At 53.2% G+C, this 135,887-nt stretch overlaps 7 protein-coding genes and 1 long non-coding RNA gene across 22 annotated transcripts; 5 read left to right on the forward strand and 3 right to left on the reverse strand.

Moving 5' to 3' along the window:
• The first annotated feature begins 10,752 nt into the window (after positions 1 to 10,752).
• Positions 10,753 to 23,100, forward strand: KCNN4 (potassium calcium-activated channel subfamily N member 4). Its single transcript, XM_042968200.1, has 9 exons — positions 10,753 to 11,287; positions 14,346 to 14,441; positions 15,699 to 16,126; positions 17,936 to 18,071; positions 20,246 to 20,356; positions 20,532 to 20,650; positions 20,984 to 21,053; positions 22,166 to 22,333; positions 22,745 to 23,100. Exons 1-8 carry the CDS (start codon positions 11,129 to 11,131, stop codon positions 22,328 to 22,330), a joined length of 1,284 nt encoding a protein of 427 aa, XP_042824134.1. The 5' UTR covers positions 10,753 to 11,128; the 3' UTR covers positions 22,331 to 22,333; positions 22,745 to 23,100.
• Positions 23,101 to 30,566: 7,466 nt separating this feature from the next.
• Positions 30,567 to 50,754, forward strand: SMG9 (SMG9 nonsense mediated mRNA decay factor). 6 transcript variants are annotated; one of them, XM_042968195.1, is made up of 15 exons: positions 30,924 to 31,147; positions 32,327 to 32,607; positions 33,607 to 33,762; positions 35,967 to 36,041; positions 36,131 to 36,395; positions 36,500 to 36,597; positions 38,449 to 38,561; positions 41,891 to 42,002; positions 43,934 to 44,029; positions 44,464 to 44,549; positions 47,443 to 47,549; positions 48,301 to 48,408; positions 48,577 to 48,705; positions 49,019 to 49,163; positions 50,233 to 50,754. In XM_042968195.1, exons 3-15 carry the CDS (start codon positions 33,613 to 33,615, stop codon positions 50,309 to 50,311), a joined length of 1,563 nt encoding a protein of 520 aa, XP_042824129.1. In that variant the 5' UTR covers positions 30,924 to 31,147; positions 32,327 to 32,607; positions 33,607 to 33,612; the 3' UTR covers positions 50,312 to 50,754. The 6 variants fall into 6 exon arrangements, with proteins under 6 accessions (XP_042824131.1, XP_042824133.1, XP_042824130.1 ...); XM_042968197.1 differs by lacking the exons at positions 30,924 to 31,147; positions 32,327 to 32,607 and adding an exon at positions 30,567 to 30,778; XM_042968196.1 differs by lacking the exons at positions 30,924 to 31,147; positions 32,327 to 32,607 and adding an exon at positions 30,813 to 30,897.
• A 1,339-nt stretch (positions 50,755 to 52,093) lies between these two features.
• LOC102968486 (interferon-inducible GTPase 5) lies at positions 52,094 to 56,450 on the reverse strand. Of its 4 annotated transcripts, none has more exons than XM_042969726.1 (3): positions 56,225 to 56,450; positions 53,460 to 54,099; positions 52,094 to 52,852 (listed from the first exon to the last, which is right to left on the reverse strand). In XM_042969726.1, the coding sequence occupies exons 2-3, from the start codon at positions 54,061 to 54,063 to the stop codon at positions 52,209 to 52,211; spliced, it is 1,248 nt and encodes a 415-aa protein (XP_042825660.1). In that variant the 5' UTR covers positions 54,064 to 54,099; positions 56,225 to 56,450; the 3' UTR covers positions 52,094 to 52,208. The 4 variants fall into 4 exon arrangements, with proteins under 4 accessions (XP_042825660.1, XP_042825658.1, XP_042825657.1 ...); XM_042969724.1 differs by lacking the exon at positions 56,225 to 56,450 and adding an exon at positions 56,056 to 56,086; XM_042969723.1 differs by lacking the exon at positions 56,225 to 56,450 and adding an exon at positions 56,046 to 56,084.
• Positions 56,451 to 56,572: 122 nt separating this feature from the next.
• On the reverse strand, positions 56,573 to 59,726 carry LOC122234183 (interferon-inducible GTPase 5). The gene is made up of 2 exons (XM_042969722.1): positions 59,631 to 59,726; positions 56,573 to 58,144 (listed from the first exon to the last, which is right to left on the reverse strand). The coding sequence occupies exon 2, from the start codon at positions 58,038 to 58,040 to the stop codon at positions 56,646 to 56,648; it is 1,395 nt and encodes a 464-aa protein (XP_042825656.1). The 5' UTR covers positions 58,041 to 58,144; positions 59,631 to 59,726; the 3' UTR covers positions 56,573 to 56,645.
• Positions 59,727 to 59,819: 93 nt separating this feature from the next.
• On the forward strand, positions 59,820 to 63,991 carry LOC122234184. 2 transcript variants are annotated; one of them, XR_006211959.1, is made up of 4 exons: positions 59,820 to 61,000; positions 61,661 to 61,868; positions 62,755 to 62,881; positions 63,810 to 63,991. It is a non-coding gene; the product is annotated as an uncharacterized LOC122234184 (long non-coding RNA). The 2 variants fall into 2 exon arrangements; XR_006211958.1 differs by lacking the exon at positions 61,661 to 61,868.
• A 9,561-nt stretch (positions 63,992 to 73,552) lies between these two features.
• On the reverse strand, positions 73,553 to 83,474 carry LOC122234141. Of its 4 annotated transcripts, none has more exons than XM_042969451.1 (6): positions 83,338 to 83,474; positions 79,872 to 80,012; positions 78,093 to 78,224; positions 76,271 to 76,435; positions 75,858 to 76,004; positions 73,553 to 74,370 (listed from the first exon to the last, which is right to left on the reverse strand). In XM_042969451.1, the coding sequence occupies exons 1-6, from the start codon at positions 83,393 to 83,395 to the stop codon at positions 74,138 to 74,140; spliced, it is 876 nt and encodes a 291-aa protein (XP_042825385.1). In that variant the 5' UTR covers positions 83,396 to 83,474; the 3' UTR covers positions 73,553 to 74,137. The 4 variants fall into 4 exon arrangements, with proteins under 4 accessions (XP_042825385.1, XP_042825387.1, XP_042825386.1 ...); XM_042969453.1 differs by having other exon boundaries at positions 79,872 to 79,992; positions 83,338 to 83,377; XM_042969452.1 differs by lacking the exon at positions 83,338 to 83,474 and adding an exon at positions 80,449 to 80,619.
• A 14,134-nt stretch (positions 83,475 to 97,608) lies between these two features.
• On the forward strand, positions 97,609 to 112,104 carry PLAUR (plasminogen activator, urokinase receptor). Of its 2 annotated transcripts, none has more exons than XM_007086614.3 (7): positions 97,609 to 98,273; positions 100,119 to 100,229; positions 101,680 to 101,820; positions 108,335 to 108,493; positions 109,058 to 109,192; positions 110,320 to 110,466; positions 111,544 to 112,104. In XM_007086614.3, exons 1-7 carry the CDS (start codon positions 98,216 to 98,218, stop codon positions 111,795 to 111,797), a joined length of 1,005 nt encoding a protein of 334 aa, XP_007086676.1. In that variant the 5' UTR covers positions 97,609 to 98,215; the 3' UTR covers positions 111,798 to 112,104. The 2 variants fall into 2 exon arrangements, with proteins under 2 accessions (XP_007086676.1, XP_007086675.1); XM_007086613.3 differs by having other exon boundaries at positions 97,611 to 98,273; positions 101,677 to 101,820.
• Positions 112,105 to 118,618: 6,514 nt separating this feature from the next.
• CADM4 (cell adhesion molecule 4) lies at positions 118,619 to 132,818 on the forward strand. Of its 2 annotated transcripts, XM_042968404.1 has the most exons (9): positions 118,619 to 118,718; positions 128,093 to 128,239; positions 128,565 to 128,717; positions 128,968 to 129,102; positions 129,477 to 129,641; positions 129,771 to 129,861; positions 130,236 to 130,408; positions 131,246 to 131,374; positions 131,918 to 132,818. In XM_042968404.1, exons 1-9 carry the CDS (start codon positions 118,655 to 118,657, stop codon positions 132,025 to 132,027), a joined length of 1,167 nt encoding a protein of 388 aa, XP_042824338.1. In that variant the 5' UTR covers positions 118,619 to 118,654; the 3' UTR covers positions 132,028 to 132,818. The 2 variants fall into 2 exon arrangements, with proteins under 2 accessions (XP_042824338.1, XP_042824339.1); XM_042968405.1 differs by lacking the exons at positions 131,246 to 131,374; positions 131,918 to 132,818 and adding an exon at positions 130,592 to 130,758.
• The last annotated feature ends 3,069 nt before the right edge of the window (positions 132,819 to 135,887 follow it).

Raw genomic sequence — 135,887 nt, forward strand, 5'->3', positions numbered from 1 at the left:
ATTTTTTAAAAAGCACTTTCTTGGTGCAGAAATGACAAAATGGGTGGAGTGGAGAAAACTAACACATACCCCTGTCTTAAAGTTATTTATTTGGTTACAACCAATGAGCAAAGGGATAAAGAAGACTTCAGTTAACCATCTCAAGACATGAACCCCTTGCATGTTAGGTAATGTGTTAAATGTAAAGGAGTGACTGAGTGAATAGATCCAGGAAACATGGTCTCTATTGTGTTGACTGGTTGTGAATTATCCAAATGATGCTTAGTATCATTACTGTCTGCGTTCTGACCTAAACGGACTTAAACTTGTGTGTCATTCTTTTTGCCTATCTCTTCACACATGTCTCTTTCTCATCTTGATCTGTGGTCATTAACCCTTTTTTATTACTCACCCAACAACTAGCCATTGCAATTTCCTAACTGCAGTGCATGAGAAATATTTGGTCTTGATGACAAGGAAAAGGCAGTGGAGAGGTAGGGTGGGTGCTATCGACAAAATGTTCATTTATGAACATCGGGACTACCACCACTATGGATATAAAATAATGAAGGGAAATAAGAGGCAAGATTACAAGCAGGATTGATAGGTAGATGAAAAGATAAAAAGGAAGAAAAAAGAGGAGGAGGAAAACAAGTGAAGAAGAAAATATGCATACCTATTATAGTTCACATTTCTGTAATTGGTCACAAAGCCATAGTTGATATGAAATGTATGATTTCCTCCTTCCATTACTCATTCCAAGTTTCCTTTGCCCTCAGCTAGAGAGTGTCCTTTAACAAGTGGGGTGACCCAAACACTCATTCCTAAAAGGTCTAAATCCTTAGTGGTCTGGTTTTTTGTTTTGTTTGTTTGTTTGTTTTACCATGGGACATGGAGCCTCTGAGAAGTGCTCCAGGGAATGTCTTCGGTTCCAGACATGCCCGTTGGCTCAGTGGCATGAGGAGCCCCAAATGCCCAGGTGGCAGTCTCACCTTCAATTCACTGGAAACACTGCTGTGCCCTCTAGTGGAAGCATTCTTTCCTTGGGAACCAAGACCTCCAAACAAGCAAAGCTCAAGGTCGTGGGACCAGGAAGCAAAAATTCTGCAAGAGGGTTGTAGGTGAGAGGACTCCCTGCCACCCCCTGATACCCAGACCCATGTATTCAGGCTGTGGGGGAGACAGCACTGTATAATGGTCATCACCTCAAAGCTTACGCTGCACCCTGTAAGACAGAGCCCCATCCTTTCAGGGTGTTGACTCTCAGTGGGCAACAGTAACTCAGTCCTCCCATTGTTTTATCAGGTGAGCTTCTTTTAGGTGAAGGGGTATGAGGTAAGACCAATGAAATCCATGAGCATGAGCCCTCTGCCCCCACTTCATTCACTGTATAGAGAGGCCCCTGGTCAGAAGGAACACTGTGTGGAACACTCCGTGGAGGAGAAGACATTCTGCAGCCCTGAGAGGGGATTTATGTAAGGTGGGAGAAGAAAGGAGAGCCCTTAATCCTCTAAGTGTCCATTTACACGCAGACTACTGCTTCAGACACAGATCTTGGAAATGAAGCTGAAAGATGGTAAGGGAACAGCATTCAATTTACCAAACTTAGATTTATACACCCTGGTATCCATCATTCATTGCGATCCTCTGTTCCTGGCCATGCTCTGGGCACTGGGGCTACAGAGGTGACTCCCTGGCCCAGAGGAGCTCTTAGTCTGATGCAAGGGAGGCAGACCCACACTCAGACAGCCACAAGTTATGATGGAGGGACATGCACATACAAAAGAAGACAGAGTTGGAGAGGGTGCCAGAGGAAGGAGAACCTGGTGACAGGTCTTAAAGCATGCCATATGGACAGAGAAAGGAACAGCATTCCAGGCAGAGGGATTAGCCAGCGCAAAGATAGAGGACACAGAAGGAGAAGTAATCTCAGGAAAGGGTCCACAAACATTTGTAATTCGCTCTTCTGTGCTGGGTGATCCTGGTAAATCCTACACTTGAGAAGTTCTTGGTCTGATGGGGGACACAGGCTAGAGCCCAGGTGACTATAATCCCAGACAGATCAGGGCAGTATATAGGGGAATGGTTGGGCTGGAAGGGCTAGCAGATAAAGAAGAAACCTCTGATTGAGGGTTGAAGCTATGGAGCATCAGAGCGGCTTTATAAAGGACAGAAGGTGTGCTGGGTCCTGAAGGTGAGTAGAAGGTCATCGTATGGACAGAGTAGGGAACATTCCAGGCAGAGACCAGCCCATGCCAAGCCCTCAGGAAATATTTGTTAAATTGCAAGAAGACAGCAGGACAAACGCAGGAGCAAGTAAGACACAGAGGCAGCTGCAGGGAGGGAGAGTCAGCAAACATTTATAATCTATGCCGTGCTGGGTGATGCCAGGGACCCAGCAATGAGTCAGACCCAACCCTGCCCTCCTGGTCTGGAAGGAGACAGTGAAAAACCTGGAGGCTCACGACTGGTAAAGCATGAGGTGTGAGGGTGTAAGGGAGCTCCAAAGGGGAAGACCAGGGAAGGCTGATAGGAATTAGTCTCCTAGAAGACATCTAAATAACTAGTAGGAATTGGCAAAGGAGCAGGAGGAAAGGCATTCCGGGTAAGGACAGTATTCATAAAGGCTTGGTCCGTGTATACAGTGTGAGGAAGGGAGGTGAGGATGAAGAGGGTGGCAGGGTCCCTGGAGGGCCTAAAATAGCAGGTGAGGATAATGTTTCTGAACTTTTCCCTACAACCAGTGGGGATCCGTGGAAGGGCACAGATCAGGGGAATGGCATGGTGGAAGCCAGATGATGGGGAGCTCTCCCTGTGACCATGCAGGGGGCAGACCAGGAGGGATGGGAGATGAGGAGGGAGGCTGGTCTCTCGTTCTTGGTCTCTAGGGCCAGGGTCCACTTAGTGTTGAAGGGCTGGAGGGAGAAGGAGAGACTAAGAAAGCACAGTGCGTGAGGGCTGTGGGTTAGGAGGAGCAAAGTTCCTTCTAAGTGGGGAGGGTGATTTCCTCTGGAAGCTGGGAAGAGAATGTTGTCATAAAGGAATGCACAGAAAGATTCTGGGGAGTAGCAATATTCTCCCTGAGAGTCCATGGTGATTTCATGGGGGTTCACAATATAATTATTTGTCCAAAATATACCTCTGAATGTTATGTACTTTCTGCACATATGGTATTTTCATACAAAAAAAAAAATTAATGCCAACAGCAAAGTTAAGGCTAGAGCCCAGGTCTTTGGACTTCCACATTGTGGCTTTTCGATCTTTGGTGGTGGAGGTCAGAATAGGGGCTATCCCTGGTGTATCAGTTGGGACAGAGTACCCAAGAACCCAGTGTGGCAATGGAGGTGCCCTATGGCTTGATCAAGGTGGTGGTCACACGTGTCTATACACAGGTAGAGTTGCATCAATCTGTACACTTAAGATTTGCAAACCTTACGACGTGTAAACCATACCTGAATGAAAAGAAACAAAATTGAAAATACGACATATAATTAAATGATATCATGTCTGGGATTTGCATTAAAATAATAGAGGAAGTGAGGAAGTGGGCGGAGGCATAGGTGAAATGCAATTAGCCATGAGCCGGTAGTTAAGTGGGTATACTGCAGTTTACTATACCCTTCTTTTCGCTTCTGTATGTTTGAAGTTTTCTAAAATAAAAAGTATATATATGAATGTATGTATACATGAATAGATAAGCAGATAAACAGTTAGGACAAATACCTAGTGAACTCGCAGCGACCCAGGCACTCCCTCCTTTGGGAACTCAGATGTCTGCCTTCTCTCAGTGATCCAGATGTCCCGGTGCCTAGATCCACCACACACACACATCACTCCTTTCCCAAGATTCCCCTGACCTCTTCCGCTTAATGGAAGGGAGAGCCCTAATCAGCACCAAGGACAGATCCAGAAGATTGGGTCTCAGAACCACAGACAGCAACTCAACTAATGGGGCAGGGGGAGGGACAGGGGAATGAAGAAATGACGTCCTTCCCATCTCCAAGATGGTGTGGCACAGGGTAAGAGGGTAGAGTATAAGGAGAACCAATCAGTACCATTGAATAAGAGCATTCCTTCACAAATATCCATTAAGCACCTCCTATTGCCAGACACTGTTCTGAAACTGAGGATGGCAAGATCCCTGTCCTAAACAATTAGACAAATAAGAAAACAGGATTATTTAGATAGTCCTAAGTGCCATGAAGACATAGAAATTAAATAGGATACCGTATTCTTTATGGAGCAGGAGGGGACCATTTTTGAAGAGATGGTCAAGAAAGATGCTATATTTGAGCAAAGAACTGAATGAAGTGAAAGAATGATTCATGAGGAGATTGGAGGGCAAAACATTCAGGCAGAGGGATAAGCAAGTGTCAAGATCCTGAAGCAGGAAAGAGCTTGGCAGGTTTGAGGATCAGCAGGAAGGCCAATGTAGTAGAGCAAAGTAAATGGAGAGAAGGTGACAGGAAGAGTATTGGCAAGATAGGAATAGACATAACAGAGAGAGAGAGGAAAAAAGTATTATAGATAGAGATTGAAAGAGTCAAGGAAGACCCAGAGGTGAAAAGAGAAGCAAAATGATACTATCTGCAATTTATAAAGTGCAATTTCCATTATCTACTCCATTATACACACACACACACACACACACACACACACACACAGAGTTGATCCTTAAATAACTATACTATAACAGTACTATAAATGTATCTTCTCTTCCTCATGATTTTCTTAACATTTTCTTTTCTCTAGCTTACTTTATTGTAAGAATACAGTATATAATACATATAACATACAAAACATGCGTTAATCAGATGCTTATGTTATCAGTAAGGCTTCCAGTCAACTATAGGCTATTAGTAGTTAAGTTCGGGGGGAGTCAAAAGTTATACGTGTTTTTGGAGGGGGGCAGCTGGGTGGCTCAGTCCGTTAAGCGTCCAACTCTTGGTTTCAGCTCAGGTCATGATCTCACAGTTTCTCGAATTCAAGCCCCGTGGTGGGTTCTGCGCTGAAAGTGCAGAGACCGTTTGGGATTCTCTCTCTCTCCCTCTCTCCCTGCCCATCCCTCACTCGAGCTGTAGAAATAAATAAACTTAAAAAAAGTTTACATGTGGATTTTTCAGCTGTGTGAGGGGTCCGCACCTCTAACCCCTCATTCTTCAAGGGTCGACTATATACATATTGATATGTATACATATATTTTTTTTATCATGGGAAACTTCAAACCTGAAACTGAACAAAAGAGTATGATATTTATTGTTATTATTGGGTAACAAATCACTACAAAATTTAGTGTTTTAAAACGAAAAGTATATCATTTCTCCCTACCCTGAGGGTTCACTGCATTTCTGCTTGTCCCTCCAGAGGTCACTCATGCAGCTGCATTCACTTGGGGCTAGTCTGGGGCTATTGGCCAGGCTGCCTTGATTCCCTCCTGCATGGCCTCTCCAGGGGCTTCCTCACAGCATGTTAGGCTTAGAGTTCGAAGAGAACAAAAGCAGAAGCTTCTTGTTCTCTAAACAACTGGACCTCAAGCTGGCCCACCATCATTTCTGCAACAAACAAGTCACAAGCCAGCCAGCTTGAGGCCACATGGCAGCACAGATGGGAGGAAACACTGGCAGCCAGTTTAGAGACAATGTACCCCAGGTGCTTAACATATACCAGGTCCTGTGTTGAGGACTCTGGATATTCACCTGATTCTCAAGCAAGCCTGTGACATGGGTATCATCCCCCACTTTGCAGGACATAACAGCTAAGGATAGCAGAGCTAGACAGACGTGAACACAGGTCTGTTGCTAACCCAGGCTATATGTGTGTTATATTCCACACAAAAATAGGGGCCACGGCAAGGTTTGAACCAAGGTCTGTGAACTCCCAGATAATGAGATACAATTAATTATATAATATTTATAATTTGATATATATACATATAAATATATATATAATTTAACATAGTTTTTAATTGGTCTGGAACAGAAATATATAAGGGATAAAATAAACAAAAAAAGAGAAAGAAAAAGGAGAAAAGAAGAAGGCATGCACTTGGAGACAAAGACCAGGAGATAGAAACTAAACAGCAAGGCCAGTGAGATACAGAGAGAGAAGCAAAGAGAGAGACACAGTGAGGGAGATTAACGCAGCCACAAAACTTCCTTAATCTGGAAGCAACATGAGGGCAGGAATTGTGCCTGTTTTTCTTAACTGACTGAGCCACCCAGTGGGGGGGGGGGGGGAGGGGAGGAGGGGCAGAGAGAGAAGAGAGAGAATCCCGAGCAGATTTCCCCAAGTCACCTCAGAGCCCGAGGCAAGGAAGAGGGACTGGAACTCACAAACCGTGAAATCATGACTTGAACCAATATCAAGAGCAGGACGCTTAACCAACTGAGCCACCCAGGCACCCCTTGTCTGCTTTGTTTTTACTTCACCCTCAACACTTAGAGGCACTCAGTAGGTGTTCAATATATGTTGACTGGAAACTAGTCTGGACAAGTAGATGCCTGCAGTTCCCAAAGACACCACTAGGTGGCGGTATCTCATGCCCTGAAGCCTGCAAACGCCTAGTTCAAAAAGAACAGCAGTGGAGGATTTGCCTCCACAAGCCTCTGACTTTCTTGAAGGATGTCTTCCTCCCGGCCCGGCCCCGCCTTTCCCTGCACAAGCCCGGGGCGACGAGTGACCTTTCCGCCTGAGACACCCTCTTCTTCACTCCCCTCCACCACCCTGCCCAGTTAAACAACTCTTTGTCCTTAGCCCCTTCCGGCTGGGCCCCAAGGCACCTGGGTCCTTTCCAGGCCCGGAGATGGGGCTGGGACGAAGGTGGGGCAGCTGGGACAAGGCCAAGGAAAAGTCCCAGGGACTTTGGAATCAGTTCTTCTAGCCTTCCTGGACCAGGAGTATATGATCCAACCCCTTCCTCCCTCACACCCCAGTCTAGGCCCCCAGCCCCTCCCCCCTCAGACCCAGAAGTCCAGCCCCCAGCCCCTCCTCCCTCAGACCCAGAGGTCCAGGCCCCCAGCCCCTCTTCCCTCAGACCCAGGAGTCCTGCCCCCAGCCCCTCCCCCCTCAGACCCAGAAGTCCAGCCCCCAGCCCCTCCTCCCTCAGACCCAGGAGTCAGGCCCCCAGCCCCTCCTCCCTCAGACCCAGAAGTCCGGCCCCCAGCCCCTCCTCCCTCAGACCCAGAGGTCCAGGCCCCCAGCCCTTTCTCCCTCAGACCCAGGAGTCCAGGCCCCCAGCCCCTCTTCCCTCAGACCCAGGAGTCCAGGCCCCCAGCCCCTCCTCCCTCAGACCCAGCCTCCAGTCCTGCACCCGCTCCTCCCTCAGACCCAGGAGTCCAGACCCCCAGACCCCGCCTCCTTCAGACCCAAGAGTCCAGGCCTCTAGTCCCCGCCTCCCTCAGACCCAGACTCCAGCCCTGCACCCCCTCCTCCCTCAGACCCAGGGTTCCAGGCCCCAGCCACTCCTCCCTCAGACCCAGGAGTCCAGACCCCCAGTCCCCGCCTCCTTCAGACCCAGGAGTCCAGGCCCCCAGCCCCTCCTCCCTCAGACCCAGGAGTCCAGGCCCCCAGACCTCTCCTCCCATCAAAGTCCCAATCAGCAGCCCCACCCCCTCCTCTGAGGTGGGCAACCTAGGCAGGGAGGTCCTCTGGTATTCCTCCTCCCTCTCTTTTACAGAGACCCCTCTCCCTCTCCACTCCCCCCTTCAGGGTTGGGACCGAGGGCTGAGTCACAGGAAGCTCTGGGGCCCTGAGTCACCCCCACCCCCCGGCTCAGCCCCTCCCTGGGCTGGAGGGAGCTGGCTCTGGAGCCGTGTGTCCTACCGACTGACCCCCACATCCCAGAACTTCCGTTCAGAGGCAAGTGCCTTTCCCACTGTGACCTCATTGTTGCCCACCCTGGCCTCTCCCGAGGCCAGCCTTTGCTCCGTTTTTCTGTCTGAGTTGGTCTCTTTGGAGACAAAACTTCTGTCTGCTCTAACTTCCACGTCTTGATCCCAGCTTCTGCTTTCCCCTCACCGCCACATCTCCTCTCTCCATCTCTTTGATTTTTTTTCAAATTCTCCCCTCTCCATCTGTCTCCCTCTCTTGGATTGTTCCCCCTACCCCATTAGTTTTCACTAAGGTCTGCACTGAGGCACGGCTGTGCAGGGGCTGGGGCTGGAGGTCTCGTTTCCATGGCCTCTGACCCGGGCAGCCGCGGCCTCTGCCTCTGGCCTCTTGGCCCTGAGTGGGCCTGGGTGGAACTAGAAAGGGCAAGGCTGTCCCCCAGCTGTGCTGGTGGATAGAGGAGACCAACCGAGGCAGAGACAAGCATGGAGAGGCCCAGAGGGAGAGGCAGAGCCAGAGACAGAGAGACAGAGAGAAAGCCAAAGGGAGGTCTGGAGGCAGGGAGACAGTGAGACAGAGAAACTGAGTCACAGACAGAGACAGAGAGACCTAGGGTCAGCAAGAGACAGGGACATGGAGAGAGAGCACAGACAGAGATGGAGACAGAGAGACAGTGACAGGAGACAGAATGAAAGAAACACCCGAGGGGCACGAAGAGGCCGAGAGACAGAGCCAGAGAGAGAGAAATGGAAACAGGCAAATGAACAGAGAGTCGGAGATACTTAGACTTGAGACAGAGCCCCAAGACATAGAGATGAAGGCATAGAGGAGAGAACAACAGAGACAGGGAAAGGCAGAGACCAAGGCAAGGCAGGACCTGGAGGCTCCCAGAGCAGGAGAGGCTGAGGGAGGGGCCCGAGGTGAGGCCTAGGAACCAGAGAGGGAGGATAAGAGGCGCAGAGAGACCCGGGTCAGGCCACAAGGGTGGCGGCTAGCGGGGGGGGGGGGGGGGGGGGGGGGCGCCCGGGCTGCAGCCTCAGGAGTGAGTGCCCAGGGGCAGTGTTTTCTCCCCGCGGGCATGCGCTTGGTGTCTGGGTGTGCCCGGGGGGTGTCCCCATCACTCTCCCGCTGTGTTGCACCCCGAGGGGGGAATCACAAGTGTGCCCTGGAGCAGGCATGGCACCTGCACGAGCTGTGCTGTTGCCACCCGGTGTGTCCGTGTGTGCCGTTTGGCGTTGCTGGGTGTGTCGCCAGACGTGTTTGTGCATGAGTGTCTCGATTCCCTGTGGCTGGTGGGGCCGTGTCTCTTCGTGACATATGACATGGGAGGGAGAGGGGTTCCATCTGCGAGATCCCTGCAGGTGCGGGCTGTGTCCCGGAGGTCAGCGTGTGCAAGGTGTGTGTCTCATGGTAGCGTGCCAATGTCTCCTCGTGTGTGGCCGGAAGACGGTCCCGTCTGTGTCCAGATGCACACGTCCAGGTCCGTGTGTTATCTCGGTGCTGCTGCGTGTGGTGGCATTCTGCATCGTGGGTCACCCTAGGAGTCACCGTGCGTCACTCTGCTCGCATGTGCCGTTCTGTAACGTCGCTGTGCGTTGCGTCTCGTTATGGGGCTTGCGTGTGTCATGGTGAGCTGTCATTCAGAGATGCAACCCTGTGTGTCATGTCTAGGCGTGTCCATCGCGGGGGCCTCTCCTTTCCCCGCCATGAACACAGCCTGGGTGCCCGCGCGCAGAGCGTGCTGTTTGTGTGGCTGTGTATTCTGTTGCATTGGAGGGCGTCGCCCCGGTGGTGTGCGTGCTGTCGTTGCGGGCCCGGGTGTTGGCTGGGCCAGTGGATCACATCTGCTGTTTTATTGCGACGCACGGTGTTTTGTGAAAGATGGTGCCGGGAAATACTGTGTCGGTGTGCTTTGTGTCATTCTGTGTCCGTGTGGGACTCTGTGTATGTTGTGTTTGTGTGTTGGTGTGGCCATGCGTGTTGGAGTGCATCATGCACCGGGCCGTGTGTGGGTGTAGTTCGGATGTGGCTTGTCAGTCAGAGGAGATACTGCATGCCCTACTCTGCGTGTTGCATTTAGGCGTCGTGGTCCGGGTAGACCGTGCCCCAGCTGCATGGGGCTCCCTCCCCCGTGGGGCACCGCTCTGGGTTCTGTCCTCCGTGATGCACCAAAATAGAGCAGGATGTCTTACTCTGGGCATGTGCTGTTTGGGGCTTTTTCTATGTGTCGCTGTGCAGTGTAGGTCTCTCCGTGGGTCCATTCATGTTGTTCTAACTACGCATCTGAATGGCATTGTGCCCCGGGGTATACTGTGTGGCACAGTCAGTCTGTCTGTGCTGCAAATCATTCTGAGCCTGTGCGCCCGGGTCGCCAGGCGCTATGATGTGGATCGGTGTGCATTTCTCTCTGTGGTGGGGCTGGGGGACGGCCACAGGTGTGTCCCTAAACGTGGTGTGTCTGCACACATTGGGTGTCATTCCGCGGGTGTAGAATGTTTGGGACACTTACTAGCGCATTGTTTACATAGATGTGTTGAGTGTGGCATCTGGGTGTCACTGAGTCAATACATATTGTGTGTCTGTGGGAAAACTGGTATGTGTTATGCTAATGTAGCTGTGGCCGTGCACCGTGTGCAGGGGTCTGGGTGTGGCTATTTGTGTCGGAGAATGTTGCATCCGTTTTGATTGTCATGTTTGTGCCTGTGTGTGGACAATATTTGGGTGGTCACGTGCGACCCGGGGCAGTGCCTGCCTCGCTGAGTGCCGGCGTGGGTCACACCGCATGTGTGGTGTCTGGGTGTGGCTGTGGGTTTCAGAGCTCATCGGGAGTTGTGAGTCACTCGGTGTAGGTTGTGTTGTGTGCCCATGTGTGTTAGGTTCCGTCTCCGGCCATGCCGTGTGTGAAGGTTCATCACCCCGCGTCTTGTGGTGTCTGGGTGGGGCTGAGTGAAGGTGTGTGTTACAGGGCGCAGACCGTTGTGTGTGACAAAACCTATTGTGTCCCAGAAGCATGTGTCTTTATCCACGTGGATGCACGCCTCTTCCTTGCTCTGCCCCGAGACACACCCCGGTCCCTCCTTAGACCGAGAAGGGAGGTTGGGGAGCCTCCCCTCTGCCCAAGGGCCACGCCAGTCCCTCCCCGCCCTGCCCAACCGTCACCACCCCCAGAGGGCACAGACTCCCTCCGTGCCTCAAAGCAAGAGCCCCAGAGCGAGGAGCAGAGCAGACTGAGGACCTGCAAGCCACAGTGGCTGCCCTTTGTGTGCTGCGAGGTGGGGGACCCTGGGCAGGAAGCTGGCTGAGCCCCAAGACCGCAGGGGCCATGGGCGGGGAGCTGGTGCCAGGCCTGGGGGCCCTACAGCGGCGAAAGCGGCTGCTGGAGCAGGAGAAGTGGCTGGCTGGCTGGGCACTGGCACTGGCGGGAACTGGCATCGGACTCATGGTGCTGCACGCGGAGATGCTATGGTTTGGAGGGTGCCCGGTGAGTGGAACTCTTATCCTGGGTCCTGGGAGGCTGGGGGCTGAGGGAGGAGGGGCTGGGGGGAGAGACTCCTGGGCCTGAAGGAGGAGGAGCGAGGAGACCTGGACCCCTGGGTCTGAGAGAGGAGCCGCTGAGGGTCCGGAGCCCTAAGTCTGAGGGAGGAGGGGTGAGGGGGTCTGTGCTTCTGGGTCTGAGGAGGCGGCGGAAGTCCCAGACTCCTGGGTGTGAGGGAGGAGGGGGCTGGGGGGCCGGACTCCTAGGGCCCAGGGGAGGTAAATGCTCAGGGCTCTCTCTGCAAAAGGAAGGGAAGAGGGGTCACAGTGTCTCAGTATTTGAAGGTTTGCAATTGGACAGCTGGAGGTCCAGGACCCCTGGAGGCCAGGGGGCGGCTGATCAGATCCTCCAGTCTCCCAAGAGCCCATTAGAGGAGAGATAGCCTCAGGGTCAGTGAAGGGAGGGTGGGGAGAAAAACGAACTTCTTCCAGTAGGCGGCGGCTCCTTGGTCCTTATCTAAAGTCTAACCTTTACCTAGTGGCTTGGCTGCAAAGGGCTGAGAGCCCAAGAAACTGGCTGGGGTGGGGGTGGGAAACAGAAAACCACCCCTGCCCCTCCGCATGTCTGTCATTCCCAACCTCCCCACAGTCTACCTGCTATTTAGTCTGAGACATAGTGGAGAAGTAGGTGTGCAGAAGCCTGGACTCGTAGGTCCCAGGGGAGGAGGCTGGGAACCCAAGCTTCTGGGTCTGAAGAACGAGGCTTAGAGCGCCTTTGTGGGAAGGGGGCCCGACCGAGGATAGTGTGAGTAGGAAGGAAAAGGACAGGTGGGGCCAGGACAGGTCTGAGCAGGCTCTGGGCGCATTCCAGCCCGGGTCTGGGCAGTGATGGGGCAGATGGAGGACAGGGGTCAGGATCCGTGGATTGAGGACAGAACAGAATTGCTTAACCGGAAAGGAGGGGTTGGAGAACTGTCTGGGGTAAGGGATGTGGAACTGGGCTGGCTGGGGGGGACTGACTTGAGGACCGGGTTGGGGTGATTCCTGGAGGAGGGAGGCTCAGGCTTGGATTTGGGGGCAGGGGAGGAGGGCAGTTCCGAAGGGATCAGGAGCCACATGCAGGGTGAGAGCAGGCTGGCTTCCTCTGGCCGGGCAGCTGAGGCCAGGGCAGCGGGGACAGAGGGGGTGGGGCCACCGAAGCCCATGCCAACAGGAAGCATGGCCAGAGCCTACCCGCCGCTCCCACGCTTCAGCACCCCGCCCAGCAGGGGAGGTGAGGACGTGAGCTCCACAGATGGGAAAGGACAGGGGGGTCTTTCCTACCCCACTCCCTCCCTCCACCTTCTCACCTCTCATTTCTTCCTTCCCTCTGCTGCCTGCCAGGCTGCTGCCTGTGGCAGTTGGACTCTGGAGAAGGTGCTGTGGCTTCCTGAGCCTCAGTCTCCCCATCTGTAGACTGGGGGTGAGGGTTCAGATACGCGGCCCTAAGGGTCCTCCTCAGCCCCCTTTCCACTTGTGCCTTGACAACATCCATCCCTGCCCCCCACCTCCATCTCAATCTTATGGGCTCATTTTGCAGGGCCCCGGACACCTGCTGGGGGAGGGAGGGGCTGGAGGAGAACAGGTGCAGGGAACAAGATGGAGATATGAGCAGGGGGAGGGGCGGAGAGAGGCACAGAGAGGCTGCCACTGAGCGACAGAGACACAGAGAGACTGAGATACACAGAGAGACAAAGGCGGTAGGAGACAGAGACAGAGATGCAGTGAGAGACAGAAGTACAGTCACACAGAGAGACAGCGAGAGCTCCCCAAGTGAGCTGCACACAGGGAGATGGAAAGCCTGGCAGAACCAGAGGCCCTCAAACACAAATAGAGATAGAAGCAGAAGCATCCCCAGAGACTGAGTCAGGGATTTGGGGGAAGAGAAACCGGCAAAGTAGAGAGGGCCACCAGAGAAGTGGGGTGCTGTGTGGGCAGGGGGTGTGTCTACTGGAGTCTGAGACACACTGAAGAAAGAGACAAGGGAATTAGGGAGACTTAGCAGGATGAAGGGGTAGGGGAGGGCTAGGAACAACAGCACCATTGTTCTGGGAGGGGTGGGGGGGCAGGCCCCCTGGGGCGGGAAACTGGCCCTCTTCCCCTGCACAGAAGGTGGGGCCCTGGCCCCAGGGGAGCCAGCAGCCATCTGAGAGGGGAAGTAGGTGCTAAGCTCAGCGTGGGAGCCCAGGTGGTCCCCTCCCCACTAACAACACTCCTCAGGTGGGGACCCCTCCCCACTCCTGCTATGGTATCCAGCAATCCCAGTCCCGCCTAAATCCCTCCTTCAAGAATTCTAGATCTCTCCAAGGTATTGCCACACAAAGAGAGGGGGGAAAAAAAATCTCTCCGTGGTTTCTGGAGGCCATGTGCTTCCGGCCAGATCTGCCCTGGGCTTAGAGCCAGGAGAGAGAGCAATGGGAAGGAGACGCAGGGGACAGGACTCAGTGGCCTTCCTCAGAGCTGGGGCTGGGGTCTCAGGGACCCAGTGCCCTGGATGGAGGGGGGTGCCATTTACCCCTTGGGTACTGAGAGATAATCTCTAGGCTCCTTGGGGGAACAGAGAAGACGGTAGAACCTTCTAGGGCAGGTTGCTTTCTAGGGCAGGACCAGCTGTGTGAGAAGGGAAGAGGGGGGAACTTCCTAAAGGCCAGGTGTGTGTTTCTAGACCCCACCCCCACCCCACACTTGAGGAACAGTTTTTTGATGGGGAAGGGGTTGGGGGAATTTAAAAGGGATTGCAAGGTCCCCCCTCAGGTGTGGGTCCTAGGAGAGTGGCTGAAGAGGAGGCTGTCGGGCTGGGAAGGAAAAGGGCACTCTCCCTGGGGACCCTATGATGGTTTTGAGAGTTCCCCCAAACCGAGACATCAGGTAGAACCAGGTTTTGTGGGGGGAGGGGAGGGAAGGGGGGAGACAGGCAGGGGGATGGGCGGAGGAGGCCAGGAAATTGGGAACTGAGAAGGGATGGCATTGGGGAGGAAGGTAGAGGGGGCCTGGAATCTTACCCCATTTTCTATCCCTCCCAACAGTGGGCGCTCTACCTGTTCCTGGTTAAATGCATGATCAGCATTTCCACCTTCTTGCTTCTTTGTCTTATCGTGGTATTTCACGCCAAAGAGGTCCAGGTAGGGCGGGCCCCACCCCGGGGGCCCCTTCCTTGCTCCCCCCCAGCCCCCACCACACCCTGTCGGCTCACACTTTCCACACTCCTCCTCCTGGTCTGAGTAATGAGGTTTCTCCACCCTAAGATTTGTCCACAGCCTCACCCACCGAGATGAGAATAACCACAGACAGACAGACAGAGCCTCCTGGAGCAACCCAGTCCCGTGCTCCATTTGCAGCCCTGGGGTGCTGAGAACTCTCACCCCCAGGCACCCCCACTCCAGGCCCAGCCCCCCCCCCCCCCAGATCTCTGTCCTCCATCCTTGAGGCCCCACCATTCCAGGCTTTGTGCCTGAAGGTCCCTCCCTACTCCTGAGCTCCCCACCTCTCTGACAATTACCCTCTAGACCCGGTGGGGGGTGGGTGGGGTATCTTTCCACCCGTCGCCCCCCTCCCATCTCATATCTCATCCAGACACTCAACTCTCCACCCCTCTCCCCTCATCCCACCCCCCACATCCCAGGATCCTGTTGCCTCTATCCCTTCCCCCTTTACCCTATAAAATGGGGGTTATTGGCCATATGTAATAATTCCCCCTGTGATGCCCACTCAGTAAAAAGTACGTATTATCATTAACAGCAGTCATTCAAAAGGTGAAATGGCCTCGATTTATAGCTCAGCTGTGCTGCTACACCTGGGGGACCTGGGCCTCAGTTTCTGCATCTGTAAAATGGGCCTCATAATGCTTTCAATCTCACTGTGTTGTGAGCATTCCCTGAGTCATAACATGGAAAGGAGACAGAGTAGTGCCTGCCACGTCCAAAGTGCCCTGTAAAATGTCACCTATAGCCATTGCTAATGGTGTGCGGTTTACAGTTAGTTACTACCCGTGTCCCCAGAAGCAGGAGGTGGAGAGGGCTCCGTGGATGTGAACTGTAAGCTCCAGGGAGGCAGGGGTTTCTGTTTTCCTCACCTGTATCTTCCATATATAGAACAATGTGGGGCACACAGAAAGTTCTGGAAGTGGGCTGAAACTGGGGGTGGGGGTGGGAAAAGGTGCAGAGACGCCCTCCTCAGATCCTGTCCCACTCCTTCCCCACCCTCCCCAGTCCCACCTGCCCGACCTGTGCTGCCTCCCTCCCCCCCTTCCCCCGCACCCAGGGCCCCGGCCCCGGTGGGCGCGTCTCCCTTATCTTCGGACGCAGGCAGACGCAGACAGGCAGGCGGCCTCTTGACCTTCGTGTGACCCCCTGCCTCCCCACTCTGTCCCCTCCCCGCAGTTGTTCATGACCGACAACGGGCTCCGGGACTGGCGCGTGGCGCTGACCGGGCGGCAGGCGGCGCAGATCGTGCTGGAGCTGGCCGTGTGCGCTCTGCACCCAGCTCCGGTGCGGGGTCCGCGGTGCGCTCAGGGTTTAGGGTCCCGGTCCGCGGCGACGCAGTCCTGGCCGGGCTTCCTGGATGAGGGGGAGGCGCTGCTGTCGCTGGCCATGCTGCTGCGCCTCTACCTGGTGCCCCGCGCCGTCCTCCTGCGCAGCGGCGTCTTGCTCAACGCGTCCTACCGCAGCATCGGCGCCCTCAACCAGGTCCGCTTCCGCCACTGGTTCGTGGCCAAGCTGTACATGAACACGCACCCCGGTCGCCTGCTGCTCTGCCTCACGCTTGGCCTCTGGCTCACCACCGCCTGGGTGCTGTCGGTGGCCGAGAGGTGAGGGTACTGGGGGTGGAGGGTCGGGGTACCTGGAGCATCCGAGGGAGCCGCTTACAGCCACAGCTTCCCTGGATGGCGGTACAGCTTGGGCCCCTTGGGGGCAAAGCGGAGGAGAAAGCTGTTTGTCCACACTCATCCACTGGGGTGGGAGGAACCAACTGACCACTTCCAGTCTCCCCAGACACACACAGGCCCTAGCAAGCCCTTCCCTTCCCACTCCCACACCTGCCCTGTCTCAGGTTTCCAGGCATCTATTCAGTCTCTGGCGCCTGGCCAAGGGTTGCCACTGCCCGGTTGGAGGTCAGTGACACCTCTTCCGAATTAGCACAGAGATGCTCTGTGGGCACTCCCTGTGATCCTGGGACAGGGGGTGATTTGGGGCTGCTCTGGAAGGAAATTCCCTGCCGGGAATGGATACAGGATTCCAGGCTGCCTGCTGGACAGACTGGATGCTGGGCCCGTAGCCTTTCAGGGCCTCAGTTTCTCTCTCTTACAGATAAAGAAAGCGAAGGTAATCTTAGTCGGTGTTTCTTAAAGTGTGGTTCCCGGACCAGCAGCATCGCCTGGGAACTTGCTGCAAATCCAAATTCTCAAGCCCTACCCAGACCTACCAAATTAAAACTCTGGTGGGTGGGGCCAAGCAATCTGTTTTAACAGGTGATTCTGATCCCTGCTCAAGTTTGGGAACCTCTGGTTCAGTACCTCTGGCAAAGGATTCTTGAAAAGAGGCAGGGAATGACAAGCACTGGCTTTAGATCCTTCCTCTCTGACCCTCTGTTCCTTCATCTGTAAAATGGGTGTCAAATCCCACTGTCTTTCAAGTCTCCCCAGCAATTCTAATCTTTCATGATTTTCAACTCCTTCATCCTGCAGAATCTGTTTTCCTCCCACCATGTTTCTCATTTGAAAAATGGGAGGGTGGGGAGGGGGTCAAATTTCTAAATCCCAAGACAGAAGTCCTCAAACTTGAATGTCCTTCTGGATGAAGGGAGTGGGAATTAACAGTGTAAATTCAGTCCCTGCCTCCAGAGAGTAGTGGCTGTGATGGGTCTAGGGGCATCATGAATGAAGCTTTCCCTGCTGACCCCGATGCAAGTGGTCTGTGGGCTTGAGTTAGACAAATCAGGATCTTCAATCCCTTCCATGGCTGGAACTAAATGTCTCCTTCTGTGAAGTGAGGGGAAGGGAGGACAGGGTCCTGCCTTTTTAGTCTTGATGGGGCCACCCATAGGCCATACAACATCTTTGTAGACATTAGAAAAAGGGGCCCCTGGGGTGCCTGGCTGGCTCTATAGGTGGAGCATGAGACTCTTGATCTTGGGGTTGTGAGTTTGAGCCCCACATTGGTGTAGATTACCATAGATAGATAGATAGATAGATAGATAGATAGATAGATAGATAGATATAGATATGTAAATTTTTTTTCTTTCTTTAAGAAAAAGGCTCCCCTTCCTCCGGGTAGATGGGATCACTGTCAGGGTGGACAAGTGGACTTTGGGCTGGGTTTCTGCCCCCTCTCAACCCTCCAACAATACACTCTGAAAGCAGCAGTCCTGGTAACCTAGCTAAAACCAAACAGGCTTTGGAATTGGTTGGATCCAGGTTCAAATTCCATAGCCCAGAGTGGCTGAGCCTCTCTTGCCCAGCTCACACAGCAGAGAGGAAGCCGGGCAGGCTCTCCAAAGCCCAGAACTTACTGACTTTTTCTCTGTTTCTGGGAACTGTAGGTGTGTTAGGAAGGAGAGTATCAGACATCATGGAAACCCCTGGGGTGAGGTTTCAGAACTAACTCCTCTTTCCCCACAGGCAGGCTGTTAATGCCACCGGACACCTTTCAGACACACTGTGGCTGATCCCCATCACATTCCTGACCATTGGCTATGGGGACGTGGTGCCAGGCACCATGTGGGGCAAGATTGTCTGCCTCTGCACTGGAGTCATGGTGAGTACAGCCTCCTCAGGGACCCTACCCCTGTCCCAAATTGCTCATCCTCTGGGCCCCAAGAAATCATGGAGCCAACAAAGGCATTCAAGGACACTCCCGAGAAACTTGGGTGTCCGGACACCCACTGCCCCATTTCCTTACAAAACCCAGGAATCCATCCCATACGTCCTTGCTCTCTTTGGAACCTAGGACCCTAGGCTTCACCGTCCTCAAGAAAATAGGCCCCTGACTTCCCAGCCCTATTTCCTTCCGGAATCCAGGAATCCAGCCCTGAGCCTCATGAAGGCTCAGGCACCCTGCCCCTCACACCCCTACCCTCTCAACTGTCTAGGACACAGACACCTGATTTCCCAGTGCTAGGCTCCTCCAGGATTCAGGAACCCAGTCTCCAGCCTCCATTAAGGCTATAGATTCATCAAAAGCATGCCTGTAGGGTCAGGCTGCCTGGGTTCAAATCCTGTTTCTGCCACTTCAAAGCAGGGATCAAGCCTTATAATCTCCTAGTTTCTTCATCTATAAAATGAACATGCTGATATTAGCATATTCCTCATGGGGTTCCTGAGATTAAATTAATTAAACCACATAAAGGGTGTCAGACAGCACCGAGCACGTAGGAAACGTTCAGTATATGGGTTAGGGGGTGGGGGTGAGAGGGCTGTTATTTGTTAACTAGTCCCAAGCATCCAGCTGTCCCCACCCTAGCTCCTCTGTTCTCAAGGATGAGGCAAAGGGTCCCCAGAGCTAGCCTCCTCCTGAATCCTGACATCTACCAGCTTTCTTTCATAGACCCAGGCATCTAGTTCCCCCCACCTGGTCCCTAGCCCCATCCAGGACCCAACACTCAAGGCCTTGGCCTTCACCTCCTCATGAGATATGGCTCCTCCCACCCTCAGGGACTTGGGCTGCCAGCCCCCAGCCCTGATATTGTCTCAGAAAGGACATGCTGCATCTCCAAGCCCTGGGCCCACTGGTGATGGATGGGGTGATAGTTAAGTGTGATCCCCTCCCCAGGGGTGAGTCTTTGGGACCAGCAAAGAGGGGTAGAGGTTCAACCAAGGAAACACTCCCAAAAGGTCAGGAACCCTCAGGGCTGCCTGGGACCTCCTCCCTCATTTGACACAAGGAGAAACCTTGGTCAAGGAGAGACCTAGAAAGATCAGGCAATTTGCACTAGAGCTTACAGCCCAACTCCTGGCTGAGAGGTTCGCCAGCATAATGGAATAATCATAGCCAACTTTACTGAGCACATACTCTGTGCCAGTCTCTGCTCTGAACACTTTCCAGGTGTTAACTTAAGGAATCCACAGGGTCATACTGTGAGGGCGTGCCCATTTCACAGGAAGAAAGTGAGACACTGAGAGATCAAGGAACGTGCCCAGAGCTGGGCTTTGAATACAAGCAGTCGGGGAACCGATGTTTGCCAACAAGTAAATTGTTCAGAGGTTTTGTGAGCTGAGATACAGCTTGGGGAAGAGGAAGGCTCCAGAAGAAAATTTATTGTAAGGAAGCACAGCAGGTGCCACTGAGCAGCTGATGGGTCAGAGGCCTTGGGAGAAGGGAGAAGCCTACGGACCAAAGCGCTCAGGCAGCTGAGGCACAATGAGGCCAGGCTGAGTTGTCTGGAGGCAAAGCCTAGACCTTGAAAGGCTCTGAAAGCCAGGCTAAGAAGTTTGGGGCAGGGGGAGCCTAGATTAGGGTAAGGGGGCAGGGTCATAATTGTTAGATCTCCCTGAGGTCAAGGTCAGGAGAGGGGAGGCTGGAGATGGTCCAGGAGGGAAGGGACGTGGCCAGGAGTGGGCAGGAGCCACAGGGGTGGGAGGAGGTTGAGGGATACCCTCAGTGATCTGATTGTCAACTGGGTGAGAGCAATGGGGAGGCAGTGGTGGGGACTGCCCCTCGCCCAGAATCTCTCCTTCTCCAGTCACGCCCTTAACGAAAGAGGACGTTCTGGTGGTATGAATGCTACACACGAGTGGGACTCAGACATGTGACTTGTGATCCTAAGCTCTACCCCTCACAGCTGTGGGACTGTGGTTCTCCCTGGGCCCGCTCGCCTGTCAACTAGGGGTGGTCTTGCCTGCCTTCTGTGACTGTTGTGAGGGTTCGAGGAGAGAGTTTGGTGGCACAGGAGCCCCAGAGGCCTCCTGTCATCGCGTCTGCTGTGCCCACAGGGGGTCTGCTGCACAGCCCTGCTGGTGGCCGTGGTGGCCCGGAAGCTGGAGTTTAATAAAGCAGAGAAGCACGTGCACAACTTCATGATGGACATCCAATATGCCAAAGAGGTAAGGATGGGCACATGGCACCCACAGCACACGCCTCCCTCAGACCCAGGAGTCCCTACCCATCTCCTCCTGCCCCAGCCTCCAACCCTCCCTTCCCTCAGACCAGGGAGTCCAGGCCCCAGCCCCTTTCCCAGAGCCCTAGGGGTGTCTCCGCTGACACCTTGCCCACCCTCAGATGAAGGAATCAGCTGCCCGAGTGCTGCAAGAGGCCTGGATGTTCTATAAACACACACGGAGGAAGGAGCGTGGAGCTGCCCGAAGGCACCAGCGCAGGCTGCTGGCTGCCATCAACAGGTGAGGGCCTCTCTGTGCACATCTCCTCCATTCTGCATAGTGTGTGTGAGCGAGCGTGAGTGCGTGCCCGGGTCAGGACACACATGTGCGGTCTCACCGATGTCCACCTAGACCTCATAGTGACTCTGATGATTCATCTTGCACGTCTCAGTGTCTGTGGGTCCGTGCCACTCCACATGTGGGTCAGGATACCTGGGTCTCTACCTGGAAGATGGGCTCATGGGTGCAGCTCTCTGGAAACCCTTCCCCACTGCTCCGTATCTCTGTGAGTCTCTTCTCCCCTTATCCATCCCTGAGCAAGGGTCACTTCTAACCTCGCACCTCTTCCCACAGGTTCCGCCAGGTGCGGCTGAAACACAGAAAGCTCCGGGAGCAAGTGAACTCCATGGTGGACATCTCCAAGGTACCAGGGCCCGGTGGGAGGGGTCTGGAAGAAAAGGGAGTTCGGGGCCACGGCACTGGTAGGGAAATCTGGTCCCGGCATACAGAACACCGGCAGGGGTCTGGCACACACACGCACTTGACAAAGGTTTGTGGTTGAGTGAATGATTCAGTAGTTTCTTAAACTCATGTAGGGGACAGATCCCTTTTAAACTTAAATCGTGTAAGAACTCCAGCATTTAGTTTTAAATCATTTTTATTGTCATGTTACATGTGGACAGATAACATTCCTTCTCTCTTAGACAACAATAAAACCAAAGCAAACATACGAGCCAAATTCAAACATACATGGCAAAACCAATAAAATGCAAATTAACACGGACACAGACCGATGCCATCATTTCAGGGAAGTCAGTCTCTGCTGTGATTGTAAAGAGGGGCCCAGGGCCACGGGTGCTTCTGCCCTGGGCACGCTGGCCTGGCCAAGGCAGACTCCACTTGCCATTCTTCTGCTGGGGCCACCTGATTCGGCCAGTGATTGGGGTGGTGATGTCACATCCCTTGGCTTGGCTCACAGCGCCTTTTGCTTATCCGGTGGCCTTTGCTTTTTCTCATTAGCCCGAGACAATTCAAACAGTGACCCTTGGTGCCAATGCCATGGTAAACACAGTCACAGATGCAGGCCCCTAAACTGCATGGCAGGTCTCAGTGAGGAGGTGGTGGCCTAGATCTGCCAGAATTGGCAGGTCATAATTTCTGAAGATTATCCGGCCAAAAAACATAGAATTCAAGAATTCTCATAGAAAGCTCACACACCCTCAAGGATGAAGCTGTGAATCCTCATCCGAGAAGGTAATGAAAAAGCTACGTGCATTCTGAAGTCATTCATCAATTCCACAAATGTTTAGTGAGCACCTACCTTCTACGTACTAAGCCTTATTCTAGGTGCTGCCTTGGGCATGTCATTTTAACTGCTCTAGGCCTGTTTGCATAGCTGTAAAAATGGGAACAGAATTCTCACTCCCCGCGCTTTTAAAGAGTGTTTTAAACCATGTAGGGAAAGCACTGAGCCAAGTAGCTGGGATAAGGGGAAGTCTACCTCACCCACTGATACCTCTGACCCGCTCTGCCCAGATGCACATGATCCTGTGTGACCTGCAGCTGGGTCTGAGCAGCTCCCATCAGGCCCTGGAGAAGCGGATGGATGCACTGGCCCGGAAGCTGGACACCCTGACTGAGCTGCTTAGCAATGCCCTGGGGCCGCAGCAGCTTCCAGAACCAAGCCAGGAGGCCACGTAGCTGGTGAGGGGGCTGGACTCAGGCAGAACATTCTGGAGAAATGGTGCCTGTGGATAGCGCCCCATGGGGCTAAGGGGCAGGGGATGGTCTTGGGGACAAGGCTACCCTTTCTCTTCTGCTGTTTGGAAGACAGGACTCAAGTTTGGGGCTGGACTAGCAGGAAAGGAAGGAGATAGTCCTTCTCTTTGCTGACCCTCAATATCTCCTCCCTCTTTCTTTGCTTGGTCTGCCTGCCTGTCTCTGGGCATGCTCTCAGTCTCTGCGCAAATGCCCAGTCTCTTGGTGGCAGGTACACCCACCCTCTTCCTTCCTCCTCTGTCCACTGGTGTCTGTCTCCACCTCAGTGTCCCTGCTGTTGCTCTCCCTCTGGTTTCTGGCCTGCCTGTCTAGCCATGTCTCTATTTGTCTCCCCAGGACCCATGGAGGAAGAACCAAGCTACTTTCCCCAGGATTGAGGTCGAGGACATTGTCCCTGCTACTCCTGACCCAGCCCTACGAATAAAGCACCTCGAGTGCAAGGACCGAAGGGGGCCCCACCTTTGGATGGGCTCGCTCACGGATGGCTGCTGGAGGAGACACTGGCTCAAGGAGAAGGGCCGTGGCCACACACACACGCCCACCCCCTACCCCCAACGGGAAAATGGTCACTACTACCCTACATACCCTCGACAAAACATCCTCACTATGCTGCTACGGATGACCTCCAGCTTTCAGTTAGAAAGGGAGGTGCCTGGGGGGGTGAGACTTCTGGGTCCCAGAGGAGGAGGGGACCGGGGGTGGGGGTGGGGGGCCCAGAGTCCAGGATCCTGGGATGCCTCAGTTACCGCTGGATAAGGGAGCTGAAGGAACCAGGCCTGAGGCTGAGAAGAAGCAGCGCCCTCTGGCGGGAGAGCAAGGAGAACACAGTTTTCCAGAGCTGCAGAGGATCTGGTGGGGAGAAGGCGGGTGGGGGGCACAACTCACCAGTCTCTGCTCTTAACTTTGTAATAAATGTTAAACAAAGCCAGAAGAAGTTGCTGTTTCTTTCTGAACATATGTACACTCCCAACAGGCAGGTCATCCAGTGGAAGGCCCCTGTCTGGCCTGAACCTTAGTTTCCCTGTCTATAAAACAGACCCCTCCTCTAAGTGCCCTCCCAGGTCTGTGGGTCCTCAATAACCCCCACCCCCACAGATCTGAGGCTAAGAGCAAAGGCTTCAATTCCAGGATTTGGTTCAGGGTCCAAAGCCTAGCTCTGCCATCCACTACCTGTGTGACTTTGGGCAAGTGGCTTCACCTCTCTGAACATTTTACCTCACTTCTAGAATGGGTCCACCTTCCCACGGAACTGCTGTGAAGATGAAAACAGGGACTGGCACAGACGGGCAGGCATTTAGTAAGAACCAGATACACGAGAGACAGTTCATCATTTTTATTTTCGCTATTGATTTTTCAGATGTGGTGCATGGCTGCTCTTTTTCTTTTTCCTGCCGCCCTCCCTCCCCTACTCATCTCGCCAGGACCTAGATGACGACTCACCGGTCAGGAGACTAACAAGAACCCCAAACTATCCCAACATACTCATTTCATTATCTGCTTAAGACTCAGACAGGAAAGGGGGAGGGGCTAGCAGTTCTGGAGGCCCTACTGTGTGCTTCCCTCCTGTAAATCACCTCGACCAAACCCTTCCCACCCCGTTGTAGAGATACAGAAACTGAGCTTGCAGGAAGGGCCACGTCTAGAGGCTGGAGGTCTGGCCACAGGGCCCAGATTCACACCCAGCTTGCCCTGCCCTGTGGCTGAGCCCTCCCTCTGCCCTGCCTGAGGTGAGTCAGAGGCCGAGTGGCCTTGGACCTCTTGGAGGTTTCACTTCCCATCACTTCCCTCAACGGCTCCATTCCACTTTGAGAGGCTGATTCACCCTCGCTTCCTTCGCTCTGCGGGGAAGCCCGGCTGGGAGTCATCCTTCTCTGCTGAGCTATCTTCGGATTTCCCTGCAAAGCCATAGTTAGCCTCATCCCTCGGCTCCGGGAGCTAAACTGGGGCTTGCACCACCCACTGCCACGAATTCCCCTTCCTCTGGACACCAGCCCACTTGGCAGTAGAGGAGACAGGAACTGGATGGGACCTCTGAAGACATCTCCAACACCCTCCCCCTGCAGGAAGCCCTCCTTGCAGTGTTACAGCCAGATCCCCTGCCAAACGACCGCACAAAATCTCTAAAAAGGAGGCAAAGTGGGTATTGTGTGGTCCCGTTTTACATAAAAAGTAACTGAGGCAGAGAGAGATTTAAGAAACCTGTCCAAAGCCACAGTAGAGAAGGGGGAGCTGGGCTCTGACCCAGGGAGCCTGGCTCCAGAGCCCCAGCACTTAGCCAACGGGCCCATTGAGCAGCTCAGGGATGATTAATACCGTATTTTCATTTCTGTTCTCTACCGTGTCTTCAATGTCAAGGGCTGGCACATGCAGGGCCTCAGTGAATATCACTGAATGAAAACCCTGAACGCCTGGGGGGCCCAAATTCCTCACCTCCAGCTAAGGTGGTTTTCACTGTGACAAGGCAGGAACTGGTTAGAAGTGGCTTTTCACTAAGAAACTAAGAGGACACGTGAGCGATCCCGTTCTCAAGTATCTTGGATTTGCCCCGCTACTTTCACCCATTTCCCAATGTGGGGCATGGGTCCTGAGACCCCCCCTTCCGGCAGCTTCTGCACTCCCCCTCACAAAATCAGCACTTCTATCAGGGGCTGGTAGGGCCACAGGCACGAATCAGATGTCTGTCCCCAGGGAGCTCAGTCTCACATGCTCTGGGCTTCTCTCCTGTTTTACCTCCACTCCCATGAGAGGGCTGGTTGGGGAAAAGAGGGCCCAGAGAGGGGTGGCAGTTAGAAAGCCGGTCAGGAGCTGAGGCTGAGGCAGATTCTGGCCTCTCTCCTTCCATGCACCTGCATCCCGGGACCCTGAGGACTCTCCCAACATTCACACGTCCCTGGACCTAGCCCTGGCTCAAACTTCTGTGGCTCCCACCTGCCCTTCTGTCAAAGTCTAGCTTTTTGGCTCGGCTCATTTCTTCTTTTATGGAGATCCATTTTACGTAAATCACACATATTTTATTTTATGTTTTTAAAACACATACATTTTAAATGCAGTCTCATTGAATTTTTACCAATTTATTCACCGGAGCAGCCACCACTCAGATCAAGCTAGACGTTTCCAGCCCTCTAAAGGTTCTCATATTCCTCCCAGCCAATACCCAACTCCATCCCCAGTAACCACCGTCCTGACCTCTTTTGCCCAACTTTGAAAGCAGCCCTGCTCTACATGCTAGTGTGGACTGATTTCTTAGAGTCTGCACGGTGGCTATGAGATCCATCCATGCCGCTCACTCTTTTTCATTGCAGAATAGTGTTCCACTGTGTTAATACACCCACAGGCCTCACCTTGGGGGCTCTTCAGGCTCCACAACCCCCTTCAGCCTCCTCCCACCCCACCCTGGCTGCTAATGACCCCGCACCCAATTCCAGTCTGTGGGTACCCCCCCCCCCCAGCAATTCAGACACCAGCTGGATGTCCTATACTTCAACTCAATTCTGACACTGTCTTCCTGGAGACAGCATCAGATTCCAGAGATTAAGAGCTCAGTCCTACAAGACCGCACCCCCCACCCCCGCACAACCTTCAGAAGCCAGTGGCAAGTCCAGGTTATCATCTGTGCTTCTGGACCAATCAGCTACAGAGCACAGGTTCCAACAAACACCCCCTTGAGTTCAAGTCATCTGCTATAGCAGCTCACAGAACTCCAAGAAAAACATTTTACTTACTGGATTCCTGGTTATTGTAAATCAGTAATTATTATAAACCAGAATAAAACTCAGGAACAGGAAGATGGATGAGACACACAGGCAAGGTATGGGGAAGGGTGGGAGCTACCAGGCCTTCTCCAGGGGCCCCACTCTCCCCAAATCTCCGCATGCCCTAAAACCTGGAAGTTCTCTCCACCCTATCCTTTTGGGTTTTGGTTTTTGGGGTTTTTTGGGGTTTTTTTTTTTTTTGGTCCTTTTGGGTTTTGATGGAGGCTTCATTACAAAGTCAGTACTGATTAAATCATTGGCCACTGGCAATTGATTCAAGCTCCAACCACCCCTTCTCCCTTTCCAGAAGGCCAAGGGTCAGACCGGCTATTTCAACCTCTACAAGGTTGGGGCCCTGGCAACAAGCCCCCAGCTTTAGGTTACCCAAGTGTTTTCCAAAAACCACCTCGTTAACATAACAAAAGACACCTCTGCTCTCACCGCACAAAATTCCAAGGGTTTTAGGTGCTATGAGCCAGAAAAGGGGCAAAGACCACATAGGTTATTATAAATCGCAGTGCCACAGCTGCTCCTGCCAGGGGGCTCCCCATCCTTCCCCAGCATCCCTTGCTGTAACTGCCCACCACCGTCCTCTCCCTCTGGCCCCAGCCACTTAGAACAAACATCACGACCATCTGTCCAGTTCTTCATTATGGTTCGTAAAGGAAGCCCTACCATTTACATCAATACCAGACTGCAGTCCAAAGACCTTGCTTGAGCTTTTATGCTGTGCACAATAACTGCCAACACAGAAGGAACAAGAGCAGTTTTCACAATCCAGAGGGAATGTCAGATGGTATGACTCTCTTTTACCAGGAAGAGCTGGCCCCTCTTTGATTCAAGGCCAATCCGTCTCTCCCCTGTACACTGTCAGCACCACCCCCATTACCTGCTTGAGGACAGGTTCCTAAGTCTCCATGTCCATTTTCCCTCTAGCACTGCTGATGGCAAACAAACCTGCTATAGTTCCTCCCACCTTAAAAACGCCCGAGGGGCACCTGGGTGACTCAGGCAGTTAAGCGTTTGACTTCCGCTCAGGTCAGATCTCGTGGTTCATGAGTTTGAGCCCCACAGAGTCAGGCTCTGTGCTGACAGCTCGGAGCCTCCTCCAGTTTCTGTGTGTCCCTCTCTCTCTGCCCACTCCCCCCACTCACTCTCTCTCTCAAATAATAAAACATTTTAAAAAATTGAAAATAAATAAAATAAAATTTCACAATGAAAAGTCAGTAAAAAATTTTCAGTCTACAACCCTGGCTTCTGTCCTAACTGCCGCCCCTTACTCGATGTCCAGCGAGCATCTCAGGGTCAGCAGGTTCAAAGCTGGTCGATTTCCCACCAAGAGGACTCCTCCACATCTTCGTGAAAAAGCATCACCCTTCATCCAGTTGGTCAAGCCCAAAACCTTTAGGGTAACTTTTAAGTCATCCCTGATTCATGGTTCCTCTCACAGAACCCTCTTTCTGAGTCACCATCATCTCCCATCCAGGCAGGGACATGGGCTTCCTCATCACCTGTGTCCACGCCTGCCCAGCTGCAGGCCATTCTCCTCACAGCAACTGGCGCTGCTTTAATACTTTAACTTTTCTGTGCACAGACAACAGTCACATTGCTCAAAAAAGCAGAAGTCTTCAACACTCGTCCTCACAGCTCTGTTCCGTATCTGTCTAGAACCTTCATCCCCACAAGCAACCACAGTCATTAATTCAGGGTGTTCACTATAGAGATGTTTATAAAACACACATCTCAACATGCCGGGCCTTGCTCACAGCCCTCCAACGGCTTCCTGTTACACCCGGCAAGTAACTTCCCGTGGCCTACAAGACCCTATGTAACCTGGCCCCTCTCGATAGCTTCATTCCTAAATAATGCTTTCTCTCTTCCCCTCGCTCTGCTCCAGCCACTCTGGTCACCTTGACAATCTTCGAACACCAGCTCCACTCCGCTTCTTCCTCAGGTCTTTCCACGGCTTTTCAGCATCTTCATACGGTTCAGTTCCTTAACTTTGTTCAGGACTCTGCTCAAATGTCATCTCCTCAAGAGAGCCTTCCCTGACCACCTCTGACCTCCGTCACTCGAAATTTCCTTATCCTGACTTATCCTTCCACTCATCTTTTACCTGACATCATCTGCTTCACTGGAATATCTGCTCCTAGAGGGCAGGTGCTCTGGCCTATTTCCCTGTAGGATCTCCAGCCTACAGCCATGCCTGGCAGCTGACTAGAGTTCCAGAATTCAGTCAACATATAAATGAATAAAATGAACACCGAAGTCAACGGAGAAATGAATAAGATACATCAAGTGGCCATGGCTCTCAACATTCCCAAGCGTGGACCCTTTGACCCTGCAATTCCACTTCAAACAAGATATTACTGATAATCCTATCACACACATGCAATCAGATGTACAAGGTTAGTAACCACAGCAAATGCTTGTAAGAGCCAAAGTTCAGTAACAGCCTAAATGTTTATCAATACGGAAATGGTTAGGGCATGGCACATCCACACAATCATGCCACTAAGGAGAAAAGGCAGGTTTCTGGGTGCTTGTCTGCACCACTGACTCACCACTAGGCAGGCTGCCCGCCGCCAGGGGAAAAAAATGTGGGCTTGCTCTAGGGTGAGACAGGCTTGCGTTTCAATCCAGGCCCTGCTGCTTCCTGGCTAGGGGACTTCAGTAAGGACATTCTCTTTCAGACTGCTATTTTCTGCATCTGTTAAATGGAGAAGGGGAAAAGTTATGGTGACATATATAAAACAGCCTGGTACACAGTGGGCCCAGTGTCAGTGCCAGGCCCCTTCTTTCCCCTTTTAAAGTCATTTCCACCTGATGGTTGCTCAGAGTTGTGAAACTGGCATGGAGGGTGACCTGGGATTGAAAATTTTAGTTGAGAAAAATGGGCATGACCAGAGATGAAGCCACTAAACAGGAACACGGACAGACACAAAGAGGCATCGTCTATCATGCGTGTCTCTGCTTAACACTCACAGCCTTCAGAGAATCCATCAACAGGACTCTCAACTTAGTCTGTGGACTGGTGTTTTCACTGCGCCTGTGGCAGTCTGTTGAAACAGTTCCACCTGGCACGGGTACTGAGGAAATGGCAGCAGGGATGAGGCTTGGGGGGGGTGAGCGCAGCACAAAATAATGACAACACATAGTGCTACTACGCACCAAGCACTATTCTGGGTACTTTCATCCATTTAACTCTGCCAGGAACATTATAAGGTGCCGCCAATCTCCATTTTAGAAACGGGGGTAGAGAGGGTTGAGGAACGTGGCCAAGGTCAGCTGCCATTTGTGTGAACCCAGGCTCAAGCTCTTATCCTCAGTGCTTTGCTTAAACAGTCATTCCAGAAGGAAACTGGGAGCCGGTGCTTCAGGAATGGAATATGAGAACCAGAGTAGACTTTGTGTACCCTAGTGGCTGCCTGAATTTTGTCAGAAAGTACATGTATCCCCTGTTCAGTTATAAATTACAAAAATTTTTTTAGTAATATTGCAAATGAAAAATGGTTAAATTCCCCCATTCACCGATATACATATGAATGTACGTTTGTACACACGCCCCTTCTCTCTCCTCCCCGGGGTTATTTCCCTCCCAGTGGTAACCGCGGGCTCTAGCTAAACCGCTGCGCGCATGCGCTCTCCTCGGGCCGGGCATTTCTCCCCCCACCCCCGACTCTGGTGCGCACAAGGCTGCGCCACTGGCTTCTTGAATTTTCGACCCCTATCCCTGGGTTCCTCCCCCACCGCGGCGGGCGAGAGACTGAACAATCCTATGCCACTAGTCTCCGTCTCCCAGGCCTTCAGGATCTGACCAGCCCGTCTCTGCGGCCTCACCTCCCACCCAGAGGGAATTCTGAGTCCAAAACAGTCTGGACCTTTCCCTCCACCTGGAGTACCCTTTCCCGCCCTTCAAGGTCAAACCGGACCTGGGCCCTTTCCTTCAGTGATTTGCTCTAGTTGTCTCCCTCCACAGAGCGTTATGTCTTACAGCACACACACTAGGTCTAATTCGTTCCCGTGTTCTCAGCACTTACTCGGCCCAGGACCCTGAAATTCCTCCCTGCCGCGCCGCCCCACCCCACCCCACCGAATCCCGCCAACGCCACTGAAGAGGCGGGACTCGAACCTGCCATCTCCGGAGCCGCCCTCTCTCCCTCCTCGCTACACTCCCACATGGGCCTCAAAGCAGCGCGCGCACACTAAGGCGGAACCGTAGCGTCCGCCCTCCTCCCCTCCGTCATCCGCATGCGTGCTAAAGCCAACCACCTCCATCAACGCATGCTCAGCCCGGCTCTGACGCTCCGTTCTGGCGCGCCCAGCCCTCGGCGCATGCGCAAGGCCAGCACCCCACGGGTCCTGATCTCCGCTCCGCCCCGTGCTACCTTCTCCTCTTCCTCTTTCGGGCCGGCGTTCTTTGGGTGCCGCTTCCGGGGTGCCTAGACCGGTTCCGGAGTGACCGGTGCCTGCTTTCTCTCTCTCTCTCCCCAACGCTCCTCGTCCCCTAGACGCCATTTACAGGCCCGTGGCTTGTAGTGGAACCTCCCCCCACCAGCCCCGTCACGGAAAGCGCGCGTAGCGCTGCGCCCCAAGAGCCAATCAGCAGCCGCCTTAGGTAAGGGGCCCGCAAGCCCGCGCGAGGCTCGTGCACCGGCAGGGGGCGGGGCGCTGGGCGCGTTTCGGGGCCCCGCCCCCTTCTCTACCGTTAAACGGTTGCTCGGACGTCCGGCAGGTGTGCGTAACAGACTAGGCATTCAAGGGCGACCCTTAAAATACCGGGTTGGCGGGCGCGGGGTGGGGAGGAGATAAGTAAGGTGTAGATAGGAACTTCAGTTCGGGGAGGGCCTAATAGGGCCTTTAAACTGGCCGTCAAGTATTGCAAACGTCCTAACGATAGCGTGTAAAGAGAAACAAGTCTTGGGAACACGCTCGCAGAGGGTCTACAGACAGACCCTGTATACCCGGGAGGTCCTCCGAATCCTATGTAAATAGAAACCTAAATCGTAGGGTTCCCCATAGGAGGCTTGTAAGCAGGTGTCTGATTATTGGGGATGTTACCTGAGTAATAGAGAGAGACTCATTGGTTTTAGGGGATGCCCCATATACAAACTTGTAAACGTATATTTACAAGTGTTAGAGAGTCCTTAAAAAAATAGTGTAAATAGACTCTGAAGTTCTTGGGGGTGGTGGTGTGTAAATACAGAGTTGGGAATTAGAGAAGTCTCCCCCTCAGAGTTTGCAAATAGACAGTTAGGTTCTGGAAGAGTCCCCAAAGGGGGCATATGAAGAGATGCTTAAGCGCTGAGGAAACTCCCCCAAAGAATGCCTAGTCAGATTCGTGACATCTGGGAGGTCACTGTAAGAGCCCTGTAAATAAACACAAAAGACTGGCTTTATGCATTTTGGGAGACTCCCCAGAGGAGCCTGGAAACATGGGGGGGGGGTTCCCCAAACTGTATGTAGGTGGACTCCTTCTGGGGAGCTCCCCCATAGAGCTGTTCAATAGACCCAAATACTGTGGAAGTTTCCAGAAAAAAACATGCAAACGGACACTTGCTGCATGAGAAGGGGCTTCTCTTGGGGCTTCTCATTTACAAATGGACTGGAGTGCTGGGGCAGAGTCCCTGTGGAGGAATGAAAAGAGACACTGAAGCACTGGGGGGGGGTGGGGCTGTCTCGAGAATAATGTGCAAAGTGACCCTTAACTGCAAGGAAGGGAGGATTCCCAGTTTCTGAGGGGAATCTCTGCCAGAGACTGTAAACAGTCACTTAAGTGCTGAGTGGATCATTTTCCATGAGCATGTGTAAACAGGCCCTGCCCTCCTGTCTCAGAAGGCAGTCTTCAGCTGGGTTTGTGACGGGGTGGGGGGGTGGGGGGAGAAGAGGTCACTTGTAGCAATGAGAGGGGCGCTGGACAAGCCCCTACTCCTACATCCTGTTTTAACAGATACTGCTGTTCTGGAAAGCGAATCTCTCACAGGGATCTGTGACTGTGTACTTGGGTAGGAGGTGGGGGATTCACAGAACCATTTCACAGGTGGGGGCACCTGGCTGTCTCCGTTGGTGGAGAGTGCAGCTCTCGATCTTGGGGTTGTGAGTTCGAGCCCCATATTGGGCACAGAGCTTACCTAAAATTTTTTTAAAAATAAAAATGATTTCATAGGCACTTAAGAGCTAAGCAAGGATCAGCAGACTTTTTCTGTAAAGGGACAGAGAGGAATTGTTCGAGATCCTGCAGGTCGTACTGTCTCTGTCTCAACCACTCGACTCTGTCACTGGATCAAGAAGGCAGCCATAGACAACTTCTAAGTTGATGGAGGTGGCTGTATTCCTATAAAACGTCATTTACAAACGCAGAAGGCAGCCCTGATTTGGTCCGTAGCCTACAGTTTGCCAACTTGACCTCTGAGCTGTAAAGGAAATGGCCTCTCCTGCAAACAGACTGTTAAGTATTCAGAGACTTCTCTGGAATGAAGTGTAAACAGCTGGGGAAAGTCCCTCGAGGGACCTATAAAGCGAGTTAAATGGTAGGGAGTAGACCATATAGGTGGCGGTTCATTTTATAACATCTTAGATTAACCACCGGTGAGACTTGGGAGTGTGAGGGATGGCGGGCCATCAGAAACCTAAGGTAGACAGACTGAGATGTAGAGGGACATCAGATAAGATAGGGCCTTGAGTGCAGGAGCCCCACCCCAACACATGCCAGTATTAGGTAATCAAAGCAGTAGTTGTCGCACTGAGGATCATGTTACTGGTTTGTAAGGAAATGCTTTGCCACAGTTTGGGAAAGAATAGGTCCCATTTTTATGTGACCCCCTCCCCCTATGAGATACAGGTTGAGGCCAAGTGACTAATAGTTGGGAGTAGTTTTGGCTACAAGTAAGAGAAGTGTAGCTGTTTCCCACTGCATCTAGAAGGAAATAACGCCAGGTGAACAGGAGACCGCCGATTTTTTTTTCTGCCACGCCAGCCTTCCTTCGTTCCTTCCTTCCAGTCCAGGGTGGCTGCTTGAGCTCCAGCCTGCACACCATATTCCTCCCAGCCAGGAGGAGGAAAGGGCAAAAGGCATGTGCCAGCATCTGTGAAGGAAAGTTTCTGAAAGCTGCTAGAACACACTTCTGGTGTCATACCATTGGCCAGAAAGAACTTAGTCACATGGCCACCTAACTGCAAAAGGTGCTGAGAGGTGTGTTCTGGACAGCCATGTGCCCAGCTCAGAACTGAGGGTTTTATTTTATTTTTTTGGAAGAAGAGAACAGATCTTGAGAGCAAGCTAGCAGTCACTGCCACAGCCACAGAGCTCTCTTGAAAGGAAGTGCCTTCTTACAGTCCAGAGTGAACCAAATAGATTGAAAAGAGTCTGTCCTCACTCTGAAATCCACCTCTCTCTCCCTCTCTCTCTCTCTCTCTCTCTGTGTGTGTGTCTCTCTCTCTCTGTAGGCAACCATGTCTGAGTCTGGCCATAGTCAGCCTGGGCTCTATGGGATAGAGAGGCGGCGACGCTGGAAAGAGCCTGGCCCCGGTGGCCCCCAGAACCTCTCCGGGCCTGGTGGTCGGGAGAGGGACTACATTGCCCCATGGGAGAGAGAGAGACGGGTGAGTGAGTGGGCCCAAGGGCAGCATCCACATATCCACTCGTTCCACAAATGTTTTTAAGCACCTGCCACGTGCCAGGCACTAATCTAGATGCTGGGGATCAATCTGTGAACAAAAGCCTTATGAAGTAAGAGTAGAGAGTGGCAAAGGGGTCTGTCCTAGATGAAGCGGACAGAGAGGGCCTCCCTGAAGGGTGGGTTTGGAGCAGAGACCTGAAGGAGGCGAGGGAATACACCGTGACAAAATCTGAGTGAAGAGCATTCTAGACAGATCGGCAAATGGGAAGGCCCTGAGCCCTATATCTGGTGTATTCAAGGAGTAGCCAGGAAGCCAGTGTGGCTGCAGTGGCCAGAGAAGAAGGGAAGGTAATAGAAGATGATGTCGGAGAGGTAACTCAGGCCAGATCACGTAGGACCTGCTAGGCCTGAGAAAGGACTTTGGATTTTGTTGAATGAAATTGGCACTGGAGGGTTTGAGCTGAGCGGCGCCATAAGCTCATGTTTCGAAGAGTCCCATAATAACCGCAGCTGTTCCTAGGTGTTGAGCAGCGTGCACGTGCAAGGTGCCTTAACGTCTTTCGGGTCTTCCTGCGCTCTTCTAGCTACCCCATGAAGTAGAGCCTAGGACAGATCTGATTTTCGCTAATGAAGAGAGTGAGTCTCAGGGGAGAAAGGACTCAACCCAGAGTCCCAAAATCAGTGAGCTTTGGGGCCAGAACCCGAACCCAAATCCAGCTGAGCCCAAGCACAGCGCTGGTCTGCCGGCCGTAGCGTCCTGGACTGGGAACCAGGAGCCTCGGCGTGCGCCCCGGTCCTGCCTTGTCTTCTCTCCTGTGCTGAGGTGACTCGCTGTCAGAACCCGCCCCCTGCTCGTGTCCTTTCTCTAGGGCCCCGCCCACCTCTGAGAGAGCCCTGGGGGGAAGAAGAAAGTAACAGTTGGAACTGTTTTCTGAGCCATAAAACGGTAGACATGAGTAATAATTGATTTCACAGTGAGCTCGGCTCTTATTTCTTTCCTTGGGTTACAGCATAAGTGAGAACACAGGGTCTCTTTCTTCCTGCCACACATACCCTGGACAATGTCGCCATCATCGTGCGCTTTCAGCTTTAGTCCTGGATCAGCCTCTCCGAAGCCTCTTGTCTTTGCCTCTGACTTTGCCACTGATCCCTGGCAGCCTCCTAAGTGGCCAGTGGACTCCTCACGTCCTCCATGTCCCCCGCCGACCTCGGCATCTTCCTCCCATTTTTCCTAGTATCCATGACAGCCCACTGGGCCTCATCCTGGACACCCCCTTCCCCACGTCAGTCACCCTGTACGTTGTGCCTCCTGAATACATCTCCCGTCCTCGTCCCAGGTATCCTCCTCTCCTCCCCGGACCTTCTCCCCGTCTCCCTCCCTGGCCTTCTGAAAGCCCGCAGCCTCTCCTGTGGTTCTGTCACAGCTCTTCTTCCCAAATACTTTCATGCCCTTTGTTCTTCACCATAGGCCAGTGAAGTGAGCAGAACTGAAGTAAGTATCCCCAGTGTATGGTGAAGAAAGAGACCCACTGAAGGGTCATGGCTCTCCTGAGGTTCCTCGGAGAACAAGGCTCAAAAGCCGATCTCCCTTTCTTGAGCAGATTGGGGGTGAGTCAAAATAAGCGTAAGTGGAGCTGAGGAGCGATGAAGAACGATCAGGGTAGCCGGGCTCTCCGGATAGCGGCTGTCAGATAGTGAGCGCCTGCCATGCGTCAAACGCCACATGGACAGTTGTCAAGTTCCAGCTACGCTCAGCCTGTAGTAGTCCTGTGAAGAATTTCCTATCCCTGCTGGCCAGATGAGGAAACAGGCCGAAGTGAGGCCTTAGCCAAGTTCACACAGCCAGCAAAAGGCAGGGCCGAGTTTGAACCCAGGGCTAGCTCCAGAGCCCTAGCTCCTTCCACCTGGGCTTGTCTTCTGGCAGAGGCAGCCGAATGCAGTTGTGGAGCCAGGCTGCCAGGGTTCAAAGCCTGGCTCCATTCTTTGTTGGCCACGTGACCTTGGGCAAGCCAGTTGACCTCAGTATCTCCACTTGTAAAATGGGGATGATAGTGTCTATCTCACGGGGTTGCTGGTGGAATTAATATGTGAAGGCATTTAGAATTGTACCTGGCACCCAAAGGCCCTGGGGAGTGTCTCTGAGAGGCGAGGGAGCCATGCCCGAGTAACCGCCCTCCCTCACCACAGGATGGCAGCGAAGAGACCAGCACGGCGGTCATGCAGAAAACCCCCATCATCCTCTCGAAACCTCCAGCAGAGCGGGTGAGCAGGGAAGAATCTTCTGAAGGGGAGGCTGGGAGCAGTTAGGGCAAAGATCTCTCCTGCTGACCGGAACCTTCTCACTCCCATAGTCTAAGCAGCCACCACCCCCAACAGCCCCGGCTGCCCCACCTGCCCCAGCCCCTCTCGAGAAGCCTATCGTCCTCATGAAACCACGGGAAGAGGGGAAAGGGCCTGCGGCTGCGACAACCACCTCCACCCCCGAGGGCGCTGCCCCAGCACCCCCTGCAGCCCCCGCACCGCCCAAGGGAGAGAAGGAGGGACAGAGACCCACGCAGCCTGTGTACCAGATCCAGAACCGAGGCATGGGCACTGCCGCACCCACAGCCATGGACCGTGAGTTGGGGCCTGGGCAGGAGCCTGTCGAGGACGGTTAGGAGCTGGACCGCCCTCACACAGACCCTCACCACATCCCATCTCCTGCTTTCTCCTGTCTCCAGCTGTCGTGGGCCAGGCCAAACTACTGCCCCCAGAACGCATGAAGCACAGCATCAAGTTGGTAGATGACCAGATGAATTGGTGTGACAGCGCCATTGAGGTACTGAGCGGGGAGCATGGGTCTCCCTGCTTGAGCTTCCCCGGGTCCCGCGTCTCACTGCCTCCACCCCACCTCCCCACCGCCACCCTCTTGGCAGGTGATACTGGACTAGACAGCTTTCAGGCAATTGCAACAATGAGAGAGAAGGAATCTGAAAGTTCTCACCTAACCAGGGCTGAGTTGCAGTGGCTTGCAGTACATGGGCTGTGCTGGTTGTTAAAATACTGAACAGCCACCATACCGGTTGGCAAAGAGGAACTCCCACTACCACTCAGATGCCCTGGGACCTCCTTTACCATCTCCTGCCCCCACAGGTCAGCCTCCTAGACCCTGCTCCAGTTCCCCTCCTGATTGATCGAAACAACCCATGCAGTACCAGTGTTAACTGGTTTGAACGTCACTCCCCAGAGGCTCCCTTTTCCATCTCAGTGGCCCCTGGCCTAGTTCAGACCTCACATCCCTGGACCGGCATGCCTACCTCCAGACTCTCGGGCTTCATTTCTCCTCTCCTGCTGCTTTTCCCCCCTAGACCCGTCACATCACGTTGCTGCCCAGATTCTCCCAGATGTGTCCCTTCTCCTTCTCCAACAGCTTGGACTTACTAGGACAGCATGCCGGGTCTGTATTTTACCCGGCCTCCTTCCTTTCTATGTCCGCTGTCCTATTGATATCAACTGGAGGGCCTTAAAACAAAACAAAAGCCAGTGTCCAGGCCTACCCTTCACTGTCAGATTAGAACGCCCTGCAGTGGTGACAGTGTTCTGTATTTACACTGTCTAGTATGGTAGCCACTATCCTTCTAAGTGGCTATTGAGCACTTATCCACATATCCCCATATGTGGCTAATATAACTGAGGAACTGAAGGTTTAGTTTTGTTTCATTTTAATGAACTTACAAAATTTTGCTTTAATGTTTATTTTTGAGAGAGACAAAGCACGAGAATGGGGAAGGGCAGAGAGAGGGAGACACAGAATGTAAAGCAGGCTCCAGGTTCTGAGCTGTCAGCGCAGAGCCCGACATGGGGCTCGAGCTCAACGGACCAGAAGGTCATAACCTGAGGCAGAGTTGGACACTTAACCAACTGAGCCACCCAGGCGCCCCTAATTTTAATGAACTTAAATTTAAATGGCCCCATGTGGTCAGTGTCCAGCTTATTGAACAGGGCTAGCGCTAGGTGTTCTTTCTGCTTTAATGTGTCTAGGGTTAGAGCCAAGATTGGCTTCCTTTTTAAAAAAAAACAAAAACAAAAAACTCCAGTTGATTTTTAAGGAGCCTGTTGAGGACGGCTCTCTTTTTTTTTAAAGCGTGTCTCTCGCACCCCCTAGTGGTGAAAGGCATCAGAGCTCGTGGCCCAGAGGTGAAGGTCTTAGGACTCTTAAATCCCAGACAGGATCCAGGACAGACTGACCTCCCCTTCCTCACTCTTGTCCCTTTTTCACGCTTCTGCGTGTTTTCCTGACCTGCCAGAAGCCGAATGTCCTCCAGGAGTCTGCTGCAGTAGCCCTCGGATACCACATCCTGTTCTTCATTCCTGTGCCTTTCTTCTACTCTTCCCCAAAGTCAGGTTTCCCTTTTTGCCCGCTGTGTTCCTGCGGCACTGACTTTCCATTAGTTTCTTGACCATGCCAGGCTCTTCTCCTCTCGGGAGCCCTCACAAATGTTCTTCTCTGTGCCACCGCATACGTACAGGGGCCCTTTGCCCAACTGAGGGGATCGGAGGCGTCAAAGTTTTGCTTCCACATCCGACAAGGCAGGCGGGCCGGTCTCTGCCCCCCCACCCCACCCCAGTCTCACTCCCACTCCAGCAGCTGACAGATTTACGAGGCTCACATTCCTTCATCTTCCCACAGTACCTGTTGGATCAGACCGATGTGTTGGTGGTTGGTGTCCTGGGCCTTCAGGGGACAGGCAAGTCCATGGTCATGTCATTGCTGTCAGCGAACACTCCTGAGGAGGACCAGAGGTAAGGGGTGTGGAAGACCAGGAGGGAGGTGGACACCTACCCGGAGGACAGGGAAGGGTGGGCCTGGGTATTGCAAGTGGTATTACCAAAGGACTTTGGGAAAATGTTTCACCTCCCTTGGCCTCAATGTCTTTGTCAGATTAGGGTGATTAGGGCCTGGACTAAATCTTTGTGTGGCTCCAAGATAACCAGTCCTGTTTCTCCCTCCCTTCCTGCCTCGCCCCAGGGAATGGTACAGAGCCCGGCTTTGGATTTAGGTTGACTTCAGGCTCAGCCCTGCCACTCACCAGCTAGCTGACCTTGGGAATGTCGCTTCACTTCCCAGTATCTCACCTCGTCATGTGTAAAGTGGGTTTTTGGAGGATAAGATCAGGAAGGCAAACTTAACAAGAACCTGACACAGAGCAAATGCTCATAGGATACTGGTTGCTAAGACCTGGTAAATAGAACTGGGAAAGAGACTCGAATGTAGGGCATGGGTTCTAGACCAGCCTCGGTCCTGCATTCTTGAGTAAGGATGGGGATGATTGTGAAAATAAAAGTATGAAGTCACAGGAGAGGATTTGGGGGAAGAGAGAGCTTAGGAACTAGGGACCAGAACTGAGGGCAGGGAAGGAAAAGGAGAAAGGCAGGGACTAGGGAGGAGAGACATAACCGGTCTGATTAAGGACGACTCAAACTGGAGAATGAGAAAGGGATTGTCTGGAAAATGTAGGGGTTTGGTTTTTGTTTTTGTTTTCCATAAAGCAGGTGATACTATCTTGCATTGCGTGGATGGATATCAGGGGGTCCACGAACCTCCTCCTAACAGTATATGAGGGATTTTACATCTATCTGCAGTTGGGCTTTTCTTCTAGGAAACGGGTCTGTAGTTTCCCCCAGATCTTAGAGGGTCCGATGGAGACCCAGAGCAGGTTAAGAACCACTATCGTGAGACTGTACGTCCACTAAAACCAGAGCTGTGGGGCTGCCCTTCCTCCCAGGTCCGTCTCCTCTCTTGTCAACTTGTAACTTAAGCTCACCTTGGCTCCACCTGGGAACAGCTCCAGCTCTCTCAGATAGCATTCTTTCCGTCTCAGCTTCCACCCCCAACTAGCAAATTTCTCCTCCCCTTCCCCCGGCTTTGAGTTCAGATTCCTCAGCTAGAGAGAATTCTACTGGCCTGGCCGTATCTTTTGTGTTTTTTTATTGTTTAGTTTATTTTGAGAGATAATGTGAGTGGGGGAGGGGCAGAGAGAGAGGGAGATAGAGAATCCAAAGCAGGCTCCACACTGCTGGCGCAGAGCCAAACATGGGGCTCGAACTCCCAAACCATGAGATCACGACCTAAACTGAAGTCAGACACTTAACTGCCTGAACCACCGAGGTGCCCTCTGCTTATGTTTTTGAGCCACGTCAGCCCGTGGTGTGGCGGACTTTGGTGCCAACTCTTGCCGTCAGGCCCCCTTTACGTTAAGAATTCATCTGCTTCTCCCTTCCTTCGTTCCTATCTCCTGGCCCAAGCCTCCGACATCTCCCCTACTGAATGTCAAGAATCTCCTCACTGATCTCCCTGCTTTAGTTCAATTCGGCTAACATCTATTGAGTGCTTACGGCGTGCCAGGCACTGTTCCGGGCACTGGGGATACAACAGTCAACAGAACTGGCAAGAACCTTTGTCCTGGTGAGCCTTCATTCTAATCAGGGTGAAGGCAAACAAACTACGTTATTTGACATGTGAGAAGGTGATACCCAAACGGGAAGGGATTATAGGGAAGCTGTGGTTGGTGCTGGATTACAGTCCTAAACAGAGTGGTCAGGGAAGGCCTCGCAAAGAGGGACACTGAGCACAAGCAGACTGGGAGGAGGGAGAGCTTTCTAATCAGAGGGAATGACAGGAGCCTATGTCTGAGGCAACAGCGCTTGCCTGGTGTGTGTGCAGAATGGCATGAAGGCCCTGGAGCTGGCGCGGAGTGAGCAAGAAGGGAAGGCCTAGGCGGTCAAGGTCAGAGAGGATAAGGGAGGCTACGGCTCACCACATAGCACAAGGGGGAGCCTTTCAAAACCCACCTCCAGTCCTGTCACTTCCCTACTTAAATGTCTTCAGGGCTACTCCAGGCTCGTGGGCCAAAGCCCCGGCTCCTTACCAGGCCCCACAGAGGCCTGTGCTCCCTCTTGTTGCTCCCAGTCCCCCTGTTCTCCGCTTTCCCCTCTCCCCACACTGGTCTTTGATTCCCCACACGCGCCACCTGCCGTCCACCTGGGACAGTCTTTGCTTCCATCCTCCACCCTTTAACTTAATTAAAGTCGCTCAATAAACTCTTCTGTCTCTCACTCTGTGTGGTCATCTGTCTCTTGTACGGCAGCCCTTCCCAGCTCTCCCAACTGAGCTATCCCCATCCTGAGCGCCACACACCCCTTCTTCCTACCGCTCACAGTTACTGATCTGTGTTGATCTGTAAGCTAGAGCAGGAGCTGCTTGGAAGCAGAGACGGTCCTTGTTCCCTGTCGCATCCCGGTATCTGGTACATCAGAGGCCTTCAGTATGGTGTTGTTAAGTGGGTGTCAGACAGCGTAACACGCCTCTCAGGGAGGTGGGGATTACCTTTTGAGAGACAAATACCGTTACCCTGATTTTACAGATTGAAAGAGAAAATCACTTTGTCCAGGTCGCAGAATGTGACCCAGTTGAGCTCCGTGGTCTAGGGCAAGGCTCAGCTGTGCCTGCTTTGGCGTCATCTTCCGGACCGACGCAGATAGAACCGAGGGAGACTCTCCTCCCAGGGGAAGAACTGGGAACGGAGTTCTACAACCACCCAGCCTCTCGCTGTGAGGGTGGAGAGCTCTCAGTGCTATATCTCCGGGGCCCGGCCCATGGCAAGTGCACTGGGTAATTCACAGCTAACGATTACGTATCGCTGCCTAGCAGGCATTTTCCTAAGGGCTTTACGGCAGTTAGCCTCATAGCAGCCCTAAGAGTTTTGAGACTGCTGCTTTCCCCATTTACAGATGAGGAGGCCAAGGAGAAAGAAATTAAGGACTTGCCCAAAGCCACAGAGCCAGGAAGAGGCAGAACTGGGATTTGAATCCCAGCGGTCCAACAAAGTCCTGACTCTTAAACACCTCACTCTACTGACTTCATTAGATGGGTTAATAGATCTCCTTATGGGTAAAGGTGAAGTCATGTGGAATAAAATGTGGTTCTCCAGACAACAGGGGCCACAGGTGGAGGGCTTTGTAGGGGGCTTTGAGAGCGTAGGGAACCACGCTCATTTTACATGGTTGCACTCTGGAGACATCAGAGGCTGAGAAGCGCTCCTCTAATGCATCCCACCCGCTTCTCTCCACAGGGCGTATGTTTTCCGGGCCCAGAGTGCCGAGATGAAGGAACGAGGGGGCAACCAGACCAGTGGCATTGACTTCTTTATTACCCAAGAGCGGATTGTTTTCCTGGACACACAGGTGCTGACCTCCACGTGCCCGCCCTCCTGCATGCCACCTTCACATCCATCCCTGAATGTTGTTAAGCCAGAACCCCGCTTGGATTCCATGTGGTCCCAGCCCAGCCACGGGCACGCTAGGTGCTTATGGACAAGTTGTGTCTTTTCTTGGCCTTTAGCACGTTTTCAGATTTTGCCTCCCCTCCCTCCCATCCATCGTATACACAGTAGCCTAGAGAATCTTCTAGCATAGTGGCTAAATGTGTGGGCCCTCGAGGCCGGTCTGTGTATGTCCAGGTTCTGCCTTTAATTCTTACCATTTGGGTGATGTGAAGCCGGTGTTTACCCCCCCTCAAACCTCAGTTTCTTCGTCTATAAGTGGGGACGATAATCGTACTCAGCCTCACAGGTTCATTGCAAGGCTTCAGTGGAACGGTCCAGGCAGAGTGGTTGGCACAGGACCTGGCATGTAGTTAGCGTTCAGGCCCATCACTGTCATTAGAACTGACCTGTGTGTTTCTGGCGGCTTTCCTCATCCTCTCTCTTGCCCCCAGGCAGAGTCCCCATTCTTCAGCGTGGTGTTCAGGGCTCGTGGGGCTCACCTCCTTCAGACTCCAGCCTCCCCTCTCTGGCGTAGTCTCTAGCTCCACCGGACGCACCACAAGGCCTCGCCTTGAGCCCCCTCCCACCCTGGGCCGTCCACATCCTGTTCCCTTTATCCAAAACTACCCTTTATCTGAAACTGCCTGTTCCTCAGTTTTCTTAAGTGGGAAAAACATCATTGCCTACCTCGTAGGGTTGTTGTGAGGCTTCGGTGAGTTAATACAAGTAGAGCCCTAATGGCAGCGCCTGCCATGAAGTTGGTACTTCATACTTTGCTGTCAGTATCATGAGCATGAGAACACTCTCTCTCCCCTTGCCATTTTGCCGGGCTAATGCCTTCTCCTCCGAGAAGACTCTGCCGGGGCATCGCCTCCTCCCAGAAGCCTTCCCCTCCTCTGAGCCCCCACTGGTGCCGCGTGCGCCTTCCATTGTGGCACTGACGTATCACAGCCTCTTCCCACAGCGTACTGCTCCCACTCCCCACCTGCCTGGAGCGCTTTAGGGAGGAGCTCTGTTGGTCAGGGCCTGGCCCCTACGTGGTTCTCCCTGACTGTTGATGAAGCAGAGTTCTAGTCACCATAGTTGTGGATGGCACGGACAGTGAAAGCCCACAGATGTGATCTGTGAGTCAGGCCCTGTGCAGGGGCCACTAGGGGACCTGGAGACAAGCTGAACTGCCATGAGCTGGGTCCAAGGCCCATGTGGAGCAGAACAGAAGTTAAAACAGGACAGAATAGAGCATGCAGCTCTATTGGGAGTTTTAGAAAGCCAGCAATTGGGAAACTGTCTTCCTTAAAGAATTCCACTCGCTGCAGCAAGAAGTCAGTAAGACCACCAAACTGATTGCACTCTTGTGGCTTTTAAATGGAATGTTCCTTTAAGAAAAGGTGATGCACTCACCATGGATTCTTTTACACCCACTGATGCAGTTTTTAAATCCTCACCAATTTTCACACTAAACATCGTTTTTTGACCAAAGTAATTATCTTAGCAAAGTTTTGAAAGCATTTGAAACAACTAAGAAAAGGAAAGTGTCTTGAAGGGACATGACTCACGCAAGCCAATATTACATTTATTAGCACTAGGAGAGTTCTCTTTGAGCACGAGGCACTTGAGAGGGGTGATAATTCATAAAGGAGCTGGGGGAAGTATATCTGCTTTGAAACATTCTTCTTTCACCCCCTCTTGCTGACTAGCTCTTACTCATCAGAAACCGCCTGTGTTTCTGACCTTATTTTGCCCCGAGAGAGGCAAGGTGTTGGCCTTCAACTTGTGGAACTTGGGTGGCTGTGACACTTAGGGTCCCGGCCTCCAGCCCCCGTTCCCGACACCCTCTCTTCCTTGCCGCAGCCCATCCTGAGCCCCTCCATCTTGGACCACCTTATCAACAATGACCGCAAGCTGCCTCCAGAGTACAACCTGCCCCACACCTACGTTGAGATGCAGGTGAGGGGACCAAGCCGGACCTAGGGAAGGTCTCACCCTTCCCCCTCGAGATTCGTGATGGGGAGTTGGATATGGGTTGACCTCGTTTCTGCTTCATAAAGAGCCCTGGGTGCCCCAAGAGCTGTAGGAAAGAATAGCACTGAGAGTCCCGTCAGGCTCACCTCCTGGCTGTGCTCCTCAGAAGAGTCATTTCCTGCCCCCTCCCCCTTCAGGCCTCGTTATCTGCCTGTGTGAGATGGGAGTGATCATTCCCATCTTGCCCAATTTAGGGATGGCCTGTGAAGGAAGTGCCAGCGGAGTCTGGGCACACAGTAGGTGCTTAACGGCTCTGAGGCTCTCACCCTGCTGCCCCTTCAGCTAAGTCCTGGGAGCAGGGACCCCAGTCTGGGTAGGGGGGACCTCCAGCTCGGTCACCCCTTCCTGCCCCCTCTCAGTCGCTCCAGATCGCGGCTTTCCTCTTCACGGTCTGCCACGTGGTGATCGTTGTCCAGGACTGGTTCACAGACCTCAGTTTATACAGGTGAGCAGGTGGCGGGGAGGGTTGGGGGGGTGGGGGCAGGGAGCGAAGGCAAGAGATGGGGATCAGAGACTCGGCCACTTGCCTGGGTCTCATACGTTCCACACAGTATCCATAGGGACCCCTTTAAAGTCTGAGTTGCGGACGCATGGGTGGCTCAGTCAGTTAAGTGTCCGACTCTTGATATGGGGTCAGGTCACGATCTTGCGGTTGGCGAGATGGAGCCTCGAGTCGGGCTCTGTGCTGACAGTGTGGATCCTGCTTGGGATTTTCTCACTCTTGTGCTCGCTCGCTCTCTCTCTTTCTCTCTCTCTCTCTGCTTCTCTGCCACTCCCCCAGTCGTGCATGCTCACACATGCATGCATGTTCTCTCTCTCAAAAATAAACTTAAAATAAAATAAAACGTGAGTTGGAGTGGGTCACCACCACCTAGCAGACATACACATGCTTACAACTCCCCACTGGCTTTATACATCACTCAGAACAAAATCCAAAGTCCTTCTCATGGCCTACAAGGTCCTCCACGGGATGGTCCTAGTCTCCTCATTGACCTTCTCTCCCACCACTTTCCCTCGCTCCCCCCATTAGAGCCCTAGTGGCCCCATGGCTACTCCTCGTGCAGCTTAGGACCTCCGCGCCACATCCCTCAGCCAGAACACTCTTCCTACAGACCTCAGACTCCCTCCCTCACGTCGTCCCACCTCAGGCCTTCCCCGATCTTATAACATAGATCTTATAACATCTTATAACATAGATCTTATAACATAGAACCACCCCACCACCACCCCACTCTTACGCTACTGTGTTTTCCTTCATTGCATTTATCACTCCCTACCAGGACATTGCAGATCTTTTTAGGGTCTGTCTCCCAGTCTGAGTCCCTGGTGCCTCACACAGTGCCTGGCACAAGGTGGTTAATACACGTTTGTAGAATGAATAGCGTAATCAGGAGCGGGCTTGTCCCTCTTGTCCATCGCCAGGCACATGTACCGTACCCGGGCAGGCAGGAAGGGGGAAGGAGTCAGGATCTGGGGAAGGAGTCAGGATCTGGCCGGAGTCCTGCCTGAAGCAGCTGGAGCTTTTAGAAATGCCCCCTGGACAGAACTGGCTCAGAACCTAAGGCGTAAGGGTTCCTCTTGGCCTCAGGCCCCAGGGGATAGCTGTGCGGAGGCCAGCCGCCTTGGGCACAGAGCCCAGCCAGAAGGAAGGAACAGGAGCTCATGGGGAGGGGAGAGCTGAGCCAAGGGAAGCAGATGTCTCCAAAGTAAGGCAGCCCAGGATTTGAACCCCAGCTCTTAGCAGGTGAGTGGCCTATTTTTCCTTAGCTCCTCATAGGCAAATTGTTTTATGCGGATTAAATGAGTTTAAAGAACTTAACAGCATTCGGTGGTAAATGGGAATGTAATGTTTATGTTAGTAACCCTGGGGGTTGGGGTGAACTGTGGGTCTGGTCTGGCCAACAGTAAAAATGACTTTCTGGGAAAACCAGCCCTTGTGACCAGATCTAAATGTCTTTTTTTTTTTTTTTTTTTTTAATGTATTTTTGAGAGTGAGAGTGAGGGAGGGGCAGAGAGACAGAGGATCTGAAGTGGGCTGTGCGCTGACAGAGAGCCCGATGTGGGGCTCGAACTCACCAACTTACCAACTCTGATAACCTGAGCCCAAGCCGGACATTTCATCAGCTGAGCCGCTCAGGCGCCCCTAAGTGTCTTATTTCTGAAACACCCGCGCTGCTACCATCACCATAGTCTATTTGAATTCATTCACGTGAGAGGAGTATATTGACCATTTATGGATGCCATTCCCCGTTCGGGGCACTGGGGACACAGGTGTGAATTTACCAGACTGCCCTGTGGAGTTTGCATTCTGATTGGGGTATGGACTCGGCCCGGCACGTGGCAGAACCTTGCTTTTAATCCAGAGCCTGAGGTGGGCTTCTCGGCAGGGAAACCCCACGAAACTGTGGACAACACGTTTGTATGTGTGTTCGTGTGAGAAGAATGTCCGTGCTTTTTATCGGATTCCCATGAGCCCTTCCTTCAGATAGCAGGTTTATTTTATTTACATGTCTGGAAATTTTATTTTAAAATGGCATAAACTGAAACTTAGGTCCATGCAGAAACTTGCACATGGATGTTTATAACGTAGTTTTATTCGTAATTGCCAAAACAAGGAAGTGATCAAGGTATATTTCAGTAGGTAAATTGATAAACTATGGTACATGCACACAAGGGAATGTTACTGGAAATGCGTTATCACGCCGTGAAAAGGAGGAAGGTACACACTCTTGAGTGCGTATTACTAAGTGAGAGACGCCAGTTTGAAAGGGCTAGTGTATGATCCCAACTCCATGACGTTCTGGAAAAGGCAAAGCTGTGGGGACAAGTAAAAAGATGAGGGGCGGATAGGTAGAGCATGGAGGGTTGTTAGGGCAGTGACGCCGCTCGCTGTGATGCTGTGTGGCGGGCACATGTCCTTTTTGTCAAAACGCGCAGAGTAGACAACACCGGCAGGGAAGCCTAGTGTGTAGCATAGCCTTTGGATGATGATGATGTGTCACAGGCTCATTGGAATGTTGACAGTGGGGGAGGCTATGTGTGGGAGTGGGGCGGGACATTCATGGGAATCCCCGTACTTTCCACTTGGTTTTGTGGTGATCTTACCAATGCTTTAAAAAATGAAGTATTTTTTTAATAGCATAGACTCATTTAAAAACGCATACAGTTGACACGGGTCCATGGATTGGTGTCTGAGAGAGTTGTCTCTGAATTCCCTAAAATCCCCTAAAATCGGTGTAGCTGTAGCTTTTATCAGATCCGCAAAGGGGGCCCCCTCCCCAGGCTGTGGGACAGGGGGTGCCCATGCCAGAGCACCAACCTCTCGCCCTGAACCCCAGGTTCCTCCAGACAGCAGAGATGGTGAAGCCCTCTACCCCATCCCCCAGCCACGAGTCCAGCACTTCCTCAGGCTCTGACGAAGGCACTGAGTACTACCCCCACCTGGGTGAGGGACTTGACTGGGGCTGGGGGGGGGGGGCAGGGGGATGGGGGAGGGAGAAATCAGGGGGAGGGGGGGAAGCAGGGGGACGGGGGAGGGGCGAAAACCAGGAGCGCTGGGGAAGTGGGGAGCTGGGAGGAAGCAAGTCAGCAGATTAGCTGCTTCTTCCTCCAAGGTTCCCACCTGGCCACCAAGGGCACGACCCTGAGTCTGGGTCCAGCTCCTTGATCAGAAGGGGAGCCTTTTATATACAGGATCCACATCAGCCCATTTCTCTGTCCCCCGCACCTCCAGCACAGACTGGGGGCGAGGGGAGTGCTGAAGTAACCCGAGTGGCCCCAGGTGCCCTGCTTGCCCTGTGGCCTCACACCATCTGCTCGCTCTGCTCTACTGTCACACTGCCCTTCTGCAAACATCTCGTTCGTTTATGACACCCCAGGCAGGGTCTTCCCTACTTCCTCTGCCTCACCAAGTCCCTGGTGCCTTTCTGTCTTACTCCTGATTGTGTGGCTATTTTCCTCTTCGGTCTTTTCCATCAGACTGGGGGTTCCTTGGGGACAGAAACCGGATCTCACGTCTGGGTCCCCTGCATCACCCAGCACAGGGTCTGGTGCTAAAGCAAAGTAACATGTAACATAAACATTTACAAGAGCTCTGAGCCCAGGGGTAACGGCAGATCTTTGGCACGAGTGGGGAAGGCCACACGGCCAAGCCCCAGCTGCCTCACGCGACTACATCTCTCTTCCCACCCCTCCAGTCTTCCTGCAGAACAAAGCTCGCCGAGAGGACTTCTGTCCTCGAAAGCTGCGCCAGATGCACCTGATGATTGACCAGCTCATGGCTCACTCCCACTTGCGTTACAAGGGTAAGGGTCCCTGAATCACCCCCCAGGCTGACCAGTGGCTCTTGACTCCTGCTCTGGCCCGTGTCCCAGACGTCCAGACTGGCCTCCTGATTCTAGCTTGACCATCATATGTGTACCTCCCCTGCCCCTCAGCATAGTATCTGTAGGCTGATAGGTTCTCTCCTGCAGGTACTCTGTCCATGTTACAGTGCAACGTCTTCCCTGGCCTCCCACCTGACTTCCTGGACTCTGAGGTCAATTTGTTCCTGGTGCCCTTCATGGACAGCGAAGCAGAGAGTGAAAACCCACCTCGGGCAGGTATGGTTGAGTCTGGTCCACAGGGATACCAGTTCTTCCCTGGTCTGGTGGGAGATACAGGTTGCCCTGGCCTGGGGTGATCGGGACCCACAACTGGTCTGAGGGGAGACTCGTGGCTTGTCCTTGAGGTGCTTGGACCCTTTCTTAGGAGTGTGTTTCCAAGATGTTGGAGTACGGGAAGAGCTGGGCTGGGTCTGGACATGGAGGTACTCCTGGAATTCCAGCCCAGGATACTGGGTGCCTGGGAAAAAGGAAAGGCCCTCTGACAGGCTGTCCCCCCCACCCCCTTATCCTCCCCACCTCAACTCTCCAGGACCCGGTTCCAGCCCGCTCTTCTCCCTGCTCCCTGGGTACCGTGGCCACCCCAGTTTCCAGTCCCTGGTGAGCAAGCTCCGGAGCCAAGTGATGTCCATGGCCCGGCCACAGCTGTCACACACCATCCTCACGGAGAAGAACTGGTAAGAGCTCCGGGCAGGGTGGTCAGTGCGGGGGCCCCCACCCTGGTGCAGACTGGAGGAAGTTCTCAGTGATCTCTCCACATCTCGGTTCCCTTTTCTGGGACGCTGATGACTGCTTCCACGCTGGACAGCATGCTGTCTCTTAAGTCCTCCTGAGTCGCCAGTAGGGTGTAGGTCTTGTCACCAGTTTTACTAGTGGGGAAATTGAGGCTCAGAGAAAGGAATTGTCACATAGTGATGTCACATACCGGTAGCTAGGTGCCATTTGATGGCGAGGAGTAGGACCAGTGAGCCCAGTCAAGCTCAAGCGTTTATTCTGAGGCCCTGAGTGCGGAAAGCGTGGCCTCACAGGAGGGGACGCTGAAATGTCCCCACAGGAGCTGCATTCTCCAGCTCTCACTGGATGGTACTGTCTCCCTGCGCCCCCCCACCTTCCCTCCTCCTGTGCCACCTGGCTCTCCCCACTCTGCTTTCACAGAGCCCCGACCTCCCCCAGCCCCAGCCCCAGCCCCACATGACCCTCTGTGTCTGGAGCCCGCAGCAGGTCTGCAACATCGAATTTCCAGGAGACACGGAAGTTGGAGAGAAAGAGCTTGGCCGGGTGCAGCCTCTAGCACGGCTCCCCCGGGGTCTGTGGCTGGCCGTGGCCGGAAGGGGCAGGGAGCGCACACAGCAGCAAAGCCAGTGAGCCGTGCGGGCGAGGGGGCTCGGGGCTCTACTCTCCCACGGTCTGTAGCAGGGCCCAGCCGGGTAGAGGGTCATGCAGCTGTCAGACGTTTCTGATCGCCACAAGACTCTGGAGGGAGATAGAGGTAGAATCCTGACCCTCAAGTTGGGGCTTGAGGCCTTCATTCCAGACCAGGTGCCTTCTGCTTTGCTCACCCCAGGGGAGGCGTCAGAACCCGGGCCACTCCCATCGGCACTGTCATCTGCCCCACATCCCGGTCCAGGAGCCTCCGGGGTCAGGTCATGCAGGTCGTACGCAGGACCTGTTTTTGCACCTGGCCCGGGTCAGCGCAAGGCTGGCGGGCCACAGCCAGGGCTGCTGACCACTCACCTCCTCCCCCAGGTTCCACTACGCTGCCCGGATCTGGGACGGCGTAAAGAAGTCCTCTGCCCTGGCGGAGTACAGCCGCCTGCTGGCCTGAGGCCGAGGGGAGGAACGTCTTGCAGAGAACCCCCCTCTGGGTCCTCACGGATGGTGAAGGAGCACACGCGTCCTGCCCCCCTGGTGGGGTGGAAAGTGGCGGCAGGTCTGATGGACGAGGGACCACGACATCCTCGCCCAGAGACATGAGGCGTCCAGGGCCAGGCCTCCCATCCTCAACGGAGTGTTGTTCAGGGGCAACTCTGAGATCCCACCCCCAACCTGGGCCAGGGCGGCCCATCTCAGTCCCCTGCAGGGACAGGCAGTGGGAGTAGTCTGGTCACGGAGAATCCCAGGTTCCATCTTGACCTCCCTCGGCAGGGACAGGAGCAACAGGGTCCCTCCTCCCTGACTCTGAGCCCTTTCCTATAAGGTGCGGCAGGGTCTGGGGAGCTCTTCGTTGGGGCAGGTCTGGTGGTTCGAATAAAGAGTCATGCAAGCCTGTTCTGGTGCTTCTCTTCTTCCCGTCTCCCCAGCATGCTGTCCTGGGGACCAGGGCAGATTTGGGTCCTGGCCTTTAGGGGGCAGACTACCTGCAGCCACCATTGGAGCCTGAGTGAACTTGCCATGGGGACACTTTCACTGCAGGTTGTAGAATTGTCAGGAGCTGAGGAAAACCAGTCTCTGCTAAGGAGGAAGCCCCTAGAAAAAGGGGTATTCTGTTTCCTGCGGTGACATCAAGTCCCATCTCTGTGCCATGGATAGGAAAAGACAGTGCCCTCCTTTGGCTAAATGCAGTGACTACCTTCGTGTCGTCTGCTCTCAGTTGAAGACAGTGCCTGCCTTTGGTGAAATGCCTCGTTAAATGCAATGCCTGATTCAGTATACGGTTAAAAAATAGAGTGTGTCTTAGTTAAATACGGTGGAATACAGGGCTTACCCTGAGTTGAAACAGGTTCTACCCTTATCCAAATGCTCGTACGTTACCCTTAACACACAGCGCCCACAGTTGGTGAAGTATGGTGGCTTCCTTTGCCTACAGAGCTCGTCTACTCTTGCTTAAAAGTAGTCTCTGTCTTGTAAGTCCAGAACCTACCCTCAGTTAAGTACACCCTTCACTTCAATATGGTACCTACCTCACCTACCCGGTTTAAATTCACTACCTCCTAGCTTAGTGTTTCCCCGAGTGCGTCTCCAAGTTGGTCTGGCCACCGCACCCATCCCAAATTAGTCCCGACCTTCGAATCGCGCCACCTCACCCTTCCCTAACGCGGTTGGTTCCGTCACCAGCCAAGTCTGGCTGCCCGCTACCCCATGCCCCTTTGGCCTCCTTGCCTTCCTCCTGCCCTTGAGCGTACCCGTACAGTCCTGGCGTCCTTGTTGTGGGAATCCTGGGGGCGGGGCGGGGGGTGGTGAAGAAAACACCCAAGAGGCCAGGAGTGGGGTCCCTGTAGATCTCTAAAGAGCGAGGGGCTGAGGTCTGGGAGGCATGACACCCAGGTCTTGCTGACCGAGAAGACCTCAGGCAAGAAACTCCCTTAACGATCTTCAAGGCCGTTCAGAGCAGAGATACTCACTTGCCCTCTCAGGGAAATGCTTCTGAACCCCTCGCCCCACTGCCCTGACTACACAAACACCTTCCTAAGTGCCCTCTCAGCTAGGCAACTGAGATCCTCCCCACCTTGTCAGACCTTATCTGTCCCATGTCCCGCCCCCTCCCTCTGCTTCCCAGGGGGACTGCTGGTTGATTTGAGCGTCCAGGGCAGGGAAGGTGGGGGCAATGGCCAGAGAGGGCATAAGATCCGGGGCTCAAAAGTACAAGACCGCACACAGCGCAGGAGGGTTGGAGCTTGAGCTTCTTTCCATTCCTCAACACCATCCGGCCTGGGGACAGATGGAACCTGTGTCCTCCCACTCTTACACTGCCACCTCCAGCTGGCCTGAGCTCAGGGCTGGGATTATTGATTGCGTTTATCTGGGAGCTCATGGTCAGAGTCGTGGAGGAAGGCCTGGGTCAGCACTCTCCGGGCGTCCTTGACCACCTCGTCTAGAGCTGTGCGGAGCATGTGGTAGATGGTGGCGAAGCTGATGCCGCAGGTGGCCAGGGCGCCTGGGACGGGCACGCCGAGGAGCTCCTGGGTGAAAGCAGAGGCATCCCTGGAGGCCTGGCCCAGTAGCTCCGCCACCAGTGCCTCAGTGACCTCGGTCTTCCAGCCCTGCACCGCCGCCAGGATCTTGTGCAGGGGCTGGCCTGTCTGCTCAGCCAGCCTGACGAGGGAGTCCTCGTCGAGGCCGAGGCTGTGGCGGTAGCCCTCCAGGGAGCTGATGAGCACGTACAGGTCACATGCCACATCCCGTACGCCTGGCACGGGGCTCGGGTTGACGCCACAGGCCACCGTGGCCACCAGCCAGATATGCTGCCGCAGCGAGGCTGCCTTCTTCTCTAGGATGGGCTTCGAGACGTTGGGCACGGCCAGCAGAAACGCGTGCTGCTTGTGACTCTCCAGTTCCTTCACCATCAGCTCCTCCAGCAGGTGGAAGTCGTACTTGCCCAACTCAAACATGGAGAGCAGGAAGACCTTGGGGTCCTTCAGGCCCTCCGCTGCAGAAGACAAGAGCGCCGCTCTGTTCCTGCGCCGGAGCGGGCCATGGCGTGCCGACCGCCGCGGAGGCACAAGCACTCGCTGTGAGTGCACAGCACGTGGCTCGCGAGAGTTGGCCCTGGAGCCAGGCTGCCTGAGTCCGGACCCCAGCCTTGCTACCCACCACCCGTGTGGCCTTGGGCAAGTTACCCAACCAAACAAGGGGATAACTGTACCTGCCTCGTAGGGATGTTGTGAAGGGAGCGCATGAAAACGGTGCCTGGCCCGCGATAAGCCCTTAACAAATGTCAGCTGCCCTCGGCCACAGGTGCCAGCATCCCGTGGGTGCAGAGCTTTTGCACCGCTCTAACTTGGCAAACACACGCGCCAGAACGTGCCCTGTTTCCTTAATGCAGGTGATTGGTCTCTGTCACCTGTGACCGGGAAGAGCCAACTCTCAGGAAGTGAATGGCAGCTGTAAGCATTATTTCACCGCGGGGCCCGGATCAGTCACGCAGCGCGACATTGGATGACCCCTTCTCCCACTGTGGGCCTCAGCTGGGAGAGGAAGGGGAGGGGGCCGGCAAACCCTCCAGAATCCACCCACCTCCAGAGCCTGAACCTCACCCCTCAGCCGCCGCCCACAGTCTTCCCGGATCTGGCGGAGCACTCCCTCCTCGGAGAAGGTGCCGGGGCGCCGGCTCCGCGAGGCGGCAATGTCCACGTCCACCTTGGAGCGGACGAGGTAGAAGCGTTTGCCCCGCTGCAGGATCTCGCAGGCCAGCTGGGCATGGTGGGCGGTGAAGCTGTCTGAGGTGATGATGATGAAGAAGTCGTAACGTTCCAGCAGCACCCGCTGGAGGTATCTACCAGTCGGGAAGCGGGACGTGCCTATGCCCGGCAGGTCCCAGATGACGATGTTGGGGTACTTAGGGTGTGGGTACGGCGTGGGGTCCACCGTCATTTCCACCACGCCCGTGCAGGCTGAGTTGGGGTCCTCGTCTCCCAGCCCCCTGATGGCATTGACAAAGGTCGACTTGCCTGAGCCTGTGCCCCCAGTGATGCCAATGTCCAGCCTGGCATTCTCCAGCGAATGAAGTGTGGCCTGCAGCCTGGCGGCCACTGCGGGCAGACCCCCTGCCTCAAAGGCTCCCATCAGAGCACTGGTGTCCCTCCATAGCTCCAGTATCTTGGACTGGCTGAGGCTTGACTGGAAGACTCTGCCCGCCATGGGCTACCTGACGTCCAGGCCTTCAGGATCGATGACCTTTGGCAGGGCAGGGAAGGGAATATTTTCACTCGGGGCCGCCCTCTCTCCTCTACACCCCCCAGCACGCCCAAAGTATCTGAGGCCTTGCCAGCAATCGTACTGAGAGTGCAACCATATGTCAGGTCCCGTGCTAAGTGCTTTATTTCAGTTAACACGTATTCATCACTGCCAGGTTCTCCTCCTGGAGCATCTCATAAAATCCTCATAACAGCCGGAAAAGGAGATTCCCTTACTATCCACATTTGGCACCTAGTGGAGAAATCGTTTGCCCAAGACCTCTGGCTAGTGCATGGAGTGTTGGGAATAGGAATCGGTCCCTCTGATCCTAGAATTTAAATTCTTTTTTTTCTTCAAGATCATTATTTTGTTAAGATTTTAGTTTCAAGTAATCTCTACACCCAACGTGGGGCTCGAACTCACAACCCTAAGATCAAGAGTCGCACGCTCCACCGACCTAGCCAGCCAGGTGCTCCTAGAATTCAAATTCTTAAATTACTTTTTGTGGCATTTACCATGCACCGGGCACTACAATCAACCATATAGGGCAGTAATTAAGCGCTGGAACCCTCATCGTCGCTGGTAGAAGTTAGTGTTCATTTAACGTTTACCCGGGGCCAGCCACTGTCCTAACCACATGCGTAATTTCACTAAGTCCCCATTTTACAGAGAGGGAAACCGAGGCTCAGGGAGGTAAAAGTCACTAGATTGTCCAGCCTGCACCAGAGCCAGGACATGGACCGGCTCCCTCTGATCCTTCTGCCATACCTGTGCTCACACCGCCGGGGAGTCCCGTGTTCAGGATGGTGTGTGAGGGTGCACAGGTACCGGGATGTGGGCTGTATTTTTGAGAATAGGTTTGCAATGGACTGTCTATCCTTGTATCTGAGAGTCTGGGATTTCCCTACCATAACCCCTCACACCCTCTTTGGCGCAGAAAAGTCCATGTGAACCCCAGCGTAGTCCCGGCACAGCCAATGGGAAGGCGTCCCGGGAAGGGAAGAATCCTTTGGTTAACCCTCCAGGGGAAAGCCGCCCATCTTAGTCCGGAATGGTTTTCTAGGCTTAAGGTAATTCGAGGCCCCAAATGAGGCTAGAATCATCATCACCAGATCTGGGAATACCCACAGGCAGTATTTGTGAGCACCTAGGGGTGAGGCCACCTCCCCGCAGGACAGTCCCCGCTTCGCCGCCGGCCTTATACACAGCCTCCGGGGTCTTCTTGTGAATTCCTGGAAACTCGCCTTTCTCCGCACCTAAATCCGACCCCATCCATGACCCTTGTTCAAGCCCACAGGAAGCCTAGGGGCAGCCCTTGTCCTGTCCAAAGCCCCTAACCAGGTAGCGTGCGAATCTTTTAAACACATGTGACGCTTGACTCGGCATGTGAGGTTAGGCTTGTGCGAGGGTGTCAGATTCACTTTTGCATTCCTACCGAAGAGCCAACAGGGAGTAAGGGAGTGCCCGGGGGTTTGGTTTCACAGGGTCCCCTGGGCAGAAACAGATGCCCTCACCCCATCCACGTGTTGCACATGCCCTGTGTCACGCGCAGCCCATGCAGCTCTCAGGAATCCTACCGCCATCGCCCCCTCTCAGTTCCATGGCCTTTCAGGACAACCCCAGCATCCGTGCACTCACACACCCACGCGGAGACAGCAGGTGACCCCAGTCAGCAGGCTGTTCACAACCTCGGACCCACAGTGTCACACCCCCGGAGACTTACCAAGGCCCCTCCCAATCACACACACACACCAGAAAGCCCGTCACCACACACATTCCCACAAGCCTCCGAAACGACTCGTTCTCGGTGGCGGGATTCGCCCTCTGCCCCCCCTCCCTGCTTTGGCGGGCAGAGAAAGAGCCCACCAGCCTTACCACCCCAGGCTCCACGCGGAGGCCAGCCCGAGGCCGTGGGACCTCCCCTCCCCCCCGCCACCGACACCCACCATCACTCACTGGCAGCAGGGCTGGCTGGGGATGCTCCGAGCCCCCCACCCTGTTTAGCTGGGTTGCTAGGCACCATTGTACCCAACCTGGGCACTGATTGGCTGCCCCCCCCCCAGAGGAGGCCTTTGGGACACTGGGCTTCTCTGAAAGGGACAGGAATGGCAACAAAAATAAGTACCATAGCCAGTCCAGTCCCCACTAAGTCACCCGCACAGGTTGACAGTTGACACAGGTCTCGGGTCCAGGCCGGGACGTCCCGTTGCCCCACAGATCTCCCTTGGCTACCAGGGGACCAGGGAGAGAGATCCCGGCAAGGGGCCCTTGGCCCGCCATCCGGATCTTGAAGCTCTCCCCACCCAGCTCCATTCCCCCCCTTCCAGGTCAGTGTATCCCTCTCGGCCTTGGGCGCCCAGGCCTCCTCGGGCCCCTCCAAACCGCCCCTCCCCTGCCCTCCCAAGATGGCAAGCTCTGGCCCCCTCCACGTCCGCCCCTCAGCGACCGCAGCGCTCATTTTCACTACAGCGGCTTCGGTCGGTTGGTTGGTTGGTTTTTGTCAAGGCTTGGTTTGTGGGTGAGGCGAGGGGACAGGGGCCGCGCGGTCACTTGTCTTCCAACAAGTCGCGCTTCTTCCAGCTGTCGAGGATATACTTGAGGAGCAGGCCGAGCTTCCGGCGGGTGGAGAGCGGGGCCTCCTCGCAGGTTCCCTCCCCGGACACCCGCTTTTCCACGCCGTTGTCACCCGCCGCCTCTAGGCTGACCGAAGCCTGGGGCTCGTCCTCCTCCAGGGCCTTGATGCGGACCCGCTGGGCGTCCTCGGCCATCTCATTGAGGCAGCCCTGGAGCATGGTGTAGACGGCGCCGAAGCTGATGCCCCCGGCCACCAGCGTCCCGAACACGGGGATGCCCCTCTCGAAGGCACGGGCCACCCGCATGGCGCCGTCGGATGACTGCGAGTAGAGCCGCAGGACAGTTTCCGGTGAGACCTCGTTGGCCAGTGGGGACCGGATGACGGAGCGGAGGTCGCCCGCCTGCTTGCCCACCTGCTCGGCCAGCTTGGCCAGAGAGTCGTCATCCAGGCCGAAGCTGCGGTGGTAGCCGCGCAGCGAGCGGATAAGCAGAGCGTCGTCATAGGCGGCCGCCAGCCCCGGCACGGGCAGGGCCTGGATGACGCCCGACACCAGGGCCGTCTTGAGCACCTGCTCCTGGAGCATGTCTTTCTTCTTCTGCAGCGCCTCCAGCGAGATGTCCGGCAGCGACAGCAGGCCGGCGTGGCGCCGGTGGGCCGGCAAGTCGTGCTCCCAGGTGGACACGAGCAGCGGAAAGTCGTAGCGGGCCGGCGAGAGGTTGGACACGAGGAAGATGCGGGGGTCGGCGACGCCGGCCGCCCGCAGCCGCTCGGCACAGTGGTCGCGGATCTCCTGCAGGACGGTCGCCTCGCTGAAGCCCGAGGGCCGCTGGGTGCGCGTGGCCGCCAGGTCCTCGTCCACCTTGGTGCGCACGAAGTAGAACTTCTTGCCCTGGCGCAGGATCTCGGAGGCCAGGCGGGTCTCCACGGCCCCGCAGCGGCGGGCGGAGACCAGCAGGAAGAAGTCATAGCGGCAGAAGTCCACCTGCTTCAGGTACCTGTCAGCCGGGCAGCCCGGAGAGCCGGCCCCCGGCAGGTCCCACAGGGTCACGTCGGGCAACTGTGGGTGCGGGTAGGGCGAAGGCTGCACGGTGGTCTCCACGACGCCGGTGAGGGCCGCGCCGGGGTCCTCGGCCCCCAGGCCACGGAGGGCGTTGATGAGGGACGACTTGCCGGCGCCCGACTCGCCCGTGACGCCCACCTCCAGGCGAGTGCTGTCGGAGGAGGCCAGCAGCTCCCGGAGGCGAGAGGCCGCCTGGGGGATGTCGCCCGACTCGAAGGCGGTGCGCAGGGCCTCCAGCTCCTCCTTGGCCATGAGGATGGTGGTCTCCTCCTCCCCGGGCACCGCGGGCAACCTCGAAGTCGCCATGGTGACCAGCGGCTCAGAGGGTGCGGGGATGGGGGGAGAGTCACGGGGGCGCGTGGTCCTCGGTGTCTGCGGGGGTAGAAGGGAGCACTTGGCTTCTCCTGGGCCTTGGCACAGGGCAGGGAGAGAGAGAGAGAGAGACGAAGGTATAAGGGAAGTCCCTCTGGCACCTCACAGCCCTCCCCTTCTCAAAAACCTGGGGTACGTTTTTGACACGAGGCAGGGCGGTCTGGAGTCTCACGGGCCCAGGCTCACATCCCATCCCTGCCACTAACTTGCTGTGTGACCTGGGGCAGGATAAGGTGGCTCTCTGAGCCTGCTTCTCCACGTAAAGGGCACAGTGACTGACCTACCTCCTGAGGTGCTCAGGACCCTTCAAGGATAACCTAAGAGCAGGAACAGTTTCACGGCAGCTCGGGACCCACGCGGCCACATGGGGCCCCAGGCTTAGAAGGCCCGGCTCTTGGCTTAATACTCTGCTGACACTGACCGAGATTAATGATATTTGAACCAGGGGCCCTGTGTTTTCATTTTGCACCGGGCCCCGCAAATTTTGCGGGGCTGAAGCCCAGCACCCGGGCCCGGGCAGGGAGCGCTGTTGGGAGCAGCCGGAAGGGGTGGTGAAGGGGACCCAGACCCTGGAGCCAGACCCGGAGTCAAATCCTGGCTCCCCACATACGCGCTGAGTGATGCAGGGCAGGTGACTTGAAACTGCCTGCCTTACTCCCCTCATCCGTAAAAGGAGGCTGTGACTATGATAATAGCAAACCACCTCCTTGGGTTGTTGAGAATTAAGCGAGTTGATACATATAAAGTCCTTGAAATAGTGTCTGGCACAGAGCAGGCAGTCTGTTATCAGCAGCAACTCCATGATTATCATGATTAATATTCCTAGCTGTGTGACGTTGAGCAATACCCTGCCCTCTCTGAGCCTCAGGGGGCAGCAACCGCACCATGGAAGATAACCTTGCCACCTCATGGGGCTGCTGTGACGATCGATCGATCGTGAGCCCATGTATCTAGCCCTGGGCCAGCGTTCTTGGGTTCAGCTGGTGGGAGAAGCCTGCCGTGGGCGAATGCCCAGACGCTGGGAGTCCTTCTCATCGAACACCCCGCCCCGCCCTGGTTGCTAAGCTAAGTTCACGCTAGGGATCGCCGTCCCCATCAGACAGAGAGGGACCGAGGCTCGGACTACACAAGTGATGTCCCCAGCCAGGACTCAAACCCAGGTCCCTGGGCTCCCTCATGCCTCCGAAGGGCCCCCTCTGTCTTCAGCCACACGTCTTTGCCTCCCTGCCTGTCTTCTGGGCCGTCCCTGTCCACCCCCCACATTGTTCCCACCAGGTCCTACCCACCCCCCTGCCACCCGGTGTAGGCATTTCCCCCACGCTATGCCCGCTGCCCCTGCACCCTGTCCCCCTAAGTAAGGGACAGGAGACGAAATGCTGGGGCAGGTCCCAGTGGCCAGGACCAGAGAGGAGGGTGGCCCCTGGGGTGGGACTAGGGCTGACAGAGCTGGTGTTGGGCCTGGAAACCCCTTCCTCCCTTCCCCCACAGAGTCCAGCCAGAGAGCCCTGCCCTCAGGGGACTCACCTGCCCTGCAGGCTCTCCCTGTCCCCTCACACTCTCCCCGCCGGTGGGGTCTCCTCCCCTGTTAGCCCAAGGTCAGACCTGTTGCTAGGACCCATTATAATAGCAAGCAGCAGCTCATTGGCCAGCCAACCCTAGTGCAATAATGCGGCAACAGTGATGTCAGAGGGCGGGGTCCCCATCCCCTGGCTGCTGCTGGGGCCCCCTTCTCGGTCACACTGGGCCCTCAGTCCCCCACAAGGGACCCAGAGAGCTCTCTCTAACACCAACAGGCTCACAGCCCATCCGCTGTCTCCATCACCCTCAGCACAAGGTCCCAGCTCCGCAGCCTGAGCCTGTTCACCGCCCGCCCTCTGTTTCTTCTCCTTCCAGGGGGCTGTTTCCCAAACATGTCATTCATCATTCGTGTGCCCTTCTCGGCACCATCCAGTCACCTGCCACCCTGAGATGTGTCGCACACGCTCTGAGCGTGCTGGTTTAGCTTCGCCAGCGCTGGCCGCGGGGAGAGGCCAGGTCTGAAACCACCCACACGGTCACGGCCACGGCCACGGTCACAGTCACGGTCACGGCATGCCTCTGCCTGGCCCTGGCCGGGTCTGGCGCCCACAAGCTGCGGTGCAGCGCCACACCCCCATTCGGTATCTGGTATTCAGGCCCCTGGGCTCGGCCTCTGCCTCCCCAGAGCTTTACTGTCCTCTCCTGTGCCCAGCACAGCCCATCCTTCAAATCCCAGCTCAGTGCCAACTCCGTGTGAGGCCGTGGTCCTCTCTGCCCTCTCCCTCCCCTGCTTCCTCACGACCACCCACCGCCCAAGATGGCAGCAGTGTGACAAACCAGGAGGCCAAAGTGGGGAGTGATGTGAATGAGAAGAGAGGCTGAGGCAAAGGCCCCCGAGATGGGGAGAGTCGGGGTGTGGAAGGAGACCCGCCAGGAAAAAATCGGAGGGAAAGTCCGGCAAGAAGACAGAAGGGAGGAGACACCACGTCAGAGAGAACCAAGGAAAGACAGGTTACAGAGAGGAGGAAACACACAGACACAGGGAAGGGGCTGAAGGTCTAGAGACCAAGACGCCCTGAACCCCAGCCACCGGGGGACACCCCGCTCCCCCAAACGCCAGCCTCCATCTCCGCAGCATCCAAGCGTGTGCACACACACACACACACACACACACACCCAGCTCTCAAGTCCTTTTAGGACCATGTCCACCCCATCCACCTCCCAAGCCTCTTCTCCGCCCAGGCCTAGTTCCACGGGCCCTCCCCTCCCCCATTTCCTGGGGTGTCCCCAGAGGCCTCTCCTACCCAAGGATGGATCTGAAGATCGGTTCTGGAAAGGAACCTGGGGAAACAACTTCAGGAGGAGACGGATGTCCGGTAAGGGACTAGACCAGCTCAAGGCCACACCAAGAGTCAAGGAAAGAATGGTCTGGAGCACCCGGGGGGCTCAGTCAGTTAAGCTTCCCACTTTAGCTCAGGTCATGATCTCATGGTTCATGAGTTCGAGCCCCGCATCGGGCTCTCTGCTGACAGCTTAGCGCCTGGAGCCTGCTTCGGATTCTGTGTCTCCCTCTCTCTCTGCCCCTCCCCCACCCATGCTCTGTCTCTCTCTCTCTCTCTCTCTCTCTCTCTCAAAAATAAGTAAACATTTAAAAAATTATTTAGAAAAAAGGAAAGAATGGTTTGCCAACCACACAGTCCAGAATTCTTCAGCCACAGAAAGAAAGAGAAATGCAGACCACCGGCTAATGGACTCACTCACACCCTCGGTGACTGACAGAAGAACCCAGAGACCCGGAGATTAAAAAGTATTTTCAGACAAGGGAGCCTGGGTGGCTCAGTCAGTTAAGCGTCTGACTCTTGACCTCGGCTCAGGTCGTGATCTCATAGTTCGTGAGTTCGAGCCCTGTGTCCGGCTCTGCGTTGACAGTGCGGATCCTGCTTGGGATTCTCTCTCTCCTTCTCTCTGCCCACTCCCCACCCCCCACCACCACCGCCCTCCAGATAAATGAGCAAACTTCAAAAATATCTTTTCAGACATTCCCAGACACCAGACACACAGACCCGGACCCCTCCCCTAGAGTCACAGACCTGCACCCCCGGCCTAAGAAGGAAAGCAGAGACACAGGCTCTCAAATTACAGAAAAGCTAAACTCCGGCAAATGCAAGGTTCAGCCGACTCACGTTCAGGCACACACAGACCCGCAGACCAGGAGAGACAACTGCACGCAGACCACGCACACAGGTCACGTCCCCAAAGCCCGCGTCACCATCCATGACCCTCATTCATGCGGCCCCTGCTCCTGATCCGGGGAGCCCAGCCAGAAGTGTGGCAGACCCAGGCTCTGCCCTCAGGGGCTCACAGGCCCATGCGGGAGTCACATCCACCCACAGACAGTGAGGACCCAGGCCCAGGATGGGGGACCCTGGAGGGCCGTGGGAACACAAAGGGGATACCTGACCCAGCCTGGGAGTCGGGGAGGGCTTCCTGGAAGAGAGGGCACCTGAGCTGAGAGGTGGGAGCCTGATAGCCTGCTAGGAAGTTGCATCCCAGGCCACAGGACCGGCCCTGTGCAAGGACCCTGAATTGGCAGAGGGCTCTCGTTCAACCAGGAATTCACGCAGTCTGTTACTTGGTCATTCCACGACCATTTGCTTAGACCTGACCCTCGGCCAGTCCCGGGACTGGTCCACAGGTGTGAAGGACACTTCACAGGCTGTTGGAGGAGGCTGACGTGATCACACACAAGGCAGAGTGTTTTCACTTAGTGTTTACAAAGTGCCAGGCGCTGTGTGAAACCCGTCGGATGAAGTAGCTCATTTAACTGGGACCAGTATTCTGTTCCCCCGCCCCACCCCCCCACCCCCCCACCCCCCGCCACATCCTCTGACAGACATAAACCCCAGGAGCTGAGGTTGGAGGAGAGAGGAAGACAGACACAAACGAGATGAACACATTCATGCATTCGCTCTTTCCACGGGTCCCCTAGATGATCAGACCTAAGGTGCCCCTGGTTGTCACAGGCACCATTTTCTGTCCCACCGACAAAGGGAAAATTTGCTGCCGATACAAGCATCACACGGCATTTCCGTAGCTCTTAAAATTTTTATTCCACGCTTACTCTTTGTAGGCATACTTAGAAAATACAGATTTTTGTACCGCGTGTCCCTCGCGTGCATCGCTCGTGCGTGAGAAACAGAGTGGCTAAGTTGTCCTCCTAACCGCAGAGTCTGACCCCGGGATGGCTGACAGTGACGGTAAGGTGCCATCCGCGACTCTTCCGGGTGTCAACATTGCTAAAACGTGGGGGCGGGGGGAGTACCCCCGAGAATCAGTGAAGGGGGTTCCTGAGTGTCCATTCTGTGCCTGCCAGGCTGGGAACACAGCAATGACAGACACAGTCCTTTCCTACGGGGAGGCATATGCCTATTGTGTGCCAAGGACCCAGTAGGTTCGATGTTCAGAACCCAGCAGTGACCAAAGACAGCTCCGGCCTTGTCCCCATGGGACTCAGAATCCATGAGGGACACAGACCCCTCTCCTGACGGTGACGACCCGCAGCGGGCAGAGTAGGGAAGGAGTTGCCCAGACAAGTGTGAGAGCCAAGGGGGTGACTGACCCAGCTCGAGGTGGGGAGGTGTCAGGGAAGGCTTTCTGGGGAAAGTTCACTCACTATACACACACACTTCCTGAACACCTGAAGCACTTCCCGAGGGATGTCCGTGCACGTGGCCTTCACCTTCTCTCCATTCGCCACGAACCCGAGGAAACCTGAAGTTAGTCCCTAGGGATTCATTCATTCATTCAAATACACACTGGCTAGATACAGCGGTAGGAACTGACACACAGATGGCCCTTGCCCTCATGGAGCTTATATTTTGTGAGCGATGAAAGATAATAAACGAAAATAAGATCGTGTCAAATAGTATGAAGGAAAAAAAATAAAAACAAGAAAGCGAGTTGTAAGGTTGGTGGATTGCCTGTCGCGGTGGCCACCAACAATTTCTCCCGTCCCTGGAGGCACATGCCCCTCTTCCCACCAAGAGCGGGAGTCTCTGTCCTCTCCCCTTGAACCTGCGCTGGCCTCATGACTTGCTCTGATCAATGGTATGTAGCACAAGGGACATTCTAGAACTTCCAAGCTCAGGCCTTAAGAAGGGGCAACTTCTGCTTTCTCCTTCTCAGAGCCCGAGCTACCATGGTGAGGTCCTGCTGGAGAGACCCCCGTGGAGATGAGCCTGAAGCCACCTTAGGACCTTCAAGCCCTAACTGACCTCCAGCTGACTGCAGCCACGAGAGCGACCCCAGCTCCATGGGAGCAGAAGAAACAGCTGAGCTCAGCCAACGCACGGACCTGTGGGAAATAATAAAGCATTGTGTTTTTTTTAAATATTTTTTAATATTTTGAGAGACAGACGGACGGAGAGCAAGCAGGGGAGGGGCAGAGAGAAGGGGGGAGACACAGAATCCGAAGCTGAGCGGTCAGCACAGAGCCCGGGGCAGGGCTCGAACTCACAAGCCATGAGATCCTGACCTGAGCCGAAGTCGGATGCTTAACCAACTGAGCCACCCAGGCGCCCCAATAAAAGCTTATTTAACATGATCATTTGGTCAAGAGAAACTGTCAAGCATGAAAATTCTCTCAGTTGAAAAGGCGATAAGCCGAGACGCAGGTTTTGAAAATATTGTTGATGGGTTCCTTTCCATCAAAGCCAGGGGTGCCCGTTTTCCCTTTTGCTTCAGGCACCAACATGGCTCAGCACAGGTGCTGGTCTTTATTTAAAATTTTGGTATCTTGTTCATCGAAATATCATGGATTTTTTGCTGTTTTTTGAAAAAAGTATTACATTACAATATCATTTATCTCGCTAATTGAGTTTTTTGACACTCCCTTAAATTTTGCACCCAAGGCCAGTGTCTCACTTGTTGGCTTTAGTCCTGGCCCTAGTTCTGACCAAACTGTGTCACTCAGTGCAGAAGGATGCCTGCCTCATCCCTGGCCTCCTCTCATGACCCCCCCCCCCCCAGGAGGCCTTTGACGTCCTCCCAGGTAATGGGTGTGTACATCCTCACTGTGGTCTATCATGAGATCTGGGCCCTGACTGCCTCACAGACCTCATCTAGAACTCTCTCCTTGCTCACTCTGCTCCAGCCACACCAGCCACCGTGATTCTCCCTCAGACACATTAGACTCAGTTCTGCCTCAGGACCTTTGCACTTCCATGCCCTCTTCCCTGTGATGTCTCCATGGTTTGTTTCCTTACTTCACTCAGACCTCTGCTCAAATACAATGTCACTTTCTCAGACAGGCCTTACCAGACCACTCTGTCAAAAATAGCACACTCCCTCCCCCAAATCACTTGGCCATTTAGTGGCCTAAAACATGGCTTTATGGGGCACCTGGGTGACTCAGTCGGTTAAGCGTCCGACTTCGGCGCAGGTCAGGATCTTGCCGTCTGTGAGTTCAAGCCCTGCATCAGGCTCTGGGCTGACAGCTCAGAGCCTGGAGCCTGCTCCGGATTCTGAGTCTCCCTCTCTCTCTCTTTCCCTCCCCGACTTGCGCTCTGTCTCTCTCAAAAATAAATAAATGTTAAAAAAAAAATTTTAATAAATAAATAAGTTTTAATTGACTTACAGTGAAATAAAATTATGTTAAATTCTGTCTTGGTAGAAATACGTTAACTAAAAATATCATGAGTTTTAATATACTCCGTTTATATTTTGTTAATATTTTTTCAACTACTTTAGTGTTCTGGAAAAATATTGACGATTAAAAAAGAACCCAAAGCAAGTATACAGGGCCTTTTTCATCAGGCTCCGATATGGCTCAGCACAGCATTGGTCGGAAGCCGAGAGATAGGGCAGGGCTGTTTCTTGAAGGTGGTAGGCAAAGGGGGAGGGCTGGGAAGTCAAGGTCTGTTTGCAGGAGAGAATCAGGTGGCCCTCATGAGGTCAGGCTAAAGAAGAAACACTTGAGGCCAGGCTGACAACACCCATTAATGAATTAAATACATTCGTTCCCTCCGTCCCACATCCCTTCTCCTGAAAATCTATCTCCTAGACGTTTGAGGGCTGAAGTGATTTAACTGACTGCTTCCTGGAGTCTGTCGGGGAGAAGAGATGTCCAGGAGACTTCACCTGGGTAAATGTGACACCAAGAAAGTCAGGGGAAGATGCTCCTTGAATTCCCACCCCTCCCCTATTCACCGTGTCTTTTCATTTTTTTTTTTCATTTTTTTTTTATGTTTTTATTCATTTTTGAGACAGAGAGAGACAGAGCATGAATGGGGGAGGGTCAGAGAGAGGGAGACACAGAATCTGAAACAGGCTCCGGTCTCTGAGCTGTCAGCACAGGGGCCCGATGCGGGGCTCGAACTCACGGACCGCGAGATCATGACCTGAGCCGAAGTCAGCGCTCAACCGACTGAGCCACCCAGGCGCCCCTCATTTTTAACTTTCTATTCCATTTCATTATGTATTTTAGAATTGTCTTTCAATGCATTGAAGGGATATATCATCCAAACTTTTAAAATGCATCTGACATTTTTTAGGGGCACCTGGGTGGCTCAATCTGTTAAGTGTCCACCTCTTGGTTTCAGCTGAGGTCATGATCTCATGGTTCATGAGTTCCAGCCCCACATCAGGCTCTCTGCTGTCAGCACAGAACCTGCTTCAGATCCTCTGTCCTGCTCTCTCTCTCTGCCTGCCCCCCCTCCCCCCGCCACTCTCTTTCTTTTGTGGAGAGGAAGGGCAGAGACAGAAAATCCCAAGCGGACTCTACACTGCCTGCCAGAGCAGAGCCCGACCCAGGGCTCGAACCCACAAACCATGAGATCATGACCTGAGCCAAAACCAAGAGTCAGACTCAACCAACTGAGCTACCCAGGCGCCCCAAATAATAGCCTTTAACTATTATCACTGGGGAGGGGGAGCGCCCTTTGGGTCACACAGCGCGGATGTGTGTTTGGCCCCAAAAGCTCCTTTCTTCCTGCTACCCAGTACGGCCTCCTGTCTAGAGGATGTCTGCTCTAAGGTGCAGATGCAGAGAAACGTGGAGTGGAGGCGGAGGCGGGGGGGCGAGGAAGGAAGACGATGTTTCTGTGAGATTGGAGGCCCAGGGGATGGGGCCAGGATATGACCCACCTCGGCTGAACTGGGAGCCTACAGAGGTGCTCAGGAAATGCGTATCTGATGACCATGACCCTGGAGTCGGTGGGGAGGGTAGGTGGGGGTGGGGGAGGGCTGGCTAGCCAGGCCGAGAGTTTAATTCTATTGTACATTCCTGATTTCCTCTACGGGCACCAATGTGAGTATATTATTCAAGTTTTTTTAATGTGTTGCAAATTACTTAGAACATACAAAAACAAATAGAGTATAAGGAGCATCTCTTAGCGCTCAGTGGACAAAAAGCATCAAAACAGCTACAATCCCCAGCAGCCCCTTCCCTGACCACACGCCTTTCACTCCTCTTTCCTCTCCTGAGACAAGCGCTACCTTGAACACGGTAGCGTTTTTCCTTTAAAACTTTTTCCTTTAAAAAAAAATTTTTTTTTAATGTTTATTTATCTTTGAGAGAGACAGAGCAGGAGTGGTGGAGGACGGAGAGAGAGGGAGACACAGACTCCGAAGCGGGCTCCAGGCTCTGTGCCGACAGCTCAGCCCCCGACGCGGGGCTCGAACTCACAAACCGAACTCACAAACCATGAGACCATGACCTGAGCCGAAGTTAGACACTTAACCGACTGAGCCACCCCGGCGTCCGAGAACATGACACCTGTAATTTTGCTACAAATGTCCACGCTTTGAATTTTTTCCCTTTTCCTTTTCTCTGTTCTCCCCCTTTCTTCCCCGTAGACTCTCCCCACAGACCTCCCCCTTCCCCGGGATTTCATGGTGAGAGCCTCACGGAGCTCCTTTTGTTATTCCCCAAAGTCAAATATTCCCCATATAGACATTGTATAAATAAATACATATAAATACATACATATGCACACGTTGATATCAGATATCAGTGTATGTGTACATACATACACACACGTACATGTGTATTGTGGTATATAAGGGGTTTTTTTGACACGGGAGGGAGGGGTGGCTGGATGGCTCAGTCGGTTAAGCATCTGACTCTTGGTTTTGGCTTAGGTCATGATCTCACAGTTTCACGAGTTCAAGCCCCAGGCCGGGCTCTGTGCTGACCCTGCAAGCCTGCTTGGGATTCTCTCTCTCTCTGCCCCTCCCGCCCCCTCTCAAAATAAATACTCATTTTTTTTAAGGCTATTATTTACTCGTATTCAACTCTGACTTCTGTGCACGTATGGTCGTCACCCAAGGTCACAAAACTAGTAGCCGGCAAAGCCGATGTTTGAACCCGGACAGACTGGTACCGGAGTCCACACTCTTGACCGCCGTCTCTCTCTTTGCTGTGACTCTCGTCTGCGCGTGGAAGGAGGCACTTCTGATATGATTTTTCTGTGAGGACTTGAGAAGAATACCACAGCCCCGCGGGGGCGAGGGGGGGATCTCCCCTGGAGGCCGAGGACATTCCGGGGTCCTGTGCTAATGGATGGAGGCAGGTCAGGGAAGCTCTCGGCTGCTCTATTCTAGTCCATTCTCTCTCCCAGGAAGGACACGTATTGCAGAGGTTATGCGTGCAGGCTCTGAGGCCCGCTGAAGTATTTCTGGGTGAAATGTGATGTCTGGGATTTGTTTTAGAACTACTCAGCACAAAGCAGAAGGAAGGGAGGAGGGGGGAGGAGGAAGGAAGGGGGGGAAGAAGAGAAGACAGATGGAGGGAAGAGGAGGAAAGGAAGATATGGAGGAGAGGAGGGAGGGAGGGAGGGAAGGAGGAAGAGGAAGGGAAAGAAGAGATAATTGGCAGAATGTGGATAATTTTTGACACAGGGGCTGTGGAGGCAGGGGGGTAGATACTTGAAGGTTCATTATACTATTTCCTCTATTTTTGCGTGTGTGTTGGTGTTTCCCCAGTGTTTAACGGGGGAAAAGTTCATCCTCTAGAGTCAGGCAGATGTGGGTTAAAATCCCACAGCTGCCACTTACTAGCCGTCCTTCCTTTCTCCTGCGAGCCTCAGTTTCCTCTTTTACACAATATGGGTAAATAATAGGACAGCTGTCATGATGATTAACACCCTAGGAGACGACTGCTTCCAGCTTTTGAAAGTTTAGGACATGCCAAGCCTTATGCTTTGCACACCTTATGACAATGGGAGGTCAAACTATTTCTTTTAAGTTTATTTATTCATTTTGATTTTTTGTGTGTTTATTTATTTTTGAGAGAGAGAGAGAGAGAGAGAGAGACAGGGCACGAGTGGAGGAGGGGCAGAGAGAGAGAAAGACATAGAATCTGAAGCAGGCTCCAGGCTCTGAGCTGTTGGCACAGAGACCGATGTGGGGCTTGAACCCACAAACTGTGAGATCATGACCTGAGCCGAAGTGGGAAGCTTAACCAACTGAGTCACCCAGTTGCACCTATTTATTCATTTTGAGAGAGAGAGAGAGAGAGAGAGAGAGAGAGAGAATGAATGGGGGAGAGGCAGAGAGAGAGAGAGAAAGAGAATCCCAAGCAGGCTAGGAGCCCCACGTGGGGCTCGAACCCACGATTCATGAGATCATGACCTAAGCCGAAACCAAGAGTCAGAAGTTTAAGTGACTTAGCCATCCAGGCACCCCGGGAGGTCAACCTACTAATATCTCCCTATGCCAAATGGGAACATGAAGCTCAGAGAGGTTACGAGACTTTTCCAAGGTCGCACCACAGAGAACTTGCAAAGTTACCCTACGAACCCGGGTCTGAGTCCAGAGATCTTAACCACTACCCCATCTAGGGCAGCGGTTTGGGTTCCCTAGACGTGGGAACTCTGGCCCCACATGGGGCCTTCAGTTCCCTTTGTGATCTCTATACTAATCAGAATGGGCCAGATGATGCCACAGCAACAAACAGCCCGACCTCTTGGTGGCTTGCGACAGCACCACAGTTTACTTCCCGTTCTCGCGGCATGTCACCTGCGGTTAGGGCTGATGGATCCTGTCTGGCACCTTGCAGACATCATGGCGGACAGAACAGGCTCTTACTCAAGCTTCCGCCCAGAACCGACTCATGATGCTGCTTCTGCCCTCGACTTCAGAGTCCCTACAAGGACGTCCCCATCCTGCAACCCTGGGCCTGGTGACACTTCAGTCCACGGGAATCATGAGTCAGTAGCCACAGATGAGTCCAGCTTCTTGATGCGTGACCTGGAGGTTGGAGACTCAGAGGTCTCTGTCCCTCATCTGCAGAATGACCGTCTATAATGCCTACATCATAGGGTATTAAATAAGATAAATGATATGAAACACCCAACACGGTCTCACTACAAACAGTACTTCCTTTTTCCTCCCAACACTGTTAGCCACTGAATGTTTGTGTCCCCGCCCCTCCGCCACCCAAATTCATATGGTGACGCCCTAGCCCCACAATGTGATGGTGCCTCGGAGATAATTAGTGTCCTTGCAGGAAAGGAGGAAAGACCAGAACGGGCTCCCTGTCTCTGCCATGCGAGGACAAAGTGAGAAAAGGGTCGGTCTGGAAACCAGGAGGAGGGGGCCTCACCGAAGCCCAACCACACTGAGCCCCTGCCCTCCAGCATTGTGAGCAAATGTGTGTCGTGTAAGCCGCCGAGTCTGTGGTGTTTGGTTACGGCAGCCTAAGCTAAGCTAAGCAGCATTTTAACAACTCCCATTCGCCGAACGCTTATTATCTGCTAAGTACTATCTGTAGACATTCCCTTTTCCAGGAGCAATGACTACTCCCATTTTACAGATGAGGAAACTGGGGCTGAGACAGAGGAAGGGACCTGCCCAACGTCATTGTTATTTGCCTGTGGCCCCTTAGCGTCCCTCAGTGTCCACCCCTCTCTGCCCTGTAATGCTGAGCCTGGGAGTTTGAAAACTACATTTCCCAGGCTCCTTTGTCACCTGACTTCTGCAAACAGGAAGCACTCCAGGTCAGGGGGTAAGACGGGCCTTCCCCCACCCCTGCTTCTGGCAGCATCCATGGATCTGGCTGTGATGCCTCCTGTGTGGCCCCAGCCCTGGCCACACAGCACCACCCCCCCCCCCAATCCGTGGTTCCGGGACAAGCCGCCCACAGTACAGCAGCAAGGGGGCTCCTCACTTGTGCTAAGACCACCTGCTCCCTTTGGCTTCCCCAGCCCTGGACGTGGGAGCTGCTTCCTGCATTTGCTAGTCTCTGGGGCGCTTCCTACGGAAATTGCAATTCTCAAAAAAAAAAAAAAAAAAAAAAAAAAAAAAAAGACCACGCCAGTATCTATATGCTCTTTCAGAACCTTGTGACTGTCACTTGCCGTGGAACCTTGTGACTGTCACTCGCCATCAAGAGTGGACGCTGTCTCCTCTTCCCTTGAACCTGGACGAATACAGCATAGCAGAAGGGGTGCTTTTCGACCTCGGAGCCTAGGTCATAGTGGGCAGCACGGTTTCTCTCTCTTGGGATGCTCACCCAGGGGCATCTATGGCTGAGTAACAAATCACCCCAGATTGATCCACTTACAATAGTGCCCGTTAAGAATCTCACAGTTCTGGAGGTCAAAAGTAGGGGTGGGCTCAGCTGGGTTCTCTGCTTAGGACCTCGCAAGGCTGAAAGCAAGGTCTTGGCTGGGCTGGGCTCTTATCTAGGGCTTGGGATCCTCTTTCGGGCTCACTCGGTTCTTGGCAGAATCCAGTTCCTTGCGTTCGTAGGACCGAGGTCCCCATGTTCTTGCTGGCTCTCGGCTGGGGGTCACTCTTGGCCCCTGGGGGCTGCTCCCGGGTCCTTTCCACATAACCCCCTCCAACTTTAAACCAGCAATGCCACATCATCCTTTTCATGCTTCAAATCTGACTTCTGCTACCAGCCAGCGAAAACTCTCTGCTTTTCAAGGGCTTATGTGAGTAGATGAAGCACCACCCCCCCATCACCTCTTTGATGATCTCAAAATCAACTCATCTGCAAATCTAATTACATCTGCAAATCCCTTTTGGCATATCACATATTGTCACACGTGTTGAATCTCATCACCTTCACGGTCCCAGGGATTAGGGTGGAAATTGGTGGGGGCGGGGGGGGGGGGCTTAGAATTCTACCTCCCACAAGCCAAGACCGCATGTTGTGAGCAAGTCCAAGCCATGCAGTGAAGCCCCCTGGAGGTGTCCGGCTATATATAGCCCCCCAAAGGTCTCAGCCAGCAGCCCGCATCAACCGTCAAAGTTGTGAGTGGATGCGCCTCCAGACGGCCTCAAACCACCCCAGCTAATGCACATCATGCAGCAGACACAGGCCATCCCCAAATTCCTACTCCTGAGTTGTTTTCTGCCGGTTGGTGTTGGAGTGATTTGTGCCTGGAATATCTTCCTTTCTTCGTCACTGCTCTCCAGCTCCCCTTCCTTCCCTCTTTTGCTCTCCTGGTCCTTCCAGCATTATGTACTCACCCCCCCTTATTGAACCCCTGTTGAAACACCTAGGTTGCTTTTCTTTTCCTGGCTGACCCCTGTTCCTCTATCCCCCGATTCTTCTTTGCTCACAGAACCCTAGTTTGTGCAGAATCTGGGGACAGCCATGTACCTAATGAGGGGGCTGGGGGCTCTGTCAACCTCAGAGACTGAATCTTGATTAGACAAAGGCAACTGGGATCGCCATCACCTTGACAGGGATTGGCTGGCTCCGTTCTGGACAACGGACACGGGGAAAGTCTGCCAGGGGACGGGGTTTCTGGGAAGACAAGAATGGAGGCCACCTCTTCCAGCTTTGGATATGGTTGCATGAGGGCACGATGCCGCAGCTACAGCCATCATCGTGCAGACACCCACATACTGAGGGCGGCAGGGCACCAAGATGGGTCTTCAGTGGTTCCTCTGACCTGTGGAATGGATGACCCCTGGGTACCCCTACCTCCATTCTCTCTGTTCAGTTGTGTATTAGGTATTCCTTAGTGCTCCTTCCTCGGGGCCTCTGCCCTTACAGCTCCCTCTGCCTGGGGTGCCCCCCTCCACGCCCCACACATCCGCATGGCCCTCTGCTCAGATGTCGCCTTCCTGAGACCTCTCAAAAAACAAACAAACAAACAAAACCACACCCCCTCTACAGCCCTCCCATTTCTCTTCCCTGCACTGTGTTTATTATCTGTCTCTGCCACTGAAACATAAACCCTCCTGAGAGCAGAGAGCTTTCTTTACTATGCACCCTCAGTGTCTAGAACTGGGCTTGATGTGTATCGCCTGTGATCAATAAATATTTGTCCAATTCATGCCGTGCGAATGCTTTGAGTTCTTTTTGTTGGACTTTGTATTACGTTCAGCCAAAAGCAAATGGTTCCTGCCCTCCCCCCACCCCCATCTTCACCTCACAGCTAAATCCTTTGGGTCCAATGCTTGCTCTAAAATGACACTCACGGGGCACCTGGGGGGGCTCAGTCAGTTAAGCCTCCCACTTCTGCTCAGGTCATGACCTTGCAGTTCACAAGTTCAAGCCCCGAGTTGGACTCTGGGCTGACAGCCCAGAGCCTGGAGCCTGCTTCAGATTCTGTGTCTCCTTCTCTCTCTGCTCCTCCTCTACTCACACTCTCTCTCTCAAAAAGAAAGAAACATTAAAAAAGAAAGAAATGCAGATTCTCAGGTCCTACTCCAGATTACATTTAGATAAGATGTAAAATAAAAAATAAAATAAAATAAAATAAAATAAAATAAAATAAAATAAAATAAAAACACTCACTCCAGACTGAGCATTTGCTCTCACGCCCACCTTGGCTGCTAGACATGGTCATCTGCAGGTCCCCTCAGGTCCCAGAATCCCCAGAGGAGAGAGAGTAGACCACATCAAGGCCCTGTTTGAGGCTTCGGAAGTCAGAAGAAGGAAACCCAAGCCACTTGGTATTGTGGGATGCGGTTCATTCAGATTTGGTTACAGAGGGGAGGCTGAACCCAGATAGAAGAGGGCCCCTGGTGGGGATAGAATGGGCTGCTGTACAAGCCTGGGAAGGGGGTGTATTTGGTCCTGAAGCCCCATCTTGGCTGCCCAGGACTTTGCTAAACCCTAAAGAGGAAGACAGAAGGGGCTGTTTCCCAATGTTCAGGAAAACAGACACAGCCCTAGTCTGAGGGAATGGCCAGGTGTTGGAGACCCCCTAGTTTGAGGAAAGAGGCTTAGTCTTTGCCCCCCCCCCCCCATATGAAGATTGTGTGTCCGCGGAGGCCTCTCTAGTCTGAGGTCTGAGAAGTACAGCCTAGTAGGAGGGAGGAGCTACATCCTTTGGGACCCTGGTGTTAAGAAAGAGGACTTGCCCTGGGGAAGCCCTTAGCCTGAGGGAGGAGGCTCAGTCCTTCTGACTTTTCTCACCAGAAGCTTCCAGGCCTAGAAACGGGGAAGGGGAGGGGAGCCAGGGCGCCCTCTAGCGAGGTGGGAAGCAAGCGGGGTCGAGCGGCTGCGGGGCGAGGGTGGTGGAGGGTTAGGGTGGAGGCGGGACTGCTCAGGAGAGGGCCAGGAAGCCCAGGGCCACCAGCAGCACGGACCGGGCGAGGCGGAGGCCAGGCGGCGCGCCAGAGGGGCACTCGGATTCCAGGATGGCGCGCCGGGTGGTGCTGCAGTGGGGCTGGTGGGCCAGCCGGTGGCCGGGGAACGTCAGCAGCGCCTTGGCGGTGGCGTCGGGGACCCCGCACAGGTTTTGGGAGCCGCAGCCGCGCAGGGTCACGTTCTGGCTGCCTGCGGGGACGCGGGTGAGGACGCAGGTGAGGATGAGCGGGCAGGTGTCCTCCGTGCCCACGTGCGCCTGCCACCGCGAGCCACCCCGGCCACCCCCCTCCCGTCCCCGCGCCCGGGCTTCCGGGCTCCCAGAATAAGCCCACTTCCCTGCAACTCCCTCCAGCCCCGTGGGATCTGCCTGCGTCGCCAGGGTTTCCTAAAAGACCAGACTGTCACATCCGACAGGACACATGGCAGCGGGCCAGCCCTGAGGGATGACAGACCCTCGGATCCATGTCTTTGGGGAAAACTCACCGGAAATGTTGGGATCCTCAACCTGGGGTCTGGTCAGGGCTGTGCCTTTCATTGTTATTCTTTTTTTTTTTTTTTTTCATTTTTAAAAATTATTTTAAGTTTATTGATTTATTTTGAGAGAGAAAGAGAGAGAGAGAGCGAGTGGGCATGCAGGCAGAGAGAGAGAGAGGAAGAGAGAGAGTCCCAAGCAGGCTCTGCACTGTCAGCACAGAGCCAGATGCGGGGCTGGAACCCACAAACTGAGATCATGACCTGAGCGGAAATCAAAGGTCCGCCGCTCAACTGACTGAGCCCCCCAGGGGCCCCATTAAGTCTTTCTCTTTTAAAGAAATGTCTGGAGGGGCACCCGGGTGGCTCGGTGGGTTGAGCATGGGACTTCGGCTCAGGTCATGAGCTCACGGTTCAGTGCGTGAGTGACACGTTAGCCTCCCAGCACAGTCTGTATTTTGTCTCAGGGTGCCCTGAACTGGAGTATATTTCCTCACAGAGAGCCATGATGGTCTTAGATTCACTGAAATGCCGTATATAGCGCTTACTATCTCGAATTTTCAATCCAGTAGCCACTAGCCCCATATGGCTGTTGAGCGCTAGACATGTGGCCGGTCTGAACCGAAACGTGCTGTGAATATAAAATCCACACCAGATTCCAAAGGCTTAGTAGCCAAAAAAAAAAAAAAAAGAATGTAACCTGTTTCATTTATAATTTCTTACATCGATCGCATCGCGTGTTGCAATGACAGCTGTTGAATACGTGGGGTACACAAAAAATATTACCAAATTAATGTCATCTCCGACTCGTTACTTTTTAATGTGGCTACTCAGAAAATTTAAATGCTGCACGTGGCTTACCCCGTATTCCTTTTGGACAGCACTCATCCAGAAGTCTCATGGATTATCTTATTTAATTCCCACAACAGTCTTCTTTAAAAGTTTATTTATTTTTGAGAGAGAGAGCTCGTACGTGCGGCCCGGAGGATCCCAAGCAGGCTCCCGCTGCCAGCAGCGAGCCCGAGGCGGGGCTCCCACCCACGAGCTGAGCCGTGAGAGCATGAGCCGAGCCACCCAGGTGCCCCTAATTCCCACAGCAGTCTTATAAGTTAGAGACCCCAAACCCAAGCAATGCCCGAATCCAAAACCTGTGCACTCAGGCTTACTCACGGGCACACGCATGCACGTACACACGTGTATATTACCTTCTATAGACAGCAGATCCAGCTGGACACACTCAGTCTCCCCGACGGGACACTGCACGTAGAAGGAGGAATTGCAGGGCCCCGGGTGGCCGTTAGGACATGTAGGACACAGGAACCCGCTCAGGGGGTGTGAGGCTGGCACCCCTTCTGTAAAGGGGAGGCTGACAGTCAGGACCTCCAGGAGCCTCTGTGCACTTAGGCTCTCCCACAGGGGAATGACCTTATTGACATTTGCCCAACTAGCTGGGGTCAGGGTGACTTCAGGCAGCCCGGCTGCGGAACTGGGCGTTGGGGGGGGGGGGGGAAGGTGCTCCCGCCTGCCTGCCTTCCTCGACTCAGGACAAACTCTCCTCCAGAGCACCCCACCACTTCCGTGGCCACCCCCTGACTGCTTTCCGGTGGCGGCGGCATACCGGGAGGAGTGAGTGCTTGGCAGTTGCCTTGGCAACAGGTGGAGTTGATCTGGAAGCCAAAGTCCACGCTGGAGGTGAAGGCAGAGACCGAGCTGCCAAATAGGCAGTCCCTGAGGGCCACACAGGAGCCGCTTCTCCAGACGACAGAGTCACCTTTCCCTAAGGCTGAGAGATGTGGGGGGCAGGCTTACGGGAAAGGCCACCATAAGCCACGCCCTCACTGGAAGCTCCCAAATCCCTCTGGGTGCCATTGTTGGCATTCACTTCGCCTGACGGTCCGCCCTAATACGCTCAAAGCCTGTCACCGGTCGTCAAGACACACGGCTCAAAAGCCTTCCTTCCTCCGCCTTGTCCAGTTAGGGCTCCAATGATCAGGACGTCTCTGTACCTGTGATGTCTCCCAACCTGTCTATGAGAACCTCGCGGGCTTAGCCAGAAAGTTCTCAAGGATCTTGGAACTGTTCACGTGGTACACTACCCTTACCAACCCCAGTTACGTAGCTAAAAGACAGAGAAAAGCAGGTTTCCAGTTCAACGCCCCTTCCCAATGACCGAAGGGTCTAGTTTTTCCCTTTATGGGGCAGACGGACAGGGGCCTTAGCAGGCTCCTTGCCCAGAATCTTGACGTAGAAACCAAGATGGCTGCAACGGTCTCTCCCACCCCACATGCATCTCTGTATCTTCACTTACCACTCCCACATCAAGAGGTGGAATCCGTTTCCTCACCCCTTAACCCGGAGCTGGCCTTGCGACTTGCTCTGATCAATAGACCCGTGGCAGGAGCGACACTATGTCAGTTCTGGGCTCCTCTCTTACGAAGCCTGTGGCTTCTACCTCTTCCTTCTTGGAAGCCAGCCACCATATTGGAAAGCGGCTCAGCAAGGCTACTGACTGATGATAGACCACACGGACAGAGGCCCCGGAAAGCAGGAGGCCGTACTGAACATTCCAGCCCCAGCCGGGTTCCCAGCGGAATGCAGCCACAGGGGGAACCTCACCCCTTGGAGGAGGAGACCTGCCCAGCTGTGTCTCATGAACCCACAGAATAGTGAGAAGTAATAAATCATGGGGTTTTTTTAGCCACAACGCGTTTTTTCATTGCGCCCTCCCCACCCCCCCCCCCAAAAAAACCCACATAATAAAAAATGTACCCTCCTAGGCATTTGTAAATGTACTGTGAGTGGTATTAACTATATTTACATTGTTAGGTAACAGGTCTCTAGAACGCTTTCATTTTGCAATACTAAAAACTAGCACCATTCTGTTATTTTGACTACTCTAGGGTGTCCCTTATAAGAGGAGTCATACTGTATTTGTCCTTTTGTGTCTCGTTAAGCCACTCCATCTGAAGCTGATTTGTTATTCAGCAATAAGTACCTATAACAAATGTGGCATCGCATCTTTTTTTTTAACATTTTATTTACTTAAAAATTTGTATTAATGTTTATTTATTTTTGAGACAGAGAGACAGGGACAGAGCATGAGCAGGGAAGAGACAGAGAGAGACAGAGACACAGAATCCAAAGCAGTCTTCAGGTTCTGAGCTGGAAGCCCAGAGCCTGACACAGGGCTCGAACTCACGGAGCGTGAGATCATGACCTGAACTGAAGTCGGACGCTTAACCCACTGAGCCACCCAGGCCCCCCCTGTGTGACATCACATCTTAAATTCACATACTCTGCTGCAACCAGCCTCTGTCCTCCACCGCCAGGAAAAGGCCGCCAGGGCCGGAGTCAGGGCGGCGAACACGGAGGGCAAGGAGAGATCTTGGTGAGCCTCGTTTCTGCCACCCCCACTCAATCCTGTCTCCGGGGACACTCACCTAGGATGCCTGCTGTCTGAAGGCAGTAGTTCCGATCTGCTGGGCAGAGGACAGCGTCACAAGTATTGAGTCCTGAGCAGGTGACACAGACAGTGACCCCGTCCGTGGTCAGAGATGTGTTTGCAGGGGGACCTAGGGAGAAAGGAAGATGAGCAGGCTGGAGAGCAACCTGTGCGTGCGTGTGTGTGTGTATTTCTGGGCACATCAGCGTATGCGCACCTCTACAATGATGTAGTTTGTGTGCCCAAGCCTGTTTCCCTGTGTACACACGGGGCTGTGTGTGCCTGTGTTGAACTCTGTTTGTTTTGGAACCGTTGGCAGAGGGTGGGGACGTTTGTGTGTGGCATCCCTGTGGGAGAAGGTGTCTACATCTCTGCGTGAACAGAGCACATGTTTACGTGTATATATAAAAGGCTGATTTTGTGGGTCTGGATGTGTCTGTGTTCCCAGCAAGGTTTAGGGTGCTTGGATATATATCTGGAGTACAGATGTGAATGTCTGTGAATGTTAGAGTGCTTCGGCACGTCTGTGTATATTTTGTACTTTCGTATATTTGTGTGTTGATGCCTGTCCACACACCCGGATCTGACAACTGACGAGCCCCCCTGCATGGATCTGTTACACGTCCAGAGGGACTGTATATGCAAAAATTCCATGTCTTGTGTTCCAGTTGTTGGCTAGCCTACTTAGTCCTTTCTCCTTCCATATTTTTTCAAAGTTTATTTATTTTTGAGAGAGAGAGAGAGAGAGAAACAGAGCACAAGCAAGGGAGGGGCAGAGAGAGAGGGGGACACAGAATCCGAAGCAGCTCCAGGCTCTGAGCTGTCAGCACAGAGCCCAACGATGCGGGGCTCGAACTCAGGAACCGTGAGATCATGACCTGAGCTGAAGTCGGATGCTCAACCGACTGAGCCGCCCAGGCACCCCTCTCCTTCCATATTGTAAATTTTGAGCTCCTGGGTCTTTTTCTTTTCTCTATCGTGATCATTCGTTGAACCCACTGTTTAATTTTTTAAAGTAAAACTCCCCCAGGGGCGCCTGGGTGGCTCAGTCAGTTCAGTGGCCGACTCCTTTTTCGGCTCAGGTCATGATCTCACGGTTGGTGGGAGTGAGCCCTTCGTCAAGCTCCACACTGAGCGTGGAACCTGCTTAAGATTGAGGCTTCCACATCCCTGGAGCCGAGGGAAGGCCGCTCTACCCACATTTGAAAATTGCCTCTCTCTCCTCTGAACCGTCTGTGATTCTGTTCTGTTGTCTCACTTAAAAAAAGCTGTTGCCCTGGTCAGTGCTCTCAATTAGCATCTCTCTTTTCTGGAAGACAAAACTTATTGCCCTTGTTCTTTGTTAGGCCAGAAGAAGACTTTTGGCAAACCTGTCTTCTTACACAAGCAAGGAAGTGAAGGAAAGAAAGAAAGAGACTTCTTATTTCAACAGAGTTTGTATCTCTAATCTCATTTACATGACAGGATGCTTGTGTTTAGAAATATGTGCTCCTCTGTACGTGTGTTTGGGGTGCTGGGATACTGATGGAGATGGTTGTGGATGTGTGGGTGTGTGCCAGTTGGATTTTCTGCTTCTAGGAGTGTTAACTGATGTGTAGGTGTGCACGCGTGCGTGTGCACACACGCGCGTCTGCGAGCTTATAAGGGTAACTGCATTCCCTGAGAGCATATTGGGAGGGGGAGGGGATACCCTGGAAACACATAGGATTGGGAAGGGCATGTGGGGTCTAGGAAGGGCAGAGAAAATAGAATCTCAGGAAGTCAGAGTTCAAAGTACCTGGCAGGGTGGGTGTAACCACATAGTTGCATTCAGGCTGGCTGACGAGACGAAATCCAGACGCTTCTGGGCCCAGGGTGGTGTTCACTTGCAGGTGGCAGACATTTGGGGTAGCACAGCCCTTCAGGATTTGGGGACCCCCTGCAGAAACAGGGGGAAGCGGCAGGGGGAGACTCAAAGCCAGAGCCTTCCCACCTTGCTGACTTTCTCTAGGTCTGAAAGTTCCCATCTCTGTTGACAGTTCTATGTGATTCGTTGTCAAATCTGCCTGGTCATTTCGTACAACCTTTTGATGCCTGCTCATTTTTGTGATTCTAAGTTTATTCTTTCAGATATACCACATATGGTTACGTTCTGTAGCTGATCATTACAATAGCTCCTCGTGAGTCGAATCTCGTGTTTGTTGCTTTTGCTCTCACTCATGGTAGCTTGTTCCCTTGTGCATTTTGTGAGCTCTGATTGTGAGCTCATATTTGGTTGATGTTGATCTTGGGGGGGGGGGCGGGGTATCCTGAGGGCTTTTCGGGTGGAGAGGATTTGCCTTTGCTTGTACTGAAAACTAGGAGGTACTACCAACCTGGGATCATTCCAGTCTCCTTCCGAGGTTTCCCGCTTATGTGGAGCTCTAAGAGTCAGCTCCCCAGCCGTGCCACGGACCCAAGACCTAGTCACCCAAAGCAGGGTGTCATCAGCATTTGCTCCCAGGGCCACTCTGCCTTTTATGTTTGCTTACTGCTCTTGCTCTGAATTCCGCTCACATTTTTATTTTGTTTGGGGATCCTTGGACATTTCCCTAACTTCCTATAAGCCCCCCAAAGCATGGAGAAATAATTTTGTACATCTAGTTCGTCTGTAAATAATGGCATACCAAGAGGGATGATAATGGGAACAGGCTATAAGGGGTGTATTGTCCATAGAACATTTATTTATTTATTTATTTATTTATAATTGTTTATTTATTTTTGAGAAGGAGAGAGAGAGTGCAAGCAGGAGAGGGGCAGAGAGAGAGAGGGAGACACAGAATCCGAAGCAGGCTCCAGGCTCTGAGCTGTCAGCACAGAGCCCGACGCCGGACTCGAACCCACGAACCGCGAGATCGTGACCTGAGCTGAAGTTCGATGCTGGGTTGGATGCACTTAAAAACAATAATAAAACTGACTAGGGGAGCCTGGCCGGCTCAGTCTGTAGAGCATGGGACTCTTGATATTGGGGAGCTGAATTTAACCTCCACGGTAGGCGTAGAGCTTACTTAAAAAAAAAATGGGGCACCTGGGTGGCTCGGTTGGTTAAGCATCCGACTCATGATTTCAACTCAGGTCCTGATCTCACAGTTTGTGCGATCAAGCCTTGTGTTGGGCTCTGCACTGACAGTGCGGAGCCTGCTTGGAATTCTCTCTCCCTCTCTTTCTGCCCCTCCCTCGCTCAAGCTCTCTCTCTCTCAAAATAAATAAATAAGCATTTAAAATAATAATTATTATTATTATTATTATGCATTTAAAATAATAATAATAATAATTATTATTATTATTATGATTATTATTATAGTAAAACTGACTAAACATCAATCTGATTCTTTTTATCACCCTATTCCAGCATTTCCAAACAATGGCAGTGATAAAGTACCCCTCCCCCCAGGGCGGACCACTCCCACCACTCATGTCCCCCCTCCCTTACCTCACACCTTCCCAGTATGCCACTGTTTGTAGCAGGAAGACCTTTCAGAGGTCCAGTCTACCAGGAGCAGAAGCCCGGACTGTTCCTTCCTGTCGGTTTGTTTGCCTAATAGTTAGACTATGTTCTATTCTAAGCCTTTTGCTCAAAAAGCCTCTGCTCCAACCGTTTGCAAACGCATAGGGGTGATTTTAAAATACACCTGCAAATTCTTTGACACATCAAGAAGTGAGGGTACTAGGCTTCCTCCTCTTGAAACTGATGAGGGAAACAAAGGCAAGAGAAATGTAGCTTAAATTAAATCTCCTCACAGCTTGTAGCCCACTGATAGACACCTGAAACATGCAATGTGACTTTCCTCAAGGAACTCATGGCTGCCTTAGTGCCTTCATGTTTATATTTTATTAAAAGTAACCTTATCTTGGGGTGCCTGGGTTGCTCAGTCGGTTGAGCACTGACTTTGGCTCAGGTCATGATCTCACAGTTCATGAGTTCAAGCCTGGCATCGGGCTGTGTGCTGACAGCTCGGAGCCTGGAGCCTGCCTCGGATTCTGTGTCTCCCTCTCTCTCTGCTCCTCCCCTGCTCGTGCTCTGTCTCTCTGTCGCTCTCTGTCTCAAAAATAAATAATAATAAACATTAAAAAAAAAAGTAACTTTAACTTAATAGCAGCTAGCCCCTCAAGGTCCTGGAAGCCATGCTTCCAAATTCCTTAGAGACTTACTTTTCTTCTATACCCCTCCCTTCACAAACATAAAAATATAAAATCAGTCACCCCAGTGCAGCTCTTCCTGCCCATGGGTCCTGTCCCCGTGCTTTAATATAATCACCTTTTTGCACCAAAGACGTCTTAAGGATTCTTTCTTAGCCGTTTGCTCAAGAACCACATCAAAACCAGATGGACTTTTGTGATTGTTTGAACGAACAAAGCATGGTAAAATGACATCATGTGACCTCCAAGGCTAGCTCATGTAAAAGTGGGCAGCTGCCATTTTGTTTGCTGGAATACTCGCCCTTAAAGTCTTCAGTCACCATGCAAAGGTGGTGGGAGCCATGATGTGGGGAAGCCCAATCTAACCAACGTGGAGCAACAACATAGAGAGGCCCTAAGATTACATGAAGAGAGAGAGAGAGAGAGAGAGAGATGCCTAACTAGCCCCGGCCCCTGCCCTGTTTGCTGAGCTAGTCAGTACTGAGATCTTCAGCCAGCATATAATGAGCCCTGAGGCGGCCATGCTGTGAGGAAGCCGAGTCTAACCAATGTGGAAAACCCACCCTAGAAAGGCCCAGAGTCTACGTGTGTGAGATGCTCAGCAAACCCCCAGTTGCCCGGTTCCAGCCCCGGCCACACTCTGTGATCCCGTGAGAGACTCAGAGCCATCCAGGTGGGCTTTCCACAATTCCCAACCCACAGAAACTGTAAGAGTTAACAAAATGGGGCGCCTGGGTGGCTCAGTGGTTTAAGCATCTGGCTTTGGCTCAGGTCATGATGATCTCATGGCTCGTGAGTTCAAGCCCCATGTCGGGCTCTATGCTGTCAAAGTTGAGCCTGCTTCAAATCCTCTGTCCCCCCCCCCCGCCCCTCCCCTGCTCTCTCTGTCTCTCTCAAAAATAAATAAACATTAAAAAAAAGAGTTAATAAAATGATGGCTATTATTTTAAGCTGCCACATTTGTGAGCGATTTGCTAATAGCAACAGGTGACCAGAACACCATGCAAATGAACCTCAACACTTGTTTGTGCGTGTCGGAGGCAGGCCCACCACACAAGCGCCTCCAGAAGGGAAGGAACCCTTACCTCCATTCCACGTCCCGTTGAGGGTGAGACACATAGTCTGGTCCCCTGTGCAGTTCATGACCGAAAGGGAGTCACAGGAGGCTGACTTGTCCCCAGAACAGTAGGGACATTGCACTCCGTTGAGCTGGGCTTCGGACCCTGCCTCTGGGAGGAGTGGGTGTGGTTGGTGTGGGGTGAAGGCTGAGAAACACGCCCCCCCCACCCTCCTTCCCCCACCAGCCCTCTGTTCCCGCCACCACCCCCCAACCACAATCCAGAGCATTTCCTCCAAAGTGGGACCAGCCTGGTCTCAGCCACCTCCTTCCAAACCGTGAAGATATACTCTGAAGAGCAGCAGACAGAGCCGAAGGTGGGGCCACCCCACACCGGTGCTTCGTCCTAAAACCTTCGGGCTAGATCCTGTGGGTTCCTTTACTCATTCCACAAACATTTCTTGAGCACCCACTGTGCCAGGCCCCGTTCTGGAGACCCAGTCCTGACCGCGCAGAGAAAAGCCCTCCCTTGAACCCATTTAATTCCAAAAGTGATTAAAAAGTAACCCTGAGGGGCGCCTGGGTGGCTCAGTCGGTTAGCTCTCTGACTCCAGCCCAGGTCATGATCTCACGGTTTGTGAGTTCAAGTCCCGCACGGGGTTCTGTGCTGACAGCTCAGAGCCGGGAGCCTGTTTCGGATCCTGTGTCTCCCTCTCTCTCTCTTCCCTTCCCCCACTCATTCTCTCTCCCTCTCTCTCTCTCAAAATTAAAATAAACTTAAAAAAAAAACTAATCCTGAAAAAAAGATTAATCCTGTTATTTTAGGTTTTAAGATACTGTGTTCTAGCCTCTGGGCTCTTTACCATTTGATCAATTTCAGAGCTTTCTTAGAGGTCTGAAACATTTAAGAGGAAGCTGCTTAAACAGATTTTTTTCCTGAGTCAAAGCTAAGCCATGACTCGTTCTAAATGTGATTTATGTTGCACTATTGGCAAATACTGAAAAGCAGACCAAAGAAAACATGACCACAGAACCGTGTTGGCTAATACGTGGCCCCTGTGCACCTGTAGCTGTTGAGCTCTTGAAATGCGGCCAGTTCCCCTCGTGCACTGTTGGTGGGAACATAAACTGGGGCAGCCACTGTGGAAAACAGTATGGAGGTTCCTCAAAAATTTAAAAGTAGAAATACCATGTGATCCAGCGATTTGACTACTGGGTATTTACCCAAAGAAAGCAAAAACGCTAATTTGAAAAGATAGCGGTACCCCTATGTTTATTGCAGCATTATTTACAAAGGTCAAGATACGGAGACAAGCCAAGTATCCATCCATAGATGAATGGATAAAGAGGGTGTGGCATATATATATGGTTAACAAAGGGGAAATGGGGGTGCCTGGGTGGCTCAGTCAGTTGGGCAACTGACTTGATCTTGGCTCAGGTCATGATCACAGGGTCATGGGATCAAGGCCCACATTGGGCTGTGTGCTAAGCCCGGAGCCTGCTTGGGATTCATTCTCTCTCTCTCTCTCTCTCTCTCTCTCTCTCTCTCTCTCCATCTTCCCCTCTCCCCAGCTTGTGCTCTCTCTCTCCCTCTCTAAAACAAAAAATATATAAATAAATAATAAATAAATTTTTAAAAGGGGGGGTGGGTGGAGGGTGGGCAAAATGGGTGAAGGGGAGTGGAAGATTAAAAAAAAAGAAACGGGGGCACCTGGGTGGCTCAGTTGGTTAAGCGTCCAACTTTGGCTCAGGTCATGATATCAGAGTTTGTGAGTTCAAGTCCCACGTTGGGCTCTGTGCTGACAGCTCAGAGCCTGGAGCCTGCTTCAGATTCTGTGTCTCCCTCTTTCAGCCCCTCCCCTATTCTCACTCTGTCTTTCTCTCTCTCAAAAATAAATAAACGTTAAAAAAAAATGTGGTAGGTTCCCTTTGAGATGTGCTGTGAGTATAAAATAACCCTAGATTTCAGAAGCTTAGTTTGAAAAAATAAAATGCCTCATCAATAATTTTATATTGATTATGTAAAATCAATATGCTTTTTAAATTTTTATTTATTTTTGAGAGAGAGAGCAAGTCGGGGAGAGAGAGAGAGAGAGAGAGAGACAGAATCCGAAGCCAGCTCCAGGCTCCGAGCCGTCCGCATAGAGCCTGATGCGGGGCTCGAACTCATGAACCATGAGATCATGACCTGAGCCAAAGTCAGATAGATGCTTAACTGACTGAGCCACCCAGGCTCCCCATGATTTTTAAAATTCAAAAATCGTTACATGTCGAAATAATATTTTAGACATGCTACCTTAAATGAGATACATTATTAGAATTAATTTCGCCTGGTTTCTTGCACTTTTTCACGTGGCTACTGGCAAAGCTTTCATTCCATCTGTGGTTCCCATTACATTTCTCCTGGGGCTGCTATAGATTGCCCACCAGCAGACAATTACTCCAAGTATTTCAAGACAGTCCCTTTGATCTTTCTCTACACACAGGAATGTTTGTTTAACACAGTTATAATCATAACTGGCATTTACAGGCTGAATGGCGTGCCCACCTCTCAGCTTGGGACGGGCTGTTTTATTTGGGGAGAAGTAACAATTTTTAGGAGGAGTCAAACCCCAGTTGTTTGAAAGTCTGGCTCGTAGTCCCCCCGAGGTGGAGCTGTCCGGGGTCTCCCCGTGGCTACACCTGCCAAATACAAATTCCTTCTTTGGAAAAATAACCAAGCAACAAAGTGATCTTTATCACTGCTCAGAGCCAGGTCTGGAGGAAGGCCAGCGAGGAGGCGCTCACTCTCAAGGGCGCACAAGTGCAGAGTCAGCGCCCGGAAGTAAATGCCTCCTTAAAATTCGCACCCTGGGGCCTCGCTGGCCTCACCCTAGAACCGGGCCCATCGCTACCTGTACATTTCTTGCTCTGCTTGGCTAACCCTCAAGGGGAGCTTCTCTCCTAAGGAGAAATAAAATTCTGGGGCTCCTCTCCAGCTGCCCGATAACTCAGTGAGTACAACTACAATTTCCATAGTGCCTGCTACCTGCCAGCCTTGTGCTCCAAAGCACCCCCTGCAAAGCCTCTTTCACACCCATTTTTCCGGAGGAGAATACTGAGGTCAGCCAGGCAGAGCTGGCCATCAAGGCCAAGTCCCCACAACAACCCATCTGGCGGCCCGACCCCCAAGTGCTGCCAACAAACCTTGTCGGGCGGCCCTGCCGCAGCCGTTTACACAACAGTCTGTGCTGACCCAGAGGCTCGAGTGGGGGCCGTAGGTCAGGGTGTAGACACCTTCTCGGCATTCCGAGACACACGACCCGTTCCTGATGAGGGTCCCATTTTCTAGGGATAGACGTTGAGGAGGGGGAGATTAGGGACTCTCACCGCCCTCCCCGGACCTCTGTCCCCTCTGTAGCAATCCCCAGAGGTCAGTCTGGGACCTCAGCTGGGATTGAAGCCACCCCAGCCCCCCTTCCCCAGCAGCACCGAGCTGAGCGAGTCAAAACTTTGCGACCTTCAGTCCCAGGGTGGTTCTTCCACACCCCTCTCCCCCCACCCCGTGCCCACCCGCCCAGCCCCCGTCTGGTCCCCCACCCAGCTGCATCTGGCCAAACACGCAGGCTTCCTTGGTGGGAGGACAGGTCATCTCGGTGCAGTTTCCCAGCAAAGAGCAGACTGGACACGTCTTGGAGGTCCCTGCGGGGAGAGAGGAGTGATCAGACCCTGTAATTTGAGGAGAGAACACAGGCGTGTGCACACACACAGGGTTCACGAATAGAATTAAGGTGGGGGGGGGGCACCTGGGTGGTTCAGTCGGCTAAGCGTCTGACTCTGGATTTCAGCTCAGGTCGTGACCTCGCGGCTCATGGGTTCGAGCCCCATGCCGGGCTCCGTGCTGACAGTGCAAAGCCTGCTTGCGATTCTCTCTCCCCTGTCTCTCTGCCGCTTGCTCACTATCTCTCTCTCTCTCTCAAAACTAAACAAACTTTCGGGGCGCCTGGGTGGCTCAGTCGGTTAAGCGTCCAACTTCAGCTCAGGTCACGATCTCGCGGTCCGTGAGTTTGAGCCCCGTGTCAGGCTCTGGGCTGACGGCTCAGAGCCTGGAGCTTGCTTCCGATTCTGTGTCTCCCTCTCTCTCTGCCCCTCCCCTGTTCATGCTCTGTCTCTCTCTGTCTCAAAAATAAATAAACGTTAAAAAAAAAAAAAAATGAATGAAACACAGGGGACACCTGCGTGGCTCAGTCGGTTAAGCGTCCGACTTCGGCTCAGGTCAGGATCTCACAGTTTGCAGGTTCGAGCCCTGAGTCAGGCTCTCTCTGCTGTCAGCTCAGACCCTGGAGCCTGCTTCGGATTCTGTGTCTCCCTCTCTCTCTGCCCCTCCCCTGTTCATGCTCTGTCTCTCTCTGTCTCAAAAATAAATAAACGTTAAAAAAACATATAAAAAAAAAACAACTAAATAAACTTTCAAAAAATTGGATTAAGGGCCCGGGGGGCGGGGCGCAGGGAACGGCTGTTGGGAGATCAAGGAACATTTTCCCGGAGGGTGTGTAACTGGCGTTCAGGGCGGCAAAACGGCAAAAAGTTTGGAGGCAGAAATCAGCATCTCCAAGCTGAAGATGCTATTGATGCCCATCTGATCTACCAGTTCTCGCCAGGCAACTCTCTCCAAACACCTCCATCGGGAGCCCACGGTTGAACGCATAAAAGTAGAATGTCCCATGGGGCGCCTGGGTGGCTCCGTCGGTTAAGCATCCAACTGGTTTCGGCTCAGGTCGTGATCTCACGGTTCGTGGGTTCAAGCCTCGCATCGGGCTCCACACTGACAGTGTGGACTTGGGATTCTCTCTCTCCCTCTCTCTCTCTCTGCCTTCCCCCACTCATTCTCTCTCTCTCTCTGTCTCTCACTCTCAAAATAAATAAATAAACTTTAAAGAAAAAAATTTTTTTAAATGGAATGTCCCTTCTTAGTGTAGGCTGGGGAGAATTGTATCCGTCCAGGAAGCTTTCTTCTTCTTCTTCTTCTTCTTCTTCTTCTTCTTCTTCTTTTTTAATGTTTATTTATTCTTGAAAGAGAGAGAGACAGAGCACGAGCAGGGGAGGGGCACAGAGAAGGAGACACAGAATCCGAAGCAGGTTCCAGACTCCGAGCTGTCAGCACACAGCCCGACTCGGAGCTCAGACTCAGGAACTTCAAGATCATGACCTGAGCCGAAGTCGGACACTTAACCGACTGAGCCACCCAGGCGCCCCATGGCAGCCTTCTTCTTCACCTGCAGAGAGGCACCTGGGGCTCTTCCGAGAATCCACAGGCTCGAAGTAGCCCGGTCTGAAGACTGCAAACCGTGCCTCATACCTGCCTCTTATACATGAAGAGGAGAGGAGACAGAACACAGATGGGTTTAGAGTCTCACTCGGGGTCACACAGTGCGATCCTGGCTAAGTGCTGGGCCACTTAATCCCCAACCTGAGCCCACGGCACAGGTTTAGAACCAAAGAGGAGACAGGCAGGCAAGATAAAGGAATAATAATAACTGATCCTGGGGCACCTGGGCGGCTCAGGAGGTTGAGTATCTGACTCTTGGTTTCCACCCAGGTCATGATCTCACAGTTTGTGGTTTCGAGTCCCACGTCAGGCTCTGCGCTGTGGAGAGCCTGCTTGGGATTCTCTCTCTCCCTCTCTCTCTGCCCCTCCCCATTCTCAAAATAAATAAACTAAAAAAAAAAAAAGAAAGAAAAGAAAAGAAAAAAGAGACTTAAGGTCACAAAGCTAAGAACGGGCAGAGCCAAGATGTGAACCCTGGCAGGCTGGCTCCAGAACTACGTTCTCAAACACAGTTCAGCTGCCTCTGCTAGACAAAACGCTGAGGGAGAGAAGGAGCCGGACCCCAGATTCTGAAGCTGGATTCCCACCCCGCATGTGAACACGGACTGTCTCTCTCGCTCTTTCTCTCGTTCCTGCTCTCAGGGACCACATGTAAAGTGCCTACCTGCTGGGGTGGCCAGCGCTCCCAAGAGCGCCAGACTGGTGAGGAGCTGGAGCATGATCCAGGCTGGAGGGGAGGAAGCAGGACACAGGTGACCTGGCCTTTTATGCAAGGGCTAGACTGGCAGGCCTAGAAGAGAGAGAGCAAACAGGTGAGGGAGATAGCGGCCCCACCCTCCATCCTGGCCACTGGGACACCTGGCAGCGGTGGGGGGGGGGGCAGGCAGGGGCGTTAGGGAGGAGCATGGAGATGGGGAAACTGAGTCCTGAGAGGCAAGAGGGAGAGTCATGAGGCCAAAGAAAGAAGGGCATGCTGGCATTACCATTGTTATTATGAACGCGTTCCTGATCATTCCATAGAGACGTTAGCTCACTGAATCCCTACCATAGTCTACAAGCCATTACCCTCAATCCTAGAAGGGATACAGTATTCCGATATTTGACTGTCTATCGGTACAGGTCAGCCTCTGTGACAGTAACCACGAGGCCTGCTGGCCTCCACAGACCTGCTGTTGCTAGAACATGGGGGTGCCCGGGAGGACCCGGGCATGCCACAGGGGCGCTCGGGGTCTCGGGACAGCTAGCAGATTTCTACCAACCAAATCTGGAAGTATTTCCATAGTTTGACGGCTGGTACAGTTTAAATGAGCCCCGAATTTCCCGCATTTTATAGGGAAAGAAAGTAAGTCTCCGAGCCATTAAGGCCCTTCTCCAGAGCCACCAAGCGAGGACATTGGCATAACCAGGATCTGAACACAGGCCTCTCTGACCTGACTGCTGAGCCTCACGGAGAGGGAAGAGGGAAGACAGCCCCCCACCCTCACCTAGAAAATGGCCCGCCTCAGCCGGATGAGGCCTGCATTTCTCTTCTGCCCCTGCCTCTGACTGGGCAGCCTTGATTTGCACATCCGTTTAATGGGAATAAGGTCGATCTCAAGGACCCCACAAGAGGCCCGCAGCCCCAATGCTTGGTCTCCGTCAGAGTCACCTCCCCATTGCTTCACCTCCCCACCTGCCTCTCCTTTGACTTATATCTCTGGGGATATCCCGTCCTTGGTTTCAGTCCTCAGTGCGTCCGTCCACTAAATTGGCACACTCCACCCTCTCCTGCTGACGCTGGGCACATGGTGGCCGTGTTCCCATTGGGAGGATTCCGCTAGCGATGTTCCGGCTCTAAGGAAAGCACACACGCTTCCAGAAGAGGATGAGCACTTTGGATCCAGATGGCCTGGGTTCAAGTTCCCGTCCTGCCGCTTCAAGCTCAGTGGCCTCGGGCAAGTCACGTCACCTGCCAGGGCCTCAGTTCCTCTTTTGTCAGATGAGGACAGGAGAGGGGCACTTGGGTGGCTCAGTCCGTTGGGCACCTGACTCTTGGTCTCAGCTCAGGTCATGATCTCATTGTTTGTGGGATCAAGCCCCAGGTCAAGCTCTGCACTGACAGCTCGGAGCCTGTTTGGGATTCTCTCTCTCTCCCTCTCTCTCTGCTCCTCCCCTGCTCACACTCTCTCTCTCTTTCAAAATAAATAAATAAATATTTAAAAAAAAAAAAAGGAGAGGAGGGGGACCTATGTCAAGGCCTGCATTGAGGGATTAAATGAGTCAATGTACGTAGAACACTGAGGACAGTAGGCACTGTGTATTGTCATTTAGCACATTTAACAGTGTGCCCTACAAGGCTGGGGCTGGCCTCTCCCCTTGGCTCAGAGGAGAGATCCCAAACAAGAAAAAGAGCCAGTCCAAGGTCAGCCGCAGGCCTGTTGGGCTCCCCAGAGTCCAGGCGGGGCCCTCAATCAGCGGGTATAATCAAGGAGCTTGAGGGGCGCCTGGGTGGCTCAGTCGGTTCAGCGTCCGACTTTGGTTCAGGTCATGAAGTCACGGTTCGTGAGTTTGAGCCCCAAGTCGGGCTGTGTGCCGACAGCTCGGAGCCTGGAGCCTGCTTCGGATTCTGTGACTCCCTCTCTCTCTCTGCCCCTCTCCCACTCGCACTCTGTCTCTCCCTCAAAAATAAATAAACATTAAAAAATTAAAAAAAAAAAAAAAAAAGCAGCTTGGGCCTGAGGGAGGAGGGAGCCTGACAGGGTGCTGTGGCAGGGAGAAGCTTCTGGAGGAGGTCCACCGCCTTCTCAGTGGACCCAGAACCCTTTGGTCCAGGAGAAGTGGGAAGAAGGGAGAACAGGTGCCCCAGTCTGGAGTCTGGAGTCTGGAGTCTGGAGTCCGGGAGGAGGGACTTTTGTCCCTCTGGTGCTTTGTGACTACAAACCTATCTCCTATCTCCTCAAAGGTTAGCTGATAACTCAGGCTCCGCAAACGGGTCTGGAGTTGCACAAACACGAGGTAAAGTGTGTGAAGGACAGGCAGGCAGACAAAGGACATGTTCTTGTCCTTACTTTGAAACCTGGAGGTGAGGGGCACCTGGGGGGCTCAGTCAGTTGAGCACCCGACTCTTGATTTCGGCTCAGGCCATGATGTCACGGTTCGTGGGGTGGACCCCCACATCGGGCTCTGCGTTGGCAATGCGGAGCCTGCTTAGGATTCTCTCTCTCTCCCCTTCTCTCTCTGCCCCTCCCCCACTCACACACGCACTCTCTCTCTCTCTCAATATAAATACATAAACTTTAAAAAATATATATATATTCAAAACAAAATGAAACCCAGAGGCGAGGGGACATAGGAGGAATTATGTAATGTCCACACAAGCCTGTGGGCCCACGCACACCCCCCTTCAATGCTCAAACCACAGAGTAAACTGAAGCACCGTCCCGTCCCTAAAATTCTCCACCTGAAAATAATGTAACCAGAGTTACAGCTTCTTCTTTCCTTCTTTTCTTCCATTCGATAAGTGGACCTTCGTACAGTTCTGTATTTTCCCTCAGTTTGCGATTACAAACTCTGTGGCAACAAAGAACTTTGCACCACGATAGTTTCACACACGCCCCAAGTTCCCCCACGCGGTAAGTGGTTTGTGTCAAAAGGTTTGTCTCCATTTGTCATTTTGAGAACAATTGCAAAATCACCCTTCCTGGGATTGTACCAATTTATGCTCACACCAGCTGGTCAGGGAGCGTCGGCTTCCGCACAGATTCACCGACTCTGCGTATCATCACTCGGTTTTATTTTTGCCAGCGTGGAGGGGAAAGGGCCGTGGTAGGATGGAAATGGCCATGAACTCTGAGTCTACCTGGGCAGCTCAGGTCACCATCTCGCAGTTTGTGAGTTCAAGCCCTACGTCGGGCTCTGTGGTGACGGTTCAGAGCCCGGAGCCTGCTTCGGAGTCTGTGTCTCCCTCTTTGTCTCTCTCTCAAAAATAAATAAACATCAAAAGAAAGAGAGAGAGAGATGGAGTCTACCGTATGCTAATGGGAATTTAAATAAAAACTTGAAAAAAAAAAGAGAGAGAGAGAGATGGAGTCTAACTCCCTCTCGTCCACTCTGAGCCAATCTCGGAACTTGCTTTGACCATAGAAGGTGGCAGAAGCCATGTTGCATGAGTTGAGTCTTGGCCTCGGGAGAGTTTGCAGCTTCTGTTGTCACTGTCTTGCTCCTGCGACCCCTTTGCCACTGTATGAAAGAGCTCCCCTCCTGCAAGGGTGGAGACCACTCAGAGGAAGGCTCCGGGCCTCCCAGCCCGCCCAGCGAGTGAAGCCATCCAAGACCAGTCAGGCCCAGCCGAGCCAGCCCGGACCAGCTGGGCCCGGCCAACCCGCAGAGCCTTCGAGTGTAATATGTGCTGTTTTAAGCCGCCACATTTTGGGCTGGTGCAACACAGCAAAAGCGAACAGATGCGAATCGCATCATAGTATCGCTTTCATGCTTCCTCTTTGGTCCTCTGCTAATTTTCTGCTGGTTCTTGGGAGCCTTGTTAGTTTCCTGAGGCTGCGGCAACCAGGAGCCTCAGACAGGATGACTCAGAATCACAGAAGTGCCCGGCAGACCCTGCATCGGGCTCCGCACGGAGCCTGCTTGGGATTCTCTCTCCTTCTGTCTCTCTACCCCTCCCCCACTCGCTCTCTCTCTCTTCCCCCCCCCCCCCCCGCCAAAAAAAGAATTAAAAAAAAAAAAAAGTGCCAGGACTAGCTGCTGTAGCCCTAGAGGGCATTACTCTGAATTCAGGGGAAAAAAAAAAAGAACAACAGAAATGCACAAAAGAACAACAGAAATGTGCTGTCTCACAATTCTGGAGGCTGGAAACTGAAATTGGAAACCCAAAAGCAAGGTGTCAGCAGGCCTGCTTACTCTGAAACCCTCTTGGGTGAGTCCTTCCTGCCTCTTGCCAGCTTCTATTGGTTTGCTGGCAATCTTTGGTATTCCTTGGTTTGCAGCTCCCTGACTCCAGTCTCTGCTCCCTTTGTCCCATGGCCTTCTCCCTGTGTCTCTGTCTTCATGTGATGATCTTCCCATGAAGACACCAGCCGCTTTGGATTAGGGGCCCCGCCTCCTCCCCTATGACACCATCTTCACAAATTACATCAACAACGGCCCTATTTCCAAATAAGGTCACATTCTGAGTACTAGAAGTTAGGATTTCAATAGATCTCTTTCTTTCTTTATGGGGGGAGGGGGACTGGAGAGGCCAAGGAAGACACAGTCAACCCTCAATCAGGGCTCTTTATCTATTAGCAACATTAGCCCTTGAAGTACAGTGATTATTTCTGCTGTTGCAACTTAGTGGTGTTACTTGAGCTGCAAGGTGCTAGACACCGGGAAATTGTCTTTGTTGCACTAACTCAGCAGATCTTTTCTCCCCTCCCCAAGTCAGCCCTGCCCCAGAAGCCAGGGGAAGGCGCTGCCAAGAACACCAGTGGAGGACGGATGGAAAGAGGCTGGGGGCTTCCGGCTCCTGGTTCTTGTCCCCCCGCCCAGAGCGGCAACGTTCACCGTGATGGTTTTGCACGTGGGCCCTGGAGCCAGGCAGCTTGGGTCCAAACCCTGACTCTGTGCCCACAGGCCATTACAGGCAAGTGACAGCCTCTGGTATTAGTTCCCTGTTGGCTCTGTAACAAATTAGCATCAATTTAGCAGCTTCAAACAACAGAAATGTACTCTCTTACAGCCCTGGAGATCTGAAATCTAAAACCAGTCTTAAAGGGACAAAATCAAGCCCGTTGAGTGTCCGACTCTTGATTTCAGCTCAGGTCATGATCTTGTGGGTTCGTGAGATCGATCCCCGTGTTGGGCTCTGTGTTGATGGTGCAGGGCCTGCTTGGGATTCTCTCTCTCCCTCTCCCTCTGCCTCTCCCCTGCTCATGCTCTCTAAATGAATGAATGAATGAATGAATGAATGAATGAATAAATAATTACCAGCAGCAAAGTGTCTTTTCTCTCTGACCCTGCTTTCCTCCCCCTCTGTGTATAGTCAAATGTCCATGTGCCTCCCTCTGTAAGGACACTTGTGATTACATCAAGGGCCCACGAGGGTCATCTAGATAATGTTTCCATCTTGAGATCCTTAACTTAATCACATCTGCAAAGACCCCTTTTCCCAAGACAGTAACACTCACAGATTCCAGGGTTTAGGACCTGGAGATTTTTGGCTGCCATTATTCAGCCAATCATGCCTTTTTTATTTATTTATTTATTTATTTATTTATTAAAAAAATTTTTTTTAACATTTATTTATTTTTTAGAGACAGAGAGAGACAGAGCATGAGCAGGGAGAGAGGGAGACACACAGAATCCGAAGCAGGCTCCAGGCTCCGAGGCATCAGCACAGAGCCTGACGCAGGGCTCGAACTCACGAACCACGAGATCGTGACCTGAGCCGAAGTCAGACACTTAATGGACTGAGCCACCCAGGTGCCCCCAATCATGCTCTTTTAAACTTTAGTTCCCCCAACTACAAAACAAGATCCTGTGAGGATTCACCAAGTTATAAAGATAAAGCCCTCAGTGGGGCTCCTGGGTGGCTCGGTCGGTTAAGCGTCCAACTTCAGCTCACGTCATGATCTTGCAGTTTGTGGGTTCGAGCCCCGCATCGGGCTCTGTGCTGGAAGCTTGGATCCTGGAGCCTGTTTCGGATTCTGTGTCTCCCTCCTTCTCTCTGCCCCTCCCCTGCTCACGCTCTGTCTCTCTCTCTCTCAAAAATAAATAAACATTAAAATTTCTTTTAAATAAATAAAAAATAAATAAACATTAGAACGATTTTTTAAATAAATAAAGTCTCTCCTTTATGCCTCAGTTTCTCTGCCTGGAAAATGGGGAAAGAGGGGTGTGGAGTTCAGGAGTTTCCCAGCTCTTTCACTTCCTGGGGTGGGTGGGTGGGTGGGGTTCCTTTTTCATTGCCCATTTTTGCAGAGGGAGGCCCTGACAGGTGATGTCACCACATCTGGGAGGTGGCCAGGCCGGGATGGGAAAGCCACATTAGTGTCCCCTGGAGCCACAGCCGTGCCCCCACTGACAGCCAGGTCAGGGGCTTCGGGCTGGTGGCAAGAAGCTGAGGGGGTCGTGGGTATGCACTCACACACGCGGTCTCTGTGTCTCCCCTTGCTCTCTCTGAAGGAACTGGGTGTCGTGCTCTCCAACTCCCTCTGCTTCTGCCTCTGTGTCTGCCTCTCTCTGTCTCTGTGCCTCTATTTCTCTCCGTCTCCGTCCTCTCAGGCGAAGAGATCTCTCTCCCTGTCTGGCTGCCCCTGAATCAGTCTGTCCATGGCCCCTCTCCTCTCCTCCCCGCCATCTGTCACTCTGTCTCTCTCACCGTCTCTCCCCCTCTGTGTCTCTGTCTCTCACGGTCTTTCTCCCTGACTCTGCATGAGAGTCTCCTCTCCTCAGCTAGGGGAAGCCCCCGAAACCCGCAGGCCCCCCTCAGGGCCCAGCAGTCAGGGAGGAGAGGGGCGAGGCCCAGGTGAGTCAGGAGGAGGAAGGAGCTGACATTCCTGGAGCTTCTCTGGGATTGTACATGGACCCAGCCTCCTGCCCGCCCCCTCTCGTGACACGTCACTGGACCTCACAGGTGTGTGTCACTTGAGAACGAGTCACAGAGAGAAAGAGGCCGAGAGATAGAAAGAAAGGCAGGCATGGAGGGGCGCCTGGGTGGCTCAGTAGGACAAGTGCCTGACTTCGGCTCAGGTCACGATCTCGCGGTTTGTGAGTTCGAGCCCCGCGTGGGGCTCTGTGCTGACAGCTCAGAGCCTGGAGCCTGCTTCGGATTCTGTGTCCCCCCCTCTCTCTGCCCCTCCCCCACGTGTACTCTGTCTCACCCTGTCTCTCCAAAATAAATAAATGTGAAAAAAACAAACACTAGGCTCTACTGCCTCTTAGAAGATAGGATTTTGGGGTGACTCTTCTTACTTTACCTTAAAGTTATTACCTTAAGGCTTCAATGAATTAGTAAGAATAATAATGCAATACCTGTTATTAGAGCGGTAGAGGGAGTACCACTTACCCATTGCCTACTCCTCTTTCCCTCCCTTATTCTGTTCCAGCCACACTGGCCACTCTCCTGGTCTTGATCCCACCAGTACACTCCCACCTCAGGACCTTTGCACTGGCTGCGGCCCCTCCCTGGAACTCTTTCCGGGCCATCTACCCAGCTTCTGCCCTCACCACATTCAGCCTCTGCTCACAGGCCACCTGCTCAGGGAAGCTCTTCCGCATCACCCCACTTAAACTAGCCATGCCTCACTTGTGCCCTTGCACTTCCTTCACCACGGTTTGCTTTCCACCTTCCTTATCACTGCCTGACAACCGTAGATTAAACAACACATGTTTACTCCTCATTGGCAAGGGTAGGGACTTTGCTTTGTTTCCTGCTGTGTCCCCAGTCCCCAGACCAGTGCCTGGTACAAAGTAGGTCCTTGGTAAATGTTGAAGGAATTTGTTGAGCCTTCCTTGGGGACCAGCAACTACCTCAGACATTCCACCTGCATTAAATTGCTCTGATTGGTCGGTCAGAAGCACCCCGAGATGGAGACACTAGACTGTTTCATCTTTTACATGTGATTTTACTTTTTATTAAAAAAACATTTTTTTAACATTTAATTATTATTGAGAGAGAGAGAGAGAGAGACAGCATGAGCATGGGAGAGGCAGAGAGGAGACACAGAATCCAAAGCAGACTCCAGGCTCTGAGCTGTCAGCACAGAGTCCGACGCGGGGCTCGAATCCACGAACTGGGAGATCATGACCTGAGCCCAAGTCGGACGCCCAACCAACTGAGCCACCCAGGCACCCCTATTTTACTTTTTAAAAAATTTATTAGGGACCATTACAAACACACAGAAAAGGAGACAGAATGGCAAGTCAGTTACCCTGGTTACCCTGATATAATTGATGCAAGTATTCTGCCTTTCTTGTTTCCTACAGCATTTTAAAGTAAACTCAGACATCAGTGACATTCACCTCTAAATATTTAAGTTAACGTCTCTAAAAACTAAGAACAATTTCTCGCATAACCGCAAAACCATTTTCATAACAGCAAGATCTACTTTTTTGGCTCAAGTGTTTTAAGGCAAATTAGAGACATTACATTATTCCACCTCCAAATATTCCCGCGTGCATCTCTAATGATAAAGACATTTCCCCACATAACCACAACACCATTATCCCTTCTCACAAAACTAACAGAAATCGTTAACAATAACTGATGATCAAATGTCCCATCAGGAGTTTTAACCGGCCCGCTGAGGTCCTTCGCTCGAGGCCCCATAGCAGGAAGCAGGAGAATTGGAATTTGCACCTCGGCTGACTGGAGACGGCCCGTGACCACTACACATGAGTCAGAGCAGAGCCAGCCCCCCTACTCCTGGCCGGCCGCGCCCTGGCAAAGGAAGTTTTTGAGGAGGAGGGGTGTGGGGGGAGGAGAGGGAGTCACCCACGCATCTGGGGCTGACTCGCTCTTTCGCAAAATCTCTGGGAGGAGCCCCGGGGCCACAAAACTGTCTCCTTCCCCAGGCCAGACTGAGAGGTGCAGGGAGGCCGCCGACAGGACCTGCTGCCACCAGACATGGGCCGCCCGCTGCTGCTGTCGCTGCTGCTGCTGCTGTTTCAGACCTGCATTCCAGGTAGGGCCTGGATGCCGGAACCTCTGAGCGGGGAGCTGGGTCTTGAACTTAGAGGAGAGGGTGGGGGAGGGCGGTGGCCTCAGAGTTCGACGGGTTGGAGGGCGAGGGCTCAGTCTCCAGCACCCCCCACCCACACACTCAAATAATAATCCTGCTGTCTGCAGCCCCACACAGCACCGTACCCGGCCCACAGTAGGTGCTCAGGCAATATTAGTCGAGCGAAGGCGTGTAGTTAACCACAGCCACCGTTGAGTGAGTGCGTTCTTTATTCCGGCCGCTCTTCTAAGCGCTTTCCTTGCAATTTCAAACTGGACGGGCTGGACTAGTCTTGGCCCTGCTTCAGAGAAGGAAACCGGCACAGAGAGGTTAAGTAACCGGTCCGAGGTCACACAGCCAGCCCTTGAGTAAGTGGGATTCTGACCCCGCAGCAGGAACGTTGCGCAGACTTCTCCACGCTGTCGGATCTCCCCCCACCGACCAGCCGCTTGAAAGACAGGGACGACGGAGCTTCATTTTACCAGAGGTCTAGGGAGGCCGAACGTCGCGGAGGCAGGGGCTTGGGATCCAGGGCTTGTCCCTCGAACCTCGAGGACCTTTGCTTTCACTGTCCCCTGGCCGACGCTATCCTCTCTACTCTTTTTCCCCGGAAATGTACCGGAGAGGGTTGAAAAGCGAGAGGAAATTGAGAAGGAACTGAGTCAAGGCGGGGCGGGAACGGGGGTTGCGGGGTGGTTCGACACTGAATAACCCGAAAAGCTCTCCGGATCATTCGTGGCCAAGAATGAGTAATGACTCCAGGGGAGTGCGAATTTGGGGTGGGGAAGGGACCCCCTGCAGGGGAGGCCTGGTAGGCGGGGATAGGAGCTGGGGCGGAGCTAGTGGGCGGAGTTATAACCGCAGGACGTGGAGCGGGCTGGGGCTAGAACCTCGGGAGGAACTGGCGGGCGGGGAGAGAGCTTCGTGGGAGGAGCCTGTGGGCGGGGAGAGAGCTTCGGGGAAGGGGCCGGTGGGCGGGGAGAGAGCTTCGGGGAAGGGGCCGGTGGGCGGGGAGAGAGCTTCGCGGAAGGGGCCGGTGGGCGGGGAGAGAGCTTCGCGGAAGGGGCCGGTGGGCGGGGAGAGAGCTTCGTGGGAGGAGCCTGTGGGCGGGGAGAGAGCTTTGGGGGAGGAGCCTGTGGGCGGGGAGAGCGCTTCGGGGGAGGAGCTCACGGTGAGCCCGGAGAGAACTTAGACCGAGGCTACAGTAGTGGGGGTTAGAACCTCCAGAGGTCTGGTGGGCGGAGTTAGAACTTTGGCCTGGGCTGATGGTCGGGGAGAGAACTTTGGGAAAAGAGTAGAGTTTGGGGTCGTTAACGGGGGGATAGTTGGTGGAAGACACGTGGAAGTGGGGTAGAACAAAGATCAGCTGCAGTAGGGTGAGCGTAGACCGCCCCTCGGAGGGCGTGAGAGGCAGAACCGACCGAGGCCCGGTGCGGTGGGGGGAAGCACCTAAACTGCAGTTAGGCTAGACGGTCCAGATGGACAGAGGGTGAGGACTGGACTTTCAGGATTGGCCCCGCGTGGGTACCGAATTCAAGGGAAAATGAGCCAGGGCGGGACTTTAGAGAGGTATTGTGGGCGGGGATAGAACTTTAGGGTAGGGGGACGTAGATACAACGTGGGGCTAGAGATAGACTGGAAGCAGCTGGCCTGGACCTAGTGGTGGAACTAAAGGTCGGGCCGAACGCGGAGCATAAACTTGAGTGCACAGGGCCTGGTGACTTGGTCCCGGTATTGGGGCATGAAGGGGCAAGGGGGGACCCTGGCACGGAGCTATAACAATCTTTCCTCTACTCTTTCTTCCCCCAGCCTCCTGGGGCCTGCAGTGCATGCTGTGTGGGAGGACCGGGAAGTGCCAGGTGGAAGAGTGTGCCCCGGGCCAGGACCTCTGCAGGACCACGGTCATGCGCATGTGGGAAGGTGAGATTCCCGCACTTGGTTCCTGCAGGGAACTCGAGTGGCCAAGAACCCTCATTTCACCAGTAATCAGGGAAGTGCAAAGGAAAAAGACAAGGAGACCCCATTTCACACCCACCAGATTGACAAGCATTCGAAACACTGACAAAGCAAAGAATGGATAAGAATGTGAGGCTGCAGACCCTGTTAATAGCGGGGGTAAATTGGTGCATCCCCCGCAAAGACCAATTTGGCGATATCTCGTACAGGTGAAGATTAGCATACCCCACAGACAGCAGTTCAACTCCTAGGAATATAGAAAGCCCGAAGAACCTTGGACACACGTGCCCAGAGACACGTGTATAAGAAGGTTCTCAGCAGTGACGTCTGTGATACAGATTAGTCATCAGCAGAGGAGAAACATGGCATAAGCACACAATGGAATGCTGCAGGCAGTTTAAATGAAGGAACCAGAGCTGTAGGCATTAAAGTGGATACATCTCAAAAACATAAGGTTGAGAGAGAAAAAGCACGTTGCAGAGTATGATACCTTTTAATGTAAATAGTATGTAACAATATACAATAAATAAACACTGCCCAAATAAACAACAGTATGTTAGGCACACCCAGTGTGAGAATTGTCTGTGCCAGTAGTTGCTTCTGGGCAGGGCATAAGGGCAATGGATGTGGGGGAGTGATCAGGAGACTTTAAATGTATCTTAAAAAAATTTTTTTTAATGTTTTTATTTATTTTGGAAACAGAGAGAGACAGAGCATGAGCAGGGGCGGGGCAGAGAGAGAGGGAGACACAGAATCCCAAGCAGGCTCCAGGCTCTGAGCTGTCAGCACAAAGCCCGACGCGGGGTTCGAACTCACAGGCTGAGATCATGACCTGAGCTGAAGTCAGACGCTTAACTGACTGAGCCACCCAGGCACCCCTAAATGTATCCTTTAAATTTAAGTTCCTTTTTAAAAATATCTGAAACAAAATACAGCAAAATGCTAATACTTTATAAAGTTTGGTGACAGATACACAATATTTACTATATCACTCTCTTATACTATTTGGCAAGCTTGTAACATTTTCCTTTAAAAATTCCTATTAGAGAGGAGCCTGGGTGGCTCAGTTGGTGGAGCATTTGAGTCTTGATCTCAGCATCGTGAGTTCAAGCCCAGCGTTGGGCATGCAGCCTGCTTAAAAAAAAAAAAAAAAAAAAAAAAAAAAAAAAAATCCTATTAGAGGCATCTCACTGCTAAGCTGGGCAGGAGGGGTAGATGGATCCAGAAGTTCTCCACAACAGTGTTGTCCCTAAGAGAGAGTAGGTTCTCTGTGCTGGGAGGGGGAGAGGGGAGACAGCTGGCCCCAAGAGAAGAGGTCAGCCCCAGAAGTGGGTGACCATATGACCAGGAGTATCAGAGGCCGGTTGAGCCCAGTGGAGCCTTTGGGGTGACAGAGACGCATTCCTCACAGTAGGTGACGAGCTGGAGGTGGTGGAGAGAGGCTGTGCTCACCCAGAGAAAAGCAACAGGACCATGAGCTATCGGACAGGCGTGAAGATCATCACTCTTACGGAGGCCGTGTGTGGGTCTGACTTGTGCAACCGACCCAGAGCTGGTGAGTTGGGCAGCCCTTGCCGTCCCCGACCCCCGCACCATCTCTGACTTAAACTCGTCCTTCTCCTGATCCTGTCCCCACCAGCCCCCATGCAAATGCCCGTCTAACAAAAAGCCTTAGAAAGGCTCAAGTTCCCACAGGAGAGGGTAGGAAGCAACGGATCCATGTTGCTTGGTCATGCATGCCGTTTCCTCTTTCTGGACCTGGTGAGGAAGGAAATTGGCGAAGTCCAGACCAGTCACAATGACGTCAGTTAAGCAGAGCACCTGCGTTTGCACTGTTTCTTGTTCATCCTTCCTGACCTCAAACTTCCATCTGTTGGCGGGGACTGAATCAGATGTTTATTTTCTTTCTTTTTTTTTTTTTTAATTTTTTTAACGTTTATTTATTTTTGAGACAGAGAGAGAGCATGAACGGGGGAGGGTCAGAGAGAGAGGGAGACACAGAATCTGAAACAGGCTCCAGGCTCTGAGCTGTTGGCACAGAGCCCGACGCGGGGCTTGAACCCACGAACTGTGAGATCATGACCTGAGCCGAAGTCGGACGCTCAACCGACTGAGCCACCCAGGCACCCCCAGATGTTTATTTTCAGGGAAGGGTCACTAGCATCATCTTGCTGTTAGATTTGCATAAGGAAAGCACTAATAATGGAGTAGACTCAATTAATTCTAACTGCAGATAATATTCAAAATATTTAACGATATCAGTTGATGCATAAGGCACTGACCAGTCAGAACAGACTCCTGGAGCACCCCTCTCCCACCTTAGCTGATGAATCTTGGGAACATAGGGTTCTAAAGAGAGAGTTGGCGGGGGGGTGGTGCCTGGGTGGTTCAGTCGGTTAAGCATCTGAGCATTCAGCTCAGGTCATGATCTCACGGTTCGTGGGTTCAAGCCCCGCGTCAGGCTCTGTGCTGACAATTCAGAGCCTGGAGCCTGCTTCAGATTCTGTGTCTCCCTCTCTCTCTGCTCCTCCCCCATTCATGCTTTCTCTCTCTCTCTCTGTCTCTCTCAAAAATAAATAAACATTACAAAAAAAAATTTTAAGGAAATAAATAAAGAGAGAGTTGGGAGTGGCCAGGGGTCCACCAGCAAGCTTGGGGCAGCAGCTATCAATTCAGTAATTTAGTAAGTAGTAAAACTATACCAGCCCCATTTCTAAGGCCATTTTATCCTGCAGGCGGTGACTGGAATAGTTGGTTAAACCCCATCCTGTACTTATGCGATACTGGGGATACAGAGGTGACCGGGACAGCTTTGGGCCTTACCACTGGGCTTACAGTCCAGTGGGGTGGGAGTGGGGGTGAGAGACCCATCACCAGACAGTGACTGCTAAGATTAGTCAGCGCCAGGATGGGGAAACAGATCAGAGGGGTCAGAGCTGTAATGGGGAAACATAGTCCAGAACTTTCAGGGCTGAGATAAAGGAAACAGACACCAGAGTGATCGGGGCCGGGAGGCATGAAGCGCTGGGGCTGTGGGACCCTTGGGGGGAAATACTGGACTCAGGTCAGGGAAGTCTTCCTACAGGAGGCAATGACTAGGCTGGATCTTGAGGGATGAGTAGGAGTCAGATTATTAAAAAGACAGGGGGAAGGGTTTTCTGGGGAGAGCGACAGACACAAGGGTGGATGAAGGTAGGATGACTGCGGGGAGGAAAAAACCGGCAAGAGGAGCTGGTGCACCTGACACGGCCTTCTAGGCTGTGGTGAGGAACATAGACCGTCTGGGGATCAGTGGGAGGTCATGGAAGGGTTTTAAGCAGAGAGTGTCACCGTCAGATTTGGATTGTTAAACAAATTATTCTGACCTCAGAGGGAGGCAATGATGGAGGGAGAGTAGATGAGGAGAGTCCAACTTGGAGTTGGCTGAGGCTGTCCCGATGAAGAAGAGGGCGACTGGATTAGAATGTCAGCCATGCAGGGGCGCCTGGGGGGCGCAGTCGGTTGAGCGTCCGACTTCGGCTCAGGTCACGATCTCGCGGTCCGTGAGTTCGAGCCCCGCGTCGGGCTCTGGGCTGACGGCTCGGAGCCTGGAGCCTGCTTCCGATTCTGTGTCTCCCTCTCTCTCTGCCCCTCCCCCGTTCATGCTCTGTCTCTCTCTGTCCCAAAAATAAATTAAAAACGTTGAAAAAAAAAAATTTTAGAATGTCAGCCATGCAGATGGAGAGAAGGGGGGTGGATTGAAGAAGGGTTTAGCAGAGGGGGCGCCCAGGTGACTCCATCGGTTGAGTATCTGACTCTTGGTTTCGGCTCAGGTCATGATCTCGAGGTTTGTGAGTTCGAGCCCACATCAGGGTCTGTGCTGACAGCGTGGAGCCTGCTTGGGACTCTCTCTCTCCCTCTGTCTCTCCGTTCCTTCCTCACTCATGCTGTCTGTCTCTAAATAAATAAATAAATAAGTAAGTAACTAAATAAATAAACAAAAAGTTTTTTTAATTTTTATTCATTTTTGAGAGAGAGAGAGAGACAGACAGAGCATGAACGAGGGAGGGAGGGAGACACAGAATCCGAAGCAGGCTCCAGGCTCTGAGCTGTCAGCACAGAGCCTGACTCAGGGCCCGAACTCACGAACCGAGAGATCATGACCCGAGCTGAAGTCGGCTGCTCAACCAACTGAGGCACCCAGGTGCTCCCATAAATAAATATTCTTTAAAAAAGAACTATTTAGCAGGTAGATGAGCGGGACTTAGTGATGGATTAGACATGGAGGTTGGTTTGCAGTTCTGGTCATGATGGGATCACATGTATTGGACTAATCTGCCAGTCACAGCCAGAAAAGCTGGACAAATTATAAATAATTATTTGAGGTCACTGGAGAGCAGCAAATGAAGAGAGGAAGTTGAGATGCTACGATCCTTGAAATAAGGGAAGCACAGAAGTTGAGTTATGCAGGCAAGCTGGGTGTTTCCTTGGGTGCACTTTCCAATTCACTGTTGAGGAGAGGAAATAGAACCCAAATAAGGGAGATCATCACTAGGCTGAGCAGACAAGGGTCAGATTCTAGGGCTGCCAGAGTGTCTAGAAAATGAGTGGTAAAATCCTGGAACACATGGAACCACAGAAAAGGGAGTCCCCAGATTTGCAAACTTCTTTTAAGTCATTGGCAGGCTGTATGTGCATAGGGTGAAACTCCAAGAAACTCAGCAGAAAATAGTATCTGGGAAGTTACAGAACTGAGCAAAGATTCCAGCAGGCATATGATGCTGGAAAGACCAAAGTTGCCAAGTTGGAGAGAGAGAGGCCTTGGTAACCACCCCACGCTTTCCTCTCAGTCCACACCCGAGGCGTAAGGGCAAAACTGAAATAGACCAGCCCTAAAAATGCCTACATCTGATCGTCAGCAGGAAGAAAACCTACCCCTCTCGGGAAGAAAATAACATTATTTAGAGCCTTTACAAATTTTCATTGTGATGTCTGGCATCTAATCAAAACTTACAAGGTACCCCGAAGAAAATAAAAAGGACCAATTAACAGGAAACCAAGAGAAAAATCCAACAGTAGAAACAGACCCGTAACGATTCAGATAGTAGAGTTATTAGACAGGGAAATTTGTGTATTTATTTATTTATTTATTTTAATTTTTTTTTAAACATTTATTTATTTTTGAGACAGAGAGAGACAGAGCATGAATGGGGGAGGGTCAGAGAGGGAGACACAGAATCCGAAACAGGCTCCAGGCTCCGAGCTGTCAGCACAGAGCCCGACGTGGGGCTCGAACTCACGGACCGCAAGATCATGACCTGAGCCTAAGTCGGACGCTTAACCGACTGAGCCACCCAGGGGCCCCGACAGGGAAATTTAAAATAGCCATAATCAGGGCACCTGGGTGGCTCAGTCGGTTAAGCGTCCGACTTCGGCTCAGGTCTGATCTCACCGTTTGTGAGTTCGAGCCCCGCGTCGGGCTCTGTGCTGACAGCTCAGAGCCTGGAGCCTGCTCCGGGTTCTATGTCTCCCTCTCTCTCTGACCCTCCCCCACTCGCACTCTGTGTGTCTCTCTCTCAAAAACAAACATTAAAAAGAATTTTTTTAATTAATAAATAAATAAATAAGCCATGACCAACAGAGTCCAAAAAATAGAGAATAGGATAAATTTTAGCAGAAATGTGGGTGTCCGTTTTTTAAAAGAGTCAAACAGGAAATACAGAATAGTGACTGAAATTAACAGCCTAATAGATGTGCTTAAAAGATGTGTGCAGTGCGGCAAAAGGATTAAAGAGCTAGAAGACGGGGCAACTAGAAATATCCAAATTGATGCTGGATGCAGAGGATCAAGGAACCTGCCAGATGTCTGCCCTGGGGGACTGAAGAACGGGGCCACCTCAGAGATGTGGAATTCAGGAGCGAAGGACCAGTTTAGAGAAGAAGGAGAGCTCCCCTTGGGGCATGTAGCGATTCAGGTGTTTGAGGGATAGTCAGGGGGCCTCCAGGAAGCAGTTGGGTGTACAGATGTGGAGCTCAGAGAGAAGTCCTGCCTGGAGTGAGTTCCCAGCAAACACACGGAAATGAAATCAGGTCGATGGATAGCGTCCCCATGGGAGAGCGCGTACCGTGAGAAATGAAAACTGCCCGAGACAGAGCCTTGAGGATCACCCACATTTAGAAGAATGAGATAGAAAAGTTCACCAGGGGACCCTAGAGTGGTATGAGAGTGGGGACGGCAATCAAACCCAATGGTGTTTGTTGTTGTTGTTGTTGTTGTTTTCATGGAAGTTCATGTTGGAATTTTAGATATTTTTCTTTAGGGTTGGGGAAGATTTGGCTTTGGATGTAAATGATTCACCTAATTCCAGCAGCTGGCCTGCCAGTTGAGAGAGGGGCTGAGACCGTCCTCTCTCTGATGTAAGACTTGGCCCCAACTCAACTTGGATATTTGGGGTCAGGAAGGGGAGGGCATGCCAGGCTCAGGAATGGTGTGGGCCAAGGCCTGGGCAGAGGAAATGGCTATGGTGTTTCCAGGGAAAAATAATTCATCCTCTTGGCCTGGACCAGAAGGGGTGAGAGGCCGAGTTTTCACAGATCGATCAAGTGAGGCTTGGATCCCTGACACAACTGGGGAGTGTATTAATTATCTGTGGCCGCATTGCAGATTGTCCCAAAACTCGAAACAAAATTAAGCGTGTATTATTTCACAAAGTTTCTGAAGGTCAAGAATCTGGAAGTAACTTCCAGATGAATCTAGATGATTCTAGATGATTCTAGATCTTTCAGATGATGATTACACAGATGATTCTAGATCTTTCATGCAGGTGTAGTCAAGGTGACTGCTGGCTCCAAAGGGAGCTTCACTCTCACGGACGATGTGATCCCGTGACTTGGGCAAAAGGCCTCAGTTCCTCGCCATGTAGACGAGTACGCGGAGTATTTGAGTGTCCTAACAACGTGATAGCTGGATCCCCTCCAGACCAAGGAATCCAAGAGAGAGCCAGGGAGGAGTTGCAGTGCCTTTTACGATCTTGCACAAGAGTGATACACCATCATTTCCGCAATATTCCTCTTAGTTATACAGGTCAGCCCCTATAAGGGCACGCATACCAGGAGCGAGGGGTCCTGGGGGCTCGGAGATTGGCTACCACAGGGAACGATAGCAGAGTTTTGATCAATTGTTGATTCATTCATTTAACAAATATTTATTGAATATCTTCTCTGGCCCTGGCCCTGTGCTGGGTGGTGTTGGGACAAGTTAATGATGGAGACAGCCCCCCGGACCTACCCTGCTGGGGCTCCCAGGGAGGACCTAAAGTGGGCGTGGCTGGAAGGGGACCCCAGAGGGGCACCTGATCCGGCCTGGGAGGTGAGGGAGGACTTCTTAGAGGAGGTGAAATTTGAGATGATGCCTGAAAAATGAGTAGGAGGAGACAGGGAGAGTAGGGAACAAGGAAGCCTGTTCTGCCTGTACACTCAGGGGCTGTGGGAAGTTGTGGAGGGGTAGAGCCTGAGGGGCTAGTGGAGGGCGATGAGGCAGGAGAGGTGGCCAGGACCCAGACTTTGATGGGCCTTGAATGCCGTGCTGAGTAGCTTGGATTTTATTCTGAGGGCACCGGGGAGCCATGGAGGGGTTTTGCGCAGAGCAGAGGCAGAGTCGGATTCAAGTATTAGAAGCATCCTTCCAAGTTCTGTGCTGAGAGCTCAGATTCTGCGTCTCCTTCTCTCTCTGCCCCTACCCTGCTCGTGCTCTGTCTCTCTCTGTCTCTCAAAATTGAATAAATGTTAAAAAAAAAAAATTAGAAGCATCCTTCTAGGGCTGTGTGGGGATGCACTTGGTGGGGTTGGGGGGCAAGAATGGAAACCAGAAGGCCAAAGACAAACCTGGTGTTGAAGGCGGTCTGACCTGGTCATGGGGCTGGAAAGGAGGGGATGGATGCTAGAAAGATTCAGGAGGTGGGATGGGCAGGGCTTTGATGATTGGCTGAAGGGTGAGATGAAGAGGAATTGACGCTAAAGTGAGTCTTCAAGGGAACTAGATCTCCGGGACTCTCCCAGGGAGTCTCACCCTCCCGCCCCTCCCCAAACAGGTCGGCCTCCCACCTTTCCCCGAACCCGAAGCCGTTACCTTGAATGTGTTTCCTGCGCCTCATCAGACCTGAGCTGTGAGAGAGGCTGGGTCCAGAGCCTGCAATGCCGCAGCCCTGGAGAACAGTGCCTGGAGGTGGTGACCCACCGGACCCTGGAAGGTGAGCCCCAACCTACCAGCAGCTCCTCCTCCCTGCTTTGTCCCGTCCCAAGGCTGCACTTAACAACCACCCCAGAATAACAAGCATTTAAGCAAGGCAGAAAGTTAATTCTGTCACACAAAAGTCTAGTGATCCGAAGTCCTGGGCCACTAGGACAGTTCTACAGTCACCAGGAACCCAGATGCCTTCTCGTCTCTGCTTCCATTCTCAAGATTGCCTCATAGTCCAAGATGGCTGCCAGAGCTCCAGACCTCATGTCCAAGTTCTAGGAAGAAGAATGAGAAAAAGGGACCAAAAAATAGGCACTTTTCCCTTCGTGAGGGTTCTCCTTTCTGGAAGTCCCATAAAATCTATTTATATCACATTGGCCAGAACTCAGTCATATGACTACACCTGTGGCGGGTGGAAAATGTGTCTTTTGGCTAGATAATGGCTGCCCCAAATAAGATGAGGGTCCTGTAATGAACCGCGAAGCAGGAAACGGGCAGATGACTGCTGCCGTGGGCAAACCCAGTCTCAGCCCGGGGCCAGTAGCCTGATCTCTCTCTCCTCTGCCCCCTACAGGCAGTCCAAGGGATGAGCACCACACCCGCGGCTGTGGCAACCTTCCTGGCTGCCCAGGCCCCACCGGCTTCCACAACAACCACACCTTCCATTTCCTGCGGTGCTGTAACACCACCAAATGCAACGGGGGTCCAGGTGAGGGGCCAGGGACGCGCGCCACGCGAGGCCTGGGGTCGGGGCAGGGAGGTGTACCCAGGCTGCTGCCACTCACTCGCAGGCCACCCCTCCTCTCTAGGTCTCTCCGTCCTCAAAGATGGGTTGTGTGGGAATTCGATGAGCCCGTCAAACCTTTACCAAGACCCATGCTTTATGCTTCCTAGAATCTTTCCACTGCTCACCTCCCTGGTCTGAGCCACCTGGAGCCCTTGCCTCCATTGTTACAGTAACCTTGCTGGCCCCCCTGCTTTCACTCCTGCACCCTACAGCCAGTGCCCAGCACAGCAGCAAGAGTGATTTCTTAAAAATGTAAACCAGAGCAAGCATGGGCCCCTCCTTCCTCAAGTCGCTGCGGCGACTTCCCCTTGCTCTCAGAATAAAATCCAAAGGCCGTCCTATGCCCTATGTGATCAGCACCTGTCTGCCTCACAGTCTGCACTGATCCAAACTCCATCCTGCCTCATGGCCTTTGCACATGCAGTGCCCTCTCCTCCAGGAACACGTCTCGCCCACGGGAGTTTGCCTAGCTGGCTGCCTCTCATTTGTTAGGTCTCTGCTTTGAAGTATGGTCCTCGGGGAAACGTGTCCCTGTCCCTCCCCTCCAGTGTAATCCAGCTCCTTCGTGTTATAAACCAGTACTGTCCAACAGAAGTTCTCACAGTGATGGAAATGTTCTATACCCGTGCCTTCCAATATGGTAGCCACTGCCTCATCTGGCCATTGAGCACTTGAAACGTGAACTGAACTTTGAACTGTAGTTAATACGAGCTAACTTCAGTGCCCATGTAAACAAACACACTTGGCTAGTGGCCACCATACTGGACAGGGTAGCTGGACTCTTTGGTCTTCCACAGCTGCTTGCCCAGTGCCTGGTCAGATGGGGGCTCAGGAGGAGCCGGGAGGTGGGATTTCTCTCAGAGGTTCTATAAAGAACCCGCCAGAAGAGAGTGCCGTTCAAATGCCTGACCACAAGGTGGCTCCAAGACATCTCTAGGCTGCGAGTTGACAGTTCTAGGGAGGTAATACCTGGAGGGACACCCCTCCACCCACCTGCCCAGACCCCCGTGCTAATTTCCTTGGTTTCTGTGTCCTTGTCTTCTTCCAAGTTGTGGAGCTTCAAAACCTGCCTCTGAATGGCCTCCAGTGTTACAGCTGTGAGGGGAACAGCACCCATGGATGTTCCTCGGAAGAGACTTCCCTGACTGCCTGCCGTGGCCCCATGAGTCAATGTCTGGAAGCCACTGGCAGTAATGGTGAGCCCCTCTAGGAGGCTGGGAAAGGAGAGTTGTGGGTGGGAGGCTGTGGGCTAGAGGTCGCCTTGATAGAGGTGGGTCTTCCTGTGGAAAAGGTAGGACTTCCTTTGGGAGGGTGCAAAGTGTAGTCGGGAATTAGGGCTTCCATTAGGAAATGGGTGTTTCAGCAACAGAATGTGGGCTTCTCTGGGGGCGGGGCTTCCCCAAGTGGGTGGGACTTCTACGGACATCACGGGCTCCCATCCTGTGCCATCCTGGACCCGCCTCTCTATTCCAGTGGTTCTCCACGTTTTTCATCTCAAAATTTCCTCATTCTCTTAAAAACCATTACTTGTGTCCATGATCTCTGTAGATATTTACGGCATTAGAAGTGAAAAGTGAGATGTATTTATTAATTTATTTTAAAATAAAACTTCATCCCATCTGAACATATTTTTTATTTAAAAAAAAATTTTTAATGCCACTTTCCATAACGAAAACATTTAAAGAGAAGACCGGCATGGGCCTACCGTTTTGCAAATATCTTTAATGCCTGGCTTAATAGAAGACAGCTGGATCCTCCTATGGGTTTTTTTTTTTTTTTTTCACTTTTTTTTAACTTTTATTTATTTTTGAGAGACAGAGACAGAGCACGAGCGGGGGAGGGGCAGAGAGAGAAGAAAACACAGAATCCAAAGCAGGCTCCAGGCTCCGAGCTGTCAGCACAGAGCCCGACGCGGAGCTGGAACTCACGAACCGTGAGATCATGACCTGAGCCAAAGTCGGACGCTTAACCGACTGAGCCACCCTGGGACCCCAGGAGCCTCCTATCTGCTTCTGTATTCGGTCGGCTGCAAGATCACATATCCCAGGGTTTCTGGAAAACCCCACTGCACACGTAAAAGAGCGGAAGAGCCAAATGCTGTTTTAACATTATTATGAGAATAATTTTGACTTCACACTTCCCCTGGAAGGGCCCGAGGGACCACATTTAAAACTGCCGCTTTCTTCAGGTGGCACCCACCACAAGGTGGCATGTCACCTGGGGAGAATTCCAGGCCTAGCCCCAGGAGCTCACACAGCCTTCTCTCTCCTCAGGCCTGGGCAACCCAAGCTACACAGTGAGAGGCTGTGCAACCCCCTCATGGTGCCAAAGTCTCCACGTGGCTGAAGCCTTCAGCCTGACCCATCTCAACGTCTCCTGCTGTTCTGGAAATGGCTGTAACCATCCAGTCCTGGATCGCCAGCCACGCACGGGGGGTGCCGCCCGGCGTGGTCCTGCCCACCTCAGCCTCACCGTCACCCTGCTTATAAGTGCCAGACTATGGGGGGGCACTCTCCTCTGGACCTGAAGCCCACACTCCCCCTGCCCTGGCTGGATCCAGGGGAACCCTTTGCCCTTCCCTCGGCTTCCAGCGCTGCAGAATTGCTGTGTGACCTCAGGCCAGTGTGGTGCCCTCTGTGGGTCTCAGCCATCCCAGCTGTCAAGACACCTGTCTCACAGAGTTGCAGAACCAGAGGAGAAAAGCTGGAGATAGGCTGCAGGCCAGCGGGAGAGGTCTTGTCACATTAGTATTGTTGCACCATCGTTGTTATTATTAATTAATATTTGTTTTATTTAATATTTTATACTGAAGTAAAGATTTTTATACCAGTGAACAAGGCCCGATCTTCCCATCTCTGTAGCATCTATCTTTGGGAGGATGAAGGCGGGGCGGGGGCACCTTTCCTGGAATCAGGGGTCACACTGCAGGACCGAGGCATTTGAGGCCCTAGCCTTGGGAACGATCCCATGTAGACTCCCACCCAAAGCCACCTCCACATCGATTTGTGGGCTCCAACTCGCTCACCCAAGCACTCACCTTCCAGTCTCTTCTCCCGAGCTCCAAAAGGTCAAGACTACTTTGTTGTTCTAAGGAGCAGCATCTGCCTCTCCCAGGGGGCTCTGAGACAGGAGATGAATGGGAGGGTTACTCTGATGGCCGGAGCTCCCTGGAGGCACTGCAGTGAGGAATAAGGACAGGATTACATCTCCACTGATGCCCTGGTGGCAGGAGATAGAGGCTGGGTTATATTTCCTAGGATGCCTTCAGACTGACCGAGAAAAAGACACAAATATCATCTCAATGGCACTCTGGGGGCACCACATTGAAGAATCCCATGCTTGCTGAGGCAAACCCGTAGAGACAAAATTACATTCCCCAGCACCCTATGGCTAATGAACAAAAGGATAAGACATCTTCCAAGGTATCTGGGGCAGGTAAGGGACAGGGTTTCCTTTTAGGACCTCCTCTAATCACACATCACTGATGGTCATTGTGGTGGCTTAACGAGGTGGGGTGGCATCTCCAGCTCTTGAACGTGAGTGGCTCTGTGACTGCTTTGGCCAACAGAAGGTGGTCTGGAAGCTATGTCATGCCGTGTTCTGGGCCCAGGCTTCAGGAACTGGCTCTGGGGAAGCCAGCTGCCATGTGAAAGTCCTCCTACACTGAGACTGCCATGCTCTGGGGACACCCACGCTATTCATACATGGATGCCATATGGGGAGAGAGCCCCAGATGTTCCAGCCAGCTCAGCCCAGACACCAGACAAGCGGGCAAGGGAGCGACCCCAGACATCGCGACCCCAGCTGACGTCATGTGCAGGAGAGTCAGGACGCCCAGCTGTTTTCGTTTCCTAGGACTGCCAGGGTAACTACAAACTTTCGAAGCAGGTGGCTTCCAGCAACAGAAATTTATTCTCTGAGAGTTCTGGATACTAGAAGTTGGAAATCAAGGTATTGGCAGTAGATGTGCTCCTTCTAAAGTCGCTGGTGAAGAATCCTTCCTGGCCTCATCCTAGCTTCTGGGGGTTGCTGACAATCCTGGGTGTTCCTGGGCTTGGAGCCACACTACTCCAGTCCCTGCCTCTGTCATCACATGGCCTTCCTCTCAGTGAATGTGGCCGTGTGGCTCCAAATCTCTCTCGATCCCTATAAGGACACCGGGTCATTAGGGAGTCACACCCTAATCCAGTGTGACGTCATCTTAAATCACATCTGCAAAGTCCCTATTTCCAAACAAGGTCACATTCGTACCTCCTAGGGGTTAGAACTTCAACGTATTTCTCAGTGGGGACAGGGACACAATTCGATCCACACCACCAGCCAGCAGCGAGAGCCAAGGTTTGAGATATATGGCCCCAAATGAACCATCCCACCCCCCCTACAGCTGTTTAAGCCAGCCCATTTGGGCCCCAGTTGATTGTGGGGCAAGATAGGCACTGATCCTGCTGTGCCTTGCTCAAATTCCTGCCCCACAGAATCATAAAATAAAAAGGTGAGGGTTTTCCACCACTGAGTTTTAGGGCATTTTGTTATGCTGCAGTGGTTCACAGGAACAGTCAGTCACTGGTTTGGTTTTTTGCTAACTCTCCCCACTATAACCTCCAAAACGGGCAAGACCTTTATCGGCTCACTGCTGCTGTCTTCGCAGTATCTAGAAGAATAATGCCTGGAACGTGGCAGGTAATTAAGAAAGAAAGTAGGGAAGGAAGGAAGGAAAGATCACATCTTCTAGGGTATCGTGCAACAAAAACTGGGCTAGGGCTACGTCCTCTCCTGATTCCCAACAGCAGAGACAAGGCCAAGGTAACATTTTGTGAGACGCTCTAGAATGAAAATTGACGGTAGTTTCACCTTTCCCACGATTCCCTACCACAGAGGTGGGAGGCAAGAACTACACCCACCATGATGCCCTACAGCAGAGATTGGAGGGGAAGGAATACATTTCCCATGATGCCTTACAGCAGGAATGGAGGCTAGGACTGCATCTCCCATGAGACCGTGGGGCAGAGGTTGGAGGCTAGGATTACACCTCCTGGCATGCCCTCCAGTAAGGATCAGAGGTTTGAAATACTCGTCCCACAATGACCAACAGCAGATATTGAGGCTCGGGGATACATTTCTCATAATGTTCTACACCGGAGCCTGTGATCAAGACCTCATCGTTAATGGCTCCCAGGTTTTTGTGGAGGGATTTCGGTTGCGAGAAATAAAACCTGTTTAAGCTGACTTAAGCAAAACGACAATGTTATTGGAAGTTTAGAATCCAAGCAAGAGCTAGTCTCTGGGCCTCACCAGGGACAAGAAACAGAATTGAAAAGCTGCGCGAAATCACAAGGCTGTCTCCCTTTTGCAGAATCTCTCTGTCTCTCTGTCTCTCTCCGACTGTGTGGTTTCCCTCGTGGGCTTCCGCTTTATTTTTCTGTCTCTCCACAGACCACCTTCTTCTGCTTCACACAGAGGAGCCAAATATGCCCTTGAAATGTCAAGCACCAAGAACTCCTCGTGTCCCGGTTCCAAACTGTTAGCTAGCAGACAGGTTCTGATGGGGTCTAGTTTGGGCCAGGCCTCTGCCTCTGACCCTCTCTGCTACACCCAGGGAAGTTCCTAAGTCACTGTGTACAGTTGTTCAGGCTGTGAACAGGCATCCACCGCTCCTGCAGTCCTAGTCTGCAGCCCACTCGGCCAGAGTGGGGAAAGTGACCCCTAGGAGAGAGATCCGACCACAAGGTTGGGGGAACAACTGAAAAAGAAAACTATCACTTTAATCGTTAAGCTTTAATGCTTTAATCTGTAAGCAGGGCTGCCTCCATACATTCTATACGAATCAGAGGCAACATGGAGGCCAGGGATGTGTGTGATAGGGCACCCAACTCAGAATGGTTGAAACAAAGAAGAAATTGATTATCTTACATAACAAGCGATCATGAGTCAGGGCAGTGCCTGAGTTGACTAATTCTGCAATGTCCTGAAAGATCCATTCAGGCTTGTCCACCTCATGGCCTCAAGATGGCCGCTGCAATTCCAGACATCACACCCACATTCGGAGGCAATAACAAAAGGCCATCTCTTCGTGGGCCTCTTTTTTGAAACAAAGAAAGCTTAACCCAAAACTCCCAAGCCGACTTGCCCTCACATTGTGCTTGCCTGACTTGTTTCATACACCTATGCCTACAACGACCACTGGAAGAGGCCGTGGAACCACAATATTAGGCAAAAGTATATTTAGACTGCACTCCTGAGGCTTCCCTCACATCATCTGGCTATTAAAGAAAGGTGGATGCCTGAACAAAATCAGGATTCTCTTAAAAAGGAAAAAGAGGGAGGGAATGTGTAAGGAAAAAAAAAAAAAACAAACCACCCAGTTCTTCCTACTGTGTCTTTCTCCTGTGTGCCTCCTGTCCCTTCACTGCCACACTGCCACTGCCACGCTCACAACACTTCTGTTCACCAAATGTGGGGGAGTTTTCCCCGCAGCAAGCGGTTCTCTGTGACCTGGGCCGCGTGTCCTACAACGTCACCCAACGTTGACACAATCGGCCTGGAGATCGCGTCAGATCCCACAGGTTAAGGGCTCAGTCCCACAAACACACTCTCCACTTCAGATGCCAGTCACAAGGGCAGGTGGTCACCTGTGCTTCCCACCTACCGGTTAAAACCCAGAGGTTCCCATGACCCCCTCTTAGGGGTGGGTTAATTTGCTACAGCGGCTCATAGAATTGAGGGAAATAGTTTACTTACATTTACCAGTAGATTGTAAAAGGATATGACAAAGGATACAGATGAACATCCTGATGGAAGTGACTCATAGGACAATGTTTATGGGAAGGGGCACGAAGCTTCTCCAGGAGCACCACTAGCCCAGCACCTTCTCGTGCTCACCAACCTGGAGCACCCCCCCATCACATAGGCGTGATCGTTCTCGAACTCCATTTTTCACTCTCTCCCTTCTTGGGGGGGGGGGGCAGGATGGAAAATTCCAAGCTTCCCATCTCATCATGGCTTGCTTGCTCTATCCCAGGAACCAACTCTCACCTAGGAGCCATCCAGAAACCCACCCAGAGTCACCTCATTAAAACAAAAGACATTCTGGGGCGCCTGGGTAGCTCAGTCGGTGAAGCATCCGACTTTTGGTTCAGGTCACGCTATCACGGTCGGCGGGTTCGAGCCCCGCTTCGGGCTCTGTGCTGACAGCTCAGAGCTTTGGATTTTGTCTCCTTCTCTCTGCCCCTCCCGCACTCACACTCTGTGTCTCTCAAAAATAAATAAACATTAAAAAAATTGGAAGAAAAAAAAGACATTCCTATCACCCAGGAAATTACAAGGCTTTCGGAAGCTCTGTGTCAGGAGTCAGGGGCAAAGACCATATATATACATATATTCCTATTATCTCACAGAATGATATCGAGTAAACAATTAACATCCAGTCTGCACCATCCCAACATTTCCAAAAATTTACAATGAGACCCAGTGAAAGGTTTTCTAGGAGCTTCTGGGGAAAAGTATTTCCCCACTCTGCTGAAGAAGCTTAAACCTCTTCTCCCCCTCTTTCTCTCTTCCCCTCCCCTCAGTCTCTATCAGTCTGGCTCTCTCCATCTCCATCTGTCTTGCTTTTTTCTCTCTCCAGATGAGAAGGAAAGGTGTGGTGGCCAGTCATCTTGCAACATGAGGGGAGCCACTTACCCTTAGGACAGAGAGACAGACGGGCCATGCTGAAGCCAGCTGTACCCGACACTTTTTTCTATGTGGCCCAGTTCTGTTTCTCTGAAGCCACTTGGGTCGGATTTGCTGTCACCTGAATGAAAACCCTAATGGATAAAGTACCCTGGTGTCCACCACTCTCCTGATATCCTTGGAAGGGAAAAATGGCGGGGCCCAAAGAAGAGAGACGAGAACCAAACCAACATCTACTGGGGTGTCCTTCAGCTGAAGCAGGAGACGTTGGTTGGAGCCATGGGCCAGGGGACCTTTCTCGGGGCAAAGACAACAGTTAGCGACCTACCTCCCAACCCAGATTCCCACCTCCAGGTCAGACATCTCTCTTCCACCCGTCCTCAGACAGAGAATGCGAGGCCTCTTCCCCCAGTTTATAGAAAGGTGAACTGAGAATGGAAAAGGAGAGGGGTTGCTTAGAAGTGTGATCCTGGGGACGCAGAGGTTGATGGGAGTCTGGGTCCCGAACACAGAGAGGATGCTGGGAGCTGGACACCGAGGCCAGAAAGGGTATCTGGAGCTGAAGTCCCCTGGTGGGCCTGAATGTAGAACACTCCGGTAGCGATGGAGGTAAAGAGCAAGGGTTTTCAAAGTTGGGATGTCTCCGTTTGTCTGACTGTCAAACGGGCCCGGGAGAGGTCGCGGTCTCCTACCTTCTGTTTCTCACTCTTCCCGGGTTCTAAGGGTGATAAGCTTGCACCGGGTCTACAAGGTCCCACAGAAGTGGGCTCAGGGAGACCACTCCCCAGGAGGGAGAAGGGACCCGAATGTGGAGGGGTGAGTCAGCAACAATGATGGGAGAGAAGTGGGAAGCGCGCGTGGAAAGTCGGGGACGCAAAAGAGACTGGGGCAGGAAGAGCGGGGGAAGCAGGTGTGGGGAAGCTAGACGCTAGGGCGTGGGACGCATCCACAGGAGCCTCTCCCTCTCTGGGGCTCAGGACTTAGGCTTCCTTCCAGTTGGTTCCCTTTCGGGGGCCCCTTTCGGGAGAGTGATGCATGATGTGGAAACACTGGATTCCTGGGTCTGGACGGTAGGAAGGGTGGGGCCTGACCCCCGCCCCGCCCAGCCCTGCCTGGGAGATCCAGGACCTGCCCAGACACCCCTCTGCCGCCCTCCCGGAGCTCGGGGTGGCTAAGGTCACAATCATGTCATGTGACACCTTCACCTGCACTCACTTGTCCACAGAACACCTCTCACACTCACCTTTCCCACAGAACACTCCTCCCTCCCTCGATGCTCACACCCTCGCGCAACACTCCCCTCCACACACACCCAAGCCTCCACACACACCACTCACCTCCTTCCCCTCACGCGACACCCGCACCCTCGCACACCCTTCCACCAACACACTCACACTCACCCCTTCACACAGCACCCGCAACCTCTGCCCTCACGCAGCACCCTCCCGTTCTCCCGCATCCCCTGCACGCCCCCGCCCGCAACTGCCCCGCTCTTGGGGGGCCCGCACCCCCACCGTCCCCCCACCCCCACGGTCTCTCGGTCCCCTGGGTCTCCCACCCCCTACCCCCAGTCCCGGCCTGGGCCCCGCCCCGGCCCCGGCCCCGCCCCCGGGCGGGCAGGGGGCGGGGCTCGGGGGCGGGGCGGGCGGCGCGGGCGGTGCAGGTGCCGGGCCGGGAGCGAGCGGCGGCGGCGGCGGCGGCGGCGGCGGCACCATGGGCCGGGCCCGGCGCTTCCAGTGGCCGCTGCTGCTGCTGTGGGCGGCCGCGGCGGGGCCAGGTAGGGTCGGGGGCCGGGGTCGGCCGGCCGGGCCGGGGCGGGGGGCGCGCTGCGGTGACAGCCCGGCTGCCGCGGGGCCGCAGAGGCCGAACAATGCGCGCGGGGCCGGGCCGGGCCCCCTCCCCGGGACAAAGCGCAGCGCGGGCCGGGAGCCGGGAGCTGAGAGCCGCGAGCGGGGGGAGGGGGACGCGGGCCCCGGCCGCTGTGCCGCAGCCCCCCCCCCCACACCCCGCACAGGCCCGGATCCCGGCGGGGACAAAGGGACCGAGACCACCATTACCCCCCCCCCACCCCTTCCGCAAGCCCGCCTTCTCTGGGCCGGTCCCGCTGTCCTTCTGTTCGGTCTCTGCGTCCCTCTGTCCGCCTGTCTGTGAGTCCCTCAGTCTCTCTCCTTGTCCCCCTACCCTTGTCCTCTGTCCCTCGGTCTGGAAGTCCTGTCCCCCCCGTCTGTCCCCCTTTCTCCTTGCCGCCCTGGCCCCCACCTCTCCATCCTGTCTTTGTCCCCCACCTCTGTCCCTTGGTCTCTGCCCCTTTTTACTGGGTCACTCTGTCCCCCCATCATCCTCTCTATCCTCCTTCTCTGTCCCTCTATATTTCTGCTGTCCCTCTCTGCCCCCATTCTCCCTCTCTGTCCCTGTCTCACTGTCACCCTTGTTTCTCTGTCCCTTTCCCTCTGTCCCCCATCTGTCCCATCCCCTTGTCTCTATCCCCTATCTTTCCTGCCCGTTTCTCTAGCCCCCTCTGTCACCTCTCTTCTTCATTCCCCCCACTATCCATCCCCGCCTCTCTGTCCCAGTGTCCCCCTGTCCCCCATCTCTCTGCTCCCCCCTTTACCCTTACAACCTCCCTGACCCCATTCTTAATACCTGCACCCCTTCATCCCTCTGTGCCCTGGAGAGGAATTGAGTCAGACAGGGCATCCTGAAGGGCCTTGGAGGGAAGTGTGTGTGTGTGTGTGTGTGTGTGTGTGTGTGTGTGCATGTGTGCGTGTTGGGAAGTGTGTGAGGAACCTTGGCATGTGGGCACACACGTGGATTCAGCAAATGCCTCGCAAATGCTGCCCCCCCATTCACACACCCAGACCATAACTTACAGAGAAGCCCCCCTCCAGGACTTCTAGGGAGCCATCCACATAGCCACATCACACACTGTGAAAAGCCGGACACCTCCACGATAGGGTGACCCTGAGGCTGGGGACAAGGTCAGGAAACGTCACCTACACACTCACACTCTCACACTGCGTGTGCCTCAAACCTGCCACAGGTCACCCCCTCCCCAGCGGGTGAGGCCGCTCTTAGGAGGAATGGATGGCTGGGAGGTGGCTGGGCAGAAGTGGAGGGCAGGATGCTACGGAGAGATTTGGGAGAGGTGTGTAGCCAGATGGCACAGGGCTGGGGGCCAGGGTTTATTTACATCCTGCCTCCTGCCATTTGCCCCAGCAGCCGACCTCAAGCCCCCTCCTCTCTCTGGGCCTCAGTTCCCCTTTCTGTAAAGTGTTGAACCCAGTGACCTGAAAGGGAACTCCAGCTCGGACCTCCCAAGGGGTTTCTGGCAAGCTGGGTGCGGTTACGCATCCCACACCACAGGGTTTGGGGCACAGCCTCCCTCTCCTCAGGACAAGGCCAGAGGGGCAAAGCCGACCTCTCACGCTGCACCTTGCTTTCTTCTAAAGTCTTCTGCCATTGCTTGGAACTTTTACCATTTCCTTCTTTCTTTGCAGCAGACAAGCCACAATCCCCCCGCCCTCCTCCCCATGAGCGCTTTGGTACCTTAGCTACATGCCCTCCAGTTTTATTATTCTGTCTTCTTTTAGGCTCCTGAACCAGGTTCATAGAATCCTAGAACCAATGAATCCAGTAAACAAAGAACCTGAGGGTGTTTGAAAACACTGGCGTCTTTAGGACTCCAGAATCCCCAAGTCTTTAGAATCTTGCCACCTTGCAAACTCTAGAACCTTGACAGCGTTAGGATTCTAGCCTCTTGGCAGCTTTAAAATTCTGAGATCTTGACCTCCGGGAGATCCTGAGTCTTGACACCTCTGACATCTGGAATCTTGACAGCTTAGAATCATGGGATGGATTCTCTCAGAATCAGAACCTAAGATGACGGCTTGCCCAGTTCAAGAGTCTTTTCTCCGCCGCTCCTGGGAGGTAGCTCTAGAGGCTTGTTTCTTGTTTCATGTTCAAATCACTGCTTCCTGGACCTGCATCCTACTTCTCTAAACTTTCGCTAAATTAAATGGCATGGGGCGTTAAAAGTTGGGAGACAGCTGGGTGTCACGGGGAGCACTCTGGACTGGGAGCTGAGGAACCAGCCTCTCTGGTGTGATTTTATATCAGTCTCTGCCCTTCTCTGAGCCTCACTTTCCCCCTTCTGTACAGCGTGGGCTAGGGGGCTGGGGTACCTGGTATCAGAGGGCCCTGTCTGCTTTCCTTTTCACTGGATATTTCTGAATGACCTTGGCCGCCAGATTTCAGGCGTTGCTCACGGTCCCTCCATCATCTTCCTCTCAGTCACCCCTTTCCTCTCTCACTTTGGCCAGCCAGCACGAAGGAAGATGGGGGTCCCTTTGTGCCCTTCCAAAACCGAATTCTCTTTCCTGGCTCACACATCTGCCAAGAATACCAGAGAAGGAGGAGGAGATTGATGCCAAAGGGAAGAAGGGCCCAGGGTGGGCAGGCGAGAGGAAGCGAGAGAGAGAGAGAGAGATGCGTTGCCTGACCAGATGCACGCAGGCAGAACCAGAGATCCACAGGCCGGGAATTGGATAGAGCAGAGAGGGGCAGAGGGAACGGATATCCAGATACAGAGAAAAGACAGAGCGACCGTTTAGAGTTAGGGGGCTTTGTAGAGGGGGAGTTGGTTGTTGCCCAAATGTTTTCCTCCCCAGTGACTCACTTTTCCCTGCTAGAGTTCTGACAGGTCACTCTGAGAGCAGGGGGACCTTGCCCCCAATATGAGTCACCCCAAGGTGCAGGCCTTGGGTGGTTTCTGTCACTGACCCCCACCCACCCATGAGCTGGATGCCTGAGTCTCCAGAGCGGGGGGTCAGGTTCAGCAATGGATTCCAAGACCTTAGACACAGCAGGGTTGGGGCCCGGGGTGGGTTAATGTCGTGCGAGCCTGGCCTGTCCCCGTCTTGGGGAACACAAAGGCAGCTTTCTCTCTCTGGGTGGGGGAGGTGGGGGGGGATGCTTGGAGACAGTCAGACTCGCCAGCGCCCAATGGCCTGTGGCACCAAGACCCAAGCACCCACTGGTTCCTGCCAGTGCAGACCCCAGGCCCATAGTCCTCCGAGAACCAGGCACTAAGGCTCCTCTGCAGTAACTCAGTGGGGCAAGAGGGCAGCGACAGAGCCTGGGCTCTCCTGGGAGGGGGTGACTAGAGGGTACTGGGGGTGGAGGGTAGGACAGTGAGGGCTCAGTGCAGGCCTGCACCCTTCCTGAAGCAGGAATTCCCCCATGACCCCACGCCCAGGGGAAACCTCCCACCCCCTGGCTGGGCCTGAGGCCCAGAATCTAGGGAGTTCTGAATATCCCAGGAACGTGGGGGCCATAGGGGGCACTTTGTGTGTGAGGCTGCTGACTCACCCCTACGCCCCCACCTGATGCTTGGTCCCCAGATAGGAGGGGGACGGAAGGCTGGGGGAAGGCAGGACTGTGATTCTGAGGGTTGAGGACTGTAGACCTGCAGTCAAGTTTCCAGGAGAGAAGGGGGCTGGGGGCCAGGACTCCTGGGTCTGAGGGAGGAGGGGCCAGGGTTTTAGACTCTGGGATCTGAGGTAGAAGGCTAAGTGTCTCAGAGGGAGGAGGGGGCTGGGGGCTTGGACTCCCGGGTCTAAGGGGAGAAGAGGGCTGGGGCTCCATACTCCTAGGTCGTGTGGGAGGAATGGAGGTACAGACTACTGAGTCCTGGGAGAGGAAGGGACCGGGGGTCCCACTCCAGGTTTCCGAGGGAGGAGGGGCTGGGACCCTGACGCCTAGGTCCTGCGAATACAGGCGCCTTCACAAGGCTGAGCTGGGGAAGAATTGATGCTTTGTGCGAGGATGTTCGGACTCCGCCATTGATGGGGGGCTGAGGGGGGGGTTCATTCAGGACGAAGGGATGTACCACCTCCCTAGGGGAGGAAGTGGGGGAAGGAGGCATGAAGCCATGAGCCCCCTGGGGAGCGGATACGGAGGGGGTGGCTGTGACCTTCCCGGAACCGTGACCTTGAGACTCCCTTGGGTATTCGCTGACTCAGGACCCAGGAAGTGCTCCCCCCACCCTGTCTAGTCTCCGTGGAAACATCCACCAGCTGTGTACTCTGGACCCCTGGCTCCTGGGTCCTGAAGGAGGAGGGGGCTGGAAGCCCAGACTCCTGGGTTTGAAGGGGGAGAAGGCTGGGGCTCAGGACTTCTGGGGATGAAGGAGGAGGAGGCTGAGAACCCAGACTCCTGGATCCTGATTGGAGGAGGGGGCTAGGAGTCTGGACTCCTGGATCCTGGGAAAAGAGGCAGTTGGGAGCTGGACTTCTGGGTCTAAGGGAGGAGAGGGCTGGATTCTGGGTCTCTACCTATCACCTGCTCAGCCACTCTTTCCCAAGCCCTCCCCAGTCCCTTTTTCCAGGCACCATCCCCATGACGACTCCAGGCTGTCAACACCGTTTAAAGGGCCAGTGCCCAAGTCCCAAAAGCTTAGCCCTCTCGGACTAACAAGTCCCGCCTCACCACCCCCCAACTCCCCAACCCTGAAACAAAAGCTCCTGGGACATTAATATTCCAGGCACAGACACTGTTGGTTACTGACTCCTCAGGAGGGGGAGGGAACAAGACAAAAGCCCCCCACCCTCACCCCATGTGCACCCTCAAGCAGACAGCAGAGGAATAATTTGCACGGTAGGGGCGGGGGCAGATGCAGAGGTCCTGATGGCTCCCAGGAGATGTTGAGTTTCTGCCACTGACTTGGCCTGGGACCCCTGAGCCTCATTCTCCACATCTGTAAAATGGGGGGCTAGCACTGGGTTAGCCCTGAGGTCCAGGATCAATGGCTAGGCTTCAGGATGTTTTTGTTTTGTTTTGTTTTGCTTTGCTTTGCTTTGTTTTGTTTTTTAAGCACCAGGATGTGCAGGCAGGCCAGTTTTCATGTGCACGGGCATGTTTCCGGAGTTGTAATAACAGTAGCTTTGCAGGAAAGACTCCCTGAGCTTTGGGCACTGGGCTGATCCCTAGGAGACAAGGCACTGGCATCATCCCCATTTTACAGACAGGGCATCTGAGGCTCAGAAAAGTCATGCCGCTTGCCCAAGGTCACAAAGATGGCCAGTGGTCCAGCTGGGATCAACCCAGGTGTCCACCATGAGGATAATGATGCCACAGAGTCGTCGTGAGGTTGAAATGAAATCGTGCCCAGCACACGCTATTCATCTGTCAATCTCCCAGACACTTATCTAGCTTCAGGGACACTTCTAGGGAGGAGGGATACAGCAGTGAAACCGATGGATTACATTCCTGCTTGCATGGGGTGTGTATTCTGGTGGCAGGGGACAAACACAGTAAATGAGTAAGCACATTACCAAGATAATTTCAGTGACATTTCTGTAGAGGAAATAAAACCAGTGGGGACAGAACAGAAAGTGTTCTGGAGGTAAGGGGACGTGTGAGGTGTGAGGGAGGGCTCCCTGAGGAGGTGTGGATGTGAGCAGAGACCTGAATGACAACAGGAGGCAGTGAAGAACATTCCAGGCAGAGGGGAGAGCAAGTGCAAGGGCCATGGGGTGGAAACGAGTTCAGTGAATTTGAGGAAGATCAAGGTCAATGCACCTGGAGGAAAGGGAGTAGCAGGAGGGTGGCTGGAACTGTGGTCAGAGGGGTCCAGGCCACATACCACCTTCAAGGTCCAGGGAAGGAATATAGATTTTACTTTATTTCCTAAGTGTCATGGGCAGCCTTCCAGGGTTTTTTTGTTTGTCTTTTGTTTTTGTTTGTTGAGAGAGAGAGGATGCAGGTGAGTGAGGGGCAGAGAGAGAGAGAGAGGGAGAGAGAGAGAATCCCAGGAGGGGCAGAGAGAGAGAGAAGCAGAGCTCACCCTACGCAGGGCTCGTGTTCACCCGATACGGGGCTCGAACTCACGAACCATGAGATCATGACCTGAGCTGAAGTCAGATGCTTAACAACTGAGCCATCCAGGCACCAGCCTTCAGAGGGTTTCAAGCAGAGAGGTGATTTGATCTGATTTACCTTCTGGAAAACTCCATCTGGCTGCTATGTGGAGAATGGCCTGAGGGGAGGCAGGCATAGAAGCTGGGAGACCCCTGAGTAGCTCTTAAAGGTCAAGGGAAGAGACCGTGTCATTGGACTAGGGTGGCGGTAAAAAGATGAACTGATCTGGGATATGTTTTAGAGGTAGATGGATAGATCTTGCTGATGGAATGGATGTTAGAGAGAGGGAAAGGTTTTTGGCTTGAGCAACTGGGTGGATGGTCGTGATATTTACCGAGATTGAAAAAGACATGGGGAGGAAAAAATACGTGGGGCCAGGATTGGACATGTTGATATTCCAAGAAGTGCCAAATCAACCCGTAAGAGTGGCTTAAGTGCACAAAGCATTGTATTCAAACCTAAGAGAAGTCCAGAAGTAGGCATCCAGGGCTTTGGAGGCAGCTCCACATCATCACCAGAGACTCAGGTACCTTCCAGCTCTTAGTTCCACCACCTTTCGTGCCCTTGTCCTCTTGGTCAAGTGGCTGCCAGAACTCCAGGCATCACATCCCAGTTCCAGGCAGCATAAAGGCAACCTGGAAGAAAAAGGACTTGTCCCTTTTCTTTAGGAAGTCCTCCTGAAATTACCATATGAATTACCAGGGAAGTCACTTATCCTTATATCGAGTTTGTACAAAACTTGTTATCACATGGCCTCATTTAGCTGCAAGGGAGTCTGGGAATATCTTTTTCTGCTGGACATAGGGCAACCATAAATATAATCAGGGTTCTTTTACTAAGAAGAATTATGGATGCTGGATTATGGATGCTGGGTAGAAAGCTAGCTGTCTCTGCCTCCATTCTCCAGAATTAATCTTTTCTACCCCTCAGCATCCAAATTGGGTTACCGAGCCCTCTTACAGGGAATATAACACTTCTGATGGTCAATTACAGTGATTTGCATCTACCTCCCTATAAATCTTGAAGGCCTTCCAGGGCAGGGACCTCATCTGACTCATCTCTGGGCACCCAGCCCCTAAGCACCTACCTACTGCTCAGGAAATACTCGAATGAATGGGACAGAATGCAAGAGACACGAAGCCAGAGTTAGCCCACATTTAAAGGTAAATAACCAGATCTGATCATGGCACTTTCCTGCTTCAAAACCTCCACTGGCCTTCAGGGTAAAAGCTAATCTCCAGGCTTGGCCTTTGTGGCCCTCCACTAGCACATCCCACACCCCCTCCCCAGGGCTGCACAATTTCACCCAGACAACCAGGAGGTGGATGTGGATGCAAAATGTGGCATCAGAGAGCTCTGCATGCAGATCCTGGCCCTTCCACTGCCACTCTAAGACCTTAAGCAAGTCATTTTCTCTCTCTGGACCAACTTTCTCACCCATGAAATGGGAATTTTAAAAAGCTGGGGATGGGGGTACCTGGGTGGCTCAGTCGGTTAAGCGTCCGACTTCAGCTCAGGTCATGATCTCACGGTTCGAGAGTTCGAGCCCCACATGGGGCTCTGTGCTGACAGCTCGGAGCCTGGAGCCTGCTTTGGATTCTGTGTCTCCCTCTCTCCTGCCCCTCCCCTACTCACGGTTTTTCTCTCTCCATCTCAAAAATAAAAATAAGCATTAAAAAAAGTTTAAGCTGGGGATTGCTAATAGTGCCTAACTATTTGGGTACTCTGATGATTAAATGGAAATTATATAGGTAACACCCTTAGCACAGAGCCTGGCACAGGCATAGCAAGTGCCTAATAAACAGTAGCCATTGTGGTTATTTTATTTTGAAGATGACCGTGACAATGGTGATGGTGATGGTGATGCTGATTAATCCCAGCTTCGAGCTGTACTCTAGGCTGCTGCCTCTGCTGAAAATACCCCCTTACTAATCCCCTACCTTCCTCCTCTGATGGATTAATCGGGGTAGGTTAACCGCAATAACAACAGCCCCGAAATCCCAACGGCTTAACAAAAAAGTGAATTTCTCATTCACGTTACAGTCCTGTGCAGGCAGGTCACAGCGGGCAGTCAGGGCCCTGGGCTCCTTCCAGCTTGTGATCCTGTTCTCCTACAGGCTCCTTGGGGTCCTCTCCATTCAGCCAGCGAGAACGACTGTGACTGACATGAGCCAGCCTGGAAGAGGTGTTTCTCTGTTCCACCTACATCCCACTGGCCAGAAACCAGCCACGTGGTCCCAACTAAGTACAAGGGATCTGAGGAAATGTAGTCCAATCGTGTGTCCTACCAGTTAACTTTGGTGGTGTAAGGGACCCTCCAAAATGTAGTGGCTTTAAACAACAGTCATGGTTATTTGCTCTGGGAAATAACTCTGGGAGTCAGCGATCTGGACTGAGTTGGTTGGGCAGTTCATCTCTGGGTCTCAGCTGGAGTCACTCATGTGGCTGCAGTCACTTGGGGCTGGATGGGCCGGGATGGCCTCACTCACATGACCGGCAGTTGGTGCTGGCTACTGGCTGGATTTCTCTCTCCATGTGGTCCCTTACCCTCAGGGAAGCTAGTCCAGGCATCTTTACCTGATGGTCTCAGGGCAGCAAGAGGGCACGAATAGAAACGCTAGGCTCAAGAACCCATACAGTATCACTTTTAGGAAATGTGATCAAAACAAGTCAAAGCGAGTGGCTGGTCAAAGCAAGTCACAGGGCCTGCCCAGATCAACAGGATCAGAACGCCTGCTTTATGACAGAGGAGGGACAAAGTCAACTTACAGAGGGCATATACAGGGATGGGAAGAATATTGTGGCCATCGCTGCAGACAAATTACAACGGGTGCCCAGGTGTGAAAGGTGGGATTTGGGGAACACATAGCAGTTTCCCACACCTGGTGAACTGCTCACTCTAAAATCTGGATCCAATGGAGCTTTCTTCCAGAACCTTCTCTGATCACCCATCTCCCTAGGCAGCCTTAGTCTCCCCTTCCTCTGGGCTCCCCGTGTGCTCTGTGCTGTCCCCATTAGAGCACATACCACTGGATCGTGACTGTAGCTTCTCTGGAGCAGCTTGTCTTTACCTCCCAGAATCCAGCCCTCGGGAAATGTTGGCTGCAAGGAACTGAATGAGAGGGGAAAGAGAGAGATTGGCGATTTGGATGGGGGAGGAACGGGGGAGAGAGAAAAGACTGAATCGCAGCCCTCAACGAGTCTCCTATCCTGTCTCTCTGTCTGCTGGTCCAGGGGCTGGACAGGAAGTACAGACAGAGAATGTGACCGTGGCTGAGGGAGGGGTGGCCGAGATAACCTGCCGTCTGCACCAGTACGATGGATCCATAGTTGTCATTCAGAACCCAGCCCGGCAGACCCTCTTCTTCAACGGCACCCGCGGTGAGTGCTGGGGTAGGAAATCCTGAGTCTTGAAGGAGAAGGACTGGGGCCTGACCCCTGTGTCCTGAAAGAGGACAGAGGGGAGAGTGTGGACTCGGGTCCTGACAGAGCATGGAGCTAGGGGCCTGGACAACTGGTCCTGTGGGCACGAGGGCCTGGATCATTCTGGGTCCCTAAGGGAGTCACAGGTGGGGGCCCCTGAGATGCACGGGTATGGCTGGATGGGGAAAAGGGGCAGAGCGCAGGACTGTAAGCTTCTGGAGGAAGGGCAGGTCCGTGGAGCCAGAATTCCCTAGGTTCACTCCTTCCTGTTCCTTCTGTTTAGCCCTGAAGGATGAGCGTTTCCAGCTTGAGGAGTTCTCTCCGCGCCGCGTGCGGATCCGGCTCTCAGATGCCCGCCTGGAGGACGAGGGGGGCTATTTCTGCCAGCTCTACACGGAGGATACCCACCACCAGATTGCCACGCTCACTGTATTGGGTAACGCCTCTCCCTCCTCAAACTCATCCCCTCCTCCTTTCTCCTCCGCTTGTCCCTTATCCTGAGACCTGATTTTTAAATCTGGTTGTTTTTAACCTCCTCGACACCTGCCCCCAGGAAACACGGCCGGTCTTCCTGACCTCCAGCCTGTGTTTGACCCCTGCCACCTGGGACCCTTGTTGCACCTAGTTTCTTTGAGTCCACCTCAGTGCCACCGCTGACCGCCCCCCTAACCCCTTTCTCCCTGCAGTGGCCCCAGAGAATCCCGTGGTGGAGGTCCGGGAGCAGGCGGTGGAGGGAGGCGAGGTGGAGCTCAGCTGCCTGGTTCCTCGGTCCCGCCCCGCCGCTGTCCTGCGCTGGTACCGGGACCGCAAGGAGCTGAAAGGTACTACCTGGGGTGGGGTCACCGGGGAAGTGCCGGCGAGGGGTGGGACTGAGAGGAAGCGGGTCTTGGGACCTCCTGGCTTATAAGTGCGCGGGGCTTGGAGAAGAGCGCACAGGTTTCGCTGACCCTGGCCACCCAATATGCTGCTACGGAAGGAACTGACCGATGGGAGGGCTTGGGAGTGAAAGAGGGAGGGGCTTTGGGAAGAGGCACCTGGGGCTGCGGGCTACGTTCGGGGAGGGGCGTGGCTTGGAGGACTGGAGGCGAGGCCTGTGGCTAAGAGGCGGAGCTTGGCAAATAGCCTGCTTTGGTTTGGGCTGGGGGTGGGCGGGGCCGGAATCCTGGCCTGACCGAGTCCCGGCGGGGCCTGGCAGGAGTGAGCAGCGGCCAGGAAAATGGCAAAGTCTGGAGCGTGGCGAGCACAGTGCGGTTTCGTGTGGACCGCAAGGACGACGGCGGTATCGTCATCTGCGAGGCGCAGAACCAGGCGCTGCCCTCCGGACACAGCAAGCAGACGCAGTACGTGCTGGACGTGCAGTGTAAGTGCCCGGCGGGCCGGGACGCGGGGGGCCGGAGGGTCCCAACGTCAGCCGCTTGCCCCCCGGGAGGGTTTCTAGCCCCGCGAGATGACCCAGACCACCACTCTCCCATCTCACTTCCGCCCACAGACTCCCCCACGGCCCGGATCCATGCCTCCCAAGCTGTAGTGAGGGAGGGAGACACGCTGGTGCTAACGTGTGCTGTAACAGGGAACCCCAGGTGAGCTCTTGGACCCGAGACTCCTGGGTCCTGAGGAGAAGAGACCGGGGACCTGGACACCTGTGTCTCGGGAAAGAGGGGACTGGGCGAACAGAGGGGCTGGGGCCCGGACTTCTGCGTCCTGAAGGGGGGAGGCTGTGGGGCCCTGGACTCCTGAATTCTGATAGTGGAACGGGCGGGGGACAGGACGCTAGGATTCTTGAGACTCCGGTGATGGGTGAAAGCTGTGCCCGGGACTGTTGGTTTTATTGGTTAGGATGGGGAGAGTAAGGACCCTCTTACTGGCAGATACTACATATCTAGATTACCGAGAAGTCAGAATTGGATGGTGGCACCTGTGTCCCTAACTCTGACTATACTTCCCTCACGCCCAGGCCAAACCAGATCCGCTGGAACCGCGGGAATGAGTCTTTGCCAGAGCGCGCTGAGGCGGTCGGGGAGACGCTTACGCTGCCTGGCTTGGTATCCGCAGATAATGGCACCTACACTTGCGAGGCGTCGAACAAGCACGGCCACGCGAGGGCGCTCTATGTACTCGTGGTCTACGGTGAGGGCACGCAGCCGCAGGCCTGGGGGCGGGGCTCAAGGCGGGGGCGGGGCCTCGGAGGAGGTCTCTGCTCGTCCCGGGAGGCAGGGGGTCTTGGGAATGGGCGAGCTGGGTTGGATGGTTCAAGGCCTGCCGGGGTGTTTGAGGGGCCTGTTGCAAAGGGTGATTCTTTGGGGTCCACAGCCACCTGAATTCCGGGAGTTCTGCGACCAGACCGACCGCCTGGGTTCAGACTGGGCTCTGCGGCATCCTATTGCGCGTTACTCTGCGCCTTAGTTCCCTCATTGGTTAAGCGGAAATAAACAATAGCACCTACCTCATAGGGGTGTGAAGATTATATATGAGCTAAATATATAAAGCGGTTGGAATGGTCCCTAGCACAAAATAAGTGCTATGTGTTTAGCTCTTATGACAGTGGAGCACGAATTTTGGAAGTTGCTGGGCCCTAGCTCCGCATTTTTAAATACCTGGAGCGTTTTAGACAAGATGGGAAGGGACTTGGACCTCAGGTTCTGTGGGTCAAAGGAATCGAACGAAAAGAGATGTGCTGTTTCCGTTCTTTGGGGAGTGGTGGGGGGAGGGAGTGGGGTAGTACTGGCAAAATGATTCAGGGGCTGGTTCGGGCCAGTGTACAAACCAACACACGCGTTCTTTGTGGAAGTGGAGCATCAGGAAAGAGTGGAACCAGGACAAGGGGCCAGGCGTGGCAGTAGTTTGAGGGGCGTGACGCGTAAAAGCGCGGTTAGTTGTGTGGATTGGTTTACAAGAGCAGCAGCGATGGGGCCAGGCTGGGACTGTGCTCTGATGACCTGGTCCTGCGCCCTGTCCCTCTGGCAGACCCGGGTGCGGTGGTAGAGGCTCAGACGTCGGTGCCCTACGCCATTGTGGGCGGCATCCTGGCGCTACTGGTGTTTCTGATCATATGTGTGCTGGTGGGCATGGTCTGGTGCTCTGTACGGCAGAAGGGTGAGTGGGGGCGGGGACTGAATTCTGCAGGGGGTGTGGTTGGTTGTGGGATTCGGGAAGGGCGGGGCCCTAGAGCCCGGCTTGCAAAGAGGGAGGGCGTACAGCCCAGAGGATAAGAGGGCGGAACCTAGACCCGGGATTCGAAACCTGGCGGGACCTGAGGCCAAGATTCCGGGCCGACTTTTCGGCCTTGACTCTGAAAGGGGTGAAACACTGAAGGTGAAATTAAGGCCAAGAGTTTGAATAAAACAATTCATCTCCCTAAATTGTTGGATTCGTTGGGAGCAGAGTAAGGGGACACCACCAGGAGAACAGATAAGGGTTGGTCTTTCTTTGAACTTTTGGAGTCTTCCTAATTCTGCTTTTACCTCTTTCTCTGCCCCTGTTTTGCAATCCCCTGCACTTGATTCCCTCCCTGAATGTTCCGTTTCTCCCTCTTCCTTCGCCTGGTATGTCTTGTCTGTCTCCCCTTCCCGTATATTTCTGTCCAACTCCTGGGTCCACATATATGTCACCTCTGTCTGGGGGTCTGTCACCCCTCAGGCTCCTATCTGACCCACGAGGCCAGTGGCCTGGATGAGCAGGGAGAAGCAAGAGAAGCCTTTCTCAATGGCAGCGACGGACACAAGAGGAAAGAAGAATTCTTCATCTGACCCCACCTCCACCCGGGCCTGGGCCTGGGCCTGGGCTGGGGTTCACCCCACTGCCAGCTGCAAAGACATTTACCAGAGTCTGGGATGGTGGGCTTCTCCCCCCACCACTAACACCTCAGACGCTTGGGCAGGGATGGGGGGTGTCGGATCCCAGGTCTCTGCAAGGGCCAGAAGCAAGGGCCTAGAGGCCTGGGCCCCCCAGGGGGCAGGGGCCAGAGGTCCAGACCCCCCAAGTCCAGGGAGGGCGGTAGGGATTGGGTTGGGGGAAGATAACTGGGGGAAGGCCAGGGCCCCTAGGCTGCAGAACCAGGTCTTGTGGGGAGGGGATCAGATTCTGGGAAGGGTGGGGTGGGCAGGGAAGGGGAACACAGATTTCTTTGGGGGTCCCAGACCCCATGCCAGCCATTGTAGGAGTTCCACAGAGCTCTGGGCACCTCTTTGCAAAGCCATGTTTGCACGGTGGGGGTAAGGGTGGGGGGGGAGGGCATGGAAACAGGGATTCTGTGTCTTTGTGTCATAACTTTGATGGGGGCGGTGAGGGAGACAGCCCCAACCCTTTTCTCCAATCCCCAGGTTCCTGGGATCCCCTTCCCCACCTCCTCCCCCCATATCTGTCCTATCCATATTTGTCTCTCTGTCCACCCACTCCTGGGGGGGCCTTCCCCATCTCTCCTCCAGGCCCTCCAGGGAGAGGGAAAGGAGTCTGGGGGGTGCGTTGGTCTCTATGGTTTTATATATAATATATTAAAAAAAAATTAAAAATCTGTATGAAAATATCAGATTGCACCCCCCTCCCCTCATTCCTGGCTTTTGCCCCCTTTTTCTTGTTTAAAAAAAAAAAAAACCACACATTTTGTACGGGGCGGGGAGGGGAACGGGGAGGGGGTTTGGCAATCCCACTAACCACCATTAAACTGAGGAGAGAACAAGTGTCTGGGGTGGCTGTGTGTCTGTCCCTCTGCCCAGAGCTGCACTATGTTGGGAGGGGAACTGAACTAAGGGAGGGAGGAGGGAGAGAAGTAAGATGGTTGTTGGTGGATAGTACAAGCCAGGAGAAGTTCCTTACCTCTTCAGGGGCACCTCCACCCTTCCAAGAAATCCGTTTTTTTCCCTGGCCACTCCTTCGGCCAAAAGTCACTGAGTCTTGAGTCAGTAGCCACTGAGCTACCCTGTCCTCAGCCAAAGGCCCAGATCCTTCCCCTGGTTTACCTCTAACCCGGAAATCAATCTCCAAAGGACCTTTCAATTAACTCACATCTCGCCCTGTCAAAACCTGTGCCCGCTCTGCTCAAAATCTTTCCCTAGCTCCCCATCACCTCTAGGTCAAGTCAAGCCCCCTTAGCCTGGCACTTCTGGCCCCTCATTCATTCGACTAAATTTTAAATGAGTGATTCTAATTTTAGATTAAAAAATACACTGACCTCTTTCTTTGTGCCAGGTGCTACCCAAAGATCTGGAGATGCCATGATGAATACAATAGGCAAATGTTAGGTGTTCTAGATGGCTTCGTACTAATCTGAAACTTGATCCTGTTTCTAGGCACTGAGGACTGAAGGAAAAAGGGTGACTCCCTTCTTACCCTCACAAAGCTTCCATGAGGAAAACAGGGAGCAAAAAACCTTTAATTTCAGCTTGCCATAAGTACTCTTAAGATAAAATGCAGAGTGAGGGGATGGGGTACTATTAATTTATTATAGAAAACTTCAAATACAGAAGTAGACAGAACAGGACTATGAAGTCCCATGCACCCTTCACCCCAGCTCCCACAACCATCAACTCGTGGCCAATCCTGCTGTATCCACAATGCTGCTCATTTCTCTAATGCAAATTCGACATGCCATCTTTGAAAGATCAGGAAGAGCCTGTTTGACACCTGTGCCAAGATATGAATGATGAGTCAAAGATCAGAGGGAAAAGCATTTTCAGGCAAAGGGAACAGCAAGGGCAAAGGCCTGAGGTGGTAGGGACTGGTGTTTGAGGGGAAGTAGAGGTACACAGGGATGGATAAAGAGGTGAGTGAAGTCAGAGACAAGTAAGAACAGACCACATGTATAGCCCCTGGGCCATGACAACGTTTGATTTAAGTATAATGGGAGCTCTTGAGAGTTTTGAGCTAAAATATAAGTCAATTCTAAAAGCCTGGAATACTGCAGTAGCTTCCTATGCCATCAAACTGTATAGTCAGAGCTCTTAACTCTACCTTTAGGAGCCTTTCCCCTCTCTTAATTCTGTTTCAGGCATACGTAGCTGCTATCACTTTCTCAGTCAAACCATGCACTACTTTTTGCCTGTAGGCTTCTGCCCTTGCTGTTCCCTGTGCCAGGACTCCTATGCTATAGTTGGCTTCTATTCATCCATGGCTTAAAGATCACCACCTCTTGGAAGCCTTTCCAGGCTGGGGCAGGCACTTCCTCTGGCTCCCACAGCTTCCTATGCTTCACTCATCCCAAATCTGACCACTCTGGGCTGTGGTTCTGATTTTGTGTGGATCTCCTTCCTCTGATTGGGGTGCCAGGATAGGGGCCAGGTATGTCTCGTTCACTGCGGAAACCACGGTGCCCACCAACACAGGGCTTGACACAGACGACGGCAATAAATATTTCCGATGGTGGTGGGGGAAGGGGTTTGTGAGAGTTAGTGTCTTGGCCATTGCGCCCCCTCTCCGGATGCAAACTGACGCCAACTAAAACAAGGCCACTCGCTAGTCCGCAATCCGTAAGCGCATGCGCTTTGCTCAGGCGCGCCCCCCGCCACCCCTCTCCCCCTATATGCTAATCACGACGTTCGGGAGTACAGCCTCTCCGGGGAATATGCAAATCACCCCTTCAGCGCCGTAGGGCTCCCATTGTCCCGCGCTAAGGTTATGCAAATAAGCCTCAAATCCAAGATCCAAGCCTAGTTGGCGCCCCCAACCCCTAGCTCATCCCATTTTCTGTAAGGCGCGTTCCTGCTTGCTCACGCACGCGCAAGCCTCGCAGTTTCTAGTTCCGTCTAGCTGCGGACTGTACCAAGTAAACCTGGACAGCAAGGGGCAAAGTCCGGAAGCCCCTGCGCGGGCCTAGTCGATGGCCCGACTCGGAGAGCCCCTCTCCCCACTGTGCAATGGGAATGGTCCACCTCGCCGCGCAAGCGCCCTAGGCGCTTCACGCCGCTTGTACACCCTCCTACCCGACTTGCAGCGCACGCGCAGAGCTCGGGCGTGCAGCCGCCGCCGCCGAGCCAGAGCGGGGGCAGCTAGTGCCGGTGAGTGTCCGGGATAGGGATAGGGGTGCGCGGGGCATGCTGGGAAGCGGGCGCTACGGCACCGCTGCATGATGGGAGTTACGGCTCCCATCACCGGGGCGAGCTGGCAGCGGTCTTGGCCCATCATGGCCGGAGGGCGAGACCCAGGCTCCCTTTTCTCCCCCAACACGGCTCCGTGCAGCCCTGGGGCATCCTGGGGAAATGGGACGCCCCGCCCTAAGGCACTGTGGGAGTCGGTCTGCTAGTCGTTATGGGCCTGGTGCATTCTGGGAAGGATTATTGTAGCTCCTTTTGGGAAACCGGCCCCTTTTGTCACACACCTTCCGCTCAGCATCTTGGACGCTTGGAGTGCTTCGACGCAGAGCACCTTGAAAGGCGGTCATTATAGGCCCAAGGCATCCTGGGAAGAATTGCCGCAGGGCATTGTGGGAACTGGTCCTTATTGTCTGTTGTAAGGTTTTGCTCTGGCCTCTTTGCCCTTCCATTGTGGGAACGGGTGCCTTTTATGTTCTCACAGGGCATCTTGGGAGTTGGTTGCTGTAGGTTCAGAATGTAGTGGGGTCTTGGCACTGTGTTTTCCCTGTGGTAGCGAGGGAGTGTCATTTATAACCCTTTAA

Source organism: Panthera tigris, chromosome E2 (genome assembly GCF_018350195.1).
Source record: "Panthera tigris isolate Pti1 chromosome E2, P.tigris_Pti1_mat1.1, whole genome shotgun sequence".
Taxonomy (NCBI): domain Eukaryota; kingdom Metazoa; phylum Chordata; class Mammalia; order Carnivora; family Felidae; genus Panthera; species Panthera tigris.

Bases quoted from the DNA above. Each gene is read 5' to 3' on its own strand.
- LOC122234141 (XM_042969450.1), bottom strand. From the start codon at position 80,175: ATGAGCAGGCATCAAAAGGTTGTACGAAATGACCAGGCAGATTTGACA. The intron at 76,005-76,270 runs GTATGCCGCCGC...TCCCCTTTACAG, and splicing joins CCAAGCACTCACTCCTCCCG to AAGGGGTGCCAGCCTCACAC. The intron at 74,371-75,857 runs GTAATATACACG...GCGTCCCCGCAG, and splicing joins GGATCTGCTGTCTATAGAAG to GCAGCCAGAACGTGACCCTG.
- KCNN4 (XM_042968200.1), top strand. From the start codon at position 11,129: ATGGGCGGGGAGCTGGTGCCAGGCCTGGGGGCCCTACAGCGGCGAAAG. The intron at 18,072-20,245 runs GTGAGTACAGCC...CTGTGCCCACAG, and splicing joins GCCTCTGCACTGGAGTCATG to GGGGTCTGCTGCACAGCCCT. The intron at 20,357-20,531 runs GTAAGGATGGGC...GCCCACCCTCAG, and splicing joins ACATCCAATATGCCAAAGAG to ATGAAGGAATCAGCTGCCCG.
- CADM4 (XM_042968404.1), top strand. From the start codon at position 118,655: ATGGGCCGGGCCCGGCGCTTCCAGTGGCCGCTGCTGCTGCTGTGGGCG. The intron at 128,240-128,564 runs GTGAGTGCTGGG...CCTTCTGTTTAG, and splicing joins CTTCTTCAACGGCACCCGCG to CCCTGAAGGATGAGCGTTTC. The intron at 129,862-130,235 runs GTGAGCTCTTGG...CCTCACGCCCAG, and splicing joins GCTGTAACAGGGAACCCCAG to GCCAAACCAGATCCGCTGGA.
- PLAUR (XM_007086613.3), top strand. From the start codon at position 98,216: ATGGGCCGCCCGCTGCTGCTGTCGCTGCTGCTGCTGCTGTTTCAGACC. The intron at 98,274-100,118 runs GTAGGGCCTGGA...TTCTTCCCCCAG, and splicing joins GTTTCAGACCTGCATTCCAG to CCTCCTGGGGCCTGCAGTGC. The intron at 109,193-110,319 runs GTGAGGGGCCAG...TCTTCTTCCAAG, and splicing joins CAAATGCAACGGGGGTCCAG to TTGTGGAGCTTCAAAACCTG.
- LOC102968486 (XM_042969726.1), bottom strand. From the start codon at position 54,063: ATGGCGGGCAGAGTCTTCCAGTCAAGCCTCAGCCAGTCCAAGATACTG. The intron at 52,853-53,459 runs GTGAGGTTCAGG...TGTCTTCTGCAG, and splicing joins CTGTGGGCGGCGGCTGAGGG to CGGAGGGCCTGAAGGACCCC.
- SMG9 (XM_042968197.1), top strand. From the start codon at position 33,613: ATGTCTGAGTCTGGCCATAGTCAGCCTGGGCTCTATGGGATAGAGAGG. The intron at 38,562-41,890 runs GTAAGGGGTGTG...TTCTCTCCACAG, and splicing joins ACTCCTGAGGAGGACCAGAG to GGCGTATGTTTTCCGGGCCC. The intron at 48,706-49,018 runs GTATGGTTGAGT...TCAACTCTCCAG, and splicing joins TGAAAACCCACCTCGGGCAG to GACCCGGTTCCAGCCCGCTC.
- LOC122234183 (XM_042969722.1), bottom strand. From the start codon at position 58,040: ATGGCGACTTCGAGGTTGCCCGCGGTGCCCGGGGAGGAGGAGACCACC.